The 113,999-nt window shown below is 51.4% G+C and overlaps 3 protein-coding genes across 6 annotated transcripts; all 3 read left to right on the top strand.

The window, feature by feature from the left end:
• The first annotated feature begins 2,704 nt into the window (after positions 1-2,704).
• On the top strand, positions 2,705-26,179 carry LOC134339614 (phospholipase A and acyltransferase 3-like). Of its 4 annotated transcripts, none has more exons than XM_063036285.1 (5): positions 2,705-2,985; positions 8,686-8,836; positions 16,235-16,343; positions 16,928-17,106; positions 24,542-26,179. In XM_063036285.1, exons 2-5 carry the CDS (start codon positions 8,822-8,824, stop codon positions 24,641-24,643), a joined length of 405 nt encoding a protein of 134 aa, XP_062892355.1. In that variant the 5' UTR covers positions 2,705-2,985; positions 8,686-8,821; the 3' UTR covers positions 24,644-26,179. The 4 variants fall into 4 exon arrangements, with proteins under 4 accessions (XP_062892355.1, XP_062892351.1, XP_062892353.1 ...); XM_063036281.1 differs by having other exon boundaries at positions 2,725-2,985; positions 16,928-17,196; positions 24,542-26,178; XM_063036283.1 differs by lacking the exon at positions 2,705-2,985 and adding an exon at positions 5,632-5,962 and having other exon boundaries at positions 8,698-8,836; positions 16,928-17,196; positions 24,542-26,178.
• Positions 26,180-29,252: 3,073 nt separating this feature from the next.
• LOC134339798 (atlastin-3-like) lies at positions 29,253-81,291 on the top strand. The gene is made up of 14 exons (XM_063036583.1): positions 29,253-29,328; positions 37,181-37,271; positions 43,351-43,563; positions 45,224-45,367; positions 49,405-49,509; positions 51,871-51,921; positions 54,802-54,858; positions 56,013-56,105; positions 56,923-57,061; positions 63,421-63,548; positions 72,495-72,551; positions 74,149-74,220; positions 78,979-79,410; positions 81,035-81,291. Exons 3-14 carry the CDS (start codon positions 43,357-43,359, stop codon positions 81,119-81,121), a joined length of 1,572 nt encoding a protein of 523 aa, XP_062892653.1. The 5' UTR covers positions 29,253-29,328; positions 37,181-37,271; positions 43,351-43,356; the 3' UTR covers positions 81,122-81,291.
• A 13,987-nt stretch (positions 81,292-95,278) lies between these two features.
• tmem223 (transmembrane protein 223) lies at positions 95,279-109,799 on the top strand. Its single transcript, XM_063036198.1, has 3 exons — positions 95,279-95,287; positions 100,795-101,875; positions 107,122-109,799. Exons 1-3 carry the CDS (start codon positions 95,279-95,281, stop codon positions 107,412-107,414), a joined length of 1,383 nt encoding a protein of 460 aa, XP_062892268.1. The 3' UTR covers positions 107,415-109,799.
• The last annotated feature ends 4,200 nt before the right edge of the window (positions 109,800-113,999 follow it).

Below are 113,999 nucleotides of genomic sequence, written 5' to 3'. Positions count from 1 at the left end.
ATTCACCAGTGTTAGTATTTTGAAGGACCTATCTCGGGGCCCAGCACACGAGGGCCATTACGAAGAAAGCATACTTCCTTCGGAGTATGTGAAGATTCAGCACAACATCCAGAACTTGGACGAACTTCTACAGGTGTGTGGTGCAGAGCTTGTTGACTGGATACATCGCAGCCTGGTATGGAAACACCAATCTCCTTGAGCGGGAAATCCTACAAAAAGTTGATGGATTTGGCCCAGTACAGCAGTGAAGTCCTCCCCAACCACTGAGCACATCTACACAAAATGTTGTAGGAAAGCGGCATCCATCATCAGGGACCCCAACCACCCGGGACATGCCCTCTTCTCATTGCGAGGAGGCACTGGAGCCCCAGGACTCTCACCAGCAGGCTCGGGAACAGTTACTACCCCTCAACCATCGGACTCCTGGACCAGAGGGAAGTCTTCACTTGGCCCATCACTGAACTGTTCCCACAACCACTTTCAATGACTCTCTATCTCATTCTATTGGTATCTATTATTATTATTATTATTTCTTTTTGTACACTGGTTGAACGCCCAAGCTGGTGTGGTTTTTCATTGATTCTATTAAGGATTTATTGGGTATGCCCGCAAGAAAATGAATCTCACGGTTGTATATGGTGACATATTGTACTTTGGTAATAAATTTACTTTGATGCTGAGCTACCCAGAGAAACAAGAAGCCGAACATAAACATGAGATTCTGCAGGTGCTGGAAATCCAGAGCAACACACACACACACAAAATGTCAGAGGAACTCAACAGGCCAGGCAGCCTTCTGTGGAGTGGATCAGACAGTCAACGTTTTGGGCCGAGACCCTCCATCGGAACTGGAGAGCGTTCCATCTGTGAGTGAAATGACCTGCAGTTTCCAGCAGCTGGGGTGTGGGTGAACGGTTTGCCCTTGCTGTGCTGTGTGCCTCGGTTCTTGTTATTAATTCCTGTGCACTCTTGCTGCTGGGCGAGAGGTTTCTCGGCGTCCCTGGGCACTGGGTGTGAATGTGACGCTGATTCCAGTCCGGGAGCAGGCCACTCACACCTGTGCACGTGCTCTAATCAGCATTCTCGGTGCCACCGACCCCGACTCCTGCCTTGTCTGCGATTTCCCCCCCCCCCAAAGTCCCGAAATCTCAGTCGCATGGGAGCATGGAGTCAAGTGAACACAACAGTTCTCGGTGTAGCAGTACAGAAAGCAAGCCTCACCCTTGAAGAGGGAGCAATGAGGAAGCTCCACACTGGCAGAGAGGGGGCACTGCACCATGGCAGTGCTGAGGGAGCTCTTTGAGACCGGTATCTCCCAGTAAAAATTGCCAGGCTCGACCTCATGACCTACACTGAGTGGCCACTTCACTAGGTACACCTGCTCTTTAATACCAGTATCTAATCAGCCAATCATTTGGCAGCAACTCAATGCATAAAAGCATGCAGCCATGGTCAAGAGGTTCAGAAGAACATTTCTCCATTCTCTCTGTAGATACTACTTGACCTTCTGAGTTCCTCTTGCATTTTGTGTGAGTTACTCTACCCAGCCTCTCCTTGTTGCTGATCACAAGTCATAGGGGCAGAATTAGGCCATTCTGCCCATCCAGACTGCTCTGTCATTCTATCAAGGCTGATTTATTTTCCCTCTCAACACCGTTCTCCTGTTTTCTCCCATAACCTTTGATGCTCTGATTAATCAAAAATCTATCAACTTCCACTTTAAAAATACTCAGTGATGTGGCCTCCACGGCCGCCTGTGGCAATGAATTCCACAGATTCACCACCCTCTGCTGAACAAAGTTGCTCCTCGGCTCTATTCTATTCTGAGGCTGTGCCCTCTGATCTAGACACCCCACCACGTCTACTCTATCTGTGCCCTCTGGTCCTAGACTCCCTCACTATAGGAAACATCCTCTCCACATCCACTCTATCTGTGTCCTCTGGTCCTAGACTCCCCCACTGTAGGAAACATCCTCTCCACATCCACTCTATCTGTGTCCTCTGGTCCTAGACTCCCCCACTGTAGGAAACATCCTCTCCACATCCACTCTATCTGTGTCCTCTGGTCCTAGACTCCCCCACTACGGGAAACATCCTCTCTACATCCACTCTATCTGTGTCCTCTGGTCCTAAACTCCCCCACTATGGGAAACATCCTCTCCACCTCCACTCTATCTGTGTCCTCTGGTCCTAGACTCCCCCACTATGGGAAACATCCTCTCCACAACCACTCTATCTGTGTCCTCTGGTCCTAGACTCCCCCACTGTAGGAAACATCCTCTCCACATCCACTCTATCTAGGCCTTTCAATATTCGAGAGTTTTCAATGATATCACCCCGTCCCCCGTCATTCATCTGAACTCCAGTTGAATACAGGCCGAGGGCCAGCAAGCGCTTTTCGTACATTAATCCTGTCATTCCTGGAAACCTCGTTTGGACTCTCTCCAAAGACGGCCATTGTCCTGTGATTAGGCTAGGGTTCATTGGGTGGTGGTGGAAGGATTACTGGGCAGCAATAAACATATTAAATAAATATATATTCTAACTTGCTCGAAATGAATGCTGAAAATTTGTATTTGCCTTCCTCAGCACCGACCCAACCCGCACGTTCGCCTTTAGGGAATCACGCCCAAGTCCCTTTACACTTCCGATTTCTGAATAATGTGAATTTTTCCATTCTCAATCCACACCAGGACACTGCCCAGTAAATAGAGTGCACCTTGTGAGGCTTTTAACTCCGGGAAAGGACGGGCGGCAGGTGACAGCGTGACGTGCGTGTGAAGTTCACGGCGAATCACAGGGATGTCCGAAGCATGACAGGAATGTCACGCCAATCAAACTATCTGAGCCCTGAACCCCACGCCTTTTCTCTTTCGATTTCGTCTCGTCACAGGACCTTGCTTCCCAATTAAAAAGCGCCCTGCCCGGACTGCAAGTGTCAGATCTCCACCCGCGGAGCCGAGAGGAGGGTGTCGGCCGTTCGAAGTGAGTATTCGCTACCGCTGTCTCAAGGTCCCGTTGACGTTTGGCCTCTCGCTCCTCGCCGCGCAATTTATTCGCGACTGCTCCGTGAATCAACTGTCAGTATGAAACGTCCGGGAAAGGAGCTGGGGGGTGAATGTTCCGTCACGTTCCTCACCTGTCCTTGGTGGGGGAAAGAGCTTGCGTGCCAAGAAGCGAGTCACTTGCAGGACCGTGTTCGACAATACCAGCGCCAGCCTGTCTGCCGTCAGCATCAGGTTTAATGTCACCAGTAAATGTTGTGAAATCTGTTAACTTCGCAGCAGCAGTACAATGCAAATCATGATAATACGGAGAAAAAAACTTAATTATAGGAAGTATATAGATGTTAAATAGTTAAATAACTAGTGCAAAAATAGAAATTAAAAAGAAGATTGGAGCGACTGGGCTTGTATACTCTGGAATTTAGAAGGATGAGAGGGGATCTGATTGAAGCATATAAGATTATTAAGGGATTGGACACGCTGGAGGCAGGAAGCATGTTCCCGCTGATGGGTGAGTCCAGAACCAGAGGCCACAGTTTAAGAATAAGGGGTAGGCCATTTAGAACGGAGTTGAGGAAAAACTTTTTCACCCATAGAGTGGTGGATATATGGAATGCTCTGCCTCAGAAGGCTGTGGAAGCCGAGTCTCTGGATGCTTTCAAGAAAGAGATGGATAGAGCTCTTAAAGGTAGCGGAATCAAAGGTTATGGGGATAAGGCAGGAACTGGATACTGATTGTGGATGATCAGCCAGGATCACACTGAATGGCGGTGCTGGCTCGAAGGCCGAATGGCCTACTCCTGCACCTATTGTCTATTGTTCCTAGATCGTTGAGTGTGTGCCTTCAGGCTCCTGTACCTCCTCCCTGACGGTAGCAATGAGAAGCGAGCACCCGCCCGTTTGCCCCACTCCCATCAGGGAGGAGGCTACGTGGCACCCACAGAAGGACTCGCCACACTCACACACAGTGACTTTCCACGAGCAGTGAGGCTGATCAACGCCCCGGCCCGCCCTTCGCTGCTGTGTGCGATACAGTACCGAACTTCCCCGACAGCGCGGCGTGTGCAATATGTGAGCGCCTCCCATGTCTAACCGAGTGACCCGGGATTAACCACGACATCTTCCCTTCTTGTGGGGGGGGGGGGGGGGCCCCAGAAAAAAGAAAAGAAAAACTAGATGTGAAATTCGTGTCTACAGGACCGCTTTGGAGTTATTGTCACTGAAGATGAGCCAATTCAACTCACGCAACTTGTGCTCCTTACATAAACATTTTTTTAAAAAATTGTCAACATTGCAGTAACGCACACACAGAAAATGCCGGAGGAACTCCGCAGACCAGGCAGCGTCTATGGAAAAGGGTAAACGCAGACTGGGAGATCGTTTCGCTGAACACCTACGCTCTGTCTGCCAGAGAAAGCAGGATCTCCCAGTGGCCACACATTTTAATTCCACGTCCCATTCCCATTCTGACATGTCTATCCACGGCCTCCTCTACTGTAAAGATGAAGCCACACTCAGGTTGGAGGAACAACACCTTATATTCCGTCTGGGTAGCCTCCAACCGGATAGCATGAACATCGACTTCTCTAACTTCCGCTAATGCCCCACCTCCCCCTCGTACCCCATCCGTTATTTATTTATATACACACATTCTTTTTCTCTCTCTCCTTTTTCTCCATCTGTCCCTCTGACTATACCCCTTGCCCATCCTCTAGGTTTCCCCCCGCCCCCTTGTCTTTCTCCCTAGGCCTCCCGTCCCATGATCCTCCCCCTTCTCCAGCCTCGTATCCCTTTTGCCAATCACCTGTCCAGCTCTTGGCTCCATCCCTCCCCCTCCTGTCTTCTCCTATCATTTCGGATCTCCCCCTCCCCCTCCCACTTTCAAATCTCTTATTCGCTCTTCCTTCAGTTAGTCCTGACGAAGGGTCTCGGCCCGAAACGTCGACTGTACCTCTTCCTATAGATGCCGCCTGGCCTGCTGCGTTCACCAGCAACTTTGATGTGTGTTACTTGAATTTCCAGCATCTGCAGATTTCCTCGTGTTTAAGAGTAAACAGTCGACGTTTTGGGCCGAGACCCTTCGGCAGGACTGGAAATGGGTGGGGGGGGGGTAGAAGTCAGAGTTAGAAGGTGGGGTGGGGGGAGGAAAAAGTACAAGGAGGCAGGTGATAGGTGGAACCGAGAGAGGGGGTGAAGTCAGGAGTTGGGAAGCTGAGTAGTGAAAGAGATAAAGGGCCGGAGGAGGGGGAATCCGGTAGAGGAGGGCAGAAGACCATGAAAGAAAGGGGGAGGGAAGAGCACCAGAGTTTGTGGCAACATGACACAGAGTTCCTCCAGCATCTTGTGTGTGTGTGTGTGGGGTGCTTTGGATTTCAAACATCTGCAGATTTTCCCGTGTTTGCCAACATTATAGCTGTCTTTCTCTTTGTTTTAACTCCCTCTCTCTCTTTGTTTTCCTCTTTTTTTTTAAAGAACATTCCCATTTTGTGAAATGTTTTCAACGTCAGAACTCTTTTAAAAAAAAACATTAAATCTGATGGAGGTCAGGGTAGACTGCCTGAACACTGGGCAAAGTGAGAGGATTATTCTGCCTCTCCAGTCTCTTGCCCTAAGCTATTAGACGTTGGAGTCTGTCTCTGTGGTGGGACAGATAAGCGACCCGATCCAGTGTGAAGTGTTGGAGCGGATGAAGATTCTTGAACAAGTGTGGCCACCTCAGACAGGAGCTCCTCGTCATAAGGACCGGGCCACTCTGTGTCTCACCCTTCCCGTTATGGACTTTGAAGGCGCCCGGGGCCTGATCTGCGCTTGTTCTCGCCTTGTGACGTTCTGATCTCAGACGTCCGCGGTTCGTGCTGCCGGACTACTGTGCCTTCGATGGATCGCTCTGAAACCTCCTGAGCTCTTCCTCTTCCCACGCTGCGTTGTCTCCAACTTTCTCACTTTCTCTAACTGCGGTAGGTGGGGTTTGGAGAAGGGAAGAAAGGACGGGCGGGCTTGTTTCCCAGTCTCCGGCCCGTTGACAGCTCTGATAGACCGCAGCCATTCGCAAGACGTGTGGGGCGATAAGCTTGGACGTATTTTCCCTTTACTTGGAGACTCTTAAACAGTTTGCACCGCTCTCTCCGCCTCTCCTGTGGGTGCCGTGGACTGCCTGTCCGGCGTTTGAACTCATAGCCCCGAACAAAGGCTTTGAAATTCCGAGCAGCTGAACTGCCTGACACAAGCGTCTCTGGTATTCCAAGGCGAGTGAATACAGCTTTCAGCTGGATCGCTGCTGCCGAGGACAGCTTGGACGCCCCGATGTTTGTCTCTTCTCAGCTCGAAAAGTCGGTGCCTGCAATTTGCCACGGACAGGCTGGGGAGACAGCGTGTTTTTTTTTGTGTGCAGTTTCCTGCATGCTTCACATTTCTCTACGCAACACCCCCCCCCCCCCACTACTTTATCACATCAGAATCAGGTTTAATATCACTGGCAAATGTAGTGAAATTCTTTGTTTTGTGTCAGCAGTGCATTGCAAGACACAATAATTAAAACTATACAGCCTCTAAAACTCCCTAATCAATCCTGGTTCATTGCACAACACCCAGTCCAGAACAGCGGATCCCCCAGCTGCTCTAAAAAAGCCATCTAGTAGGGACTCCGGGAATTTCCCCCTCCTGGAATCCAGCACCAACCTGATGTTCCCAATCTACCTGCATGTTGACTGTTGTAACATTGCCCTTTTGGCAGGCAATTACTATATCTCCCATTGTAATTTGTAGGCCACACCCTTACTACTGTTTGGGGGTCTGTATACAACTCCCATCAGGATCTTTTCACCCCTGCAGTTCCTTAGCTCTATCCACAATGATTCAACACCTTCCGAACTTGTCACCTCTTTCTGACGATTTGATTTCATTTTTTTACCAACAGAGCAACACCCTCCTCAGTTACCTTCCTGCCTGTCCTTTCAATATAATATATATCCTTGGACATTAAGCTCCCAGCTGTAATCTTTCAGCCATGATTCAGTGATGCCTGCAACATCATACCTGCCCACTTACAGCTGCAAGTTCATCTACCTTATTCTGTATATTGTGCTCATTCAAATATATCACCTTCAGTCCTGTATTCACTCTTTTTAATTTTGTCCACCTTTTCCATTGCAACTCATCCTGTTGACTGCAATTTTGCCTGTCAATAGTTCTCCTCACTACACATTGCCTCTTTTTGCAAACCAGGGATCTCACCTTCAGAACTATTATCCACCTTTCCTATGATACTTCTTACATTGACAGCTCAGGACACCAGTTGCTCAACCTTTCATTCCTAACTTTGTCCGAAGTCTTGCCAACATCTGCCTCCACAACCTCTCCACTAACTGTCCTGGCACTCTGGTTCCCACCCCCCTGCAACTCCAGTTTAAACCCCACCACGCAGATTCCACAAAGCTTTCTGCTAGGATATTAGTCCCCCCTCCAATTCAGGTGCAAACTGTCCCTTCTGTACAGGTATATGTGTGAGAGTGTGTCTGTGTGTGAGAGAGAGAGAGTGTGTGTGTGTGTATTTGTGCATGTGTACATGTGAGAGTCTGTATGTGAGAGTGCGTATTTGTGTGTGACAGAGAGCGTGTGTGTTTGTGAGAGACTTTATGTATGTGTGCGTGTGAGAGTGTTTCTGAGTGTGTGTGTGTGAGTGTGTGTTTGTGAGAGAGTGTTTATGTGTTTGTGTGTTTGTGAGAGAATGTGTGAGAGAGTGCTTATGTGTGTGCGTGGTGAGAGAGAGTGTGTTTATGTGGGTGTGCGAGAGTAACTGTGTGAGAGAGTGCTTATGTGTGTGTGCAAGGAGAGAGTGTTTATGTATGTATGCGTGAGTGTTTATTTGTGAGTGAGAGAGAGTGTTTGTGTGTGAGAGAGAGAAAGAGTGTGTTTATGTGTGTGAGTGTGTTTATGCGTGTGTGAGAGAAAGAGTGTGTTTATGTGTGTGTGTGTGAGAGTGTTTATGTGTCTGTGAAAGAGAAAGTGTTTATGTGTGTGTGAGTGTTTGTGTGTGAGAAAGTGAGTGTTTATGTATGTGTGTGTGAGTGTTTATGTGTGTGTGAGAGTGTTTGTGTGTGTGTGTGAGTGTTTGTGTGTGAGAAAGTGAGTGTTTATGTATGTGTGTGTGTGAGAGAGAAAGCGAGTGTTTATGTATATGTGCGTGTGAGAGAGTGTTTATGTGTGTGAGAGAAAGTGAGTGTTCGTGTGTGGGAGAGTGTTTGTGTGTGAGAGAGAGAAAGCGTGTGTTTGTGTGTGTGGGAGAGAGAGAGAAAGAGAAAGTGTGTTTATGTGTGTGTGAGAGTGTTTGTGTGTGTGTGTGTCTGTGTGTGAGAGATAGAGAAAGAGTGTGTTTATGTATGTGAGAGAGAGTGAGTGTTCGTGTGTGGGAGAGTGTTTAAGTGTGTGTGAGGGAGAGTGTTTGTGTGTGAGAGAGAGAAAGCGTGTGTTTGTGTGTGTGGGAGAGAGAGAGAAAGAGAAAGTGTGTTTATGTGTGTGTGAGAGTGTTTGTGTGTGTGTGTGTGTCTGTGTGTGAGAGATAGAGAAAGAGTGTGTTTATGTATGTGAGAGAGAGAGTGTTTTTGTGTGTATGCAGCGGGGAGTGGGTCGGAAGTTCACCTCCACACTTTAACACACGTTCCTCTGCTCTGTTGTGGGGAAGTCCCGCCCACAGGCTCTGAAAGGAAGCAACGGCCCAGGCTGAGATCAGTTTTGCTTCGGGACCTGTCGGGTGCAGGACCGCTGTCGCCTTCTGAACGTCGCCGGCGCCTCATCGGCCGCTTGGGAGAGAGCTCTCCATGGCTTCATCATTCGTGAGTAGAACCCGAGAACACGCTGCAACTTAAGCGTGGAAGTCAGAGGACTGTTTGCCGTCCCTCCTCACCCTCCTCTCCCCTCCCTACCCCCGGCATCCAACAACCCACCCGCTCCCTACCGTCCGGAGGCCGAGCGTCCTGCGAGCTGTGGGCGAGGAGGGAGCCTCTTGCGGGGTAGTGGGGAGGAAAAGCTGATGGACGGGACGGGTCAGGTTCGCTCTGTCCGCCGCGAAGGGCGGCATCTATCACAGAGTCCGGCCCTGTGGCTCAGAAGGGTAGGGAAAGGAAGAAGGCAGCAGTGATAGGGGGTCAGACAGGCGATTCTGTGGACACAGGAAAGAAACACAGATGGTAGGTTGCCTCCCAGATGCCAGGGTCTGGGATGTTTCTGATCGCGTCCACGATATTCTGAATTGTGAAGGTGAACAGCCAGAGGTCGTGGTACACATTAGTACCAACAACATAAGTAGAAAGAGGGAGGTCCTGAAAACAGACTACGGGGAGTTAGGAAGGAAGTTGAGAAGCAAGAGCACAAAGGATTACCGCCTGTGCCACACGACAGTGAGTATAGGAATAGAGGATAAATGCGCGGCTGAGGGATTGGAGCAGGGGGCAGGGATTCAGATTTCTGGATCATTGGGACCTCTTTTGGGACAGGAATGACCTGTACGAAAAGGACGGGCTGCACTTGAATCCAAGGGGGAACAATATCCTGGCAGGGAGGTTTGCCAAGGCTATTGGGGAGAGTTTAAACTAGAATTGCTGGGGGGGGGGGGGTGGGAACCGAACTGAAGAGGCGGAGGAAGGGGCTGTCGGCTCACAAATCAAGAAAGCTTTGAGATCGTGTGAGAGGAAGGACAGGCGGGTGATAGAGAAGGGTAGTTTGACTGATGGTTTGAGATGTGTCTATTTTTTAATGCAAGGATTATTACGAACAAAGCGGATGAGTTTAGAGAGAGGATCAATAGTTGGAGCTATGATGTTGTGGCCATTACAGAGACTTGGTTGGCTCAGGGGCCGGAATGGTTGCTAAGAGGCCAGACTTTAGATGTTTCAGAAAGTACAGGGAGGAGGCCAAAGAGTTGGGGGTGTGGCACTGCTGATCAGAGATAGTGTCACAGCTGAAGTAAAGGAAGTCATGGAGGGATTGTCTACTGAGTCTCTGTGGGTGGAAGTTAGAAACAGGGAGGGGTTTTTTTATAGACCACCCAATAGTAACAGAGACATCAAGGAGCAGACGGGGAGACAGATTCTGGAAAGGTGTAATAATAACAGGGTTGTTGTGGTGGGAGATTTTAATTTTCCAAATATCGATTGGCATCTCCCTAGAGCAAGGGGTTTAGATGGGGTGGAGTTTGTTAGGTGTGTTCAGGAAGGTTTCCTGACACAATATGTAGATAAGCCTACAAGAGAAGAGGCTGTACTTGATCTGGTATTGGGAAATGAACCTGGTCAGGTGTCAGATCTCCCAGTGGGAGAGCATTTTGGAGAGAGTGATCACAATTCTTTCTCCTTTACCATAGCATTGGAAAGGGATAGGAGCAGACAAGTTAGGAAAGTGTTTAATAGGAGTAAGGGGAGATATGAGGCTATCAGGCAGGAACGTGGAAGCATAAATTGGGAACAGATGTTCTCAGGGAAATGTATGGCAGAAATGTGACAAATGTTCAGGGGATATTTGTGTGGTGTTCTGCATAGGTACGTTCCAATGAGACAGGGAAAGGATGGTAGGGTACAGGAACCGTGTTGTATAAAGGCAGTTGTAAATCTAGTCAAGAAGAAAAGAAAAGAACTGTGCTTTTTGGAATAATTCCTCAAAATATCCACGGTATCTCTTTGTCTGACCAACATGTTATTGCATTTGTTACATTGATAGCTAGGAGGGCCATTTTGTTGAAGTGGAAGGATACAACGGCTCCCACCTTGTCACAATGGTTCTCTCAAGTGATGCTATGTCTTAATTTGGAGAAAGTTAGAAGTCGGACCTTTGAACCTATGTTTGATTTTGAGAAAAGATGGGGTTCATTTGCTCGTTACTATCATTTGAGTTAATTGATAGATTTCCTCCACGATCTAATTGTAAATTTTTGGTACCTTTTTTTTTCTTGCTGGCAGTTTGATGTTTATCTTTAGAAGCTTTTTGCATGATGAATGTCTCCAGGGTTGAACACCTAATGGTTTTTTTTCTCACTTTTCTTGCTTAGTAGGGGTTTTTAAATCTCATTTTTTTGTCACCAAAATTTTTTTCAATCTTTAAAACAATTTTTTTTTTCTTGAGACGTTGTAAGTGTCGCCTACTTTGATGTACTCTTGTTAATTTTGGATAATAAAAAGATTTGAAAAGAAAGAAGAAAAGAAAAGCTTACAAATGATTCAAAAAACTAGGTAAGGATAGAGATCTAGAAGATTATAAGACAGGCAGGAAGGAGCTTAAGAATGAAATTAGGAGAACCAGAAGGGGCCATGAAAACGCCTTGGCGGACAGGATTAAGGAAAATCCCAAGGCATTCTACAAGTATGTGAAGAGCAAGAGGATAAGACGTGGGAGAATAGGCCCAATCAAGTGTGACAGTGGAAAAGTGTGTATGCAACTGGAGGAGATAGCTGAGGTACTTAATTAATGCTTTGCTTCAGTATTCATTACGGAAAAGGATCTGGGTGATTGTAGGGCTGACTTACTGCGGACTGAAAAGCTTGAGCATATAGACATTAAGGAAGGAGATTGCAGAGCCTCTGGAAATGATCTTTGCTTAGTCAATGGGGACGGGGGAGGTTCCGGAGGATTGGAGGGTTGCGAATGTTGTTCCTTTATTCAAGAAAGAGAGTAGAGATAGCCCAGGAAATTATAGACCAGTGAGTCTCACTTCAGTGGTTGGTAAGTTGATGGAGAAGATCCTGAGAGGCAGGATTTATGAACATTTGGAGAGGCATAATATGATTACGAATAATCAGCATGGCTTTGTCAAGGGCGGGTCATGCCTTACGAGCCTGATTTGAATTTTTTCAGGATGTGACTAAACACATTGCTGAAGGTAGAGCAGTAGATGTAGTGTATATGGATTTCAGCAAGGCATTTAATAAGGTATCCCATGCAAGGCTTATTGAGAAAGTAAGGAGGCATGGGATCCAAGGGATCTTGCTTTGTGGATCTAGAACAGGCTTGAACACAGAAGGTAAAGAATGGTTGTAGACAGGTCATATTCTGCATGGTGGTCAGTGACCAGTGGTGTGCCTCAGGGATCTGTTCTGGGGCCTCTTCTCTTCGTGATTTTTGTAAATGACCTGGATGAGGAAATGGAGGGATGGGTTAGTAAGTTTGCTGATAACACAAAGGTTGGAGGTGTTGTGGATAGTGTGGAGGGCTGTCAGAGGTTACAGCGGGACATCGATAGGATGCCGAACTGGGCTGAGAAGTGGCAGATGGAATTCAATCCAGATAAGTGTGAGGTAGTTCATTTTGGTGGGTCAAATATGATGGCAGAATATAGTATTAATTGTAAGACTCTTGGCAGTGTGGAGGATCAGAGGGATCTTGGGGTACGAGTCCATTGGACACTCAAAGCTGCCACACAGGTTGACTCTGTGGTTAAGAAGACATACAGTGCATTGGCCTTTATCAACCGTGGGACTGAGTTCAGGAGCCGAGAGGTAATGTTGCAGCTATATAGGACCCTGGTCAGAACCCACTTGGAGTACTGTGCTCAGTTCTGGTTTCCTCACTACAGGAAGGATGTGGAAACCATAGAAAGGGTGCAGAGGTGATTTACAAGGATGTTGCCTGGATTGGGGAGCATGCCTTATGAGAATAGGTTGAGTGAACTTGGCCTTTTCTCCTCGGAGCAATGGTGGATGAGAGGTGACCTGATAGAGGTGTATAAGATGATGAGAGGCATTGATCGTGTGGATAGTTAGAGGCTTTTCCTCAGGGTTGAAATGGCTAACATGAGTGGGCACAGTTTTAAGGTGCTTGGAAATAGGTACCGAACGGATGCCAGGGGTAAGTTTTTCACACAGAGAGTGGTGAGTGTGTGGAACGGGCTGCTGGCGATGGTGGAGGAGGCGGATACGATGGGGTCTTTTAAGAGACTCTTGGATAAGGTAGATGGAGCTTCTTACTTCACCCCACCTCTCTCCCAACCACCCACCTTCCCCTTCACCTGGTCTTACCTGTCACCTGCAAACTTGTACACCTTCCCACCCCCTTCCTTTTCTGTCCTGATGAAGGGTCTCGGCCCGAAACGTCGACTGTTTATTCCCCTCCATAGATGCTGCCCGACCTGCTGAGTTCCTCTAGCATTGCTCTAGCATTGTGTGTGTGTGTGTGTTGCCCCAGAGTTCCAGGATTCCAGGATCTCTGGGTTTATACCTGGATTTATGGAGTTCCTGCTTCCATCCCCAGTTTCCCTTGGTGATGAGCTGCCTTCTTGAACTGCTGCAGTCCCTGAGGTGTAGGGACACCCACAGTGCTGTTAGGGAGGGAATTCCATGATTTTGACCCAGCGACAATGAAGGAACGGCGAGATGTTTCCAAGTCAGGATGGTGAGTGACCTGGAGGGGGATTTCCAAGGGGTGGTGTTCCCAGGTATCTGCTGTTCTCGTCCTTCTAGATGGTGGTGGTCGTGGGTCTGGAAGGTGCTGCCTTGGGAACTTTGGTGTGTTGTTGCAGTGCACCTTGTAGATAGTACACACTGCTGTAAGTGTCCGTCGATGGTGGGGGGATTGGACGCGTGTGGAAGGGGTACCAATCGAGTGGGCTGCCTGGTACTGGATGGTGTTGAGCTTCTCGAGTGATGATGGAGCTTCACTCACCCAGGCGAGTGGTGAGTATTCCATTACACTCCTGACCTCAGCCTTGTAGATGGTGGACAGGCTCTGGGGAGTCAGGAGGTGAGTTACGCGCCACAGGATTCCTAGCCTTTGACCTGCTCTGGTAGTCACGGTGTTTATATTTCTAGACCAGTTCAGTTTCCTGTCAATGGTAACCCCCAGGATGTTGATAGTCAGGGATTCAGTGATGGTGATGCTGCTGAATGTGAACGATAGTCGGAGCCTCTCTTGTTGGAGATGGTCATTGCCTGGCACTTGTGTGGCTCGAATGTTACTTGTCAGCCCAAGCCTGGATATGGTCCATATGACCAATTCGAGGCGAATGCCCATCGCCACCATGACCTCCATGTGTGACGGACCTCAGAAGGCCTCCGTGTTCAAGTGGTCACTCCCCTCGACGCAGTGGGAGGGTGTTATCGAAGTTCTGCGATTTATGGACTGAAGTTCAAACTAACTGCAACTCAGACCGGTCTCTCTCAGCTGGCGCTCTTTCTGGGGAGCGACCTATTCGCGTTTTTGTGCGAGGGAGGGGGCTGGCGGTTTGAGGTTTGATGTTCTAGCTCCCGTTTTCTGCGTGGGAGCGACCTGTTAGTTTTTTTTGTGTGAGTGAGGGTGGGTGGGTGTTTGGGATTTGCGGGGTGGGGTGGGTTGATGTTTATCTTTGAATTACTTCCATGCTTTTCTCTTTTTTTTTCTCGTGGCTATCTGGAGAAGACAAGTCTCCGAGTTGTATACTGCATAGATACTTTGAGAATAATTGAACCTTTGAACCCTTTAATCCATACTTCTTTGGACTGTGGGAGGAAACCGGAACACCCGGAGGAAACTCACGTGGTCACGGGGAGAACGTACAAACTCCTCGCAGGCAGTGGCGGGAATTGAACCCAGGTCGCTGGTTCTAGAGTAACATTACTCTTTCCATGCTGGATCCCTGGAGCGCAGGAGAGTGGGGGGAGATAATGTTCTATGCGCGATCGTGGTTCGTGGGAGGGGTAGCGAGGGCAGGGCGATGGGACCAGGCAGAGTGATAGTTCGGCACGGACAAGATGGGCTGAAGGGCCTGTTTCTGTGCTACCTGGCTGCCTGCTTCTCTCCAGCCTGCAACGGAGGGGCAGAAAAAATAGCAGCAGGAAGTGGTTTAGTGGAACAGCCTCTCTCAAGCTCGGTGCTCGGCAGTGATAGGTGGGGGAGCTGCAGAGGTCATAAGACCACAAGACATAGGAGAAAAATCAGGCCGTTTGGCCCATCGAGCCTGCTCTGCCATCCCAACATGGATGATTTATTTTCCCTCTCAACCCCATTCTCCTGCCTTCCTCTCCAAAACCTTTGATGCCCCGACCGATCAAGAACCTGTCAACCTCTGCTTTAAATAGCCCCAAATACTCGGCCTCCTCTGCCGTCTGTGGCGGTGAATTCCACAGATTCACCACTCTCTGGTTAAGGAAATTCCTCCTCATCTCTGTTCTAAAGGGTCCGTGAAAGGTGACGCCTTTCACTGGATTAAACTTCATCTGCCACGCCTGTGCCCACCCCAGTGGCCAGTCCGTGTCTGTAACGACTCCACTGGCCGGTCCGTGTTTGTCACGATTCCACTGTCCAGTCCGTGCCTGTCACGATTCCACTGGCCAGTCCGTGCCTGTCACGATTCCACTGGCCAGTCCGTGTCTGTAATGATTCCACTGTCCGGTCTGTGTCTGTCACGATTCCACTGTCCAGTCCGTGTTTGTCACGATTCCACTGTCCAGTCCGTGTCTGTCACGATTCCACTGTCCAGTCTGTGTCTGTCACGATTCCACTGTCCAGTCCGTGTTTGTCACGATTCCACTGTCCAGTCCGTGCCTGTCACGATTCCACTGTCCAGTCCGTGCCTGTCACGATTCCACTGGCCAGTCCGTGTCTGTAATGATTCCACTGTCCGGTCTGTGTCTGTCACGATTCCACTGTCTGGTCCGTGTCTGTAACGACTCCACTGGCCGGTCCATATCTGTCATGATTCCACTGTCCAGTCCGTGCCCGTCACGATTCCACTGGCCAGTCCGTGTCTGTCACGATTCCACTGTCCAGTCTGTAACTGTCACGATTCCACTGTCCAGTCCGTGTCTGTCACGATTCCACTGGCCAGTCTGTGTCTGTCACGATTCCACTGGCCAGTCTGTGTCTGGCTTCAGTCCGTCTCAATTCTATAGCAGCAGTCCCCAGGAAACGCCATGTTTCACCTGATTTCTGTCCAATAAACATCAGTTCACCCTGCCCTGCACTACAGCTTCCCCAACTCTGAGTGAGTGAGTGTGTGTGTGTGTTGACAATTAGTGTGTGCCTGTGTCTCTGTGTACAAAAGTGTCATGTCCACACTTGCCTCTCTCCCTTTCCCTGCCCCCTCCCTTTCTGCCTGACACCCCCTCCTTCCCTCCCATTTTCCTCTCTCCCTCCCGTTCCTGCCCACCCTCCATGCCGCCCTTCCTTGCCCCCATCTCCCTCCCTGCCTCCACCACTCTCCTCCCCTCCCTCCCTCCCTCTCTTCCTGCCTCCCTCACTGATGCCCCTCTCATTTTCATTTTTGTCTCCAGGGTGACAAGGAACCAAAGGCCGGTGACCTGATTGAAATTTGTCGGCCACTTTACCAGCACTGGGCGCTGTACGTGGGGGATGGTTATGTCATTCACCTGGCACCTCCGAGTAAGTACAGTGTCACCACCCCCCAGCTACATCTCCACCACCCGGGCCACCCCACCCTCCGAGATTCTTCCCATCCTGCGGCCTGTGAGACCCGTATACACACGCTCACACACACACACACACACACACACACACACACACACACACTCACACTCACACTCACACTCACACTCACTCACACTCACACTCACACTCACACACACTCACACACACACACACACTCACTCACACACGCATACACTCACATACACACACACACTCACACTCACACTCACACACACTCACACTCACACACGCACTGACACACACACACACACTGATACACACACACTCACACACACACACACACACACACTGACACACACACACAGACTGACACACACACACTCACACACACACACACAGACTCACACTGACACACACACACAAAGACTCACACACACACACACACAGACTCACACACACACACACACACACACACACACACACACACAGAGTCCCCACTACACCCATGACCGTCTGGACAGCCCGAAGGCTGACCCCACCCTCTGTGTCTGTGCCCCTCCTGCTGTCCCTCCCCTCAGGCGAGGTGTGCAATGCCGGTGCGAGCAGCATTATGTCTGTGTTCACCGACAAGGCCTACGTGAAACGGGAGCTCCTACGCGTCGTGGTGGGGACAGACCGTTACCAGGTGAACAATAAACTGGACAGCAGCCGGCGTCCCCGTCCCATCAACGTCATCCTGAAGGAGGCCCGGCAGCAGGTAGGCCGCGAGATGGACTACAGCATCTTCTCATCAAACTGCGAGCACTTTGTCATGGAACTGCGCTACGGGGAGTCCAGGTCTACCCAGGTGAGAAGTTCCTCCCTCCCAGCACAGGGGGAGAAACCGGTGGAAGGGCTCCAACAGGACTGGGGAGGGGGGCTGAAGTTAAGAAGATTTAAAAATTAGCTGAAACGCAAGGGATTCTGCAGACAAAATGGAAGAGTTCAGCCGGTCAGGCAGCATTTATGGAGAGGAGTAAGCAGTCGACGTTTCAGGCCGAGACCAGGACTGGAAAGGAAGGGGAGAAGTTAGAGTAAGAAGGTGTTGGAGGTCGGGGAGAGGGGAGGAGGGTAGTAGGTGATAAGCTGTTGCTCCTCCAACATGAGTGTGGCCTCGAGGTGGCAGCAGAGGAGGCCGTGGTCTCACCTGTCAGAATGGGAATGGGGAGTAGAATTGAATTGGGTGGCCATTTCTGAGTAGCTCTTCCTATGACTAAAGTCCTCCTCTCCAGCTAACACCTTGTGAAGAAAGGATGTGCTGGCATTGGGGAAGAGTCCAGAGGAGGCTTCCAGGAATGAAAGGGTTAACCGGGAGGGGGAGGGGGATGAAGTAAAGAGCTGGGAGGTTGACTGGTCAAAGAGGCAGGAGGCCTCGGAAGAAAAAGAAGGGGGAAGGAGCACCAGAGGGAGGCGATGGGCAAGCAAGGAGATGAGGTGAGAGAGGGTAAAGGTGATGGGGAATGGTGAAGGGGGAGGTGGGGAATTACCAGAAGTTAGAGAAGTCGATGTTCATGCCATCAGGTTGGAGGCTACCCAGACGGAATATGAGGTGTTGTTCCTCCAACCTGAGTGTGGCCCCATCATGACAGGTGGAGGAGGCTGTGGATGGACATATCGGAACGGGAATGGGATTAAAATGGGTGGCCACTGGGAAATCCTGCGTTTTCTGGCGGACGGAACGTAGATGCTCGGCGAAAGCTGAGGGCGTGGATTGGCACATGGAATTACGACATTATAGCCATTAGTGAAACTTGGCTACAGGAGGGGCAGGACTGGCAGCTTAATGTTCCAGGATTCCAATGTTTTCAGTCATGATAGAGGCAGAGGGATGAAGGGTGGGAGGGGGGTGGCATTGCTAGTCAGGGAAAATGTTACAGCAGTGCTCAGGCAGGACAGATTAGAGGGCTTGTCTACCGAGGCCATATGGGTGGAGCTGAGAAACAGGAAAGGTATGACCACATTAATGGGGTTGTATTATAGACCACCCAATAGTCAGCGAGAATTGGAGGAGCAAATCTGCAGAGAGATAGCAGGCAACTGCAGGAAACATAAAGTTGTGATAGTAGGGGATTTTAATTTTCCACATATTGATTGGGTCTCCCATACTGTTCGGGTTAGAGTTTGTAAAATGTGTTCAGGAAAGTTTTGTAAATCAATACATAGAGGTACCAACTAGAGAGGATGCAATATTAGATCTCCTATTAGGAAATGAGTTAGGACAGGTGACGGAAGTGTGTGTAGGGGAACACTTTGGTTCCAGTGATCATAGCACCATTAGTTTCAACTTGATCATGGACAAGGATAGATCTGGTCCTCGGGTTGAGATTCTAAACTGGAAAAAGGCCAAATTTGAAGAAATGAGAAAGGATCTAAAAAGCGTGGATTGGGACAGGTTGTTCTCTGGCAAGGATGTGATTGGTAAGTGGGAAGCCTTCAAAGGAGAAATTTTGAGAGTGCAGAGTTTGTATGTTCCTGTCAGGATTAAAGGCAAAGAGAATAGGAATAAGGAACCTTGGTCCTCAGGGGATACTGGAACTCTGATAAAGAAAAAGAGAGAGATGTATGACATGTTTAGGAAACAGGGAGTAAATAAGGTGCTTGAGGAGTATAAAAAATGCAAAAAAAACTTAAGAAAGAAATCAGGAGGGCTAAAAGAAGACATGAGGTTGCTTTGGCAGTCAAGGTGAAGGATAATCCAAAGAGCTTCTACAGGTATAATAAGAGCAAAAGGATAGTAAGGGATAAAATTGGTCCTCTTGAAGATCAGAGTGGTCGGCTATGTATGGAACCAAAAGAAATGGGGGAGATCTTCAATGGGTTTTTTGCGTCTGTATTTACTGGCATGGAGTCAATGGAAATAAGGCAAACTAGTGAGGTCATGGAACCTATACAGATTGAAGAGGAGGAGGTGCTTGCTATCTTGAGGCAAATCAGAGTAGGTAAGTCCCGAAGACCGACAGGGTATTCCCTCGGACCTTGAAGGAGACTAGTGTTGTAATTGCGGGGGCCCTGGCAGAAATATTTAAAATGTCGGTATCTACGGGTGAGGTGCCGGAGGATTGGAGAATGGCTCATGTTGTTCCGTTGTTTAAAAAAGGATCGAAAAGTAATCCAGGAAATTATAGGCCGGTAAGTTTGACGTTGGTAGTTGGTAAATTATTGGAAGGAGTACTAAGAGATAGGATCTACAAGTATTTGGATAGCCAGGGACTTATTAGGGAGAGTCAACATGGCTTTGTGCGTGGTAGGTCATGTTTGACCAATCTATTGGAGTTTTTCGAGGAGGTTACCAGGAAAGTGGATGAAGGGAAGGCAGTGGATGTTGTCTACATGGACTTCAGTAAGGCCTTTGACAAGGTCCCGCATGGGAGGTTAGTTAGGAAGATTCAGTCGCTAGGTATACATAGAGAGGTGGTAAATTGGATTAGACATTGGCTCAATGGAAGAAGCCAGAGGGTGGTAATGGAGGATTGCTTCTCTGAGTGGAGGCCTGTGACTAGTGGTGTGCCACAGGGATCAGTGCTGGGTCCATTGTTATTTGTCATCTATATCAATGATCTGGATGATAATGTGGTAAGTTGGATTAGCAAATTTGCTGATGATACAAAGATTGAGGTGTAGTAGATAGTGAGGAAGGTTTTCAAAGCTTGCAGAGGGATTTGGACCAGCTGGAAAAATGGGCTGAAAAATGGCAGATGGAGTTTAATACAGACAAGTGTGAGGTATTGCATGTTGGAAGGACAAACCAAGGTAGAACATACAGGGTAAATGGTAAGGCACTGAGGAGTGCAGTGGAACAGAGGGATCTGGGAATACAGATACAAAATTTCCTAAAAGTGGCATCATGGGTAGATAGGGTCGTAAAGAGAGCTTTTGGTACATTGGCCTTTATAAATCAAAGTATTGAGTATAAGAGCTGGAATGTTATGATGAGGTTGTATAAAGCATTGGTGAGGCTGAATTTGGAGTATTGTGTGCAGTTTTGGTCACCAAATTACAGGAAGATTATTAATAAGGTTGAAAGAGTGCAGAGAAAGTTTACAAAGATGTTGCCGGGACTTGAGAAACTCAGTTACAGAGAAAGGTTGAATAGGTTGGGACTTTATTCCCTGGAGCGTAGAAGAATGAGGGGAGATTTAATAGAGGTATATAAAATTATGATGGGTATAGATAGAGTGAATGCAGGCAGGCTTTTTCCACTGAGGCTGGGGGAGAAAAAAACCAGAGGACATGGGTTAAGGGTGGGGGGGGGGAAAGGTTTAAAGGGAACATTAGGGGGGGCTTCTTCACACAGAGAGTGGTGGGAGTGTGGAATGAGCTGCTAGATGGAGGCTTTTAACATTTAAGAATAAATTGGACAGGTACATGGATGGGAGGTGTATGGAGGGATATCGTCCAAGTGCAGGTCAGTGGGACTAGGCAGAAAAATGGCTAGGCACAGCCAAGAAGGGCCAAAAGGCCTGTTTCTGTGCTGTAATGTTCTATGGTTCTATGGAAATGGTCTCTCAGTCTACGTCGGGTCTCACCGAAGTACAGGAGGCCACACCGGGAGCACGGAACACACTATATGACTCCAACAGACACACAGGTGAAGTGTCGCCTCACCTGGAAGGACTGTGTGGGGCTCTGAATGGTGTTGAGGGAGGAGGTGTAGGGGCAGGTGTAGCACTTGTTCCACTTGCAAGGATAAGTGCCAGGAGGGAGATCAGTGGGGAGGGACGAATGCACAAGGGAGTCACGTAGGGAGTGATCCCTGTGGAAAGCAGGAAGTGTGGGGGTGGAGGGAGGGAGAGACATGTTTGGTGGTGAGATCCTGTTGGAGATGGCAGAAGTTTCAGAGAATTGTGTTCCAAGCCTACAGTGGTGACCGCCCCATACTTTTCCTGCACTACATCGATGACTGCATTGGCGCTGCTTCCTGCACCCATGCTGAATTCGTAGACTTCATCCACTTTGCCTCCAAATTCCACCCGACCCTCAAATTTACCTGGACCATTTCTGACACCTCCCTCCTCTTTCTTGATCTCACTGTCTCCATCTCCAGAGACAGCTTATCTACTGATGTCTATTATAAACCCACGGACTCTCACAGCTACCTGGATTATACCTCTTCCCACTGTGTTACTTGTAAAAACGCCAACCCCTTCTCTCAATTCCTCCGTCTCCACCGCATCTGCTCTCAGGATGAGATTTTATATTCTAGAATGAAGGAGATGTCCTCCTTTTTTCAAAGAAAAGGTCCACCATCAATGCTGCCCTCAACTGCACCTCTTCCGTTTTGTGCACGTCTGCTCTCACCCCATCTTCCCGCCACCCTACCAGGGATAGGGTTCCTCTTGTCCTCACCTACCACCCCAGCAGCCTCCATATCCAGCACATAATTCTCCGAAACCTCCACCACCTCCAACAGAATCCCATCACCAAATACATATTCCCCCCCACCTCCGCCACATTCTGCTTTCTGCAGGTATCGCTCCCCACACAACTCCCTTGTCCATTCGTCCCTCCCCACTGATCTCCTTCCTGGCCCTTATCCTTGCAAGCAGAACAAGTGCTACACCCGCCCCTACACCTCCTCCCTCACCACCGTTCAGGGCCCCCAAACAGCCCTTCCAGGTGAGGCGACACTTCACCTGCGAGTCTGTCGGGGTCATTTACTGTGTTCGGTGCTCCCGGTGTGGCCTCCTGTACTTCGGTGTGACGCGATATAGATTGGGAGACGGCTTCGCCGAGAACCTACGCTCTGTCCGCCAGAGCAAGTGGGATCTCCCAGTGGCCACCCATTTTAATTCCACTTCCCATTCCCACTCCAACATGTCCATCCACGGCCTCCTCCACTGTCGTGATGAGGCCACACTCAGGTTGGAGGAACAACATCTTATATTCCATCTGGGCAGCCTCCAACCTGATGGCATGAACATCGTTTTCACGAACTTACAGTAATGCCTCCAACACTCTCCATTTCCCATCCCCTTTTCCCTCTCTCACCTCATCTCCTTGCCCACCCATCGGCTCCCTCTGGCGCTCATCTCCCCTTTTCTTCCTTCCATGGCCTTCTGTCATCTTCCATCAGACTCCCCCCTTCTCCAGCCCTGTATCTCTTCCACCAATTAACTTTCCAGCTTTTTACTTCACCCCCTCCCCCTCCAGGTTTTACCTATCACCGTTTCCCTCTCCCCTTCCAAATCAACCCCTCAGCTTTCTCTCTCCAGTCCTGCCGAAGGGTTTGGGCCTGAAACGTCAACAGTTTACTCTTTTCCATGGCTGCTGCCTGTCCTGCTGAGTTTCTCCAGCAGTCTGTGTGTGTTGCTCGGATTCCCGGCGCTTGCAGATTCTCTCCAGCTTCTGTAGATCGGGGAACCGCTTTGTCGAGTACTTTCACTCCGTCCGCCACAAAAGGCAGGATCCCCCATTAGCCACCCAGTTCAATCCCATTCCCATTCAGGAATGTCAGTCCACGGCCTCCTCTACGACCAGGAAGAGGGCAAACTCAGGGTGGGGAAGCAAATTCCAACCTGGTGGCATGAGCATTGATTTCTCTCAAGCTTCTGGTAATCATTCCAATCTGTTTCACCCCCTCCCCCTTTTTCCATTCCGATTACCAGTTCCCCTTCCGCTTTTTCTCTCCTGACCTACCTATCATCTCCTCTGGTGCCCCTCCTCCTTCCCTTTCTCCCACACTCCTCTCCCCTCTCCAATCAGATTCCTCCATCTTCAGTTCTTTATCACTTCCATCAATCTTCTCCCAGCTTCTTGCATCGTCCCGTCTTCCCCTCAGCTGGTCTCACCGATCACCTGCCAGCTTGTACTCTCCTCTCCACCCCCGCTTCCTATTCTGGCTAATTCCCCCCCTTCCATTCCAGTCTTCACAACTCTGAGACAGTGCGGAGGGAGCTTCGCTCTGTGTCTGACCCCGGGAGTGCGTGATGGGACGATGTGGAGGGAGTTTCACTCTGTGTCTGACCCCGGGAATGTGTGATGGGACGGTGCGGAGGGAGTTTCACTCTGTGTCTGACCCCAGGAGTGTGTGATGGGACGGTGGTGAGGGAGCTTCACTCTGTGTCTGACCCCGGGAGTGCGTGATGGGACAGTGCGGAGGGAGCTTCACTCTGTGTCTGACCCCGGGAGTGTGTGATGGGACGGTGCGGAGGGAGCTTCACTCTGTGTCTGACCCCGGGAGTGCGTGATGGGACGGTGTGGAGGGGGCTTCACTCTGTGTCTGACCCCGGGAGTGCGTGATGGGACGGTGTGGAGGGGGCTTCACTCTGTGTCTGACCCCGGGAGTGTGTGATGGGACGGTGCGGAGGGGGCTTCAGTCTGTGTCTGACCCCGGGAGTGTGTGATGGGACGGTGCGGAGGGGGCTTCACTCTGTGTCTGACCCTGGGAGTGTGTGATGGGACGGTGCGGAGGGAGATTCACTCTGTGTCTGACCCCGGGAGTGTGTGATGGGACGGTGCGGAGGGAGCTTCACTCTGTGTCTGACCCCGGGAGTGTGTGATGGGACGGTGTCGAGGGAGCTTCACTCTGTGTCTGACCCCAGGAGTGTGTGACGGGACGGTGCGGAGGGAGCTTCACTCTCTGTCTGACCCCAGGAGTGTGTGACGGGACGGTGCAGAGGGAGCTTCACTCTGTGTCTGACCCCGGGAGTGTGTGACGGGACTGTGTGGAGGGAGCTTCACTCTGTGTCTGGCCCCGGGAGTGTGTGATGGGACGGTGTGGAGGGAGCTTCACTCTGTGTCTGACCCCGGGAGTGTGTGATGGGACGGTGCGGAGGGAGCTTCACTCTCTGTCTGACCCCAGGAGTGTGTGACGGGACGGTGCAGAGGGAGCTTCACTCTGTGTCTGACCCCGGGAGTGTGTGATGGGACGGTGTCGAGGGAGCTTCACTCTGTGTCTGACCCCGGGAGTGTGTGATGGGACGGTGTGGAGGGAGCTTCACTCTGTGTCCGACCCCGGGAGTGTGTGATGGGACGGTGCGGAGGGAGCTTCACTCTGTGTCCGACCCCGGGAGTGTGTGATGGGACGGTGCGGAGGGAGCTTCACTCTGTGTCTGACCCCGGGAGTGTGTGATGGGACGGTGTGGAGGGAGATTCACTGTCTGTGTGCTCATTTTTCTCCCTGCCTGACTCGGACTCTTTCACTCCCCATACAGGTTGAAGATGCAGCTTTCTACACGGTTGGTGCAAGCATCTTCGGCATTGCGGCGTTTGTTGGCTACCAGTTCTTGAAATCCCAGCAGAAGCAGAAGAAGTGAACAGGCAGCTGTGTGAGTGGGGAATAACACCCCCCCCCAGGGAACACTGCTTTCTGCCCTAGTCATGCTCTGAGATGGAGGCACTCCTTGCTGTTCTCTCTCTCTGTATCTATCCATCTCTGTCTCCCTCTCTCTCTCTCTCTCCCTGTCTCTCTTTCTCCGTTCCTCTCTCCCTCTCTCTGGAGTGTGGCGTGCTGGCACTTATCAGTCAGGGCGTGTCTGGGATTGGAGGGTCCCACGGACATACAGGGTCGCTCACCTGCTGGCACGAACATCGAGTTCTCTACGTCCATCAATTTCTCCCATTCGCCCCCCATCCCTTCTCTCCTCCGCTGCCCATCCCCTCCCCCGGTTTCCCCTCCTCCTTCCCTCCCCCCCCCCGATCCACTCTCTTCCCCTATCGGATTCCCTCTTCTTCAGCCCTCGACCTCTTCCACCCGTGACCAAAGTATTTGCCGGGGGCACTTTCCGCCCACCCCGTCCCCTACTTCGACCCAACCCTCCCCACCCCACTCCGACTGGGTTTGAGAGGGAAGCTCGACCTGCCCTCTCCCTCCAGCGCCGGTGCAACAGCGGCTACGACGTGCGCCAGCTCACCATCTCCGAAGCGCACCGCCTTCCCCGCCGCGGGGGTGTGGGGGTTCAGGAGACAGCTCCCCCCACCCTCTCAAGGAACAATGGGACTACTGGCAATGATAGTTAAGTTTATATAATGTTATTTTATGGTGTGTAAAAATGCATCTGTATACTGGTAACGCTCACTTCTTCTAGAGGTTTAATCAAGGGGGTGATAACCCCCAGCCCGGCCAAACTTAAGAAATCTCGTTTGGGTGCATGCTGCACGATGTGTCCCCTGTCACAAATCAGTACCCCAAAATAACAAACAGTACACAATATGCGATTCAACAATTAAGCTTTATAACTTTTATTTTGACTATTATGTTTAGTCAAGAAACAAAACGTAAAAGAAAAAGGGTGCCAATCTCATTAAACAGTCAACGTGCACGCAACGTTGGAGCTCACGTAGTTCTTCTTCCGCCATCGCACCCCCGCTCAGGGTCTACCTCGTCCGGCGATCGACCACATTTCTCCGTCTGCGTCTCCTCTCTTCATCCCTCCCTCTCCTTCTTGCCAAAAGCCCACGAAAACAATCCCAAGACACAGCAACAATCTCTTATTGGTGAGCCCCTAAGTCATAACCCAGACATTGCTGCTACAGAGAAACCATCACCTTGACAGCGGAACATTACATAGAAGCCGTTACATTAGCCTTAACACTGAAACCTTACAGCGTGTTACATACTGAATAATATTGAATAAAATTCATGAAGGTCTGCATAGAAATATAAACTTCCTCATCCCCTTGATTAAACTTGCTTTCAAGCATGTAATAAAATCATTAAGGCTCTTTATAATCCCTGTTCTCACTACTTTTTAATATTTGCACAATTTGCCTTCATTTTCACATTGATCGTTTGACAAGTTCTGTTTATGTATAAAGTTTTTTTGCCCTTCAATTCTACTGTATGCCTTTATTTTCCTGTAAGTGCCTGCAAGGAAGTGAAACTCGGGATTGTGTATGTACCTGGCCAGTGGCCTGGTAGCATCAGCACTGGACTTCAGGGTGGGTTTGAATCCGGCCGGCCCCGTGCACTCTTCCCATTGGCGCGGGGCTGAGCGTAAGATACAGACAAAATGCCAAGGAAACGGCCAGGTTGCCGCCCACTGTGGCCACAAAACGCAGAAGGGAACACTAAAAACATACATGCTTCGATAATACATCTCACTTTGATTTTGACTGTTGGAACTCAAAACTGAAAGATCATTACTGTTGAGGGAAAAATCTTCCCAGGACCAACTTTCTGGGATCCAATGGGAAACGGGGGGTGGGGGGGTTTGCAATTTTAGAACACTGGGCGCCGCGTTAGCATAAACAGCGCCAGCAGCCCAGGTTCAATTCTCAACGCAAGAGTTTGTGCGATCTCTCGTGGCCTCTGGGGAATTTCCTCCCAGTGCCCTGGTTTCCTCCCACGTTCCTAAGACGTACGGGTGAGTAGGTTAACTAGTCAAATTGGGCAGCGTTGGCCAGAAGAGCGCTCTGATGGTGTTACACTGGCGCTATGCGACCGGTACGTCTTTGGACTGTGGGAGGAAACCAGAGCACCCGGAGGAAACCCACGCCGTCACGGGGAGAACGTAAGAAGTTCTCACAGGCAGCGGCGGGAATTGAACCTGGGTCCGTGGAGCCACAATAGCGTTACGCTGCTACACTAACACAACCTCCCCCACCACACCCCCGTTACCTTGATTGTGTACATCGAAGCCTTATCAGTTTTCCCAAAATGTATCGTCACTCATTTTTCAGGATTAAATTCCATCTGCCATTCCGAAGCCTTATTAGTCTTCCTAAAACGTATCACCACTCATTTTTCAGGATTAAATTCCATCTATCCAATTTATCCACAGCTACAGGTTACCCTCTTCAAATCAATTATGATCATACATGGATACAGCTGAACGAGGCAGTGTTCCTCTGAGACCAAGGTGCAAAACGTACGCAGCACATTCAAGATAGCGAGCAAAAAAAACTCATGTAAAAAAATATATAAATGTAGCCCAAGTCCCTGAGCAAAGTTGATGGTACAGTTCCTGGCAGTGCGCAGACGCACACAATCCAGCCTGTCATTCCACCGATCGAACACAGGAGGGCAGCACTGACAGAAGAGGTTGGGACCCTACCCCCCCGCCCCAACCGAGCACGGACACCACGCTGCACCGCCTCAGGGGTCTCCTCAGCTGGACGGCAGCAGCAGGCAAGCTCCCGGCTTGAGGCTTGGTCCCCGCCACAGCCGAGGCTACGCAGCTCCCGCGCCGCCCGTCTCACCACCAAAAAAGGGGGAAACAAGCCTGGGGCATCTTCCATAATCAATGTCCCATGGTCATTGTGGCCTCATTCCTCCTGTCCTCATAAACATTCGGGGCCCAGAGCTGAACGGTTTATTTATTTGGAGATAAATAAGCAGCCTTCCACTTATCGCTGTCTACCTGTCCTGCCCAAGCTAATCCCAGATCCCATCTGCCAAGTTGTCCCTCGGTCCCATGGGCCAGTCAGTCAGACGGGAGTCAAAGTCGGGTTGATCGTCAGCTGCACGATTACCTGTCTGAACAGGCAGCGTCACAGGCACATCACATCAACAACCTAAATTAATTAAATGTCCCTAATATACCTGACACCGTGTTCCACACAGCTACCAGCATCTGTATGTGAAATGTACCTCTGACACTCGAAATTTATTCCTCACTTCCCCCGCCCCCCCCGTATGAGTCACTTCCACCCTGGGAGAAGGTTCTGCCTGAAAATTTGATCAATATTTCTGATCATCTTGTCCTCCTCTCTCAGGTCACCTCTCGGCCTCATTCACTCCAAGGAGAAAAGCCTTTGCCTCACTCAACTTTTCCTCATAAGGCATGCTCTCTAATACGGGCAGTATTTCAGTAAATCTCCTAATCTGAGGCATTTCTGGGATCAAAACCCTGGTCAGACCCCACTTGGAATACTGTGCTCAGTTCTGGTCGCCTCACTACAGGAAGGATGTGGAAACTACAGGGAGAGTGCAGAGGAAATTTACAAGGATGTTGCCTGGATTGGGGAGCATGCCTTATGAGAATAGGTTGAGTGAACACGGCCTTTTTTTCTTGGAGCAACGAAGGATGAGAGGTGACCTGATAGAGGTGTACAAGATGATGAGAGGCATTGATCGTGTGGATTGTCAGAGGCTTTTTCCCAGGGCTGAAATGGCTAGCACAAGAGAGCACAGTTTTAAGGTGCTTGGAAGTAGGTACAGAGGAGATGTCAGGGGTAAGTTTTTTCACACAGTGAGTAGTCAGTGCGTGGAATGGGCTGTCAGCAATGGTGGTGGAGGTGGATATGATAGGGTCTTTTAAGAGATTCTTAGATAGGTACACGGAGCTTAGAAAAATAGAGGGCTATGGGTAAACCTAGGTAGCTCTAAGGTAAGGATGTGTTTGGCACAGCTTTGTGGGCCTGTATTGTGCTGTAGGTTTTCTATGTTTCGATGTTTCTAACTCAGCAGGTCAGGCAGCATCTGTGGAGGGGAATGAGCAGTTGACGTTTCAGGCCCAGATCCTTCATCGGGACTGAAAAGGAAGGGGGCAGAAGCCAGAATAAGAAGTCGAGGGGAGGGTAAAGAGTACAAACGTTGCTTGTTGTTCTCTTGTGGGGACTTAAGTCACTGGAGTCCATGTACACTGCATCCGCCACACAGCTCTTCCAGAAATAGAATTAAATTACTCAGACAGGATCCCCCCTTGATTAATCCTACCTCTCCAAGTAGATTAATGTCGTCGTTCAGAATTTTTCCAATAATTTCCCTCCGTATTTCTCACACAATAAAATACCTGATCCAATTTTACTCTGCTTTGGAGCTGCCGCGGCGCACGCTGGGAATTGTAGTCAACCCTCGCGTCGCCCGATTGTTGCGAAGCGCATTCGACTACTACAAAAAGTCCCAGAAGGCGCAGCGGCGCGGGTCGGCCGGCGTCGCCGTCCCCATGGCAACGGGTTGGCCGGCAACGCGTGAGAAGCCGGAAGGAGGCGGACATGGGGGCCAGCGAGGCGAAGGGCGATGTTTAGGATGCCTCTGGCGGACTGAAGGAGCGGACGGGTGAGGCCGGCGGAGCTTCGGGCTGATCCGAGGGTGTTGGGTGCTGGTGCGGGCAAGGGAGCGGGGAGGATAAGCCTGCCATCCCCGTTACCCCCGGGGCAGGGGGCCGGTGACCGGGAATATTGGTCAAACTTGGAGCAATTTGCAATTCAGTGACCGAACAACAGGGTTTAAGTAAAAAAAAATGTAAAATACAAGCCTGGAATAGCTGCTTAACCGAAAGTGTTGAGTTTTGAAGGCTGTCAGATAGATGCCAAGTCAAATCCTCTTCCTTCATATTTGCTGGGACAGGATATGATGCCGAAGAAAAATCAAATTCCTTTAGGCAGAGGGTGGTGAATTTGTGGAATTCATTGCCACAGACTGCTGTGGACGCCAAATAATTGGGTATATTTAAACTGGAGTTCAGGAGAATGAGGGGAATCTCATTGAAACCTATCAAATATTGAAATGCCGAGATAGAGTGGGTGTGGAGAGGATGTTTCCTATAGTGGGGGAGTCTAGGACCAGAGGACACAGATAGAGTGGATGTGGTGAGGATGTTTCCTATAGTGGGGGAGTCTAGGACCAGAGGACACAGATAGAGTGGATGTAGAGAGGATGTTTCCTATAGTGGGGGAGTCTAGGACCAGAGGACACAGATAGAGTGGATGTGGAGAGGATGTTTCCTATAGTGGGGGAGTTGAGGACCAGAGGACACAGATAGAGTGGATGTGGAGAGGATGTTTCCTATAGTGGGGGAGTCTAGGATCAGAGGACACAGATAGAGTGGATGTGGAGAGGATGTTTCCTATAGTGGGGGAGTCTAGGACCAGAGGACACAGATAGAGTGGACGTGGAGAGGACGTTTCCTATAGTGGGGGGAGTCTAGGACCAGAGGGCACAGATAGAGTGGATGTGGAGAGGATGTTTCCTATAGTGGGGGAGTCTAGGACCAGAGGGCACAGATAGAGTGGATGGGGAGAGGATGTTTCCTATAGTGGGGGAGTCTAGGACCAGAGGGCACAGATAGAGTGGGTGTGGAGAGGATGTTTCCTATGGTGGGGTAGTCTAGGACCAGAGGGCACAGATAGAGTGGGTGTTCAGAGGATGTTTCCTATAGTGGGGGAGTCTAGGACCAGAGGGCACAGATAGAGTGGATGTGGAGAGGATGTTTCCTGTAGTGGGGGAGTCTAGGACCAGAGGGCACAGATAGAGTGGATGTGGAGAGGATGTTTCCTATAGTGGGGGAGTTGAGGACCAGAGGACACAGATAGAGTGGATGTGGAGAGGATGTTTCCTATAGTGGGGGAGTCTAGGATCAGAGGACACAGATAGAGTGGATGTAGAGAGGATGTTTCCTATAGTGGGGGAGTCTAGGACCAGAGGACACAGATAGAGTGGATGTAGAGAGGATGTTTCCTATAGTGGGGGAGTCTAGGACCAGAGGACACAGATAGAGTGGATGTGGAGAGGACGTTTCCTATAGTGGGGGGAGTCTAGGACCAGAGGGCACAGATAGAGTGAGTGTGGAGAGGATGTTTCCTGTAGTGGGGGAGTCTAGGACCAGAGGACAGAGCCTCAGAATACAGGGATGTGGCTCTAAAGTTCAAAGTAACTTTATTATTTAAGTACATACACGTCACCACATACAACCCTGAGATTCATTTCCCTGTGGGCATACTCAGCAAATCTATAGAATAGTAACTGTAAACAGGATCAGTGAAAGATCAACCAGAGTGCAGAAGACATCAAACTGTGCAAATGCAAATATAAATAAGTAGCAATAAATAACGAGACCATGAGATAAAGAGTCCTTAAGGTGAGATCATTGGTTGTGGGAACATCTCAACGGATGGGCAAGTGAGTGTAGTTGTCCCCTTTTGTTCAAGAGCCTGACGGTTGAGGGGTAGGAACTGTTCCAGAACCTGGTGGTGCGAGTCCTGAGGCTCCTGTACCTTTGACCCTGATGGCAGCAGCGAGAAGAGAGCATGGCCTGGGTCGTGGGGGTCTCTGATGATGGATGCTGCTTTCCTACGACAGCGTTTCATGTAGATGTGTTGAATGGTTGGGAGGGCTTTACCCGTGATGTACTGGGCTGAATCCACTACCTTTTGTCGGATTTTCCATTCAAAGAACGGAGAAGAGGAGGAATTTGATGAGCCAGGTCATCGAAGGTTATGGGGGCAAAGGCAGGAGACTGGGGTGGGGAGGGAAAATAACTCAGCCCTGGTGGAATGGCTAGCCGGCCGGTGGCATAGTGGTATCTGCACCGGACTTCGAGGTGAGGGGTCCTGGGTTCGAATCTGGCCGGCTCCTTGCGTGTTGGGTTGAGCGTCGAGCTAGCAACTCGGCCTTGTAAACGCTAAAGAAACGGTAAGATGCCGTCCGGTGCGCCAGAAAACACGGAAAGGAAGACAATAAGATGATGGAATGGGCCGAATGGCCTAATTCTGCTCCTATGTCTTGAGGTCTTATGGTCTAAAATCTATAATTCAAAGGCATGATGTACATTTAATAATTTAAAACCATAATTATTAACCAAAATCAATGGTTAAAATCATAAACCAAGTATTAATTTTCAGGCTACAAACTCCATTCAATGTTACAGTCAGACCCCACTTGGAGTACTGTGTCCAGTTCTGGTCACCTCACTACAGGAAGGATGTGGATACTATAGAGAGAGTGCAGAGGAGATTTACAAGGACGTTGCCTGGATTGGGGAGCATGCCTCATGAGAATAGGTTGAGTGAACTTGGCCTTTTCTCCTTGGAGCGACGGAGGATGAGAGGTGACCAGATAGAGCTGTATAAGATGATGAGAAGCATTGATCATGTGGACAGTCAGAGGCTTTTTCCCAGGGGCTGAAATTGCTAACACAAGGGGACACAGTTTTAAGCTGCTTGGAAGTAGGTACAGAGGGGATGTCAGGGGTAAGTTTTTCACACAGAGAGTGGTGGGTGTGTGGAATGGGCTGCTGGTGACGGCGGTGGAGGTGGATACAATAGTGTCTTTTAAGAGACTCTTAGATAGGTACATGGAGCTTAGGAAAATAGAGGGCTATGCGGTAGGGAAATTCTAGGCAGTTTCTAGAGTAGGCTACATGGTTGGCACAACATTGTGGGCCAAAGGGCCTGTAGTGTGCTATAGATTTCTATGTTCTATGTTCCAAGGCAGTAAGTGGAAATATTGTACTGGAAACTCTTTAACTTGCGATTATTGACGGAAATCGGGGTTTAGGTTATCCACGCAATCTGTACTTTAAAGGTGCAGTCTACATTCAGTGACTCAGGTCAGCCGGGAGAGAATCTCGGCCCGAAACGTCGACTGTTCATCCCCATCCACAGATGCTGCCCGACCTGCTGAGAACCTCCAGCATTTTGTGCCTATCGCCCTCGACTTCCCCCAGCATTGGCAGCACACGTTGGTCTAAATCCGCAATTTTAATCTGTCGCCCAGTGCTAATGTTGAAATTTACAGGGGAGAGCTATCTAGATACCAAGCGCCCCACACACACAAGGCTGGGGGGAGCTCAGCAAATCAGGCAGCTTCTACGGAAATGAATAAACAGTCGACATTTCGGGCCAAGACCCTTCTTCGGGACTGGAAAGGAAGGGGGAAGATGCCAGAATGAAGCAAAATAGGAGGAGGGGAAGGAGGCTAGCTGGAAGATGATAGGTGAATCTGGTGTGGCCTCCTCTACATTGGTGAAACCCGACGCAGATTGGGGGAACCGCTTCGTCGAGCACCTCCGCTCCGTCCGCCACAACAGACAGGATCTCCCAGTAGCCACCCACTTCAACTCTGCTTCCCACTCCCATTCAGATATGTCCATACATGGCCTCCTCTACTGCCATGATGAGGCTAAACTCAGGTTGGAGGAGCAACACCTCATATACCGTCTGGGTAGTCTCCAGCCCCTTGGTATGAACACAGAATTCTCCAACTTCCGGTAATTCCCTCCACCCCCTTCTCCTATCCCCATTTCACTCTGCCCCCTCCCCCAGCTGCCTATCACCTCCCTCGTGGTTCCACCTCCTACTACTACCCATTGTGTTTTCCCATATTCCTTCTTCACCTTTCCTGCCTATCACCTCCCCACCCCTTTATCTTTCCCCTTACTGGTTTTTCACCTGGAACCTACCAGCCTTCTCCTTCCCACCCTCCCCCACCTTCTTTATAGGGCCTCTGCCCCCTCCTTCTTCAGTCCTGACGAAGGGTTCCAGCCCGAAACGTCGACCGATCGTTTCCACGGATGCTGCCTGACCTGCTGAGTTCCTCCAGCGTGTTGTGAGTGTTGCTTCGACCTCAGCATCTGCAGAGTATTTTGTATTTACGATAGGTGAAGCCAGGTGGGCGGGAAAGGTCAAGGGCCGGAGAAGAAAGAATCTGAGAGGAGAGGAGAGTGGACCATAGGAGGAAGGGACCCAGATAGGCAGGTGAGAAGAGGTAAAAGGTCAACGTGGGGAGTAGAGGAAGAGGGAAGAAGAGGAATGTTTTTCACCAGAAGGAGAAGTCGATGTTCATGCCATCGGGTTGGAGGCTACCCAGACAGAATATAAGGTGTTGCTCCTCCACCCTGAGGGTGGCCTGATTGTGGCACAAGAGGAGGACGTGGACCGACACGCCGGAACGGGAATGGGAGTTAAAATGTTTGGGCACCAAAGCGTGGGGGAGTTCGACGGCGGGTTCTGCCAACGTGGAGGCGGCCACATCGGGAGCACCAGACGCAACAGACGGCCCCAGCGGAAATCCACCCCCCCCCCAGTTCGGCGGAAGGACAAGTGAGTTGTTGGCGGAAGCCTCCCCCAGGCCGGCGTCCTCCGCTCTGAATTCTTAATCACAAGAGTTTTCTGCCGGAAATCCTGAGCAAAGTGCTGGAGGAACTCTGCAGGTCAGGCAGCCTCTGTGGAAGGATATAAACAGTCTGTGTTTCCGGCCCAGGACTGGTCTAATTATTCTCAGCCAGTTCTACAGGGCAGGCTGAACTATTTACTTATTTACTGAGATACAGCGTGGAAAAGGCCTTTCCAGTGCCCCCCCCCCCCACCCCCAATTTAACTCTAGCCTAATCACGGGACAATTTACACTGACCAATTAACCTACCAACCGGTACGTCCGAGGGTGACCTGCAGGCTTGCGGAGGGAAGGGACGCTTTGCACCTCCTTTGTTGGAGATGTGTCTCTCGCCCCCCCCTCCGCCACCCAATAGAGAGAGAGATAGTCACGATCTTTCTCCTCTTAGTAAATTCATCACCAGAGTTTTTATATGCCGCCCTGTCCTATCTTGAGCAGGTAGGAAAAAAACGAAATACAATAGAATTTTGCAAAAAAATGAAGACCGACAGACAATCAAAGATACAAAGTATATTATCAAAGAATGTATAAATTATACAACCTTGAGATTTGTCTGCTCACAGTCAGCCACAAAGCAAGAAACCCGAAAGAATCCGATTAAACAAAGAAAGACCAACCCCCAACGTGAAGAGAGATAGAAAAAAAAACACAAATCACGCAAACAACGGAAGCGAGCAACGGTATTCCGAACTCCTGAGTCCTTAGATCCGAATCCCCGGAGTAGGCCCGGAGCCTCAGTCTCACTTCATCGTATTAGCGGGGCAAATGGGCAGGAAGCTCGCACAAAGCACAGCAGTTGGCGGGGAGGAGGGGGACAGCCTCAGAGCTTCATCGCGAAATCAGCCCGACCCTCGCCTCCGGTCTATCTGGCCGACGTTTAGATTAGATCAACGTGCAAGACGAAGACAAACGGTGCAAGTAAAAAAATAGTAATGCAGAACGCGAGTCGTAAGGAGCCCTTGAAAAGTGAGTTGGCAGGTCGTAGAATCAGTTCAGAGTCGTGGTGAGTGAAGTTACCTGCCTCGGTTCAGGAGTCTGGTGGTCGTAGGGTGACAACTGTTGCTGAACCTGGTGGTGTGGGACCCGAGGCTCCTGTCCCTTGGGGCTCCCGACCTTTTTGATGCCATGGACCAATACCATTAAGCAAAGTGTCCATGGACCACAGGTTGGGAACCCCTGCTGTATCTCCTTCCCTATGGTGGTAGCGAGAAGAGGCATGGCCTGGATGGGGGGGCGTTGTCTTTGATGATGGGTGCTGCTTTCTTGTGTCTGCACTCCTAATAAATGTCCTTAGTCATTGGGGGGGGGCTTGAGAGGAAGGGGACCTGAGAGTTATATTCCTTTCCACAGAGAGAGGTTGATCGATGCCAGAGGAGGTGGGGGAATCGGATTAAATCAGTGGATCCAAGAGGTACTTAGACAAGAACCACCAACCTGGCCGCCATCAGGGACCTATATGCAGAAAGGCACAGAGAGAGGGCCAGTAACATCCGGGAGAATCCCACGCACCCTGCTCACGGACTGTTTGCCCCACTCCCGTCAGGGAAGAGGCCACGTAGCCCCCACACCAGGACCACCATCATTATCATCAGGGGCCGTGCCCAGTTTGAGCTTTGACTGGCATGGCCCACACACTCCTGTTTCGGGTCAAGTGGATCAATTCATTGGTATTCATTTCCAGTTCTCTGGCTGCTGTCTCCATCATCATTTGTCTTTGCCTTCCTCTTGCTTTCTTCCCTTAACAATCTTTCCCATAATTACCGTGCATTCTAACTCCTCTTTCCTAATCACATGTCCAATGAAGTTACATTGCCTTTTCATGATCTCATACATTATTTCTCTTTTTGTGTTTGCTCTGTTCATGACATCCTTGTTAGATATTTGTTCCATCCATGATATTCTTTGCATCCTCCTCAAAAACCACATCTCTGCTGCTTTAATTCATTTCCTCATGTTAGTAGATATTGTCCAACATTCTGAGCCATATAACATAACTGGATAAACGTAACATTTCAGTACTCTGAGGTGGGTTGTCATGCCTAGTTTAGTACTGGTCAGTATACTCTTCATTCTCGTAAAGGTGTCTTTTGCCATCCCTATTCTTCTTTTGATGTCCAAGTCGCACCTGCCATCTGATGTCACCCAGCTTCCTAAGTAGCAAAAGTTCTGTACTTGTTACCAGGGCCACCAGACTCGAAATCAGTTCCTTTCCCCAAGCAGTGAGGCTGATCAACACCTCCACCCACCGACCCACCCCTCCACACCCCCCAGACACCACGACTTTATCATTTCCTGTCAGAGTCACCTTGTGTACAGACACTCCTGTGCCTAGTTTCACTTAATGGACAGACAATCAATCTGTGTCTATAAACTATCTTATGTTTTTATATTTATTGTGTTTTTATTATTGTATTCTTTATTTTATTGGGTTTTTTTGTGCTGCTTCGGACCTGAAGCAACAATTATTTCGATCTCCTTGACGCTTCTGTACTGGAAATGATTTTAAACAGTCTTGAGCCTTGAACAGACAGTGGGAGCTGCCCGAATCTCCCTCCACCTTGGCTAACCCCAGGCCACAGACTGGAAAGGGTCCGCGTACAGGCAGACAGGATGAGAATAATCGGGCTTAAAATGGTCAGTATATACACGGTGGCCAAGTGGTTAGGGCGTTGGGCTCGCGATCTGAAGGTCGTGGGTTCGAGGCTCGGCCGAGGCAGCGTGTTGTGTCCTTGAGCAAGGCACTTAACCACACACTGCTCCACAGTCCATCCAGCTGAAAATGGGTACCGGCAAATGCTGGGGGTTAAGATCACAATAGACTGGCGTCCTATCCGGGGGGCGGGGGGGGGGGGAATCTCATACTCACAGTCGCTTTGCACCACAGAAACCTGATGGGACACAAGGCTCGGGACAGACTTTAATCTTTAATATACATGGTGGACAGAAAGGCCCACTTCATTGTCACTGAGTGGAACGCTGTGTCGGACTGATTTTGTGGCGTTCTTTATCATTACAGGTTTTCTGACAACACACTTCTTTAGCTGTGAGCTCAGACACCGGCACATCGCTCCGAGGCGGATCGGCAGGGCTGGACTGTCCTGTCACCCGTGAGTGCTCGAGACCGGACAGCTTCGGGGTTTGCCATCTCCCGTCGCCTTATCGAAGGTGGAACGCCCGGGGGTGGGGTTCACTGTGGCGCTATCACTGCGCGCCAGCAGAATTCCTGCCGCCCTCTGCGGGGAGTCTGTACGTTCTCCCCAAGGCCGTGCGGGTTTCCTCTGGGCGCTACGGTTTCCTCCCACTGTCCAAAGACATACCGGTTGATGGGTTCGTTGGTCACATGGGTGTAACTGGTCGGTGTTAGATTAGATTAGATTAGATTATGAGGACACGCAGTCCTCTTTTATAGTCATTTAGTAATACATGCATTAAGAAATGATACAAAATTCCTCCGGTGTGATATCACAGAAACACAGGACAGACCAAGACTGAAAAACTGACAAAAACCACATAATTATAACATATAGTTACAACAGTGCAACAATACCATAACTTGATGAAGAACAGGCCATGGGCACAGTAAAAAAAAGTTCAAAGTCCCTTGAAATGCCCCACATCTCACGCAGACAGGAGAAGGAAGAAAACTCTCCCTGCCATGCCCGACCACAGTCCGACTCTGAGTCGTCCAAAAACTTCGAGCCTCCGACACCGAGCACCGAGCACCATCTCTGCCGAACGCTTCAACCCCAGCCCCGGCTGCCAGCAGCAGGCAAAGCCGGGGATTTGGGGCCTTCCCTCCGGAGATTCTCGATCGCACAGTAGCAGCGGCAGCGAACTGGGCATTTCAGAAGTTTCTCCAGATGTTCCTCCATGCTTCTCACGGCCGTCTCCATCAAATCAGGATTGTGCACGGCCCCTATTTAACAAATACGATATCATTTCACCGGAGAGGCTGCGTGCGCTACGCTACGTCGCTGCCATCTTCTCCTCCCACCTGTTGGGCTGAAAGGGCCAGTTACTATCCTGTTTCTTTTAAAAAAAAACCTCAGCTCCCGTAAAGATTATCAAACGTACATCACAACATCGAAACCTACCGTGAAACGCACCGTTTGTGCCAACAGCCAGCGCAGACGCGCTGGGGGCAGCCCGCAAGTGTCGCCAGGCTTCTGGCGCCAACGTGGCACGCCCGTGACTGGGACGTCTTCGGACTGTGGGAGGAAACCGGAGCACCCGGAGGAAACCTGTGTGGTCACGGGGAGAGAACGCACAAATTCCTTACGGGCAGTGGCGGGAATCGAACCCCCGGTCCCTGATTGATGACACTGTAAAATATTACACTCAGGGAGAGAAGCTCATACACGATAGGGCTCAAAATAAATGCCCAAAACAGATTCATTTCAAGTTGGGACCAATATATAAAAGTATGTGGACAGACTTTCTACTGATGTATAGCTAACTAACATCAATAAATCTCTGCCCCCTTCCAAAGGGATCCTACCACCAAACATATCTTTACTCCCCCCCACCTCGTTTTCTGCAGAGATCGCTCCCTCCGTGATTCCATTTGTCCCTCCCCACTGATCCCCCCTCCCGGCACTTACCCCCACTACCCCCGCCCATACGCCTCCGTTCGGGATCCCGGACAGTCCTCCCAGGTGAGGCAGCGCCTCACCTTGCGAACCTGCTGGGGGAGGGGGTCGTCCGTTGTGTCCGGCGCCCCCCCGCTGCATTGGTGAGACCCCTCATAAACTGGGGGGGACCTGAGTGTGTTATCTCTTTAGATGCCGAGAAAGCTTTTGATAGAGTAGAATGGCCTTATTTATTTAAGGTGCTTGAAAGGTTTAATTTCAGCTTGAAATTTATATCCTGGATTAAACTCTTATATTATTCTCCTGTGGCCTCGGTCCGTACTAACTCTTTAAGTTCACCTTTTTTCCCTCTTTTTCGTGGTACTCGACAAGGCTGTCCTCTTAGTCCCTTATTATTTGATATTGCATTAGAACCTCTTGCAATTGCCATTCGAGAATCTCCAAATATTACTGGGATAACTCGGGGCTTAAAGTCCCATAAATTATCACTCTATGCTGATGATTTACTTTTATATATTTCTAATCCTCAAAAATCCATCCCGGCTGTTTTAGAGTTATTAGCACAATTTGGTCTTTTTTCAGGTTATAAATTAAATCTTAGTAAGAGTGAACTCTTTCCAATTAATAAACAACTTCCCTTATATTATAAATTTCCATTTAAATTGATTAATAATTATTTTTCATATCTTGGGATTAAAATTACTTGTAAATACAAAGATTTATTTAAGACTAACTTTTTACCATTAATAGACCATATTACTCAACTTTCATCTAAATGGCTTCCTTTATATTTAACTTTGATTGGTCGTATTAACGCAGTTAAGACGTTTTTTTTGCCAAAATTTTTATATATATTTCAGGCGTTACCAATCTTTGTTCCAAAATCTTTTTTTGACAAAGTTGACTCTAAAATTTCTTCATTTATTTGGCAGAATAAAAACCTGAGACTGGGTAAAATACATTTACAGAAAGCTAAGAGAGATGGAGGCTTAGCATTACCTAACTTTAGATTTTATTATTGGGCAATCAATATTCGACATATGAAATTCTGGTTACTTGACCAGGATATACTATCCATTCCTAAATGGGTAGTATTGGAATTACAATCTGTTCAGGGTCTTACACTTGGCTCCATTTTAGGTTCCTCTCTTCCTTTTGATTGGAAACGCCTTAAACAGGTGTCTAACCCGATAGTTAAATATACCTTGCGTATTTGGTTTCAATTCAGAAAATTTTTTGATCTTAATCAATTTGGGTTAGCGATTCCTATTTTAGGTAACATATTTTTTCCTCCCTCTTTTACGGATCGTGCTTTTCAAATTTGGAAGACTAAGGGTATTTCACGGTTTTTGGATTTATTTTTAGATGGTTCCCTTATGTCTTTTGAACAATTATCTAATAAATATAACTTATCAAGAATACATTTTTTTAGATATTTACAAGTTAGACATTTTCTAAGTACTATACTTTCTTCCTTTCCAATGCTCCCTCCTACATACATTTTAGATACTATAATTAACCTTAATCCATGTCAGAAAGGTGCATCGGCTATGATTTATAATATTATTATGAAACTTAGGAAAGCTCCATTTGATAAGATTAGGGTAGATTGGGAACAGGAATTGGGGTTTACCATTTCTGTGGATGACTGGGGGCAGATTTTACAATTAGTCAATACTTCCTCTATCTGTGCTAAACATTCCCTAATTCAATTTAAAGTTGTTCATAGAGCACATATGTCCAAAGATAAGTTAGCGCGCTTTTATTCTTATATTAATCCTTTTTGTGATAGATGTTCGGGGCAGATAGCCTCTTTAACTCATATGTTTTGGTCTTGCCCTACTTTGGAAACTTTTTGGAGAGAGATTTTTAATATTATCTCCAAGGTATTGAATATAGATATCTCTCCTCACCCTATTACTGCTATCTTTGGACTACCTAAAATTTCCAGTAATCTCTCCCCTTCAGCCCGTAGAATGATTGCATTTCTTACTTTAATGGCGAAAAGATGTATTTTACAACATTGGAAAGAGCTTAATGCTCCAACTACCTTTTTTTGGTTTTCTCAGACGATATTATGCTTGAACTTGGAGAAAATTAGAAGCAATCTTTATGACTCCTCTTTTAAATTTGAACAGACTTGGAGATCTTTTATTCAATATTTTCATTTAATGTAATATATACCCTTCTTGTTTTTTTCACTGTTTTAATGGAGGTCGGGATTGAGGACGTGATTTTAAGTTTAACTCTGTTTGGTTTCAAGTTAGCCCATTGCTTTGTGTTGCTTTTAGTTAGTTGCACGGTGGGTTTTTTTTGGGGGGGGGGTTTTCTTTTTCTCTATTGATATATATATAAAATTAGTATACTATTATGTTACCTTGGTATATTATGTTTAAATTACATTGTTTGTAGTATTTTTTTTGTATTAATATCTTCTGTAATTTTATTATATTTTAACAATGTATTAGTGTCTATATGGCTTACCTTTTTGTATACTTACTTAATAAAAAGATTTAAAAAGAATAAACTGGGGGGGACCGCTCCGTCGAGCGCCTCTCCTTCACCGGCCAAACGCGGAGCATTTTAATTCCCGTTCCGACGTGTCGGTCCACGGCCTCCTCTCGTGCCAAGATGAGGCCCCCCCCTCAGGGTGGAGGAGCAACACCTTATATTCCGTCTGGGTAGCCTCCAATCGGATGGCATGGACGTCGATTTCTCTGCGTATCGGGCGGAGAGATATGCGTGCTTCACAACCTCCGACATTGAGTTGGGGCGTGACCTGATGGCGTAATGATGCCAAGTTTTTTCTAACCGCACCTTACGTTTAATGTGGGCATGTGGCCAAGTGGTTAAGGCATTGGACTAGTGATCTGAAGGTCATGAGTTCGAGCCCCAGCCGAGGGAACATGTTGTGTCCTTGAGCAAGGCACTTAACCACACATTGCTCTGCAACGACACTGGTGCCAAGCTGTATGGGTCCTAATGCCCTTCCCTTGGACAACATCGGTGGCGTGGAGAGGGGAGACTTGCAGCATGGGCAACTGCTGGTATTCCATACAACCTTGCCCAGGCCTGCGCCCTGGAGAGTGAAGACTTTCCAGACGCAGATCCATGGTCTCGCAAGATGAACGGATGCCTTTACCTTTACGTTCTGTGTTGAACCCCGGTGTCTAGTGCTAATTGTTACGCTACCCTGCCAACCAAATGCCGGCTGGTGGCACAGTGGCATCAGCGCCGGACTTCGGAGCGAAGGCTCCCGAGTTCGAATCCAGCCGGCTCCCTGGCACGCTTTCCATCCGTGCTGGGTTGAGCGTCGAGCTGGCAACTTGGCCTCGTAGAAATAAGAAAGTCTGCTAAAAAAAGCCGCCATGACGGCGTCCCGGTGACGCCACTCGGAGTTAAGGGCTTTCTTCTTCTTCTATGCCAACCAAGGAAGGTTCGAGTCCTCTGGCCTTCAGTGTCAGAGGGCTGTTCAGCAGTAGTCGGCAGCGCAGGGTGAATATCAACCCATCCTCAGGGTGAAGGGACGGGTGCCTCCTCTGCGGAGGGTGACGCACGAGGCACGGGAACGGAATTAGGGGCTCCGCCCGCTGAGTCTGCTATCATGGCTGATCAAAGGGCCTTGCGAGGGTTGTGTGCCCCGATTAAACCAATAACCCCCTTCACCAGAAACTGCCGCCCCTCTAGATCGTTCCTCAGACAAGGGCCGTTCTGTCGTTGACGTGGAAAAGAGTCGAGATGTACCAAATTCTAGCTGAAATCCCGATTTTGAACTGCAGACATTGTAGGACTGGACTCACCTGATCAATGCGATCCCATAAGACCATTAAAAAATTGGAGCAGAATTAGGCCATTCAGCCCATCGAGTCTGTTCCACCATTCCATCAGGGCTGATTTATTTCCCCCCTCAACCCCATTCTCCTGCCTTCTCCCCCATAACCTTTGACGAATGTTCTCTCTAAGGCTACTAGTGAACAAGGGATTAGAAACTGCGCACGGGAGGTCGTCTACCTCGCCGGCATGTTCAGTACATTCCACGATCGCACGCAATCACGTTTCCTGTTCTTGGACCGCGCAAGCCGTTCGGTTCCTGGCCCGGCCAAGAGCGGGCGTGTTAGTACAGGATGCCCAGGTGCTGAACGCCACGGTGGGCACACGGGCAGTGGGTCGTCTGTCCACGGTGCTCCCCTCTGCCCTGGTGTCAGAGGAACCCGGCACGACACCAGCAGGTTGTGGGGCGGGCGGTGGTCAGACCCAGGCCGCCGCGCCGAAGGAGGGAAGTGATGAGGGAGCGCGGCCTTGTGAGAGGGGGCACTGCATGGTGGGAGGGGGTAGTGAGGAGAGTGCCCTATACTGAGGGATCTGTGCCTCTCCCAATAAGCAGAGGCCCCGGGAACCCTCTGGTGCAGCAGTTCCAAAGCCCCAGGGCCACCCTGCACCCCTCAAACCGAAAGATTATCTAGCCGCTAGCAGTTTGTCTCCCGGGATCTTACTTTGCAAAGCAGCGGCGGGATTTACTCAGGGGTGGGGCACGCGAGATGCTGCTGGGGCTTCGGCCGTGACTAATCCCCCCCCTCCCCGCTCCTTCCCCCTCCAGGAGGCGATGGCGTGCCCGCTGGCGGTGTCCCAGCAGATTGTCCACGTCCGCAAGGATGACCACAGCTTCTCGCTGGACGAGGCGGCCCTGGAGAGCGTCCTGCTGCGCGAGTCGGTCCGCGACCTGAACGTGATGGTGCTGTCCGTGGCCGGGGCCTTTCGCAAGGGCAAGTCCTTCCTGCTGGATTTCATGCTCCGGTACCTGTACAAGCAGGTACTGCCGGTCTCAACGCGGGGCGCTCCCGGTGAAAGGGACCCCGTTTCAAGACGGGGGGGTGGGGGTGGGGTAAGGTGGGGGGAAGAGAAAGAGACAGAGTGAAGTCCTGACACATCCCAGGATTTATTCTCAGTGGCTGGGCGACAGGTGGGGTGTGGGAGCCAAACTTACACTCAGTGGCCATTGTACACCTCGTTAATACAAATACCTAATCAGCCAATCACGTGGCAGCAACTCAATGCATAAAAGCATGCCGACACGGTCAAGAGGTTCAGTTGCTCTTCAGACCAAACATTAGAATGGTGGGGGGGGGGGGAGAAATGTGATCTAACTGACTTGACCATGGATTGATTGTTGGTACCAGATGGGGTGGTTTGAGTATGTCAGAAGTCGCTGATCTCCTGGGATTTTCACGCACGACAGTCTCTAGAGTTTACAGAGATTGGCAGTGATGAAGGTCCTCCATCTCTGGCGGTGTTCGAGGCTTCCTTCATCGTGTCAGTAGCCTCCTCGCGGTTTTCGCTACCATAAGTCACGCAAGTCCCGGGTGGAGACTCAGGAATACCGTCGCACTCAGGCGTAGAAGGATTCTTCTTTGCTGTTTCTGTAACAATTTTGTTTGACCAGTCGGGGTTGTTAACCCTGAGCTGAACCCCTGAACCTGGAGGACCGGTGGGACCACTCTCAGTCTGACCTCTACCCTTTGACCTATCTGGCATGGGTGACCCTACCTAGAGCCGAAGCATAAAGCCCTGACTCTAGCCAACATCGCTCTCTGGGTCGTTGAGGCTCGCGAGCCTCCAAACCCTACGGCAAGGTTGTGGTCCTCTTGGAGACCGACCCAAAACCATATAACCATATAACAATTACAGCACGGAAACAGGCCATCTCGGCCCTTCTAGTCTGTGCCGAACTCTTCCTCTCACCTAGTCCCACCGACCTGCACTCAGCCCATAACCCTCCATTCCTTCCCTGTCCATATATCTGTCCAATTTAACTTTAAACGACAACATCGAACCTGCCCCAACCACTTCTGCTGGAAGCTCGTTCCACACAGCTACCACTCTCTGAGTAAAGAAGTTCCCCCTCATGTTACCCCTAAACTTTTGCCCTTTAACTCTCAACTCATGTCCTCTTGTTTGAATCTCCCCCACTCTCAATGGAAAAAGCCTATCCACGTCAACTCTATCTATCCCCCTCATAATTTTAAACACCTCTACCAAGTCCCCCCTCAACCTTCTACGCTCCAAAGAATAAAGGCCCAACTTGTTCAACCTTTCTCTGTAACTTAGGAGATGAAACCCAGGCAACATTCTAGTAAATCTCCTCCGTACTCTCTCTATTTTATTGACATCTTTCCTATAATTCGGTGACCAGAACTCTACACAATATCGACTGTTTGTTCCCTTCCATTGATGCTTTTGGACCTGCTTGGCTCCTCCAGCACCTTGAGTTGTTGGGTTAAGGAGAAGGTTCTCGGCCCAAGATATCGACCATTTTCTCCCCTTCCATAGATCCTGACTGGCTGATTTCCTCCAGCGTTTTGTTAGAGCCTGGTTTCAGCTGGTTTGCCGCGGGAGCCCCGTGTGTAAGGTCCACGCGGTGGTCTGGGGGCGCCGCTCTGCCTGGTAACAATTCCCTCAGTTTCTCCCCATAGAAAATGGGCTCCACTTCAAACTGGCTGGGCAGGGACGACAAGCCGCTGACGGGCTTCTCGTGGAGGGGCGGCTCGGATCCTGACACCAACGGTATACAGATGTGGACAGAGGTGTTCGTTGTGAAGCAGCCCAGCGGAAAGAAGGTACCCGCTCGTGAGCGCCTCGTTTTAAAAGCCCCCCTCTGGCGGTCCCTGCCGTGGCATTGCGAAGTGAGCGGGTCACAGAGTCACAGCGTTCGTCCCAACTTGTCTGGGTTCACCAAGGCGTCTCGCAGAGCTCCTCATGATTGCCAGTGTCTGACCGATCTCGCTCCGAACCTTCACTGTCGGTGTACCGGGAGGGCTGGAGGAGAGGCGGGGTGGAGGGTAGAGAGAGAGAGAGGGAGAAGTGGGGATTGGGGAAGAGAAAGACCTGTAGGGGAGGGAGAGGCAGAGGGGGAGGGAGACAGACGTGGAGGGGAGGGAGAGTTGGGGAGTGGGGAGGAGAGAGAGAGGCAGGGAGGGGGAGGGAGAGACATGGAGGGGAAAAGAGAGGTGGGGGAGAGAGATGTGGAGGGGAGGGAGATTTGAGGATTGGGGAAGAGAGAGGTAGGGAGGGGGAGAGAGATGTGGGGAGGAGGGAGAGGCAGGGAGTGGGGAAGAGAGAGGCAGGGAGGGGAGAAAGAGATGTGGGGGGGAGGGAGAATTGAGGATTGGGGAAGAGAGAGGCAGGAGGGGAGGGAGAGGTAGGGAGTGGGGAAGGGAGAGGCAGAGGGGGAGGGAGAGAGATGTGGAGGGGAGGGAGAGGTGGAGAGAGGGGAAGAGAGAGACCTGGAGGAGGGAGAGAGGCAGGGAGGGGGAGGGAGAGACATGGAGGGGAAAAGAGAGGCAGGGAGGGGGAGAGGAGATGTGGAGGGGAAGGAGAATTGGAGATTGGGGAAGAGAGAGGCAGGGAGTTGGGAAAGGAGAGGCAGAGGGGGAGGGAGAGAGACATGGAGGGGAAGAGAGAGGTAGGGAGGGGGAGAGGAGATGTGGAGGGGAAGGAGAATTGGAGATTGGGGAAGAGAGAGGCAGGGAGTGGGGAAGGGAGAGGCAGAGGGGGAGGGAGAGAGACATGGAGGGGAAGAGAGAGGTAGGGAGGGGGAGGGAGAGATGTGGAGGGGAGGGAGAGGTGGGGAGTGGGGAAGAGAGAGGAAGAGAGGCAGGGAGGTGGGGAGAGACAGGGGAGAGGGTGAGAATAGTCACATTTTCTCCCTCATTCACTAACTCCCACTCCCCCCGTGTCGAGGAAGGTCAAGAGTGGCATACCAAACGTGATTTCAGTGCACTGTCACACCGTGGGAGGGGCAGTCACACTGTGAGAGCGGTGGTACTGAGGGGGAGTCACACTGTCATAGTCATAGTCATAGTCATACTTTATTGATCCCGGGGGAAACTGGTTTTTGTTACAGTTGCACCATAAATAATAAATAGTAATAAAACCATAAATAGTTAAATAGTAATATGTAAATTATGCCAGGAAATAAGTCCAGGACCAGCCTTTTGGCTCAGGGTGTCTGACCCTCCAAGGGAGGAGTTGTAAAGTTTGATGGCCACAGGCAGGAATGACTCCCTATGACGCTCTGTGTTGCATCTCGGTGGAATGAGTCTCTGGCTGAATGTACTCCTGTGCCCACCCAGTACATTATGTAGTGGATGGGAGACGTTGTCCAAGATGGCATGCAACTTAGACAGCATCCTCTTTTCAGACACCACCGTCAGAGAGTCCAGTTCCATCCCCACAACATCACTGGCCTTACGAATGAGTTTGTTGATTCTGTTGGTGTCTGCTACCCTCAGCCTGCTGCCCCAGCACACAACAGCAAACATGATCGCACTGGCCACCACAGACTCGTAGAACATCCTCAGCATCGTCCGGCAGTTGTTAGAGGACCTCAGTCTCCTCAGGAAATAGAGATGGCTCTGACCCTTCTTGTAGACAGCCTCAGTGTTCTTTGACCAGTCCAGTTTATTGTCAATTCGTATCCCCAGGTATTTGTAATCCTCCACCATGTCCACACTGACCCCCTGGATGGAAACAGGGGTCACCGGTACCTTAGCTCTCCTCAGGTCTACCACCACCTCCTTAGTCTTTTTCACATTAAGCTGCAGATAATTCTGCTCACACCACGTGACAAAGTTTCCTACCGTAGCCCTGTACTCAGCCTCATCTCCCTTGCTGATGCATCCAACTCTGGCAGAGTCATCAGAAAACTTCTGAAGATGACAAGACTCTGTGCGGTAGTTGAAGGGAGGAGCAGCACAGAGGTCGGTCTGAACATCATTTCTAACCTGGGGCGTCTGAACGAGGTGCTTGGTTTCAAGCAGCTGCCTGCCATCGTGGAGCTGGCGGAGGAGGCCAAGTGGAGGGTGCGCCTCGCCACCATTGAGTAAATGATGCCCCTATGGAGTTCCCCGGCAAGAAGCTGTGCTCTCTCTGTATGGCCTGGCTGGCTGATCAGGCTCACGCCACCCACAGGATGACCACCCCGCCCTGCGTCAGTGTTCTGCACGACGTGTGGGGGAAGGATACCATGGCCCTGTCCGCTGCCCGGTGACGGTGTTGCCGTCTGGCCCTCTGCTCTCCCCCCTCTTTCTCCTGCCTCGCTTCCCCTCCCCTCGCCGTCTCTTGTTCCTTGTCTCAAGTTGCAACCTGGCACTTGACAAGCAATCTGTTTCCCGGAAAGGGTTTACCTCTCCAGGGAGAAAGTGAACCCAGCTTCTGCTCTTTAATGAAGATGGACGCGAATGTTTTCTTCAAAATAAAAGGGGTGGTACCGAGGGAGGGTCACACTGTGGGAGGGGTGGTACCGAGGGAGGGTCACACTGTGGGAGGGGTGGTACTGAGGGAGGGTCACACTGAGGGAGGGTGGGAGGGGTGATACTGAGGGAGGGTCACACTGTGGGAGGGGTGGTACTGAGGGGGTTCACACTGTGGGAGGGTAGGAGGGGTGATACTGAGGGAGGGACACACTGAGGGAGGGGTGATACTGAGGGAGGGTCACACTGAGGGAGGGGTGATACTGAGGGAGGGTCACACTGTGGGAGGGTAGGAGGGGTGATACTGAGGGAGGGTTACACTGAGGGAGGGGTGATACTGAGGGAGGGTCACACTGAGGGAGTGGTGTTCCTGAGGGAGGGTCACACTGTGGGAGGGGTGGTTTGGGGGAGGGGTGGTACTGAGGGGGGGTCACACTGTGGGAGGGTGGGAGGGGTGATACTGAGGGAGGGTCACACTGTGGGAGTGGTGTTACTGAGGGGGGGTCACACTGTGGGAGTGGTGTTACTGGGGGGTGTTACTGAGGGGGTTCACACTGTGGGAGGGTGGGAGGGGTGTTATTGAGGGAGGGTCACACTGTGGGAGGGGTGGTTTGAGGGAGGGTCACACTGTGGGAGGGGTGGTTTGGGGGAGGGGTGGTACTGAGGGGGGTCACACTGTGGGAGGGTGGGAGGGGTGATACTGAGGGAGGGTCACACTGTGGGAGTGGTGTTACTGAGGGGGGGTCACACTGTGGGAGTGGTGTTACTGGGGGGTGTTACTGAGGGGGTTCACACTGTGGGAGGGTGGGAGGGGTGTTATTGAGGGAGGGTCACACTGTGGGAGGGGTGGTTTGAGGGAGGGTCACACTGTGGGAGTGGTGTTCCTGAGGGAGGGTCACACTGTGGGAGGGGTGGTTTGGGGGAGGGATGGTACTGAGGGGGGGTCACAATGCTGAAGAGACGTTCGCGCCCAGCTGTCCCCGGAGAGGGATAAAGCGGTCATGGTGATTCAGTGGGGGATTTCCGGGAATGGTGCCCCCCCCCCCAGAATTTACTGTTGTATTTGAATTTGTTGACTGTCTCGTAACTACTTGATGTTTATACTTTTGTGCGAGTAAACTTTTGTCAAACAGAAAGGGGATGTGCTCGAGCTGCTCCCACATCCCAAGGACATACGGTTAGGGTTGGCTACACTGGTGCTGGTTGTGGGCTGCGACTACGTCACGTTGATGTAAAAAATTAGTTTCACTGTACATTTCGATGCTTTGATGTACTCAGGACAAATAAAAACTAGTCTTTTGTCCTAAGGTGGGGGGGTGGGTTTGCTCCTAGTTTTTAAGGGAGCCCATCAGCAAATGACCTTCTGCTGCCACTGACCTATGCCCTTTCACCCCCCCCCCCAGATCGCTGTGTTGCTATTGGACACTCAGGGAGCCTTTGACAGCCAATCCACGGTGAAGGACTGTGCTACCATCTTCGCCCTCAGTACCATGACGAGCTCGGTCCAGGTATCGTAGACACGAAATGTCCTGCTGGAAACCTTCAGCAACACGCACAAAGTGCTGGAGGTCAGGCAGCGTCGGTGGTGGGACATGAACAGTTGACGTCTTGGCCCCAAAGTGGGGGGGGGGGTGCTTTAGGGTTATTATGTTTTTCTGTCATTCATTCTTTGGGGTGTCTCTTCTGTGAAGAGTGAGAATTTCAGGTTGTATACTGTACTAAAGGCATCCGTTAGTCTCGCGAGACCATGGATCTGCGCCTGGAAAGTCTGCACTCTCCAGGGCGCAGGCCTGGGCAAGGTTGTATGGAAGACCGGCAGTTGCCCATGCTGCAAGTCTCCCCTCTCCACGACACCGATGTTGTCCAAGGGAAGGGCATTAGGACCCATACAGCTTGGCACCGGTGTCGTCGCAGAGCAATGTGTGGTTAAGTGCCTTGCTCAAGGACACAACACGCTGCCTCGGCTGGGGCTCGAACTCACGACCTTCAGGTCGCTAGTCCAATGCCTTAACCACGTGGCCACGCGTATACTGCACACATTCTGTGAAATTAAGTGGGACCCTTCATCGCCGAAGGAAGTTGGACAGAATCCAGACCAAGAGAGTGGGGAGAGGAGGCCGGTGAGACCGGGAGAGGGGGAAGATGGATGGATGGGACAGGAGGGAGTATGGTGTGATAGACAGAAGAAATAAAGGGTTGAAGAAGAAGGAATTAAACAGGAGAGGAAAATGGGACCTGCCGAAGGCCTCCCATTTCAATTCCACTCCCGTTCCCATTCTGACATGTTTGTGCGTGGAATCTTCCACAGCCACAATGAGCACACACTCAGGTTGGAGGAGCAACACCTCACATTCTGCCTGGGTAGCCTCCAACCCGAAGGCGTGAACACTGATTTCTCCAACTTCCAGTCATGTCTACCCCTCTTCTTCCCCTTCTCTGTCTTCCCACTTCCTATTCTGCTTCCCCCATCACTCCTTCTCCTCTCCTCGCCTGCCCCGTCGCCTCCCTCTGCTTCCTCTCCCATGGCCCACCCTTCCCTCCACTCAGATTGCTTCTTCTTCCGCCCATCCCCTCCCCTCCCCTCCCAGTTTGCACGCATCATCACCCCTCTGCCCCCACCCACCTTCCCCCCTCACCTCGCCAGCTTCTACACCTACCCCTCTCCCATTCCCGCCCCTTCCTTCCCAGTCCCGACGAAGGGGCTCGGCCTGAAACGTCAGCTGTTTATTCCCCTCCACGGATGCTGCCCGACCTGCCAAGTTCCCCCAGCGTTTTGCTCTGGCCAGCTGTAAGACCCTAAGAAATAGGAGCAGAATTAGACTACTCGTCCAATCAAGTCTGCTCCACCATTCCACCATGGCTGATTTACTATCCCTCTCAACCCCGTTCTCCTGCCTTCTGCCCGTCCCCTTTGGTGCCACTTTCTAATCAAGAACCTATCAACCTCACTTTAAGTATACCCACAGACTTGGCCCCCACAGCCATCTGTGACAACGAATTCCACAGATTCACCACCCTCTGGCTAAAGAAATTCCTCCTCATCTCTGTTTTAAATGGAAATCCCTCTATTCTTAGCTGTGCCCTCTGGTCCTAGACTCCCCCACTATAGGAAACATCCTCTCCACATCCACTCTATCTGTGTCCTCTGGTCCTAGACTCCCCCACTATAGGAAACGTCCTCTCCACATCCACTCTATCTGTGTCCTCTGGTCCGAGACTCCCCCACTATAGGAAACATCCTCTCCACATCCACTCTATCTGTGTCCTCTGGTCCTAGACTCCCCCACAACAGGAAACATCCTCTCCACATCCACTCTATCTGTGTCCTCTGGTCCTAGACTCCCCCACTATAGGAAACGTCCTCTCCACATCCACTCTATCTGTGTCCTCTGGTCCGAGACTCCCCCACTATAGGAAACATCCTCTCCACATCCACTCTATCTGTGTCCTCTGGTCCTAGACTCCCTCACTATAGGAAACGTCCTCTCCACATCCACTCTATCTGTGTCCTCTGGTCCTAGACTCCCCCACGACAGGAAACATCCTCTCCACATCCACTCTATCTGTGTCCTCTGGTCCTAGACTCCCCCACTATAGGAAACATCCTTTCCACATCCACTCAGACTAGGCCTTTCAATATTCAAGTGGTTTCAATGAGACTTCACCCCCCCCACCCCCAATTCTTCTAAACAGCGAATACAGAGCCAGAGCCATCAGACAGGCCTCATATATTAACCCTTTCAGGGCAGGGGACGAATGGAGAGAGTAATACCGGGGCACGTGCACAGTGAAGGATAGGCCAAACAGTCGTCCAATGGCCTCCCTGTGTTTTCGGTCTTGATGCAGAAACGTTTTTGCTTTTATTACAGGTGTACAATTTAACCAGCAATATCCAGGAGGACGATCTACAGCACCTTCAGGTGGGTCGACACGCCTCACGCCCCGACTGATAGTCTAGAGGCTGGTTCAGGTCCCGGTCGCCCTGACGAAGGGTCCCGGCCCAGACAGCCACGGACTTTAGGAAGGTGCAGACAAACCATCCCCCCGCCCCGCGAATACGTGGCTTCTCCGCAGAGAGAGCACAGTGCACCAAGTTCACGTCCCAGATTGCCTCAACTTGTCCCTTAATACCACCTCCCTGAACGAGAGGGCACAGCAGCGCCTCCACTTCCGAGGGAGGTTGAGGAAAGCGAGGCTCCCTCTGTCCCAAACCCCATCGTAACTGTGTTTCAGGAGCACCATGGAGAGCGTCCTGACAAGTTGCATCTCCATCTGGTCTGGGAGCAGCCGAGCATTGGACCGGAAGTCCCTACAAAGGACTGTGAGAACGGCCGAGAGGATCATAGGGGTCTCCCTACCATTCATCGGGGACATTTATCAGGAGCACTGCATACGCAGGGCCCTTAGTATTATCAAGGATCCCACCCGTCCATCCAGCATCCTCTTTGATGTTCTACCATCAGGCAGGAGACTCCAATGCATAAAGACAAGAACGGTCAGGATGGGAAACAGTTTCCTCCCTCAGGCCATCAGGCTTCTGAACTCCCTGTCGCATCGCATTCAAAGCTAATCTCTTCTGCACCTGACAGTATTTAATTTATGCACTTTACTTTGTTCATTTATTCATTTGTAGATTTTATCCTTACTTTCCTAAGTTATGCGACACGTACAAAATCTTAGAGGAACTCAGCAGCACCTATGGAAAAAAGTACAGTCGACGTTTCAGGCCAAAACCCTTCGTTACTGTTATATTCCTAAGTTGCTGTGTGTTTGCGTACTACTGTGCTTTACACCCTGATCCAGAGAAACGTTGTCTCAGTTGGCGGTATACATGTATACAGTTAAATGACGATAAACTTGACTCTGAGTCCGTCCGAAAACTTCGAGCCTCCGACACATCCTTTGCCGAGCACTTCAACCCCGGCCCCGGCCGCCAAGCAACAAGCAAAGCTGAGGATTCGGGGCCTTTCCCTCCGGAGATTCCGGATCACACGGTAGCAGTGGCAGCAAAGCGGGCATTTCAGAAGTTTCACCAGATGTTCCTCCGTGCTCTCACGTCCGTCTCCATCAAATCAGGATTGTGCACGGTCCCCTCCTTGACAGATAACAGACATCACCACCGGAGTGGCCGCTGTGAGCTGCGTCGCGTCGCCATCTTCTCCTCCTCCTCATTTTCCCTCTCAATCCCCATTCTCCTGCCTTCTCCCTATAACCTTTGACACCCTGACTAATCAAGGACCTATCAACCCAATGACTTGGCCTCCACAGCCGTCCCTGGCAACGAATTCCACAGATTCACCACCCTCTGGCTAAAGAAATTCCTCCTCATCTTTTTCTAAAGGGACGTCCTTGTGCTCTGAGGCCATGCCAGGCTTACAGGAAACGTCCTCTCCACATCCACTCTATCTAGGCCTCCTAATACTCGATAGGTTTCAATGAGATCTCCCCACTCTCTCTTCCAAACTTCAGTGAGTACAGGCCCAGAGCCGTCAAACGCTCCTCGTACGTTAACCCTTTCATTCCCCGGATCATTCTAGTGAGCCTCCTCTAGGCCCTCTCCAGTGGCCGCTAATCTTGTCTCAGAGCAGGGCCCCAAAGCGGCTGACAGTAGTCCAAAGGGGGAGCACGGTAGCGCGGTAGTTAGCACGCCGGTTTACAGTACAGGCATCCTGGGTTCAATTCCCGGCACCTCCTGAAAGGAGCTTGGGTGAATTTGTTGAGATCCAGCATGGGGTAGGTCGTTCCAGCCCCTCGAGCCGCGCCGCCCAGCAGCCCCCGATTTAATCCCAGCCCAATCACCCAACATCCTACTAACCGGTACATCTTTGTACCGTGGCAGGGGGACCGGAGTACCGGGGGAAACCCGGGGAGAATGTATGAACTCTTCACAGGCGGCGGCGGGATTCGAACCCTATCGCCTGCACTGTAAACCAACGTGCTAACCACTACGCTATCGTGCTGCCATGTTCTCCCCGGGCCCTCCAGTTTCCTCCCACAGCCCAAAGAGTGTGGTAACCGGAATCTCCGGAGCTGAAGGCCCCGAAATCCTCGACTTTGCTTGTTTCAGCGGCCGGGGAGAGGTCGAAGGCGCTCAGCAGAGGATGGCGCTCGGGAGGCTGTATCAGAGGGGCTGATCGGAGGCTCGGAGTTTTCGGACGGATGGACTCAGTGTCGGCTGTGGTCGGCTGCTTCCAAGGCATCGGCAAGTTGACGGTGCCTGGAGGTTTATGGCAGGGAGTTTCCCCCTTTTGCCGCCTGCTATCGGGGACTCGGGAGTCGATCGACTCGGGGAATTTGAGACTTTTTTTTTACCGTGCCCATGGTCTGTTCTTCATCAAATTATGGTATTGCTTTGCACTGCTGTAACTATATGTTATGATTATGTAGTTCTGTCAGTGTTAGTCTTTGGTTTGTCCTGTTTTCTGTGATTTCACTCCGGAGAAACATTGTATCATTTCTTAATGCATGTATGCATTTCTAAATGACAATAAAAGAGGACTGAGTGTCCTCATGTTCTAAAAAGAATCTCTGGTTGGAAGGTTAATCGGTCCTTGTGAACTGTTCTGTGGTTATGCCGGGATTAAATTGGGGGATTGCTGGGCGGCCCGGCTTGAAGGATCACAGGGGCCTGTTCCTCAATAAATAAATAAATGTGACCCGAAAATTGCCGTACTGCAGCTACTCACCACAACCCAAAGCAAGGGGTGGCGGCAGTGGGCTCGTAAGAATGGCCGAGCCAGTTGACACCTTCCGCCCGTTCTCTCTCCCGCGCCCTGACGCCTTGTCCTTCTCTGTCGCAGCTCTTCACGGAATACGGGCGGCTCGCAATGGATGAAACGTCAATTAAACCCTTCCAGGTAGGGCGATCGCCACCTCGGGGACAGCACACAGAAAGATAGGCTGAGTGGCCTCAGCGTTTGCCCCCCCCCCCCATGCTTGCTCCTAATCACAAGATCACAAGACAAAGGAGTAGAAGTAGGCCATTCGGCCCGTCGAGTCTGCTCCGCAGCTCCACCATGAGCTGAACTATTCTCCCACCTAGTTCCAATTTCCAGCTTTTTCCCCATATCCCTTAATACCCTGACTAATTAGATGCCTGTCAATCTCCTCCTTAAACACCCTCAATGATCGGGCCTCCACAGCTGTATGTGGCAACGAATTCCACAAATCCACGACCCTCTGGCTAAAAAAATTTCCCCTCATCTCTGTTTTAAATGGGTACCCTCTAATTCTAAGATTGTGGCCTCTTGTCCTGGCCTCACCCACCAAGGGAAATGGCCTTTCCACGTCTACTCTGTCCAACCCTGCTCTCGAGAAGGAAGAAAGACTAGGGCTTTATTCCCTGGAGTGCAGGACAATGAGGGGAGATCTTATAGAGATTTACATAATTATGAGGGGTATAGACAGGGTAGGTATGGGGATTGATTGGGTAAGTTCACACCAAGCTTGGCTCTGTAAGGTTTTGTAGATTGGGTGCAGTACAGGAGGGGTTGAGGTGGAACTCCAGAATTGGGGAGCAATTTACATTACTCCCTTTTAACTCTCTGCTCCGTTCCAACGCTGGCCTGTAGCACCCTGTCACCCGACCCAGGCCGGCATCGAACCAGGGTCACCGGAGCTGTGGGTAACTCTGACACCGTAGCATCCACCGTGGCCCCCTGGGTCTGTCCACGAGAGATTGTAGCCAGGGTCCTGAGAGAGAGGGAGAGGGATGGGAGGGAGAAGGAGAGGCGTAGCGAGAGGGAGGGAGAAGGAGAGGGGGAGGGAGGGATGGGAGGGAAAGAGGGAGATGGTGAGGGGAGGGAGGGAGAGAGGAAGAGAGAGGGAGAGAGGGGAGGGTGACGGGAGAGGGAGAGAGCAAGAGGAAGAGGGGGAGAGTGGGAGAGAGGAGGGAGAGGGGGAAGGGGGAGAGAGGGGAGGGTAACAGGGGGAGAGGGAGAGGCAGAGAGAGAGAAAGAGAGAAAGAAAACAGCCAAAGCCCCTTTAATGTGCTGCACTCTCCATCCCCCAGACTCTGGTGTTCCTAGTGCGGGACTGGAGCTTTCCCTATGAGTATCCCTACGGGCTGGAAGGAGGGACTAGTTTCCTGGAGAAGCGTCTGCAGGTAAGGGTCCCATCTGACCTGGCTCCTGCTCTCCCTCTTCCTCTTCCCTCCCCCTCTTCCTTCTTCCTCTTCCTTCTTCCTCTTCCTTCTTCCCTCTTCCTCTTCCCTCTTCCTCTCCCTCTTCCTTCTTCCCTCTTCCCTCCCCCTCTCCCCTCCCCCTCCCCTCTTCCCTCTCCCTCTCCCCTCCCTCTCTCCCTCTCCCCTCCCCCTCTCCCCTCTCCCTCTTCCCTCTCCCTCTCCCTCTTACCTCTCCCCTCTTCCTCTTCCCTCTCCCTCTCCCTCTCCCTTACCCCTCTCCCCCCTCTCCCTCTCCCCTTCCCCTCCCCCTCTCCCCTCCCTTCCCCTCCCCCTCTCCCCTCCCTTCCCTCTCCCCTTCCCTCCCCCTCTCCCCTCCCCTCTTCCCTCCCCCTCCCCTCCCCCTCCCCCTCTCCCTCTCCTCTCCCCCTCTCCTCTCCCCCTCTCCCCTCTCCCTCTTCCCTCTCCCTCTTCCCTCTCCCTCTTCCCTCTCCCTCCCCCTCTCCCTTACCCCTCTCCCCCCTCTCCCTCTCCCCTTCCCCTCCCCCTCTCCCCTCCCTTCCCTCTCCCCTTCCCTCCCCCTCTCCCTCTCCCCTCCCCCCTCCCCTCTCTCCTCCCTCCTTCCCATTTCACCCCTCCTTCCCCCTCCCCTTTTCCTCTCTCTCCCTCTCTGACCTTCCCCTGTCACCCTCCCCCTCTCTCCCTCTGCCATTCTCCCACCTCCCTCGTTCTCCCTCCCCCTTCCCCTGTCACCCTCCCCTCTCCTTCACCCCCTCACCCTCGCCCTCTCTCTCGCCCGCAGGTGAAGCCTCACCAGCACGAGGAGCTGCAGCTGCTGCGGAAACACATCCGCTCGTGCTTCCAGAAGATCCAGTGCTTCGTTATGCCCCACCCGGGGCTGAAGGTAGCCACCAACCCCAACTTCGACGGCAAGCTGAAAGGTAGGCAGCCGCCGGGAAGGGAGAGCAAGCCCACCCCCCCCCACACCTCCCCCCTTGCAACGAAAACTTGCCTTCCGCTGCACAGTCCATTAACCTCCGTACAGTAAACGTCAGCTAACATAAAATGCACGTAAGGTCATCTGTTTAGAACGGAGATGAGGAGGCAACTATACACAATAGACAATAGACAATAGGTGCAGGAGTAGGCCATTCGGCCCTTCGAGCCAGCACCGCCTTTCACTGTGATCATGGCTGATCACCCACAATCAGTATCCCGTTCCTGCCTTCTCCCCGTATCCCTTCACTCCGCTATCTTTACGAGCTCCATCCATCTCTTTCTTGAAAGCATCCAGAGACTTGACCTCCACAGCCTTCTGGGGCAGAGCATTCCACATATCCACCACTCTCTGGGTGAAAAAGTTTTTCCTCAACTCCGTTCTAAATGGCCTACCCCTTATTCTTAAACTGTGGCCTCTGGTTCTGGACTCACCCATCAGCGGGAACATGCTTCCTGCCTCCAGCGTGTCCAATCCCTTAATAATCTCATATGTTTCAATCAGATCCCCTCTCATCCTTCTAAATTCCAGAGTATACAAGCCCAGTCACTCCAATCTTTCAACATACGACAGTCCCGCCATCCCAGGAAATAACCTTGTGAACCTACGCTGCACTCCCTCAATAGCAAGAATGTCCTTCCTCAAATTTGGAGACCAAAACTGCACACAGTACTCCAGGTGTGGTCTCACCAGGGCCCTGTACAGCTGCAGAAGGACCTCTTTGCTCTGATATTCAATTCTTTAGGGAGAGGGCAGTTAGTAGCTGAAGCTTTATAAGGCCACTTTTGGACTATTGTGAACAGTTTTTGAGGTGGCTTACCTAAGAAAAGATGTGCTGCCATCGGAGATGGTCTAGAGGAGGTTCTCGAGAATGATCCCAGGAAGGAAAGGGTTAACATATGAGGAGCGTTCGATGTCGCTGGAGCTCAGAAGAATGAGATGAGACCTCATCGAAACCTGCTGACTATTGAAAGAGCTTGATGGAGTGGAGGTGGAGAGGATGTTCCCTGTGTCGGGAGAGTCCAAGACCAGAGGATGCGGCCTCAGAATAGAGGGGCGTCCTTTTAGAACGGAGATGAGGAGGAATTTCGTCAGCCAGACAGTGGCGAATCTGTGGAATTTGTTGGCACAGGAGGCTGTGGAGATCAAGCCATCGGGTACATTTAAAGCAGAGGTTGATAGGTACATAATTAGTAAGGATGCCAGCGGTCACAGGGAGAAAGCAGAGGACTGGGGTTCAGGGGGATAGTATATAAGCCAATATTGAATGATGGAGCAGACTCGATGGGCTGAATGGCCTAATTTTGCTCCTCTGTCTTACCTTTTATAATTACTTCAATTAACATAACATGCACATAATTACATACATGCACACTTACCCAGTTTACACGTGGTGAAAATTAGCCCTTTGCAACACATTACATTACAAATATAAATACATAAACTTCAAAATTGCATAAACTACTTTTTTTAGCACAGTACATTACAAACATAACAATTCAAAGATTAGATTAGGTTATGAGGACACGCAGTCCTCTTTTATTGTCATTTAGTAATGCATGCATTAAGAAATGATAAAATGTTTCTCCAGAATGATATCACAGAAACACAAGACAAACCAAGACTGAAAAACTGACAAAAACCACATAATTATAACATATAGTTACAACAGTGCAAAGCAATACCGTAATTTGATAAGAACAGACCATGGGCACGGTAAAAGTCTCAAAGTCTCTCGAAAGTCCCATCATCTCACGCAGACGGTGAACCTCCAGCCCCGCCAACTTGCCGATGCAGCATCCTGGAAGCATCCGACCACAGTCCGACTCCGAGTCCGTCCGAAAAACTCCGAGCCTCCGACCAGCTCTCCGACACCGAGCACCGAGCACCATCTCTGCCGAGCGCTTCGACCCCGGCCCCGGCAACAGGCAATAGGCAAAGCTGAGGATTTGGGGCCTTCGTCTCCGGAGATTCTCGATCGCACAGTAGCAGTGGCAGCGAACCGGGCATTTCAGAAGTTTCTCCAGATGTTCCTCCGTGCTTCTCACGGCTGTCTCCATCAAATCAGGATTGTGCATGGCCCCCTAGTTACACATACGATATCATTTGGAACGGCCGCGCGCGCTGCATCGGGCTGCCATCTTCTCCTCCCTCCTCCAGGTACATTTATTGTCAAAGTATGTATGCAGTCCCAGCTACGGGTAAATAGCACCACTGCCTCGGGAGAGACGAAGGCTACGGGAGTAAAACCCAGACAGCAAATCCGGAGTGGAGCCCCTGAGGCGGCCGGACGTCACCGAACATCCTTCCGGCAGCTCCTGCAGCCGAGCTGGTGACAGACGTATCGCTTCATAAGCTTTCGTTTGGACTCCACCGGTGAGGCCGAGAGGGGGATCTCGATGACTGGGCATCTCAGGATCTCCACACCTTCCGCCCAGGCTGGTGATGATGACGGTCATCACCCATTGTCCTTCGAGACAGACGGATACCAACCATGTATTCAGTAGACAACCCGAGATTTGTCTTCCTGCAGACAGCCACAAAACAAAGAAACAACATGGAACCCGTTCAAATGAAAAGATCAAACCGTCCCCCTCTCCCTCTCCATACATTCAAAGTGCATTTATGACCAAAGTATGGATGTGGTAGACATCTCCCACACAGACAGCCTCGAAACAAAGAGACACCATGGAACCAGTTCAAAGAAAAATATTAAACCTTACCCCCCCCATTCTCCCCCTCCCTCCCTCTCTCCTTCTCCCTCCTTCCTTCCCTCTCTCTCCCTCCTTCCCTCTCCCTCTACTTCCTTCCCTCTCTCTCCCTCCTTCCCTCCCTCTCTCCCTCTTTTCCTCTCCCTCTCCCTCCTTCCCTCTCCCTCTCTCTCCCTCCTTCCCCTCCCCCTCTCTTCTCCTCCCTCTCTCTATCTCTCTCCCTCCTTCCCTCTCCCTCTAATTCCTTCCCTCTCTCTCCCTCCTTCCCCTCCCCCTCTCTTCTCCTCCCTCTCTCTATCTCCCTCCTTCCTTCCCTCTCTCTCCCTCCTTCCCCTCCCCCCTCTCTTCTCCTCCCTCTCTCTATCTCCCTCCTTCCTTCCCTCTCTCTCCCTCCTTCCCTCCGTCTCTCCCTCCTTCCCTCTCCCTCTACTTCCTACCCTCTCCCCCTCTCTCTCCCCCCCTCTCTTCCTCCTTTCCTCTCCTTCCCTCTCCCTCTCTCTCCCTCCTTCCCCTCCCCCTCTCTCTTCTCCTCCCTCTCTCTATCTCCCTCCTTCCCTCCCTCTCTCTCCTCCTTCTTCCCCTGCCTCTCTCTCTCTCTCTCTCTCTCTCTCCCCCACACACAGACAGCCTCGAAACAAAGAGACATCACGGAGCCAACCCATTCAAAGAAAAATATCAAACCGGCCCCCCCATTCTCCCTCTTCCTCTCTCCTTCTCCCTCCTTTCCTCTCCCTCTCTCTCCCTCCTTCCCCCTCCCCCCTCTCTCGTCCTCCCTGTCTCCTTCTCCATCCTTCCCTCTCCATACATTTAGTGTCAAAGTATGTATTCACTATACAACCCTGAGATTCATCTTCTCCACAGACAGCCACGAAACAAAGAAAAACACCAAACCACCTCCGTTCTCTCCCTCTTCCCTCTCCAGACATAAATACATAACGTATTAATTAAATGCATTAAATGATGTATTTCAATTCAAGTTTAATTGTCATTCAACCATACATGAGTAACCATGAATACAGCCAAACGAGACAGTGTTACTCGTTACTTTAAATTATGTATTAAATACTAAACTCCAATTTACATAAAATGCCCATAATTTGCAGAATAAAAGAACATAATAACAACGGTGGAAGTTGAGGGATATGTGTTAGGGTTTTCCTGGTTGGTTCAAGTGGGGATGAAGCTGGTGTCGAGACTCGAGGTGAGAATTTCAGGCCCCCTGTACCTGAAGAGATTGAAGTTTGGCTTTATTTGCCACATGCACATCGAAGCGGCGTAACGTAGATGCCGTTTGCATGAAGTCAAATCTGCGAGGATGGCGTTGGGCAGCCCGCAAGTGTCGCCACATCTCCGGCACCAATGCAGCGCGCCCACAGCTCACTAACCCTAACCCGCAGGTCTTTGGAATGTGGGAGGAAACTCACACGGGTCCCGGGGGGAAGAACGTACAGACTCCTTACGGACAGCGGAAAGTTGCCCTGCCTCCCGCCCGAGGGCAGCACGGGGAAGAGGACAAGTCACGGGCGGTGGGAGCCCCTGGTGATGGACGTTACCTTCCTGAGACATTGCCTCTGGTAGATGTTCTTCAGTGGTGGGTAAAGCTATTACTGGGATGAAATTAGCCGAGTCCCACCACTCTCTGTCGCATCTTGTGTCCCTGTATGTTGGCGATGGTTGTAATGTGAATAAAGTCACCAGAGAGAAGTTGGTGGACATAGAAGAGTTTTATTTAACAAAAATGAGTGGCAGGAGTCCTATTGACGCCTCTTGGAAGAAGAAGCCTCCCGACCCAACATTATGTGACATTTTTATTTGCTAAAAGGACAACTCTCCAGTTATGATGTATCTACAATGCTTCCTTTGTATTACATGTAGTTGTCACACACCTCCTCCTTCACACCCACACTCCAGACACCCAGAATGAATGTTAATCACCATTAGAGCCATAGACAAGTCCAGCACAGAAACAGGCCCTTCAGTCCATCTAGTCTATGCTGAACCCATATAAACCGTCTACTCCCGTCGACCTGCACCAGGACCACACCCCTACCATCCAGGTGCCCACCCAAATTTCGCTTAGACGTTGAAATCAACCTCGCATTCACCTCTTGGTCTGACAGCTCTTCCCACACTCTCCCGGCCCTCTGAGTGAAGAAGTTCACCCCCCGTGTTCCCCTTAAACTTTTCACCTTTCACCCTTAACCCATCGCCTCTGGTTGTAGTCCTGCCCCACCTCAGTGGAAAAAGCCTGCTTGCATTTACCCTGTCTATACTCCTCATAATTGTGGATGCCTCTATCAAATCTCCTCTCAATCTTCTATGTTCCAAGGAATAAAGTCCTAACCCATCCAGTCTTTCCCTTTAACTCAGGTCCTCCAGACCCGGCAACATCCTTGTAAACTTTCTCTGTACTCTTTCAACCTTGTTTATGTCTTTCCTGTGGGTAGGTGACCAAAACTGCACACAATGCTCCAAATTAGGCCCCACCAACGTCTTATGCAACTTCAACATAACATCCCAACTACTGTACCCAATCATCATCATCATCAGGTGCCGTGCCCAGTTTGAGCTTTGACTGCCATGGCCTACTCACTCCTGTTTCGGGTCAAGTGGATCAATCCATTGGTATTCATTTCCAGTTCTCTGGCTGCTGTCTCCATCATCATTTGTCTTTGTCTTCATCTTGCTTTCTTCCCTTCAATCTTTCCCATAATTACTGTGCATTCTAACTCCTCTTTCCTAATCACATGTCCAATGAAGTCACGTTGCCTTTTCATGATCTCATACATTATTTCTCTTTTTGTGTTTGCTCTGTTCGTGACATCCTCGTTAGATATTCGTTCCGTCCATGATATTCTTTGCATCCTCCTCAAAAACCACATCTCTGCTGCTACAATTCGTTTCCTCATGTTACTAGATATTGTCAAACATTCTGAGCCATATAACATAACCGGATAAACATAATACCAATATTGAATACTTGTACTCAATACCAAGGCCAAAAAGTTCTCTTTACGACCTGTGTCGCTACTTTCACGGAATTATGGACCTGTATTCCCAGATCTCTGTACTCCTCAGCGCCCTACTGCTAACTGTGCAAGACGTACCCTGGTTCGTCCTCCCACAGTGAAACACCTCACACTCGTCTGCATTAAATTCCACCTGCCATTTTCCAGCCTATCTTCCCAGCTGGTCCAGATCCCTCTGCAAGTTTTGACGGCCTTCCCCGCCGTCCACTGCTCCCCTAGTCTGGGTGTCGTCCACAAATTTGCTGGTGCGGTTTGTCACACTCATCCAGGTCATTGATAGAGATGACAACACTGATCGCTGTGGCACGCCGACATCTTCAGCCACCTAATAACACACCCGAGCTCCCCCGGCAGCTTGGTTTCTGCTCCCGATCCCAGCACCTGCAATCCCCGCCCTTGCCCGACCCACCCCTGCGGCTGACCGGCAGCTGCTGCCCGCCAAGTCCTCCCCTTCGGAGGGGAGCGGGGGAGCCTGGCAGGGCGGGCAATGCCCAACTCACTCAGTGCCCCCCTCTCTCCCCACCTTGCCCGGTGCTGAACCCCCTGCGCCGATCTCGCGGCAGATATGGAAGACGAATTCAAGACCCACCTCCAGGACCTGGTTCAACTGCTGCTGAGCCCGGAGAACCTGGTGGAGAAGGAGATTAACGGGGCGAAGGTCAGCTGCAGGAACCTGCTGGAGTACCTCAAGGTAGGCTCCCTCCCGACCGGCCGTGGCAGGGCCGCCTCTCTCGGGCAAGACGCTACCGTCCCTCACAGGTGGGGGGACAGGGAAGAAAGATTCACGTTCGGACTTATCGGTCAGATGTAGGTCAAAACATACAGTGAAGTTTCTCACTTGTCTCAACAACCAACGCACCCGTGTCCAGGTTCGTGAGAATAATCCTGGGAATGAAGGGGTTACAGTACCAGGAGTATCTGGTGGCCACGTGTCGTTACTGACTGAAGTTTAGACGAATGAGAGAGGGTTCTCATTGAAACCTATTGAATATTGAACGCCCTGGATAGAGTGGATGTGGAGAGGATGTTTCCTATAGTGGGGGAGTCTAGGACCAGAGGACACAGATAGAGTGGACGTGGAGAGGATGTTTCCTATAGTGGGGGAGTCTAGGACCAGAGGACACAGATAGAGTGGACGTGGAGAGGATGTTTCCTATAGTGGGGGAGTCTAGGACCAGAGGACACAGAGAGAGTGGATGTGGAGAGGATGTTTCCTATAGTGGGGGAGTCTAGGACCAGAGGACACAGATAGAGTGGACGTGGAGAGGATGTTTCCTGTAGTGGGGGAGTCTAGGACCAGAGGACACAGAGAGAGTGGACGTGGAGAGGATGTTTCCTATAGTGGGAGAGTCTAGGACCAGAGGACACAGAGAGAGTGGACGTGGAGAGGATGTTTCCTATAGTAGGGGAGTCTAGGACCAGAGGACACAGATAGAATGGACGTGGAGAGGATGTTTCCTATAGTGGGAGAGTCTCGGACCAGAGGACACAGATAGAGTGGACGTGGAGAGGATGTTTCCTGTAGAGGGGGAGTCTAGGACCAGAGGACACAGATAGAGTGGACGTGGAGAGGATGTTTCCTATAGTGGGGGAGTCTAGGACCAGAGGACACAGACAGAGTGGACGTGGAGAGGATGTTTCCTGTAGTGGGGGAGTCTAGGACCAGAGGACACAGACAGAGTGGACGTGGAGAGGATGTTTCCTATAGTGGGGGAGTCTAGGGCCAGAGGACACAGATAGAGTGGACGTGGAGAGGATGTTTCCTATAGTGGGGGAGTCTAGGACCAGAGGACACAGATAGAGTGGATGTGGAGAGGATGTTTCCTATAGTGGGAGAGTCTAGAACCAGAGGACACAGAGAGAGTGGACGTGGAGAGGATGTTTCCTATAGTGGGGGAGTCTAGGACCAGAGGACACAGATAGAGTGGACGTGGAGAGGATGTTTCCTATAGTGGGAGAGTCTCGGACCAGAGGACACAGATAGAGTGGACGTGGAGAGGATGTTTCCTCTAGAGGGGGAGTCTAGGACCAGAGGACACAGATAGAGTAGATGTGGAGAGGAAGTTTCCTGTAGTGGGGGAGTCTAGGACCAGAGGACGCAGATAGAGTGGACGTGGAGAGGAAGTTTCCTGTAGTGGGGGAGTCTAGGACCAGAGGACGCAGATAGAGTGGACGTGGAGAGGATGTTTCCTGTAGTGGGGGAGTCTAGGACCAGAGGACACAGACAGAGTGGACGTGGAGAGGATGTTTCCTGTAGTGGGGGAGTCTAGGACCAGAGGACACAGACAGAGTGGACGTGGAGAGGATGTTTCCTGTAGTGGGGGAGTCTAGGACCAGAGGACACAGACAGAGTGGACGTGGAGAGGATGTTTCCTGTAGTGGGGGAGTCTAGCACCAGAGGACACAGACAGACTGGACGTGGAGAGGATGTTTCCTATAGTGGGGGAGTCTAGGACCAGAGGACACACAGAGAGTGGACGTGGAGAGGATGTTTCCTATAGTGGGGGAGTCTAGGACCAGAGGACACAGAGAGAGTGGATGTGGAGAAGATGTTTCCTATAGTGGGGGAGTCTAGGACCAGAGGACACAGAGAGAGTGGATGTGGAGAGGATGTTTCCTGCAGTGGCGGAGTCTAGGACCAGAGGACACAGACAGAGTGGATGTGGAGAGGATGTTTCCTGTAGTGGCGGAGTCTAGGACCAGAGGACACAGACAGAGTGGACGTGGAGAGGATGTTTCCTATAGTGGGAGAGTTTCGGACCAGAGGACACAGATAGAGTAGATGTGGAGAGGAAGTTTCCTGTAGTGGGGGAGTCTAGGACCAGAGGACGCAGATAGAGTGGACGTGGAGAGGATGTTTCCTGTAGTGGGGGAGTCTAGGACCAGAAGACACAGACAGAGTGGACGTGGAGAGGATGTTTCCTGTAGTGGGGGAGTCTAGGACCAGAGGAAACAGACAGAGTGGATGTGGAGAGGATGTTTCCCATAGTGGAGGAGTCTAGGACCAGAGGACACAGATAGAGTGGACGTGGAGAGGATGTTTCCTATAGTGGGAGAGTCTCGGACCAGAGGACACAGACAGAGTGGACGTGGAGAGGATGTTTCCTCTAGAGGGGGAGTCTAGGACCAGAGGACACAGATAGAGTAGACGTGGAGAGGAAGTTTCCTGTAGTGGGGGAGTCTAGGACCAGAGGACACAGATAGAGTGGACGTGGAGAGGATGTTTCCTATAGTGGGGGAGTCTAGGACCAGAGGACACAGACAGAGTGGATGTGGAGAGGATGTTTCCTATAGTGGGGGAGTCTAGGACCAGAGGACGCAGATAGAGTGGACGTGGAGAGGATGTTTCCTGTAGTGGCGGAGTCTAGGACCAGAGGACACAGACAGAGTGGATGTGGAGAGGATGTTTCCTGTAGTGGGGGAGTCTAGGACCAGAGGACACAGACAGAGTGGACGTGGAGAGGATGTTTCCTGTAGTGCGGGAGTCTAGGACCAGAGGACACAGACAGAGTGGACGTGGAGAGGATGTTTCCTGTAGTGGGGGAGTCTAGGACCAGAGGACACAGATAGAGTGGACGTGGAGAGGATGTTTCCTATAGTGGGGGAGTCTAGGACCAGAGGACACAGACAGAGTGGAGGTGGAGAGGATGTTTCCTATAGTGGGGGAGTCTAGGACCAGAGGACACAGATAGAGTGGATGTGGAGAAGATGTTTCCTATAGTGGGGGAGTCTAGGACCAGAGGACACAGATAGAGTGGACGTGGAGAGGATGTTTCCTATAGTGGGAGAGTTTCGGACCAGAGGACGCAGATAGAGTGGACGTGGAGAGGAAGTTTCCTGTAGTGGGGGAGTCTAGGACCAGAGGACGCAGATAGAGTGGACGTGGAGAGGATGTTTCCTATAGTGGGGGAGTCTAGGACCAGAGGACACAGATAGAGTGGATGTGGAGAGGATGTTTCCTATAGTGGGAGAGTCTAGAACCAGAGGACACAGACAGAGTGGACGTGGAGAGGATGTTTCCTATAGTGGGGGAGTCTAGGACCAGAGGACACAGAGAGAGTGGACGTGGAGAGGATGTTTCCTATAGTGGGGGAGTCTAGGACCAGAGGACACAGATAGAGTGGACGTGGAGAGGATGTTTCCTATAGTGGGAGAGTCTCGGACCAGAGGACACAGATAGAGTGGACGTGGAGAGGATGTTTCCTCTAGAGGGGGTGTCTAGGACCAGAGGACACAGATAGAGTAGATGTGGAGAGGAAGTTTCCTGTAGTGGGGGAGTCTAGGACCAGAGGACGCAAATAGAGTGGACGTGGAGAGGAAGTTTCCTGTAGTGGGGGAGTCTAGGACCAGAGGACGCAGATAGAGTGGACGTGGAGAGGATGTTTCCTGTAGTGGGGGAGTCTAGGACCAGAGGACACAGACAGAGTGGACGTGGAGAGGATGTTTCCTGTAGTGGGGGAGTCTAGGACCAGAGGACACAGACAGAGTGGACGTGGAGAGGATGTTTCCTATAGTGGGGGAGTCTAGGACCAGAGGACACAGAGAGAGTGGACGTGGAGAGGATGTTTCTTATAGTGGGGGAGTCTAGGACCAGAGGACACAGAGAGAGTGGATGTGGAGAAGATGTTTCCTATAGTGGGGGAGTCTAGGACCAGAGGACACAGAGAGAGTGGATGTGGAGAGGATGTTTCCTGTAGTGGCGGAGTCTAGGACCAGAGGACACAGACAGAGTGGATGTGGAGAGGATGTTTCCTGTAGTGGCGGAGTCTAGGACCAGAGGACACAGACAGAGTGGACGTGGAGAGGATGTTTCCTATAGTGGGAGAGTTTCGGACCAGAGGACACAGATAGAGTAGATGTGGAGAGGAAGTTTCCTGTAGTGGGGGAGTCTAGGACCAGAGGACGCAGATAGAGTGGACGTGGAGAGGATGTTTCCTGTAGTGGGGGAGTCTAGGACCAGAAGACACAGACAGAGTGGACGTGGAGAGGATGTTTCCTGTAGTGGGGGAGTCTAGGACCAGAGGAAACAGACAGAGTGGATGTGGAGAGGATGTTTCCCATAGTGGAGGAGTCTAGGACCAGAGGACACAGATAGAGTGGACGTGGAGAGGATGTTTCCTATAGTGGGGGAGTCTAGGACCAGAGGACACAGACAGAGTGGACGTGGAGAGGATGTTTCCTATAGTGGGAGAGTCTCGGACCAGAGGACACAGATAGAGTGGACGTGGAGAGGATGTTTCCTCTAGAGGGGGAGTCTAGGACCAGAGGACACAGATAGAGTAGATGTGGAGAGGAAGTTTCCTGTAGTGGGGGAGTCTAGGACCAGAGGACACAGATAGAGTGGACGTGGAGAGGAAGTTTCCTGTAGTGGGGGAGTCTAGGACCAGAGGACGCAGATAGAGTGGACGTGGAGAGGATGTTTCCTGTAGTGGCGGAGTCTAGGACCAGAGGACACAGACAGAGTGGATGTGGAGAGGATGTTTCCTGTAGTGGGGGAGTCTAGGACCAGAGGACACAGACAGAGTGGACGTGGAGAGGATGTTTCCTGTAGTGGGGGAGTCTAGGACCAGAGGACACAGACAGAGTGGACGTGGAGAGGATGTTTCCTGTAGTGGGGGAGTCTAGGACCAGAGGACACAGATAGAGTGGACGTGGAGAGGATGATTCCTATAGTGGGGGAGTCTAGGACCAGAGGACACAGACAGAGTGGACGTGGAGAGGATGTTTCCTATAGTGGGGGAGTCTAGGACCAGAGGACACAGAGAGAGTGGATGTGGAGAAGATGTTTCCTATAGTGGGGGAGTCTACGACCAGAGGACACAGAGAAAGTGGATGTGGAGAGGATGTTTCCTGTAGTGGCGGAGTCTAGGACCAGAGGACACAGACATAGTGGATGTGGAGAGGATGTTTCCTGTAGTGGCGGAGTCTAGGACCAGAGGACACAGACAGAGTGGACGTGGAGAGGATGTTTCCTATAGTGGGAGAGTTTCGGACCAGAGGACACAGATAGAGTAGATGTGGAGAGGAAGTTTCCTGTAGTGGGGGAGTCTAGGACCAGAGGACGCAGATAGAGTGGACGTGGAGAGGATGTTTCCTGTAGTGGGGGAGTCTAGGACCAGAAGACACAGACAGAGTGGACGTGGAGAGGATGTTTCCTGTAGTGGGGGAGTCTAGGACCAGAGGAAACAGACAGAGTGGATGTGGGGAGGATGTTTCCCATAGTGGAGGAGTCTAGGACCAGAGGACACAGATAGAGTGGACGTGGAGAGGATGTTTCCTATAGTGGGGGAGTCTAGGACCAGAGGACACAGACAGAGTGGACGTGGAGAGGATGTTTCCTATAGTGGGAGAGTCTCGGACCAGAGGACACAGATAGAGTGGACGTGGAGAGGATGTTTCCTCTAGAGGGGGAGTCTAGGACCAGAGGACACAGATAGAGTAGACGTGGAGAGGAAGTTTCCTGTAGTGGGGGAGTCTAGGACCAGAGGACGCAGATAGAGTGGACGTGGAGAGGATGTTTCCTGTAGTGGCGGAGTCTAGGACCAGAGGACACAGACAGAGTGGATGTGGAGAGGATGTTTCCTGTAGTGGGGGAGTCTAGGACCAGAGGACACAGACAGAGTGGACGTGGAGAGGATGTTTCCTGTAGTGGGGGAGTCTAGGACCAGAGGACACAGACAGAGTGGACGTGGAGAGGATGTTTCCTGTAGTGGGGGAGTCTAGGACCAGAGGACACAGATAGAGTGGACGTGGAGAGGATGTTTCCTATAGTGGGGGAGTCTAGGACCAGAGGACACAGACAGAGTGGAGGTGGAGAGGATGTTTCCTATAGTGGGGGAGTCTAGGACCAGAGGACACAGATAGAGTGGATGTGGAGAGGATGTTTCCCATAGTGGAGGAGTCTAGGACCAGAGGACACAGATAGAGTGGACGTGGAGAGGATGTTTCTTATAGTGGGGGAGTCTAGGACCAGAGGACACAGACAGAGTGGACGTGGAGAGGATGTTTCCTATAGTGGGAGAGTCTCGGACCAGAGGACACAGATAGAGTGGACGTGGAGAGGATGTTTCCTCTAGAGGGGGAGTCTAGGACCAGAGGACACAGATAGAGTAGACGTGGAGAGGAAGTTTCCTGTAGTGGGGGAGTCTAGGACCAGAGGACGCAGATAGAGTGGACGTGGAGAGGATGTTTCCTGTAGTGGCGGAGTCTAGGACCAGAGGACACAGACAGAGTGGATGTGGAGAGGATGTTTCCTGTAGTGGGGGAGTCTAGGACCAGAGGACACAGACAGAGTGGACGTGGAGAGGATGTTTCCTGTAGTGGGGGAGTCTAGGACCAGAGGACACAGACAGAGTGGACGTGGAGAGGATGTTTCCTGTAGTGGGGGAGTCTAGGACCAGAGGACACAGATAGAGTGGACGTGGAGAGGATGTTTCCTATAGTGGGGGAGTCTAGGACCAGAGGACACAGACAGAGTGGAGGTGGAGAGGATGTTTCCTATAGTGGGGGAGTCTAGGACCAGAGGACACAGATAGAGTGGATGTGGAGAGGAAGTTTCCTGTAGTGGGGGAGTCTAGGACCAGAGGACGCAGATAGAGTGGATGTGGAGCGGATGTTTCCTATAGTGGGGGAGTCTAGGACCAGAGGACACAGATAGAGTGGACGTGGAGAGGATGTTTCCTGTAGTGGGGGAGTCTAGGACCAGAAGACACAGACAGAGTGGACGTGGAGAGGATGTTTCCTGTAGTGGGGGAGTCTAGGACCAGAGGAAACAGACAGAGTGGATGTGGAGAGGATGTTTCCTATAGTGGGGAGCCTTGGACCAGAGGGTACAGATAGAGTGGATGTGGAGAGGATGTTTCCCATAGTGGAGGAGTCTAGGACCAGAGGACACAGATAGAGTGGACGTGGAGAGGATGTTTCCTGTAGTGGGGGAGTCTAGGACCAGAAGACACAGATAGAGTGGACGTGGAGAGGATGTTTCCTGTAGTGGGGGAGTCTAGGACCAGAGGACACAGATAGAGTGGACGTGGAGAGGATGTTTCCTGTAGTGGGGGAGTCTAGGACCTGAGGACACAGATAGAGTGGACGTGGAGAGGATGTTTCCTGTAGTGGGGGAGTCTAGGACCAGAGGACACAGGTAGAGTGGACGTGGAGAGGATGTTTCCTGTAGTGGGGGAGTCTAGGACCAGAGGACACAGATAGAGTGGACGTGGAGAGGATGTTTCCTGTAGTGGGGGAGTCTAGGACCAGAGGACACAGATAGAGTGGACGTGGAGAGGATGTTTCCTGTAGTGGGGGAGTCTAGGACCAGAGGACACAGATAGAGTGGACGTGGAGAGGATGTTTCCTGTAGTGGGGGAGTCTAGGACCAGAGGGCACAGATAGAGTGGACATGGAGAGGATGTTTCCTATAGTGGGGGAGTCTGGGACCAGAGGGCACAGATAGAGCGGATGTGGAGAGGATGTTTCCTATAGTGGGGGAGTCTGGGACCAGAGGGCAGAGCCTCAGAACAGAAGAACGTCCCTTTAGAACAGAGATGGGGAGGAATTTTTTAGCCAGAGGGTGATGAATCTGTGGAATTTATCGCAGGCCAAGTCATTGGGTATATCTAAAGCAGAGATTGAAAGGTTCTTGATAAGTCAGGGCGTGAAAGACCCTGGGAAGCAGGCAGGAGAATAGAGTTGAGAGGGATAATGGTCGAGTGGCAGAGTGGGCTCGATGGGCTGAATGGCCTATTTCTGCTCCTGTGCTTTATGTGCTGGGGGCAGCCCGCAGGAGAGGCGAACTGACTGTCGGTCTCAGAGGAGATCAAAGCCCCACTAAACTTTGAACCTCTCACTCTGCAAGGGATTAAGGGAACGTTCGGCCCTTCCAATCTGTTCTGTTATTCAGGGAGACCGGGACCATGAGACCCCCGACTTCTCTTCCCAAATCCTTCCCTTTCACTCAAAAGGCCAGGATCAGGATCGGTTCTATGACTTACTGTTTTGCAGAACAAGACTTTAAAAAAATTACTGTTAAGTTACGATGAGAAACATTTTAAAAAGTAGAAGAGAGCAAGCAGTGAGACAGTGTTCATGGGTTTGTTGCCCATTCGGAAATCTGATATCAGAAGGGGAGAAGCTGTCACCAAAGCGTTGAGCGTGTATCTTCACGTTTCTGTACCTCCTCCTTGATGGTCGTTGCCAGAAAACAATGTCAGATATTTGGCGAAGTGGGAGGGAAGGGTTAGATTGATCCTGGAGTTAGTCGGAGGGCTGGCACAGCATTATGGGCTGAAGGGCCTGTGCTGTCCTGTTCTGTGACCCAGAGCCAACATGACAGCAGCAGACAGGTGGCAGAGGACAGACCGCCCCTGGAATATTCGTGTCTGAAGGTGACGCGGGGTCTGAGAGTGTTGCCGTGGCCCTGGTGGTGGCGGGAGGGTGGGGTCGGAGTTAGCGCAGAGATGCCTGACCCTCCCCCCTCCCCTCCCCACCCCAGCTCGTACACGCCGGGGGCTGGACCTGCCCTCTCCCCACCTCCCGCCCCGGCAGATCCGAAACTGCAGCCTGTCCCGCGAGTGCCCTGCCCCGGATGCACCCAGGCCTTCACAGCACCGTCCTGTTGTCTTGCTTTCCGATGTTTCCTCAGGCTTACGTCAAGGTTTTCCAAGGGGAGGATCTGCCGCATCCCAGGTCCATTCTGGAGGTAAGACCCTTCCGTTCAGCCTGACCAGGTCCTTCCTCCTTTCAGCCGGAAATAACGCCCCCCCCCACCACTGCCGCAAGTGGCTGCAGGAACCCACTGAGGTTGGAAACCAGTGCTCGGGTGTACCCGCTGGCCTGGGGTCTCAGATTTCCCCGTCCCCGGAGTTCACTCACTGGGATGGGTTATCTCTTAGCTTCTTCACCTCCCCTTTCTCTCCCCCCCCCACACTCACTCTTCCTCTGTCCCCTCCCCTCCACACCCCCTCTCTCCTCTCCCCCACCCCGTTTCCCCTCTCCCCTCTCCCCTCTCCCCACCCCGTTTCCCCTCTTCCCTCCTTCCTCCCCTCCACACCCCTCTCCCCTCTTCCCTCCTCATCTCCCCTCCCCCCTTTCCTCCCCTCTCCCCTCCCCTTCCCTCTCCATCTCTCCCATCTTCCCTCCCTTCCCCTTTCCCTCCTCCCTCCCCTGCCCCTCTCCCCTGTCCCCTCCCCCCTCCCCATCCCATTTCTCTCTTCTTCCTTCCTCCCTCCCCTCCCATCTCATCTCTCCCATCATCCCTCCCCTCCACAGCCCCTCTCCCCTCTTCCCTCCTCATCTCCCCTCCCCCTTTCCTCCCCTCTCCCCTCCCCATCCCATTTCTCTCCTCTTTCCTCCTCCCTCCCATCCCTCCCCTACCCCACCCCTTCCCTCTTCCCTCCTCATCTCCCCTCCCCCTTTCCTCCCCTCTCCCCTCCCCATCCCATTTCTCTCCTCTTCCCTCCTCCCTCCCCTCCCATCTCATCTCTCCCATCCCTCCCCTACCCCACCCCTTCCCTCTTCCCTTCCTTCCCCATCCCATTTCTTCCTCCTTCCCCCCTCCCCATCCAATCTCTCCCCTCCTCCTTTCCCCACCCCATCTCTCCTCTTTCGCCTCCCCTCCTCTCCCCATCCCATCTCTCCCCCTCCGTCCCCTCCCCACCCTTTCTTCTCCTTGCCTCTCCTCACGCCCCTCTCTCTTCCCCTCTCCCCTCTTCCCTTCCCTCCCTCTCCCATCTCCCCGACCCCCTTTCCCCTCTTCCCTCCACCCTCTCCCCTCCCCTCCTGTCCTGTCTCCCTTCCCCGTCCCCTGGACCTGGACCCTTCCCACACTTGCCCCGGGCAGCCTAGCCCAGCGTTTCACAAGTTCCTTACACTTGTCGTTTCTACTTGGAAAGATACGGCGAAGGGTGTCGCTGCGTCTGGGATGGGGGGGCGGTGGCACAGTCCACAAGTGTCTCCTCCCCCCCCGTGTATCCGCAACTCGCTAACTCTTACCTTTTCCGCAGAGCTGCTCTCCCTCTCCCTCCCTCCCCACCCTCCCTCTCCCCCCTCATCATTCACTCCCCTTAACGCCGACCGAACTGAGGTCCGTAACTACGCTCGGAGCAGTGGCCTCACCACCCGGGGCTCACGGCCCTCTGGGCCTTGAGAGGGCCCGCTCTAGAAAAAGCTGCACCCTCCCCCCAGTAACTGGGATACCCCCCACCTTACCGCAGTCTCTGTCCCCCTGTGCTGATCGTGTCAGCAGGGCGTCGAGGCTGCCCGCCTGCCCTAACGTTCCCTGTTTGTCTCTCTCTCAGGCCACAGCTGAAGCCAACAACCTGGCTGCCCTCGCTGCAGCCAAGGATTACTACCAGCAGGCCATGGAGGAGGTAGGCACTGCCCTTCGTTCTCTTATCCTTGGACTTGGCTCCAGGGTCCTGGGTCCCATCCCCACCCCTGGCTCTGTGTGTGTGTGGGTGGGTGGAGTTTGCACTTTGTCCCCGCGACAACTCCCTGGGCCGCCCCTTCCCAAGAAACACCGGACACCGGTGGGTTAATTGGCCACTGTAGGTCGCCCCCACCCCCCTCGAGGTGTCGGTGAAACCTCGGGGCAGTTGATAATTAATGAAGGTGAAGGGCCAGCCTCTGTGCTGTCCGAGACGCACAGCGAGGTGACTGTGGCTCTCCAGGAATCAGACTGAGCCCAGGACGGTCGTCAACCCATTCACTCTCCTCCCCTACTTTCCCATCAGTTCCTGCCCCTCAGCTTCTAACTTACAGGGGGCATTTACAGCCTCGAATCAACCGGCCCGTTGCTGGGGGGTGTGGGAGGAACCCGGGGCGACGGGGAGGAGGCCTACGCGGTCACGAAGGGAACGTAAAAATCACACACACACACACACACACACACACACACACACACACACACACACACAGCCTCCGGAGGGCAGGATCGAACCCTCGTCTCTGGATCTATGAGGCAGTGCTACTACCCCCACCCATTCAGAGGCAGGCCATTCAGCCCCTCGTTCTGTACCGGCCTCCTCCCACCACTCTCCCCAACACCGTCTGTCCAGTTCCCTTTCGAACGAGTCCTTGCCATCCCCAGGTGAGGACATTGTCCCTGGTGTGCCATTCTCCCTCACCACCCCACCGCCCCAGCTTAGGGAGACGCAGTATCTCCTGAAGCCTCACTTGGGACACATTAGTTGGGTTACTGTCTCCCCTCCCCGCAAGTGCAAACATCGTCTCCAGCCCGCCCTACCTGGGTTGCCTTCGAGCTGAACGGTGGAACTGGGTGAAGAGACCAAACGGCTTCCCCCTGTTCCCGGTGTGACAGGATCAGAGGCTGAGAGGCCGTCTCCTGTGCTCTACAACAGTCCTACAACATAGAACACACGATGTTGTGTCCTGTTAATCAAACACCTAACCAGACAACTCCCTTCTGATGACACAGTGTCCATAACCCTCCTTTCTAAGACCACACCTGGAGTATTCTGTGCAGTTTTGGTCTCCAAATTTGAGGAAGGACATTCTTGCTATTGAGGGAGTGCAGCGTAGGTTCACAAGGTTAATTCCCGGGATGGCGGGACTGTCATATGTTGAAAGATTGGAGCGACTTGGGTTGTATACGCTGGAATTTAGAAGGATGAGAGGGGATCTGATTGAAACATATAAGATTATTAAGGGATTCGACACGCTAGAGGCAGAAAACATATTCCCGATGTTGGGGGAGTCCAGAACCAGAGGCCACAGTTTGAGAATAAAGGGTAGGCCATTTAGAACAGAGTTGAGGAAAAACTTTTTCACACAGAGGGTTGTGGTTCTGTGGAATGCTCTGCCCCAGAAGACAGTGGAGGCCAATTCTCTGGATTCTTTCAAAAAAGAGTTAGATAGAGCTCTTAAAGATAGCGGAGTGAAGGGATACGGGGATAAGGCAGGAACTGGATACTGATTGTGGATGATCAGCCATGATCACAGTGAATGGCGGGGCTGGCTCGAAGGGCCGAATGGCCTACTCCTGCACCTATTGTCTATTCTCAGCAGATTCATGTGTCTGTCCAAGACGCTCTATCATATTTGCCTCTGTTACCACCTCTGGCGGTACATTCCAGGCGCCCATGTAGAAAACTTGCCCCGCGTAACCCCTTTGAACTTACCTCAAATGGTATTGGGTATTTCAGCCTGGGAAAACATACCAGCTGTCTACCTACAACACTTATAGCCTTGTAACCTCCGGTGGGAGAGCCTGGGACCAGAGGGGACAGCCTCAGAATAGAGGGGCGTCCTTTTAGAACGGAGACGAGGAGGGATTTCTTTAGCCAGAGCGTGGTGAATCTGTGGAATTCGCGGCTGTCACGGACTTCATCTAAGGCAGGGGTTGATAGATTCTTGACCTGTCGGGGCATGAAGGGATATATTGGGGAGAAGGCTAGAGATTGGGGGCTGAGATGGAAAAATGATCAACCATGGCGAAATGGCGGAGCAGACTCGATGGGCCAAATGGCCTAATTCTGCCTCTATATCTTATAAAACTCTGTCAGCTCTCCCCTCAGCTTCCCCCACTCCAGGGAAGACAACGCAAGTTCATCCAGCCTCTCGTGGTAGTCCACGCTCTCTAAAGCCGGCAGCACCCCAGTGAACCCCTCCAAAGCTTCAACACCCTTCCTGTAAAGGGGCGACCAGAACTGAACGCAAGATGTGGCCGGACGAGAGCTTTACAACGTTACAACATCACTTCCTGACTCTTGACCTCAGCCCAATCAGGGGTGGTAATTATGGCTTCTGTCAACGTGTGCAGCCTCTGTCGGGGAGGTATGGACCAGGGAACCCCTTACACCAAAAGCGCTGTTAGGGGTTAAGTCATTAACAGTTTACTGTTCCCCTCAAGGTGTAACACTGGACTAAACTCTCGTCTGCCCACAATACCTTAAGGAGGGAGGTTATGTTCGAAGGAGATTGGTGTTTTTTAAAAAAAATTATTCATTTACGGGATGTGGGGGGCACCAGCTAAGCCAGCATTTATCGCCCATCCCTAGCTGCCCTTGGGAAGGTGGGTGATGAGCTGCCTTCTTGAATCACTGCAGACCCTGAGGCGTAGGCACACCTGTTAGGGAGGGAATTCCACGATTTTGACCCAGTGACAATTAAGGAATGACGATATGTTTCCAAGTCAGGATGGTGAGTGACTTGGAGGGGGATCTGCAAGTGGTGGTGTTCCCAGGTATCTGCTGTTCTTGTCCTTCTAGATGGTGGTGGTCGTGGGTCTGGAAGGTGCTGCCTTAGGAACGTTGGTGTGTTGTTGCAGTGCATCTTGTAGATAGTACACACTGCTGTAACTGTCCGTGGATGGTGGAGGGATTGGACGCGTGTGGAAGGGGTACCAATCGAGTGGGCTGCCTGGTACTGGATGGTGTCGAGCTTCTCGAGTGTTGATGGAGCTTCACTCACCCAGGCGAGTGGTGAGTATTCCATTACACTCCTGACCTGAGCCTTGTCGATGGTGGACAGGCTCTGGGGAGTCAGGAGGTGAGTTACACGCCACAGGATTCCTGGCCTTTGACCTGCTCTGGTAGACACGGTGTTTATACTTCTAGACCAGTTCAGTTTCCTGTCAATGGTAGCCCCCAGGATGTTGATAGTCAGGGATTCAGTGATGGTGATGCCGCGCTGAATGTGAACGATAGTCGGAGCCTCTCTTGTTGGAGATGGTCATTGCCTGGCACTTGTGTGGCCCGAAAGTTACTTGTCAGCCCGAGCCTGGATATGGTCCGGGTCCTGCTGCATTTGGGTCTGAACTGCTTCACCATCTGAGGAGTCGCGAATGGTGCGGAACATCGTGCAGTCACCTGCGAACATCCCCACTTCTGACCTTGTGACGGGAACGAAGGTCATCGACGAATCAGATGAAGATGATCGGTCCTAGAACACTTCCCTGAGGAACTCCTGCAGCGAAACCCTGAGGGTGAGATGATTGACCTCCAACCACCACAACCATCTCCCTTTCAGGTGTCTGGAATGTGATGCCAGGGGTGGTGTTAGCTGCAAGTAGGAGAGACATGTTTAAGAGGGAGGGAATGGGTGAGAGGACTTGTGTCGGCAGAATTTAACTTGATTCCGGGATACAGTGCCCTCCCGGCCCAACGAGCCCGCTCTGTCCAGTGTGACTATTTAACCTGCTAATCCGAACGGCTTTGGACTGTGGGGGGAAACCGGAGCACCCAGAGGAAACCCACGCGGTCACGGGGAGAGAACGTACAAACTCCCTCCAGACAGCGACGGGAATTGAACCTGTATCACTGGCACTGTGGTAGCATTACCCCCCCCCCCCACACACACACACACACACACACACACACACACACACACACGGGACTTTTAATCAGTTTGGGCTCAAGATCGTGGGCCACGGGGCCTGTCCTCGTGCCCTCCCACGTTTGGGTTCAGATTTATTTATTCCCCACCTGTCCGCCGAGGCACCCAGCGAAATGCGTCGTCTGTGCTAACAACCAACATGTCCCAGCGCCAACCCGCTCAGCAGAGCAACACCAGCGACACCAGGTTCCTTTCCTGCCAGCCCCACCCGCTCACACACGCAGGCAGTCCCCCCCCAGCCGCAGGGCAGGCTGCCGGCCTCCACCGGGCCTGTGGCCTCCGACTTCCCCAGTGGACTCGAGACCCTGGGCTTCAGCCACGGGGCCTGTGGCCTCCACCTTCCCCAGTGGACTCAAGACCCTGGGCTTCAGCCACGGGGCCTGTGGCCTCCGACTTCCCCAGTGGACTCAAGACCCTGGGCTTTGAACCCCGGGCCTGCGGGTCTGCGGCCTCCACCTTCCCCAGTGGACTCGAGACCCTGGGCTTCAGCCATGGGGCCTGTGGCCTCCACTTTCCCCAGTGGACTCAAGACCCTGGGCTTTGACCCCCGGGTCTGCGGCCTCCACCTTCCCCAGTGGACTTGAGACCCTGGGCTTTGGCCACCGGGCCTCGAAGCCTCCGTGCTCCGCACCCCGCTCGGTCCGCCTCCCACAGCACCGCCGATCATTGCCCTGTCCGACCCACCCATCCACGTTTCCGTCCGAGACTCGGGAGGGGCCCTTCCCCCGCCGTCTTTTGTTCCGGCCATGAGTCGTGTCGACGTGCGTTTCCAGCTGTGCGGGGGCGACAAGGCGTACCTGGCGCCCTCCAAGCTGCGGGAGCGGCACCTGGTGTACCGGGAGACGGCCGTGGAGAAGTTCCGCACGATGAGGAAGATGGGCGGCCGCGGGCTGAGCCAGCGCTACCAGGAGCAGCTGGAGGCCGAGATCGACGAGCTGCTCGACAGCTACGCCAAGTTGAACCGCAGCAAGAACTTCGCCAGCCTGGTGCGGACGCCGGCCGCCATGCTGCTGATCATCGTCAGCATGCACCTCCTGTCGGGCTTCGTCGGCCTCCTCGGGCTGGGCTTCCTCACGGTCCTCTTCGACTTCTTCAACGGCATGGCCCTGCTGACGCTGATGAGCTGGCTGTACATTAAATACACGGGGCGGGGCCCGCTCCTGGGGGAGGTCATCGACGCCGTCAGCGATTCCATCCTCGGCGGGGTGAGTACCCGCTCTCGCGGGGTTGGGGTTGGGGTCCACAGAAGCAGGCCCTTCGGCCCTTCTAGCCCGTGCCCGCCCAGTCTTCTGCCAAGCCCTGTCTTCTTCCTCCCCACATCCAAACGAAACTCCATCCCATTCACGTACCTCTCCAAACTTTTCTCAAATGTCACAACAGAACCACATCCAACTCATTCCACACTTGCACCGACCTCTAAGTGAATAAACTCCCCCCGCCCAACGTTCTCCTTAAGTAATTCACCTTTCACCATTAGTCTCCAGTTCCAGTCTCTCCCACCCTGAGGGGAATCAGCTTGCTTGCGAACACCCTATCTAAATCCCACATAACTCTGTGTACCCCTATCAAATCCCCCCTCATTCTCCTATGCTCCAGGGACTAAAGTACTCAAGCTTTCCCCCGTAACTCAAGTCGAAATCAAAATATTTCAATAGAAATAATGCTCCCATTTTTCTCCTGGTTATAATGACGAATGGGAATTTATCAATGCAAGTAATCAGAGCCTCACCAAGCAAATCTCCATGATCGATGAAGTCCCGATGAAGGGTCTCGGCTCGAAACGTCGACCGTCTATTCCCCCTCCATAGATGCTGCCCGACCTGCTGAGTTCCTCCTGCATTTTGTGTGTGTTGCCCTGGATTTCCAGCGTCTACAGAGCCTCTTGTGTTTAATCTTCATTTCTGCCCCCTCGGACGAAGGCGCTCACGGGCCGGGAGCCTCCCCCCCACGCCAGGCTGCGGGACGTCACCACCCGACTGCCCTTTGTGTTCGGGTCGGGGTCTCGAGCTCCCACCTGCGGGGACCCGAGGTTTCAGGAGCCGGAATCTGGAGCGGGACATGCAGGAACTGCAGGAGGAACTCCCACTCCCTCCATCCTCCGCACTCACTACCTACTGGAGGAGTTCTCTCCCCTCCATCCCCCTCCACCCTCCACACCCACTGGAGAGCTCCCTCAACCTCCACCCTCGGTTCCCGAAGCTGGGTTTCGACCGGGAATGTCGACAGTCCCTCTCCATCCCACCAGCTTGCCCGGAGGAACTTTTCCCTCCTGTCCGTCCTCAATTCCCAAAGCAGGCTTCCTTCCGACTGGGAATGTCAATAATCCACCCCACCCCGGTCCCCCGTCCCCAACCCCGCCGCCATCGCCTCTCTTCCAGCAGGTTGTTTGTTGGCTTGGGATCGTCATAGAAACAGCACAGCAAGAGTCCACGAAACCTGCCTTTCCCCCGCTGGCTTTGTAGGGTGAAGACCTCCTGTAGAGTGAGCCGCGAGGAGTTCTGCGCCATGCGGGGGTGAAGGGTGGGCGGGCAGGAGGGAGGTTAATCTTTAGGCTGAGGTCCTGTCTGTATCTCAGCTCAAAAAGAGGTTCTCCACGTCCCCTCGCCACCCCTCCCAGCACGCTGGGGTAACCAACAGCAGACCATCTAGTCTGTTGGATGGATCTTGCTGTGCACAGGGGTCCCTGCCCTGTAATGGAGGCCCCATTTCAAAAGCAGGGCCTTGCTTGTGAAGCGTCTCAACTCCCCGCTCCCTCTACCAATGGGGTCGCCTCTCTGCCTGCTGCGTCTCGTGCGCGCCGACTGACTGGTCTTTCAACGCCCGTTCCAGGTCGCCAACCTGATCATCAGCCGCTACTTCTCCATGCCCCCCAACACCGTCCTGGTGGGCTTGGCTCGTGCCGCCGGGAGGAGTTAGCAGACCCGCGGCCAGTCTCCAACCCAACGCCCCAACAGCCCGACCCCCTCGCCTTCGGACGGGACTCGCCCGCCGCTGCGCCTGGAGTCCTCGACATGCTGAGCACGGTCTCTGAATGGCTCTGCCCGCCCACGAAGGAACCATCGACCACTGGAGGGGACAGGTGGGGGCCGGAAGCAAATAAAGAAATTGGACCATGTACAGGCCGAGGCCTCTTTGTTACCCACCATTCTGGGCACCTCCTGACGGGGATGGACAACTCGGTGTTCTCTGGCTGCTCCCTACGTCTCTCCCAAGAGTTGTAATAGGCAGCTCCGCCACCATCTTATACACACACACACACACACACACACACACACACACACACACGGGGAAAGAAGCAGACAGCCCAGGCCGCTCTAGGCCGTCAATAGGATCAAGACCGATCTATGCAGGCCTCAGCTCCTCAAAGGGGCATTGACAGGTTGCTGAGCTGGGCTGAAAGTGGCAGATGGAACTCAGCCCAAAAAAGCGTGAAGCGATTCACTTTGGAAGGTGGAGACTGCGGGGGTTAAGGGCAGGATTCTTAGCAGTGTGGTGGTACAGAGGGACCTTGGGGTCCACGTTCACAGACATCCCACCTCATCTCGGAAGTTCCGGGAGTCTCCCGCATATTGATAGCGGCTCCCTGACGCCCGCAAATTATATACAATAACCTGGAAATGGATTTTTTTGAGAGGAAGACGGGGAGCAAGAGGGAGCATCCTGATTGGTCTCTCTTCGTGCTAAATAGACCTATCAATTTTCTCTGTGGGCGGGCTTTACAGTCGACCTCAAAAATAATGACAGTGTTGCTGGCTGCACTGTTTGCAACAGTGACCTTTCTATTGCCCATGGTGGGTTAAGACTGTAAAAGTCATGTTGAGGTGAGTTTAACTGGTATCATTCGTTCATTAGCATAGCTAACGTTATTTAAAGTAGCTGGCTAGCTGCTAAGGAGCTACTCTATTGATGTCCTACGTGATGAGGCCAAACTCACTGTAGACTTGCTTAAAGTTGTAATAGAATAAAAAAGGACTCCATGATAATATAAGTACATATTTTAACATCACATGTTTTGCATATACCCAACTTGGTTTACAGATTAGACAAAATCACGAAACAAAGATTTGCATACACCTTTGGAGGTCGACTGGGGTCGGGGGGGGGTGAATATGGGGTTGCAGGGGGCGGGGGTGCTACCTCTGTGAAATGAGTTTCTGCAGAGTGGGAGGTCTGCGTCGATCGATCCCTCAAAGCTGCCGTCCAAGTTGATAGGGTGGTTAAGAAGGCGTACTTAAGAAGCTGGCCTTCGTTAGTCGGGGGCGGGGGGGGGGGTTGAGTTTGAGAGCCGTGAGGTAATGTTGCAGATCTGGAAAACCCCGGTTAGACTCCACTCGGAGGATTGTGTTCGATTCTGGCTGCCCCGTTAGAGGGAGGATGTGGAGGCTTTAGAGGAGGCACAGAGGAGATTCACCAGGATGCTGCCTGGATTCGAGAGCGCGTCTTACGAGGAGAGGTTGAGCGAGCGAGAACTTTCCTCTATGGAGTGAGGGAAGATGAGAGGTGATTTGAGACGGGAAGAGGCGTATATCGAGTGGACAGTCAGAGATTTTTCGCAGAATGGCTAGTACAAGGGGGCATAATTGTAAGGTGATTGGAGGAAAGTCTGAGGAGGGGATGTCAGCGGTAGTTTCTCACACACAGAGAGTCGGGGGGGTGTGGAACAGCCTGTCAGAGGCAGTGGTAGAGGCAGCGACGTCTAAGAAATTCTTAAATACTTGATAGGAAAATGGAAGGGAAGGGTTAGATTGATCTTGGGAGTAGAGAAAAGGGTTAGCACAATGTTGTGGGCTGAAGGGCCTGTACTGTACTGTTCAAAGTCCCAAGTTAATTGACCATCAATGCCATCATATACAACCCCGAGATTGGTTTTCTTGTGGGCACACATAGCAAATCCAAGAGACCAAACAGAATCAATGAAAGACCGGTCCCAACCAGTGTGCGAAGGACAACGGACTGCACAAATTTAAAAGAGAAGAAAATTAGCGATAAATATTGAGAAAGTGAGATGACAAATCCTTGGAAGTGAGTCCATGCGTTGTGGGAACAGTTCAGTTCCGGGGCGAGTGAATTTGAGTGAAGTTATCCCCTCTGGTTCGGGGGCCTGATGGCTGAGGGGTAGTAACTGTTCCTGAACCTGGTGGTGTGAGCCCTGAGGCTCCTGTACCTTCTTTCTGATGGCAGCAGTGAGAAGAGAGCATGTCCTGGGTGGTCCCTGACGATGGATGCTGCTTTCCTGGGACAGCACTCCTTGTAGATGTGCTCAATGGTGGGGAGGGCTTTACCCGTCATGGACTGGGCCGTATCCACTGCATGTTGCAGGGTTTCTGTTCGAGAACATTGCTGTTTCTACACCAGGCTGTGATGCAACTAGTCTCCACTACACATCTATAATGTCGAAGTTTTAAACGTCATGCCAAGTCTTCACAAACTTCTAAGGAAGTAGAGGCACTGCCGTGGTTCTTCGTAATGGCACTCATAAAGGCGGGAGGAGAAGATGGGGGCACGCCTGCGTGTGCGCAGCCCTCTGGTGAAGAATGACATCGTATCTGTTAAATAGGGGCCGTGGACAATTCTGATTTGATGGAGAATGGACGTGACAGCACAGAGGGACATCTGGAGAAATTTCTGAAACACCCGTTCGCTGCTGTCGTTACTGTGTGGTTGTGAATCTTCCGGAGGGTAGGCCTCAAAATCCCCAGCCTTGCCTGCTGTTGGTGACCGAGAAGGAGGTCGAATCGTTCGGACAGAGATGGCGCCCGGTACTCGGTGTCGGAGAGCTGATCAGAGCTCGAATTTTTCGGACGACTCAGAGTCGGACCGTGGTCAGGCAGGGCAGGGAGAGTTTTTCTTCCTTCTCCCGTCTGCGTGAGACGTGGGACATTTGAGAAACTTTGAACTTCACTGTGCTCATGGACTTCTTCATCAAGTTATGGTATTGTTGCACTGTTGTAACTATATGTTATAAATATGTGGTTTTGTTAGTTTTATCAGTCTTGGTCTGTCCTGTGTTTTGTGATATCACACCGGAGGAATATTGTATCATTTCTTAATGCATGCATTACCAAATGACAATAAAAGAGGACTACGTGTCTTCATAATCATATGCTGGACCTAGGACATCTCTGAAATCATAACAGTGAGGAGTTTAAAGTTGCCGACCCACTCCTCCTGAAGTCGATAATCAGCTCCTTGAGTGAGAGGTGGTTGTGGTGCCACCACTCAGCCGGATTTTCAATCTCCCTCCTACCTGCCGATCCGTCACCAGCTTTGATTCGGCCGAGGACAGCAGAGGCAGCAGACTTGCAGCAACAATGGCGTTGAAGCTGTGCTTAGCCTCACGGGCGTAAGTATAAAGCGGCTCACGCAGGGGGCGAAGCACAGAGCCCTGTGGCACACTTGTGCTGATGGAGATGCTGTTGCCAGTCTGAACTGACTGTGGTCTTCAAGTGAGGAAATCGAGAATTCAGTTCCACAAGGAGGTGTCAAGGCCGAGGTCTAGAGGCTTTTTGATTGCTTTTGATGGGACGATAGTATTAAGTGCCAAGCTGCAGTTGATGAAGAGCGTCCTGACCTACGCATCTTTGCTGTCCAGATGTTCCAAGGTTGAGTGGAGAGCCAGTGAGATGGCATCTGCTGTGGACCCGTTGTACCGGTAGGAAAACTGGACCAGATCCAACCCACCTCTCAGGCAGGAGTTGATACTTTTCATAAACTGTCTGGGTAGCCTCCAGCCCCTTGGCATGAACACTGAATTCTCTGACTTCCGGTAATTCCCTCCCCCTCCCCCTCTCTTCCCCTATCCCTATTTCACTCTGCCCCCTCCCCCAGCTGCCTATCACCTCCCTCATGGTTCCACCTCCTTCTACTACCCATTGTGTTTTCCCCTATTCCTCCTTCACCTTTCCTGCCTATCCCCTCCCTGCTTCCTCTCCCCCACCTCTCTATCTTTCCCTTTACTGGTTTTTCACCTGGAACCTACCAGCCTTCTCCTTCCCACCCTCCCCCCACCTTCTTTATAGAGCCTCTGCCCCCTCCCTCTTCAGTCCTGACGAAGGGTTCCGGCCCGAAACGTCGACTGATCGTTTCCACGGATGCTGCCCGACCTGCTGAGTTCCTCCAGCGTGTTGTGCGTGTTGCTTGGACCCCAGCATCTGCGGAGTATTTTGTGTTTGTGATATATTTCATCGCCAACCTGCCAAAGCATCTCATCACAGCGGACGTAGGGTGCTCCCAGACTCTAGCCACTGAGGCAGGTCACCTCGGTCTTCTTAGGCACCGGTATAATTGAAGCCCGCTTGAATCAGCTGGGTATCTCAGACCGCCAAAGTGAGAGGCTAAAGGTATCGACGAACATTCTAGCCAATTGCTGTCACGTCAGCCGCAGAGACTGAAATCACATGGTCATTGGGGACTGTGGAAGCTTGCGAAGGCTCCTCCATATTTTTTTTTAGATTATGGGGACACTCAGTCCTCATTTATTGTCATTTAGAAATGCATGCATTAAAAAATGATACAATGTTCCTCCAGAATGATATCGCAAGAAAAACACAGGACAAACCAAGACTAAAACTGACAAAACCACATAATTATAACATATAGTTGCAACAGCGCAAAGCAATACCGTAATTTGATAAAGAGCAGACCATGGGCACGGTAAAAAAAAAAGTCTCAAAGTCCCGATAGCCTCATCATCTCACGCAGGCGACAGAAGGGAGAAACTCTCCCTGCCATGAACCTCCAAGCACCACAAACTTGCCGATGCATTGGAAGCACTCTGAGTCTGTCTGAAAACTTCGAACTTCCGACCAGCCCCTCCAGCACAGCTTCTCTGAGCACCATCCTCTGCCGAGCACTTCAACCCCGCCCCGGCCGCTGAGCAACAGGCAAAGCCGATGACTCGGGGCCTTCCCCTCCGGAGATTCTCGATCGCAACGTAGCAGCGGCAGCGAAACAGGCATTTCAGAAGTTTCACCAGATGTTCCTCCGTGCTCTCACGTCCGTCTCCATCAAATCAGGATTGTGCACGGCACCCCACTTGACAGATTACAGACATCACCACCGGAGTGGCCGCTGTGCGCTGTGTCACACCGCCATCTTCTCCTCTCCTTGCTTTTGATGGTCAAAGCAAGCATAGAAGGAATTGAGCTCATCTGGGAGCCTCGTTGTCACCTCTGTCGTTTGGCTTCACTTCGTAGGAGGCAATAGCTGCCCCCCCCGGCCCCGGACTCAAGTTCGGTCCTGAATTGTCACTTTGCATGCGAGGTGGCTTTCTGGAGGCTCTACCTGAAACTTTTGTACCTCACCTGGTCGCCAGTCCTGAATGCCACTGACCTGCCCCTCAGGAGACTGGGGATCTCGTGGTTCATCCAGGGATCCTGTTTGGGGAAGACTCGGAATGATTTTTGCGGGCACACACTCATCCACGACCGTTTTTTTAATAAGATCCATGACAACTGTGGTGCACTCGTTCGGACCCTCTGCCAAGTCCTTGAACGCGGCCCGGAAGCAATCCCGTAGCCGCTCCTCCGCCTCCCGCGGCCGCCTCATCACTGTCCTTGTGTCCATAGCCTCGCTCTTTAGCCTCTGCCCGTGCGCAGGTAGGAGGAGGGCAGCCGAGTGATCATCCCAAAACACGGCCTCAGGGCCAGAGAATTCCGGGATCCCGCCACCCTCTGCAAGAAAAAAAAATTGTTTTTTGTTTCCGTTTTAAGTGACTCGTCCCTTGTAGCAACACACATCAAAGTTGCTGGTGAACGCAGCAGGCCAGGCAGCATCTCTAGGAAAAGGTACAGTCGACGTTTCGGGCCGAGACCCTTCGTCAGGACTAACTGAAGGAAGAGATAGTAAGAGATTTGAAAGTGCGAGGGGGAGGGGGAGATCGGAAATGATAGGAGAAGACAGGAGGGGGAGGGATGGAGCCAAGAGATGGACAGGTGATTGGCAAAAGGGATATGAGAGGGTCATGGGACAGGAGGCCCAGGGAGACAGAAAAGGGGGAGGGGGAGGAAACCCAGAGGATGGGCAAGGGGTATAGTCAGAGGGATAGAGGGAGAAAAAGGAGAGAGAGAGAAAGAATGTGTGTGTATATAAATAAATAACGGATGGGGAGATCAACTTTTACGTGTGTTGCTTGAAAATTCCAGCATCTGCAGACTTCCTCATGTTTGCGCTCTGACAGAATTGATGGCTTTGTGGCCCAGTTTGCAGTCAATACAAAGATAGGTGGAGGGCAAGCAGGGAGTCTGCAGACGGACTTGGACAGATTAGGAGAACGGGCAGAGAAGTGGCAGATGTGTTATTTCCTCAAAGAAATCCAAACAGATTTGTCAGGTGCCATTTTCCCCTTGAGGAAACCATACTGACCTCAGCCCTTTTTTTAATCATGTACCTCCAAGTTCCCTAAAACCTCATTCTTGGTAATGGACTCCAACGTCTTCCCAACAAGAGGAGTCGGGCCAAATGGCACATAATTTCCTTTCTTTTTCCTTCATCCCTTCTTAAAGAGTGTGTAAGTCTGGCAGTCTGATAGAAACCAGACTGAATGTCGAACATAGAATGGGACAGCACAGGAAAAGGCCCTTCGGCCCACAATGTTGTGCTGTATCAATTAAATTAGTAGTCAAATGGCCAACTAATCCCTTCTGCCTACACAATGTCTGTAAAGGCATCCGTTAGTCTTGCGAGACCATGGATCTGCGCCTGGAAAGTCTTCACTCTCCAGAGTGCAGGCCTGGGCAAGGTTGTATGGAAGACCGGCAGTTGCCCATGCTGCAAGTCTCCCCTCTCCACAACACCGATGTTGTCCAAGGGAAGGGCATTAGGACCCATACAGCTTGGCACCGGTGTCGTCGCAGAGCAATGTGTGATTAAGTGCCTTGCTCAAGGACACAACACGTTGCCTCGGCTGGGGGCTCGAACTCACGACCTTCAGGTCGCTAGTCCAATGCCTTAACCACTTGGCCACGTGCCCACAAGGTATCCTTCCATTTTCCTCACTTTCATCTGCCTATCTAAAAGTCTCTAAAGCATTTTCGTCTACCACCATTCCAGGCACTCAGCACTCTCTGTGTAAAAAACTTGCCCCTCCCATCTCCTTTGAAATTACCCCCCTCACCTGAGTGCATCAGCAAGGGAGATGAGGTCGAGTACAGGGCTACGGTAGGAAACTTTGTCACATGGTGTGAGCAGAATTATCTGCAGCTTAATGTGAAAAAGACTAAGGAGCTGGTGGTAGACCTGAGGAGAGCTAAGGTACCGGTGACCCCTGTTTCCATCCAAGGGGTCAGTGTGGACATGGTGGAGGATTATAAATACCTGGGGATACGAATTGACAATAAACTGGACTGGTCAAAGAACACTGAGGCTGTCTACAAGAAAGGTCAGAGCTGTCTCTATTTCCAGAAGAGACTGAGGTCCTTTAACATCTGCCGGACGATGCTGAGGATGTTCTACGAGACTGTGGTGGCCAGTGCGATCATGTTTGCTGTTGTGTGCTGGGGCAGCAGGCTGAGGGTAGCAAACACCAACAGAATCAACAAACTCATTCGTAAGGCCAGTGATGTTGTGGGGATGGAACTGGACTCTCTGACGGCGGTGTCTGAAAAGAGGATGCTGTCTAAGTTGCATGCCATCTTGGACAATGTCTCCCATCCACTACATAATGTACTGGTTGGGCACAGGAGTACATTCAGCCAGAGACTCATTCCACCGAGATGCAACACAGAGCGTCATAGGAAGTCATTCCTGCCTGTGGCCATCAAACTTTACAACTCCTCCCTTGGAGGGTCAGACACCCTGAGTCAATAGGCTGGTCCTGGACTTATTTCCTGGCATAATTTACATATTACTATTTAACTATTTATGGTTTTATTACTATTTATTATTTATGGAGCAACTGTAACAAAAACCAATTTCCCCCGGGATCAATAAAATATGACTATGACTATGAGTTGAGTGCTCACTGGTATTAGGCATTTCAACCCTGGGAAAAAGATAATCTCTCTGTCTATGCCTTTCATAATCTTATAAACCTCTATCATATGCCTGTTAATCTAAGAATCCGAGTACAGGCAGGCCCACAGCCTATCACTGCGGTGGGGCCCACTGGTGTGGGGGGTCGACCCACGCTTTGGATAGTTTAAAGTCTGGCCCAGACATCCTGATAAGGCAGGGACCAGAGGCGAGGGACGGACCGATTGGCTCGCTCTTCCGCGGCGCTGAAGCTGCTCCAGGCTCCGTGTCCGCGAACTTCGCCGCCATTTGCCCCGCTGCATGATGAACTGAGGCTGAGGCTGTGGGCCTACACTGGCTGCTCCAAGCTCCGGGCCTACGGACTCAATTTCGTTCCGGATGCTGATGCTTGCTTTCACTGTTTGCATGATTTGTGTTTTTTTTCTCTCTGCGCATTGGGTGTTGGTCTTTTTTTAAAATTGGGTTCTTTCTTGTTTCTTGCTTAGTGGCTGCCTGTAAGCAGATGAATCTCAAGGTTGTATAATTTATGCATTCTTTAATCATAAATAATACACTGTGAGTCAGATCTTCCCCCACCCAGCCTCTGCCATTCCAGATAAAACAACCTAAGTTTGTCTAACCTCTCATTCCCTCTAAACCAGGCAAATCTCTTCTGTACCTTTCCCAAAGCATCGACATCCTTCCTATAAAGACGCGACCAGAACTGTAAGCTGTTATAATTTGTATCTCCAAAACATAAAAGAAAGAGTTGAGACAAAGAAAGAGTCCAAGTTGCCTACGTTTAGTTTAGTTTTTACTTTGAAGCGAAGGTGTAGTGGAGGCTATTCGGAACATTTCTGGCCAATTTAGATTATGAAGACACGCAGTCCTCTTTTATTGTCATTTAGTAATGCATGCATTAAGAAATGATACAATATTTCCTCTGGTGTGATATCACAAAACACAGGACAGACCAAGACTGAAAAAACTAACAAAACCACATAATTATCATATATAGTTACAACAGTGCAACAATACCATAACTTGATGAAGAAAGTCCGTGAGCACAGTAAAAGCTCAAAGTCTCTCAAATGTCCCACATCTCACGCAGACGGGAGAAGGAAGAAAAACTCTCCCTGCCATGCCCAACCACAATCCAACTCTGAGTCATCCGAAAACTTCGAGCTCTGATCAGCTCTCCGAGACCGAGTACTGAGCGCCATCTCTGTCCGAACGATTCGACCTCAATCTCAGTCGCCAACAGCAGGCAAAGCCGGGGATTTTGAGGCCTACCCTCCGAAAGATTCCCGACCACACAGTAACAACAGCAGCGAACTGGCGTTTCAGAAACTTCTCCAGATGTTCCTCTGTGCTTTCACGTCCATTCTCCATCAAATTAGAATTGTCCACTGCCCCATTTAACAGATGCGATATCATTTTGTACAGTTTGTATCTGCATCTATTTCTACCAAGGAGTGCCTACGAATGGTCTGGCAAAATCCACATGAATCCCCTGCCAGGGCAATGAACTAGAATTTATTTAAATCTTACATCTGTCCTGCAACGTGCGGGAGTAAAACTCTTTGCGTTATGACACTGTCGTAGTGTGCAGACATGTGAATTTAAAAGTCTAATGGCTTGTAGAAAGGAGCTGTCCCATAGCCTGTTGGTCCTGGCTTTAATGCCACGGTACCGTTCGCCAGACAGAAGCAGCTGAAACGGTTTCTGGTTGGGGTGACTGGTGTCCCTGGTGATCTTCCAGGCCTTCTTTACCCACCGGCAGCTGTAAATGTCCTCAGTGGAGGGAAGATGCACTGGGCTGTCCGTACCACTCTCTGCAGTGCCCAGCAATCAAGGTTGGTACCAGGCGGTGATACAGCCAGTCAGCATGCTCTCAATGGTGCCCCTGTAGAAGGTCTAGAGGATCTGGGGACGCATGCCGAGCTTCTTCACTCTCCTGAGGTGGAAGAGACTTCTGCTTTCTTTTTGCCACAAAGCCGTTCCCAGGGATGGAGGGGCGCTGTTCTTGTCATCATCTGGGCGTGCTGGCATCCCGAACAGTGCACGGCACGCTGCTCGGCCTGCTGGTCTGTCCCAGGGCAGCAGACAAAGCGTTGAGTCAATGGTTTCACTTTGACACCACACCTAGATAACCAGCACGTGGCTCCTTCAGCCCTTTAGCTCTCAGCGTGGATGGCACAGCAACTCTCAATCCCCACCTAAAGGCGAACCCCTACCAAGGGCAAGTTCATCCAGGCGCTGTTAAAACTGTGGAAACCAGTGTTTCTGCACCTATACCATAAGGCAAGGAGTCTCAGACAAGCTTCACCGGATGATCTCACCATTTCCTTTGTCTTTTTGAAAGCCACCTCACACTGCTTTGTCCATTGCCATTTCTTCCCGTTGTGTAGCAATGAGTTCAAAGGGTGGAGCACAGTAGCCAGGTTTGGCAGGAACCTGTTATAGCAATTGACAAATCCTAAAAAAAGACCACAACTGTGGCACGTCCTTTGGCCTTGGGGCGTTTGCCACAGCTTCCTTAGCACAGTTGAGTAATCCTCGTGCGTCAACAGTGCAGCCACAGTAAGTGATGCTTGGCTTCAAGAATCCACGCTTGTTGTTGTGTTACTCAGAGACCAAAATCTTCTAATCTTTTTAAAACTGTCTTGAGATTTCGGGCGTGCTCTCTGTTATCCTTACCGGTAACAACGATATTGTCCTGGTAACACTGACAGCCCGAGCAGACTTGCAGCATTTGGTCCAGAACTTTCCGCCAGGGTGCAGGCGCAGACGCTACTCCAAGATTAAGTCAATTGTACCGATAAAGCCCTTTGTGAATGTTTATGGTGAGAAACACTTCGGAATCTTTTTCCATGCACATCTGTAGGTAGGCCTCAGCGAAGTCCACTTTGCTGAACTGTTTCCCTCCAGAAAGGTTTGCAAAGCTATCCTCTGCCCCGGGCAAACACGAGGAAATCTGCAGATGCCGGAATTTCAAGCCACGCACATAAACGTTGCTGGTGAACGCAGCAGGCCAGGCAGCATCTCTAGGAAGAGGTACAGTCGACGTTTCGGGCTGAGACCCTTCGTCAGGACTAACTGAAGGAAGAGCTAGTAAGAGATTTGAAAGTGGGAGGGGGAGGGGGAGATCCGAAACGATAGGAGAAGACAGGAGGGGGAGGGATGGAGCCAAGAGCTGGACAGGTGATTGGCAAAAGGGATATGAGAGGGTCATGGGACGGGAGGCCCAGGGAGAAAGACAAGGAGGGGGGAAGCCCAGAGCCCAGAGGATGTGCAAGGAGTATAGTGAGAGCAGGGAAAAGGAGAGAGAGAGAGAGAGAGAGAGAGAGAGAGATAAATAAGGTATGGGGTACGAAGGGCAGGTGGTGCATTAACAGAAGTTAGAGAAGTCAATGTTCATTCCATCAGGTAGGAGGATGTCGACTGTACCTCTTCCTATAGATGCTGCCTGGCCTGCTGTATTCACCAGCAATTTTTTATGTGTGTTGTTCTACCCCGGGCAGAGGGTATGGATCTATTTTCAGTACTCGGTTGATGGTGACCTTAAAATCACCACAGATCCTGGCAGACCCATTCTTCTCGGCTACTGGGATCGCTGCTACTGCCCACAGGCTCCACTCAAGCTTGGGAAGAATACCTTCAGCCTCCAGCTCTCCAGCCACTTTATCACGGATGGCACAAGGAACTGGACGGGTTTTGCAAAACTTGGACATAGCATTTTCATTTAAGACCTGCCTCCTCACTGTCTGTGGCGATAGTTCACCAGAATTTGCTTCATGAAAGATGTTATAAGTCGTGTTTTTTCGTCAATTCTCTTGCCTTATGATTTCCCAGTAAGCTGTCGTACATCTTCGGTAACACCATCTTAGACGGGAACCCTTCTCACCACAAACTAACCGATCTCTCACTGCATCATTAAACCTAAAGCAAAATGCATGCCTTTAAATCCAATACACTCAGCAAAACTAGCACTTGTTTCTCATTGGTTATACCATTTGCTTTAAAATACTGTTCAATTTGCTCCATATAGAGTAACCAGTTATCCTTTGTGCAATCAAACTCATCTATCCTTCCGTTGTAACCAGCTATTTCTGCATTATTAAAAATAGCCTGCTCTGCCATGCAATAAGATCATGGCTGATCTGGCCGTGGACTCATGTCCACTTACCTGCCTTTTCCCCTTAACCCTCAATTCCCCTACTATGCAAAAATCTATCCAATCAATTATACAGTATACTATATACATATACACACACATATATATATCTCATCATCACCATCATGTGCCGTGTCATATGACGTAATTATGGTCTTTGACTATAATTATTCTTGGCTAATTTTTCTACAGAAATTGTTTTCCATTGCCCTCTACTGGGCAGTGTCTTCACAGGACGGGTGACCCCCAGCCATGATCAATACTCTTCAGAGATTGTTTAGCCGGCGGCAGTGGTCACATAACCAGGACTTGTGATCTGCACCGGCTGCTCATATGACCACCCACCACCTACTCTCCTGGCTCCACATGTCAGTGGTGGTCGGGCGGGGGGGGGGGGCTAAGCAGGAGCTACATCTTGCCCAAGGGTGACCTGCAGGCCAGCAGAGAGAAAGAGCACCTTACACCGCCTTTGGTAGAGACATATCTCCATCCCGTCACACTGTGTGTGTGTGTGTGTGTATTCCCATCGCTCCAGCCATTTATCTCTGTCACCTATCAGCTTCCCATCTCTTTACTTTACCCTCTCCTGGTTTTACCTGTCACCTTGTTCTTCTTCCTCCCCTCCCCTCCACCCTTCTCCTCCTTTCCAGTCCTTTTATCCAGCCCAAAACTTCAACTGGTTACTCTGTTCCATAGCTGCTGCCTGGCCTGCTGAGATCCTGCAGCATTGTGTGTGTGTGTGTGTGTGTGTGTATATTCCTATCGCTGTCTGTAAGGAGTTTGTACGTTCTCCCTGTGACCGCATGGGTTTCCTCCCACAGTCCAAGGACATACCACTTGGTAGGTTAATTGGTCATTGTAAATTGTCCCGTGATTAGAATAGGGCAGTGCAGATCAAAAGGCCAGAGGGGCCGATTCTGTGCTGTATCTCAATAAGTACATAATTAGAAATGCATTCTATATTGAGTTGGTGTTTATAGCTAAGCATAGAGGGGTGTTATGTATTTAATATTTCAGTAATATTGTAAATATATTCTTTGATTAAGCATTCTTTGGTGCCTACATAATTCATTACAGGTTCAGTGTAAAAGTATGTAAATGGCTTACGTCATCACGCCACATCATACGTGCATGCCTCGCTTAAAGTAAAGACGAACATGCATGAATTATCTCCTGGCTCCATGTTTTTATTTCAATTAGTTTTATGCTTTGGAGTTACAAGACATAACATATGCAATACTCCAAATGCAGCCTAACTAGAGTTTTATAACGCTGCAACATAACTTTCTGACTTTTGAGCTCATTGCCTTAACTCGTAAAGGCAAACATGTAAGATGCCTTCTTCACCACCCTATCGACCTGTGTAGTTAGAGTAAATGAGTTCTGTTCAGGCTGGGAGGGGCAGCTAGCCACATAGTGCAGGGATCTGTTCTTGCAGTCGTTCATTACTTATTGATCTGGAACAGTGTACAAGATTCCCACTGTTACCAATGACTTGAAAATCACTGCAAGACCAGCTGTAATGAGGATACTGTGGTTCTGCAGCAGCATATAATCTTAATTATGTACACCTACTTATTAATACATATATCTAATCAGCCAATCATGTGGCAGCAACTCAATGCATCAAAGCACGCGGACACGGTCAAGAGGTTCAGTTGTTGTTCAGACCAAACGTCAGAACGGGGGAAGAAATGTGATCTAAATTACTTTGACCGTGGAATGGCTGTTGGTGCCAGATGGGGTGGTTTGAGTATCTCAGAAACTGCGGGGATTTTCATGCATAACGATCTCTAGAGTTTACAGAGAATGGTGCGAAAAATAAGTTAGTGAGTGGCAGTTCTGTGGGTGAAAATGCCTTGTTATTGAGAGAGGTTGGAGGAGAACGGCCAGACGGGTTCAGGCTGATAGAAAGGCAACAGTAACTCAAATAACCATGCATTACTATGGCATTGGTGAGTGCCTGGAATGTGCTTCTGGGGGTGGTGGTAGAGGGAGAAACATTAGAGACTTTTAAGAGATATTTAGGTCGACACATGGATGTGAGGAATATGGAAGGATATGGACATTGTGTAGGCAGGTTAGTTTAGTTGTCCATTTGATTACTAATTTACTTGGTTTGGCACTACATCGTGGGCCGAAGGTCCTGTTGGTGCGCTGTGGTGTTTGTCCATTGTTGACGTCGATGAGGACCTCGACACCATTAATCATGATGATGGTGTCGAGACTAGTGTGTGGTTTGGATATAAGCGAGGGAGAGTTGCACAGCGTCAGCCTCACTCTCTCTTCCCAATTCCCATCTGGATCCAGTGGCAAGACAGAGTCGAGATGGCTGGAGATGGGACTAGGCGCAGTGGACGACCAGGACGTCTTCTGTGTCTTGTCCAGCTCTACACATTCCACGACGCTCGCAGAGACCGCCTTCTTGACCGTTGGACCTTCCGTTAGTCTTGTCCGCTCAATCCGCCGGAGTCTGTCCTCACATGCTGGGGTAGACAACTCCCTATCTCACCGAGGGTCTGAGACCCGTCGGCTACCCTCACCTGGTTTAGCCGGCTTGTCGAAGCCGTTGCCCGGGGTGTGGCCGCTGTCGCGTGCAAACAGCTACGGGGAGCCACAGGTGAGAGCTGAGTGCCAGGTGGGGACCAAAGGTGGACGAACCGCCCTGAAAAGGACGCGACATGTTCCCCCACCAGAGGTGCTACCCTGAGTGGACGGAAAACGGGTAAACGGAGCTGAGTGTTGTGAACCTTGGACGGGGGAAACCAAAAGCCAAGCTACTATCTAAATGGGAAGAGAGACTGAAAGGGCACTGAAGTGTCTGAAATGCAAACAGTCGGCAGGCAGGTCCAACAGGTTGTCGAGAGAGAAAAAGGCAATTGCCCTTTTCTGCAAAGGGCTCTGAGTTTAAAAATAGAGAGGTTTATTGTTGTCATACCGGGTGTGGGCGAGGCCACACCTGGGATTATGACTCTACGTAGCTTATCCCTTTATTTCATTGAGTTTAAAAGAGTGAGATGGCAGGAGAGCTTGCTGGGGGCGAGGGCAATGGTGGGACGGGACGTACTGTATTCACCAGTGGCAGAGACCTGAATGAGAGAATATAACTACAAGGCTGGGGTGATATACTGCGTCCGGTGCTCCCGATGCAGCCTTCTATATACTGGCGAGACCCGACGCAGACTGGGAGAACGTTTTGCTGAACACCTACGCTCTGTCCGCCAGAGAAAGCGGGAACTCCCAGTGGCCATACATTTTAATTCCACATCCCATTCCCATTCTGACATGTCTGTCCACGGCCTCCTCTACTGTAAAGATGAAGCCACACTCAGGTTGGAGGAACAACACCTTATATTCCGTCTGGGTAGCCTCCAACCTGATAGCATGAACATCGACTTCTCTAACTTCTGCTAATGCCCCACCTCCCCCTCGTACCCCATCCGTTATTTATTTATATACACACATTCTTTCTCTCACTCTGTCCCTCTCACTATACCCCTTGCCCATCCTCTGGGCTTCCCCTCTCCCCCTTGTCTTTCTCCCCGGGCCTCCTGTCCCATGATCCTCTCATATCCCTTTTGCCAATCACCTGTCCAGCTCTTGGCTCCATCCCTCCCCCTCCTGTCTTCTCCTATCATTTCGGATCTCCCCCTCCGCCTCCCACTTCCAAATCTCTTACTAGCTCTTCCTTCAGTTAGTCCTGACGAAGGGTCTCGGCCTGAAACGTCGACTGTACCTCTTCCTAGAGATGCTGCCTGGCCTGCTGTGTTCCACCAGCAAAATTCTGTCAGAGAATCAGAGAGTTAAACCCAAGAGATGCTGTGGGTGCTGGAGATCCAGAATAACACATAAAAACTACTGGAGGAACCTCAGCATTTTTGTATGTATCTGGGGATGTTACTTCCTTGGATTTTCAGAAAGCCTTTGACAAGGTGCCACACATGAGGCTGCTTACCAAGATAACAACCCACGTTATGACAGGAAAGATACTAGCATGAATAGAAGATTAGCAAAGAGTGGGAATAAAGGGGGACTGTTCTAGTTAGCTGCCAGTGGTGTTCTGTAGGGGTCGGTGTTGGGACTGCTTCTCTTCACGTTATATGTCGATGATTTGGATGACGGAATTGATGGCTTTGTGGCCAAGTTCGCGGAAGATACGAAGATTGGTGGAGGGGCAGGTAGTCCTGAGGAGGCAGAGAGTCTGCAGGACAGATTAGGAGAATGGGCAAAGAAGTGGCAGATGGAATATAGTGTAGTGCACTTTTGACAGAAAAAAAATGTGCCGACTGTTTTCTCAGCCGGAGCAAATTCAGAAATCAGGGGTGAAGTGGGACTTGGGAGTCCTCGTGCAGGATTCCTGAAGGTTAACTTGTAGGTTGGGTCTGTGGCGAGGAAGGCAAATGCAATGTTAGTATTCATTTCTAGAGGACTAGAATATAAAAGCAAGGGTTGAGGCTTTATAAAGCACTGGTGAGGCCTCAGTTGGAGAATTGTGAACAGTTTCGGGCCCCATAACCTACGAAAGGATGTGCTGACATTGAAGAGGGTTCAAAGGAGGTTCACGAGGATGATTCAGGGAATGAAAGGGTTAACGCACGAGGATAGTTTGTTGTCTTTGGGCCTCTGCTCGCTGGAATTTAGAAACTGAGGGGGGATCTCACTGAAATCCATCAGATTTGAAAGGCCTCAAGAGAGTCGACATGGACAGGATGGTTCCTATAGTGGATGAGTCAAGGTCCAGAGGGCACAGCCTCAGAATACAGAGACTTCCTTTTAGAATGGAGATGAGGAAGAATTTCTTTAGGGAGAGGATGTTGTATCTGTGGAATTTGTTGCCACAGACGGCTGTGGAGGTCAGGTGGTTGGGTATATTTAAAGCGGAGGTTGATAGGTTCTTGATTAGTCGGGGCATCAAAGGTTACAGGGAGAAGGCAGGAGAATGGGGTTGAGAGGGATAATAAATCAGCCATGATGGAATAGCAGAGCAGACTCGATGGGCCGAGTGGCCTAATTCAGCTCCTATGCCTTATCTTGCTGTCTGTTCCTGCGCTGACTGAGGGGCCTTGATCACGGCGAGTGTTGTGCACCCCGATTAAACCAGTGGCCGCTCACTCACCAGAAACTGCACCCCACTAAATTGTTCCTCAGACAAGGGTCGTTCTGTGGAAAGTAGTCACGATGGACGAAGTTCTAACTGAAATCCCGAACTTGAACCGTAGGCATGGAGGGGCTGGTCTCAATTGATCAATGTGATACCATCAAACGCAGGAGCAGGAGTAGGCCATTCAGCCCATCGAGTCTGTTCTGCCATTCCATGGCGGCTGATTTACTTTCTCCCTCAACCCCATTCTCCTGCCTCCTCCCCGTAACCTTTGACCCTGACTAACCAAGGACCTACCAACCTCCGTTTTAATTATAGAACATAGAATAGTACAGCACAGTACAGGCCCTTTGGCCCACAATGTTGTGCTGACCCTCAAACCCTGCCTCCCATATAAGCCCCCACCTTAAATTCCTCCATATACCTGTCTAGTAGCCTCTTAAACTTCACTAATGTATCTTCCTCCACCACTGACTCAGGCAGTGCATTCCATGCACCCAACCACTCTCTGAGTAAAAAACCTTCCTCTAATATCCCCATTGAACTTCCCACCCCTTACCTTAAAGCCATATCCTCCTGTATTGAGCAGTGGTGCCCTGGGGAAGAGGCGCTGGCTGTCCACTCTATCTATTCCTCTTATTATCTTGTACACCTCTATCATGTCTCCTCTCACCCTCCTTCTCTCCAAAGAGTAAAGCCCTAGCTCCCTTAATCTCTGATCATAATGCACACTCTCTAAACCAGGCAGCATCCTGGTAAGTCTCCTCTGTACCCTTTCCAATGCTTCCACATCCTTCCTATAGTGAGGCGCCCAGAACTGGATGACTTGGTCTCCACAGCCGTCTGCTGCAATGCATTCCACGGATTTGCCACTCTCGAGCTGAAGAAATTTCTCCTAATCTCCGTTCCAAAGGAAAGCCCTTCTATCCTGAGGCTGTGCCCTCTGGTCCCCCCACTACTGGAAACATCCTCTCCACGTCCACCCTTTCAACGTTCGAGAGGTTTCAGTGAGACGTCCCCTTCATTCTTCCAAACTGCAGAGATGTCAAATGCTCCCCGTACAGCACATTAATACTGTCATTCTGACGATTATTCCTGTCAACTTTCTCCAGATCCTCTCCGATCAAGTAACACTCCCGTAGTCCCAATAATTATGTGGTTTTGTCAGTTTTTTCAGTCTTGGTTTGTCCTGTGTTTTGTGATATCACACCAGAGGAAATAGTGTATCATTTCTTAATGCATGCATTACTAAATGACAATAAAAGAGGACTGCGTGTCCTCATAATCATCATCATCAAATACCCAAGGGGCTCAAGATGGCAGTACCTTTCCCCCTGTCCCACAGCTCTGGTCAAGTCTCTCTGCTGCTTCTTCCCTGCTGAGAACCTCAGACACCTGCGTCCCTGCCCGGTCTCCTGAGCCCTGAAGGTCCGGAGCCTCCCTCCCCAAACGCCCTCCATCCCAGCCCTCCTCTCTTCCGGCAACCACTGCCTAGTGGGTCGTGGGTTCTGCACAGGGCATGGGGGATGGGTCGAATGGCCTCCTGACCCGAGAGGGTAGAGGTTGCGGGGGGGGAGAGAGAGAGGGACAACAAGAGGGAGGGGCTGAGATCCTCCGGAGAGGAGAAATGGAGGGGGAGAGGGGCAATAGAGTGGGGAGTGATCCCAGGGAGAGAAACAGAGAGAGATGGGGGGCAATAGAGGGGCAGAGATCCTGGGGGGAGGAAAGAGAGGGTCAGAGATCCTGGGAAGAGGGGCAACATACAGGTCAATAGAGGGGTAAAGGTCTTATGGAGAGGGGCATTAGAGGGTGGAGCTCCTGGGGAAAAGGGCAACAGAGAGGGGCAGATATCCTGGGAAGTGGGGGCAACAGAGGGGCAGAGATCCAGAGTAAAAGGGCAATAGAGAGTGGTAGAAATCCTTGAAGGGGAGGCAAACAAGAGACAACGGAGTGGGCATAAGTTTTGAGGAGGGATGTGATAGGTCAAGAAGAGGGGGACAAGATGTGGGGAGATGAGTAGAACAGGGACAGAGATCCTGGGAGTTGGAGCTTTAGCGAGAGGGACAGAAATTCTTGGGAGAGGAGCGCAGACCTTGCAGAGAAAGTGAGCGGGGTTATTTATGAGAGACTTTGAAGTAGCATCAAGGAATTTAAATTTAGTACAATTATTGGGAGCCGGAGAAGTCGCTGTGTGTCGCCATTTTAACCCAAACACTACGAAGAGAAGCAATCGACCGGGGATTCTGAATAAAGGCTTTTTGAAAAACCCCTCCCTGTTTTACAGGCCAGGCTCAGGCCTCGGTGGGATCCTCCTGTGCAGCCATGGGGACGCCCGGGTGCAATACCGCCTCCGCCCGCTAGGGGGAGCTCGGTAGGCCGCCCGCTGACCCGGTTGAGAGGCGAGGTGGCGGCGGGGCCTACTGGAACGGTCCTGAGCCTGACCGGCGGGGCCGATCGATGGCCGGGCTCTGTCGCAGCTCCACTGAGCCGGCGGCTCCCGGAAGGGGAGGCCCGGGCTCCGCGGGAGCGTGTCGCAGCGGAGGAGGCCGCGGGCGCGGCGTGCCGGCCCGGGGAGGAGGCGTTGGGGCCGCGGGGAGAGGGGGTGAGAGCCCAGGGACCCGGCTGCAGGGCTGTGTGGGGAGAGGGGCAGTGTGGTGTCTGGCACTGGGCAGACTCGGGACATGGTCGGTGGTCAGTCTCAGGACCGGAGCACTGGGCAGTCTCGGGTCAGGGTCAGTGGGTAATCTCGGGATAAGGACACTGGGATGGTTTGGGACAGGGACAGGGACTGGGCTTGGGCCAGTGGTCAGTCTTGGGACAGGGTCGATGGGCAGTTGCAGGACGGGGCCAGTGACCAGTCTCAGGACGCAGACACCAGGACACCTTGGGACAGGGTCAGTGCTCTGTCTTAGGACGGGGTCGCAGGGATGTCGGGGGGCAGGGTCAGTGGTCAGCCTCGGGACAGGTGTGTTGGGCAGCCCTATGGTGGGAGGGGACAGCCTGCTGCCCGTCACCCGGGGTCCTGCCTGCACCACTGTGGTGGGAAGGTGGCCCCAATGGGGGGCTGGCTGCCGGCTCCGGCCCCCCGTCACTCCCCTCAGCCCAGGGAGGGGAGCCTGGTGGAACCCGGCGAGGAGTTACCGCCACTGGCCAAGCCAGCCACGGGCTAGGCCGGTGAGCACTGACCTGCCCCGGGACGTCACGCTCTTCGGGAACCACAGGCCCCACTTCTTCCGCCTGCTCGGCCTCTTCTGCGGCACCCAGGCCCTCTTCTGGGCCTACCTGGCCCACCTGGCCTTCACCTCCCTCAGGGACACGGGCTACGAGGAGACCGTGCTGGTGGGCGATCGAGCAGAGGGGCTGCCGAAGATCGGCGGGATCGCCCTGAACCTGGGCTCAGACAAGTGGAGATACGGCTTCACCGCCTCCTGCCTGACTGTGGGTAAGTCTTAACACCACACTGATGGAACTGGGGTTCCCTGGATCGGAGTGGAATACTCTTGTACAATGAAAAGCTTGCGTGCTATGCATTCCACAGTGCACAATACCAGAGTGTAACAGCTACAGAGAAAGTGCACTGTAGGTAGACTATAAGGTGCAAGATCAGAACGGTGTAGAAAATGCTGGCGGAACTCAGCAAGTCAGGCAGTCCTGATGAAGGATCTCATTCTGAAAGCAGTAACTATTTATTCCTTTCCATAGATGCTGCCAGTCGCTTTTAAACTCCTGGGTGCCTCTATGTCAGAGGACCTGTCCTGGACTCGTTATATAAATACCATTGCGAAGAGAGCACGACAGTGCCTCTACTTCCTCAGGAGTCTGCGGAGGTTCGGCTCGTCGTCAAAAACTTAGCAAAATTCTGATATGTCTATCCACATCCTCCTGTACTGTCAAAATGAAGTCACACTCGGGTTGGAGGAACAACACCTTATATTCCGTCTGGGTAGCCTCCAACCTGATGGCATGAACATTGACTTCTCTACCTTCCGTTAATGCCCCTCCTCCCCTTCACACCCCATCCCTTAAGTAAAGGCATCCGCTAGTCTTGCGAGACCATGGATCTGCGCCTGGGAAGTCTTCACTCTCCAGGGCGCAGGCCTGGGCAAGGTTGTATGGAAGCCCATGCTGCAAGTCTCCCCTCTCCACGACACCGATGTTGTCCAAGGGAAGGGCATTAGGACCCATACAGCTTGGCACCAGTGTCGTCGCAGAGCAATGTGTGATTAAGTGCCTTGCTCAAGGACACAACACGCTGCCTCGGCTGGGGCTCGAACTCACGACCTTCAGATCGCTAGTCCAATGCCTTAACCACTTGGCCACGTGCCCACCCCGCCCCTTATTTATTTATTTAATATATTTTTAAATATATTTTTTTTATTTTTTTCCCACTTATTTTCTCTCTCTCTCTCTTTTCTCCCTCTGTCCCTCTCACTATAACTCCTTGCCTGCTCTCCACCCTCCGGGCTCCCCTCCCCCCCCTTCTCTTTCTCCCCAGGCTTCCCGCCACATGATCCTCCCCCTTCTCCAGCCTGGTATCCCTTTTTGCCAATCAACTTTCCAGCTCTCAGATCCACCCCTCCCCTCCTGACTTCTCCTATCATTTGGGATCCCTTTCAAATCTCTTGCTATCTCTTCTTTCAGTTAGTCCTGACGAAGGGTCCCGGCCCAAAACGTCGACTGTACCTCTACCTAGAGATGCTGCCTGGCCTGCTGCATTCCACCAGCACTTTTTGTGTGTGTTGCTTGAATTTCCAGCATCTGCAGATTTCCTCGTGCCTGCTTTTAAAAGTTCTATAGGTGTAAGGTAGAAAGTATGCTGACTGGCTGCGTCACGGCCTGGTATGGGAACGCCGATGCCTTTGAGGAGAAAATGCTACAAAAGGTAGTGGATTCGGTTCAGTACATTACTGGTAAAGGCCTCCCAACCATTGAACACCTCTATATGAAACGCTATCGTAGGAAAGCAGCATCCATCATCAGAAATCCCCACCACCCAGGCCATGCTCTCTTCTCACTGCTGCCAACAGGAAGGAGGTACAGGAGCCTCAGAACTCGCACCACCAGGTTCAGGGACAGTTACTACCCCTCAACCATCAGGCTCTTGAACAAAAGGGGATAATTACACTCACTTGCCTATCCACTAAGATGTTCCCACAACCAATGATCTCACTTTAAGCACTCTTTATCTCATATTCCCATTACTTACTGCTATTTATTGATATCTGCACTTGCACAGGTTGTTGTCTATTGATCCTGTTTACAGTTACTATTCTATAGATTTGCCCGCAGGAAAACAAATCTCAGGGTTGTATGTGGTGACATGTATGTACTCCGATAATAAATTTTACTTTGACTTCCTCCAGCATTTTGCGTCTGTTTCCTGCGCCTCTTCCAAGTTCAAAGTAGATTTATTATCAAAGTACGTGTATGGAGCCGTGTGAGACCATTTTCCTGTGGGCGTTCACAGTAGAAACACAGTAGAGTCGGTGAAAAACTACACACCAAGCCCGACAAACAGCCCATGTGCAAAAGACAAACTGTGCAAATACAGAGGGGGAGAAAAAAAGCAAAAAAAAACGTAAATAATGTTGAGAGCGTGAGTTGTAGAGTCCTAGAGAGTGGGTCCGTAAGTTGTGGAATCAGTTCAGTGTTGGGGTGAGTGAGGTTTAAGGTCAGGAGACCAGCTTGTCGTCCTAGGGAACCGTTCAGTGCTCTGATAACGGCGGGGTAGAAGCCGTCCTCGAGCTTGGTGGGACGCGCTTTCAGGCTTTTGTGTCTTGGAGGAGAGGGGAGAAGAGAGAATATCCGGGGTAGGTAGGGTCTTTGATTACGCTGGCTGCTCTATAGAGACAGTGAGAAGTGTCGACAGACTCCACGGAGGGGAGGAGGGTTTCCGTGATGAGCTGAGCTGTGTCCGCGACCCTCCGCAGCTTTGTCGCGGTCACGGGCCGAGCAGCTGCCCGCGGTGCGTCCGGATTGGACGCCCCCTGCGGCGCGTCGGTAAAATTTTGTTGAGGGTCGACGGGGACGTGGCTGATTTCTGTAGCCTCCTGAGGTGCGAGTGGACTTTCTCGGATTGAAATGTTTGGGCAGGAGGTTTGGATTTCCTCCGGGATTGGTCTGGAAATTCCTTCCTTCCTGCATTCCCGGAATTTCTTTATTTACTGATTGAGATACAGTGCAGAATAGGCCCTTCCGGCCCTTTGAGCCATGCTACCTAGCAACCCCCCCGATTTAATCCCAGGACAATTTACAATGATCAATTAACCTACCAGCCAGAACGTCTTTGGACTGTGTGGGAGGAAAGCGGAGCACCCAGAGGAAACCCCGCAGTCGCGGGGAGAACGTACAAACTCCTTACAGACAGCGGTGGGAATTGAACCCGGGTCGCTGGTACTGTAAAGCGTCGTGCTGACCGCTACGTCACCGTGCCTCCCCATTTGGAATTTGGATTAGAATTGGTTTAATATTGTCCCGTGCGCCGAGACAGAGTGAAAAGCTTGTCTTGCACGGATCAGATCATTGCACAGTGCACTGAGGTAGAGCAAGGCAAGACGGCGGCAGATAAAAGTGTGTCGGCTACAGAGGGATTGCCGTGCAGGAGGCGACAAGGTGCCCGGGCGGAATGCAAGCAAAAAAGCCGCAGGTGCTGGAAAACCTGTGGTGTTCCGCGGGGATCTGTGCCGGGGCCCTCTGCTATCTGTGATGTATATAAGTGACCGGGATGGGTGCGTGAGTAAGCTTGTGGATGATACCAAAACTGGTGGAGTTGTGGGAGTGTAGAAGACCAGCAAAGAATACAGTGCAATGTAAATCAGCTGCAGACATGGGCAGAGAAGTGGCAGATGCAGTTTAACCCAGATAAATATGAGGTGTTGCGCCTTAGTGGGGCAAATGCAAGGAGACAGTACACAGTTCAGGGCAAGGACCTTGAGTGTTGCTGTGCGGTGGGATCTTGGGATCCAAGTTCATAGCTCCTTGAAAGTGGCGACACAAGTCGATAAGGTGGTTAAGAAGGCTAATGCAATGCTTGCTTTTATCGGGCAAGGCATTGAGTTCAAAAGTCAGGAGGTTATGTTGCAGCTTTATAAAACTCTGGTTAGGCCACATCTGGAGTATTGTGCATAGTTTGGGTCACCCACTATAGGGAGCACATTGGGGCTTTGGAGAGGGTGCGGAAGAGGTTCACCAGGATGCTGCCTGGTTTAGAGAGTGTGTGCTATCACGAGAGGCTGGACAAACTTGGGTTGTTTTCTCTGGAGCGTCGGAGGCTGAGGGGAGATCTGATAGAGGTTTATAAGATTATGAGAGGCATAGACAGAGTGGACAGGGAGTATCTGTTTCCCAGGGTTGAAATGTCTAACACCAGAGGGTTTGTGTTGAAGGTGAGAGGGGGTAGGTTCAAAGGGGGATGTGAGGGGTAACTTTTTCTACTCAGAGAGTGCTGGATGCCTGGAATGCACTACCTGGTATGGTGGTGGAGGCAAATACATTTAAGAGACGTTTGGATCGGCACATGGGTGTGAGGAAGGTGGAGGGATATGGACATGGAGTTTGGGTGTTTTTTGATTTACTTTTTAAGCAGGGCCGGCACAATATTGTGGGCCGAATGGCCTGTCCCTGTCTTCTAAAACCAGAAAGGGATGTAATGTTGAGGCTTCATAAGGCATCGGTCAGACCGCACTTGGAGTATTCTGAGACGTTTTGGGCCCCTTATCTAAGAAAGGATGTGCTGGCGTTGGAGAGGGTCCAGAGAGAGTTCGCTAGAATGACCCCAGGAATGACAGGATTATCATATGAAGAGAGTTCAGTTGCTCTGGGCCCTTACTTGAAGGAATTGAGGAGAATATTGAAAGGCCTAGATAGAGTGGATGTGGAGAGGATATTTCCTGTAGTGGGGGAGTCTAGGACCAGAGGACGCAGATAGAGTGCATGTGGAGAGGATGTTTCCTATGGTGGGGGAGTCTAGGACCAGAGGACACAGATAGAGTGGATGTGGAGAGGATGTTTCCTATGGTGGGGGAGTCTAGGACCAGAGGACACAGATAGGGTGGATGTGGAGAGGATGTTTCCTATAGTGAGGGAGTCTAGGACCAGAGGGCACAGATAGAGTGGATGTGGAGAGGATGTTTCCTATGGTGGGGGAGTCTAGGACCAGAGGACACAGATAGAGTGGACGTGGAGAGGATGTTTCCTATAGTGGGGGAGTCTAGGACCAGAGGACACAGATAGAGTGGACGTGGAGAGGATGTTTCCTATAGTGGGGGAGTCTAGGACCAGAGGACACAGACAGAGTGGATGTGGAGAGGATGTTTCCTACAGTGGGGGGAGTCTAGGACCAGAGGACACAGATAGAGTGGATGTGGAGAGGATGTTTCCTATGGTGGGGGAGTCTAGGGCCAGAGGACACAGATAGAGTGGATGTGGAGAGGATGTTTCCTACGGTGGGGGAGTCTAGGACCAGAGGACGCAGATAGAGTGGATGTGGAGAGGATGTTTCCTATTGTGGGGGAGTCTAGGACCAGAAGACACAGATAGAGTAGATAAGGAGAGGATGTTTCCTTTCCTTGGCTTTTATGCGGTCTAGTGGCTGGATCATTGGGTAGTACGAGGTGAGGGGCTGGATGGGCAAGTCCAGTTTCTGTGGTTTTGTGATCACTTTGTCCTGTGGTTCTCTTTCTCATTTAGGGTGCCTGATCCTCGCGGCGGGCTCCGCGTTCTCCCGTCGGTCCGTCTGCGGGGTCGTGCTCCACCGGGGAGGCCAGGAAGTCACCATCTCCAGCCACCGGCTGCTGGGGGGCAGCCGCTCCTTCCGGGTGCCCCTCCGCGACCTCTCCTGCATGGCGCACCGCCACCAAGTGGCCTCGGTCATCCCCCTCAAGGTCAGGGGTCACCGCCTGTACTACCTGCTGGACGGGCGCGGGCAGTTCCACCATCCCGGCCTCTTCGACGTCACCGTCGGCGCCTACAGGTCGCTCTGAGCCGAGCTCGTCGGTCGCCCGGCCAGCGTGCCCGAAGGAACAACCCGGGGCAGGTTGTCACTCCCTTCAAAGATTCCGTCTCTCCGATAATCCGCCGTCACTGAGTGGCGATATACGGGCGCTGAAGATGGACTGGACAGAGACATTAACGCAAACGCAACTGGACTTGGTGTATTATTGGCACGTGCAATCTACAGCACATCACAGGCCCTTCGGCCCACAATGTTGTACTGGAGAAACAGCACAACAATACAGCTTGTTGTACAAACGTTTGTAGGTACCTCTTCATACAGATCAGTCCAATTTCACAGTGCTTTGAGGTAGAACAAGGGAAAACAGTAACAGAATGCAGGATGAAGTGCAAGATCATAAGGAAGTAGGTCGTGAGGCCAGGAGTCCATCTTATCGTACAAGAGGGCTGTTTAAAACCTGACGACAGTGGGGTAGAAGCTGTCCCTGAGCCTGGTGGGACATGCTTTCAGGCTTTATCTTTAGCTCGACGGGAGAGGGGAGAGGAGAGGATGTCTAGGATGGGTGGGGATCTTCGATTACGCTGGCTGCTTTACTGAGGCAGTGAGAAATGCAGACAGAGTCCACGGAGGGGCGGCCGGTTTCCGTGATGTGTCCACGACTCTCTGCGGCTTCTTCAAAGTTCAAAGTAAAAACTCATTATTGGACTGAATTGGCTTTATTTCTTACATCCCTCGCGTGCGCGAGGAGTCCAAACTCTTTACGCTGCGCCTCCGTCCGAATGTGCAAATTTTAGGAATGTACATACGTTACCAGAGTACACACATGTCACCACATACAGCCCTGAGATTCTATTTCCTGCGGGCATACTGCGCAAATCTATAGAATAGTGACTGTAAACAGGATCTTGTGGTCACCGCAGAGCAGATGACAATGCACCATACCTCCAGGGAAGCAGCCCAAGGACGTTCGTCTTCACCTTTGAGCTCATACCCTTGAATCTAGGTGGCATGTTGGTAACCCCTCTGCGCCCTCTCCACAATCCCCACGTCCTTCCTGTGACAGGGCAAATCCCGTTGCAGTCTGACTGAAGTCTTATGTATCTTTGTCGTTTATCTGGACTGTACATTTTTTTTTCTCCCCCCCACCGCCCCCAGTAACATGAGGAGTCTGCAGACGCCGGAAATCCAGAGCAACGCACACACACACAAAATGCTGGAAGAGCTCGGCAGGTCGGGCAGCATCTGTGGAAAACGGTGAACAGTCAACGTTGCGGGCCGGGACCCTTCTTCTGAGAAGGTTTGGAGGGTGGGGAAGGGGAAGAAGGCTAGCTGGAAGGCGTTGGGTGAAGCCAGGTGGGTGGGAAAAGTCAGGAGAGGAGAGTGGACCCCAGGAGAAAAAGGAGGAGGACAGGACCCAGGGTGAAGTGATAGGCACCTGTCATCTTCTAGCTAGCCTCCTTTCCCCTCCACTCACTTTTCTTTTATTCTGGCGTCTTCCCCCTCCCTTCTCAGTCCTGATGAAGGGTCTGGGCCCGAACTGTTGACTGTTTATTCATCTCCCTGGCCTGCTGAGTTCCTCCAGCGTCTTGTGTGTGTGTGTGTGTTCGTCTGGATTTCCAGGGTCTGTTAAATCTCTGTAACTCTGTTTTGCAAACCACCCCCCCCACGAGGTTCAGTTTCCCGTTTGTGCGACTGTAACGGTGTTTCAGAAACCGTATTTTCAGGAACGATCAGGTCCCCTGTCAAGGACTACTGCATCCCTTTTCAATCTGTATCCTGAGAATCGGTTTTATTATTGCTGACGTGAATTTTGTATGTGTTGCGGCAGCAATTCTGTCTGAAGGCATAGAAACCTACCAGTCAGAAAAATAAATCGATAACATTGAAAAAGAGGTGAGCTTTCACGGGTTCATGGAACATAGAAATCTACAGCACATTACAGGCCCTTCGGCCCACAATGTTGTGCCGACCATGTAACCTACTTCAGAAACTGCCTAGAAATTCCCTACCGCACAGCCCTCTAATTTTCTAAGCTCCGTGTACCTATCTAAGAGGCTCTTAAAAGATCCTATTGTATCCTCTTCCATCACCGCCGCCAGCAGTGCATTCCACACGCCCACCACTCTGTGTGGAAAAACTTACCCCTGACATCCCCTCACCTTAAAACTGTTCCCCCTCACGTTAGCCATTTCAGCCCTGGGGAAAAAGCCTCTGGCTATCCACACGATCAATGCCCCTCATCATCTTATACACCTCGATCAGGTCACCTCTCGTCCCCCGTCGCTCCAAGGAGAAAAGGCCGCGTTCACGCAACCTACTCTCGTAAGGCACGCCTTCCAATCCAGGCAACTTCCTTGTAAGTCTCGTCTGCACTCTCTATAGTATCCACTGGGTTCACGGACCGCTCAGAAATCCAGTTGGAGACTGGAAGAAGGCTCTAAGAGGTTGAGTGCGTGTCTTTTCCCTCTGTACCTCCTCCTGGATGGTGGTGTTGAGCAGAGATCACGTCCTGGATGGTGAGGGCCCTCCGTGACGGATGCTGCCTTGCGAAGGCGTTGCCTTTTAGAAGCTGTCCTTGACGGTGGAGAGGGTAGTGCCAGAGCTGAGTCTCCAAGCTTCCTCAGCCCTCGTGCGAGCCATGCTCACTGGAGCCTCCAGACCAGATGGTGGTGCACCCGGTCCGACTGCGCTCAATTGTACGTCCGTACAGATTTGCAAGGGTCTTTGGTGGCGTACCAAGTCTCCTCCGACTCCCAAAGGTGTATGGCGGCTGGCACGCCTCCCTCGTAGTTCATGTGTTGGGCAGATCGTCTGAGACGTTGACGCCCAGGAGCTTGAAACAGCTCTCCCTGTCCCCTGCTGACCCCTCAACGAGGACTGGTGTGTGTGCCCTCGATTTTTTTTTTATTCCCCCCTTCCCTTCCTGAAGTCCACGATCAAATCTCTGGTCTTGCTGACATTGAGTGCAAGGTTTTCGCCGCCACACCACTCAATCAGCTGATCTACCTCACTCCCGTACGCCTCCTTGTCACCGTCTGAGATTCTGCGGACAACAGTTGTGCTACACGCGCCCTTCTTGCCCCCACCGTGGCGTGGTCCTCCCTCAGCGGCCCACTACCCAGTGTAACTGGAGCCGGAGACCCCAGTCTCTTTCACGTCTCCTTCCCCCCCACCTCTCCCTGAGCCTCTCCAATCCTGGATACGCACCTCTTTCCTCCCCCCCCCCCCGTCCCCGAAGCCGGGTATGTTCACTCCTCCTCTGCCCACCCTTCTACCTCCCGAGTCTGGGTGTCTCCAAGACAGCCAGGAGATCACTTGGCTCTCCCCAACTACGCCACAGGCGATTGGTCGATTGGAGGAGGCACCTCCACCAATGAGCACTCGGAACCTGGAATCACATGGTCACGTGACAGGTACAGAGAGCAGGGGTGGGGTCCACGGACCCCCTGGTAAATGGTTGGGGTCCGTGGCATTAGAAAGGTTGGGAACCCCTGATCTGGAATATTTGGAACTTGGAACGTAGAGGACTACGGGACCTTCATCCCACAAAGTTGTGCCGATCTGTTAACTTAATCAGTGATCAGTCTAACCATTTCTCCTACATAGCCTTCCACCATCTAAGAGTCTCTTAATGTATTTGTCCCTAATGTATCTGCATGTTCCATGCATTCACCACTCCCTGTGTAAAACCTCTGACATCCCCCCCCCGCATACTTTCTTCCAATCACCTTAAAATTATGCCCCTTCGTATTAGCCATTTCTGTCCTGAGGGAAAAATAAGATTAAGTTAAGCTAAGATTATGAGAACACTCAGTCCTCATTTATTGTCATTTAGAAATGCATACATGCATTAAGAAATGATACAATATTTCTCCGGAGTGATATCACAGAAAACAGGCCAGACCAAAGACTAACACTGACAGAACCACATAATTATAACATATAGTTACAGCAGTGCAAAGCAATACGTAATTTGATAAAGAACAGACCATGGGCATGGTAAAAATAAGTCTCAAAGTCCTGATCGACTCCCGAGTCCCCGATAGCAGGCGGCAAAGGGAGAAACTCCCTGCCATAAACCTCCAGGCACCGACAACTTGCCGATTCCTTAGAAGCACCCAACCACAGCCGACACTGAGTCCGTCCGTCCAAAAACTTCGAGCCTCTGACCAGCCTCTCCGATACAATCTCCCAAGCGCCATCCTCTGCCGAGCGCCTTCGACCTCTCCCCGGCCGCTGAAACATGCAAAGACGAGGATTTCGGGGCCTTCAGCTCCGGAGATTCCGGTTACCACACAGTAGCAGCGGCAGCAAAGCGGGCATTTCAGAAGTTTTCCAGATGTTCCTCCGTGCTCTCACGTCCATCTCTATCAAATCAGGATTGTGCACAGTCCCCTACTTGACAGATTACAGATATTCATCACCGGAAAGGCCGCGCGTGCTGTGTCACGCCACCATCCTCTCCTCTGACTTTCCACTCGATCTATGCCTCTCTCTGTGTTAAACACCTCGATCAAATCGCCTCTCTTCCTCCCTCACTCCAAAGAGAAAAGCCCTCGCTCGCTCAACCTCTCCTCATAAGATGTGCTCTCTAATCCAGACAGCATCCTGGTGAATCTCGCCTGCACCTTCTCTAAAGCTTCCACATCCTCCCTACAATGAGGCGACCAGAACCGAACACAAGTTGCCGGGGGTGGGGTGGGGGAGGGTCTAACCAGAGTTTTATAGAGCTGCAACATTACCTCGTGGCTCTTGAACTCAATCCCCCGGCTAATGAGGGCCAACGCACCACACGCCTTCTTAACCACCCTATCATCCTGTGCAGCAACGCCAAACCACCCTGGTCTTCCCAGTGGATTTTGTTAAGATGGATTTTCAGGTTCAAGTGGAATCAAGGGGATTTCATTCGCGTCCTCAGACACACCAGAGCACAAAGGTACATTGGGAAAGGTAGCAGTTAGTCAGGGAGAGTCCTATGCAGGTGAGGAGGGTGGGGTTGGGGGGGGGGGGAAAGTCCTGTCTCACTGATAACAACATAGAATTTCACAGCACAGTACAGGCCCTTTGGCCTATGTATAACCCCATCACCCTTCCCAGGGCAGAGGCCACTCGCCAGACTCCTCAAGTTGTCCCCAGGTGTGGCCCGTCCTCGGAGAGCCTCCCTCTCCCAGGGATGATCTTTGGAGCTTCTGTTGGCGTTTCCACAGCTCTGGGTTTTTACGGGGTGGGGGGAGGGCAGGGGGTCGCTGGCTCCCATCCCCGACCCTCCTCTTTTTTCGCAGCCGGGCTCGGGGCTGTTAGTGGCGACGTCCGGCCGACCTTTTAACCTGCTCAAAGATCAGAGTCGTCTCTATTTCTTGAGGAGACTGAGGTCCTGTAACATCTGCCGGACGATGCTGAGGATGTCTACGAGTCTGTGGTGGCCAGTGCTATCATGTTTGCTGTTGTGTGCTGGGCAGCAGGCTGAGGGTAGCAGACACCAACAGAATCAACAAACTCATTCGTGAGGCCAGTGATGTTGTGGGGATGGAACTGGACTCTCTGACGGTGGTGTCTGAAAAGAGGATGCTGTCTAAGTTGCATGCCATCTTGGACAATGTCTCCCATCCACTACATAATGTACTGGGTGGGCACAGGAGTACATTCAGCCAGAGACTCATTCCACCGAGATGCAGCACGGAGCGTCATAGGAAGTCATTCCTGCCTGTGGCCATCAAACTTTACAACTCCTCTCTTGGAGGGTCAGACACCCTGAGTCAATAGGCTGGTCCTGGACTTATTTCCTGGCATAATTTACATATTAGTATTTAACTGTTTATGGTTTTATTACTATTTAACTATTTATGGTTTTATTACTATTTATTATTTATGGTGCAACTGTAATGAAAACCAATTTCCCCCGGGATCAATAAAGTATGACTATGACTATGACTATGACTATCAATCTGGCCCTTCCCTCTCATGTGGCCCTCCATTTTTCTATCATGCATGTGCCTCTCTAAGAGTCTCTGAAATCTCCCTCTCTATCTGCCTCTCTCATTAATCAGGGATAGTCCTACGCAGATCGGGAGGTGGTGGGGAGCCTGTCTCACTGATTACAGCAGAGTGCAGGCCCTTTATCCTACCTTATTGTGCTTAACACCATATTACATTCCGGGCACCTATCAAACTCTGTATTTTTTTTAAAAAACTTACCTCAGGGGCCGGCTGGTGGCGCAGTGACATCAGCGCCGGACTCCGGAACGGAGGTTCCCAGGTTCGAATCCAGTCGGGTCCGCTCCCGAGTACGCTTTCCATCCGCGCCGGGTTGAGTGTCGAGATCGCAACTCGACCTCGTAAAATAAAGGGAAAAATACTGTGAAAACGTCTGTGTGAGGAATGGCGAGCCACACGGTCCCTCTCTCTCTCGCTCCGCGCCTTGTAAAGGCATGAGAAAAGACACCGTCCCGCCAACATCGCACGGACGCATGCACGCACTCGCCAAAAAAAAAACTTACCTCTGACATCCCCCCCAGATGTTCCTCCACTCACCTTAAACAAAGTCCTCTGGTTGTCCTACTCAGGGGGATAAAGTCTCTGTCCACCCCCTTGATCTGTGCCTCTTATCATCTTA

Source organism: Mobula hypostoma, chromosome 30 (assembly GCF_963921235.1).
Source record: "Mobula hypostoma chromosome 30, sMobHyp1.1, whole genome shotgun sequence".
Taxonomy (NCBI): domain Eukaryota; kingdom Metazoa; phylum Chordata; class Chondrichthyes; order Myliobatiformes; family Myliobatidae; genus Mobula; species Mobula hypostoma.
This window is presented reverse-complemented; position numbering and strand designations above follow the sequence as displayed.

Coding starts and splice junctions, on each gene's coding strand:
- LOC134339614 (XM_063036281.1), top strand. Junction 16,344..16,927: donor CATTCACCTGGCACCTCCGA/GTAAGTACAGTG, acceptor CCCTCCCCTCAG/GCGAGGTGTGCAATGCCGGT. Junction 17,197..24,541: donor GGGAGTCCAGGTCTACCCAG/GTGAGAAGTTCC, acceptor CTCCCCATACAG/GTTGAAGATGCAGCTTTCTA.
- LOC134339798 (XM_063036583.1), top strand. CDS start 43,357: ATGGCGTGCCCGCTGGCGGTGTCCCAGCAGATTGTCCACGTCCGCAAG. Junction 45,368..49,404: donor AGCAGCCCAGCGGAAAGAAG/GTACCCGCTCGT, acceptor CCCCCCCCCCAG/ATCGCTGTGTTGCTATTGGA. Junction 74,221..78,978: donor ACCAGCAGGCCATGGAGGAG/GTAGGCACTGCC, acceptor GTGCGTTTCCAG/CTGTGCGGGGGCGACAAGGC.
- tmem223 (XM_063036198.1), top strand. Junction 101,876..107,121: donor CGCCTCCTGCCTGACTGTGG/GTAAGTCTTAAC, acceptor TTTCTCATTTAG/GGTGCCTGATCCTCGCGGCG.